The sequence below is a fragment of the Dermacentor variabilis genome, chromosome 2 (genome assembly GCF_050947875.1).
Source record: "Dermacentor variabilis isolate Ectoservices chromosome 2, ASM5094787v1, whole genome shotgun sequence".
NCBI lineage: Eukaryota > Metazoa > Arthropoda > Arachnida > Ixodida > Ixodidae > Dermacentor > Dermacentor variabilis.
Genome location: NC_134569.1, coordinates 201,848,532 through 201,992,710, shown reverse-complemented (window position 1 = coordinate 201,992,710; position 144,179 = coordinate 201,848,532). Strand labels below are relative to the sequence as shown.

General features: G+C 44.7%; 1 protein-coding gene, 1 long non-coding RNA gene and 1 pseudogene across 3 annotated transcripts; 2 read left to right on the top strand and 1 right to left on the bottom strand.

The window, feature by feature from the left end:
* Positions 1-13,239: 13,239 nt before the first annotated feature.
* Positions 13,240-38,734, top strand: LOC142573041 (uncharacterized). Its single transcript, XR_012826198.1, has 7 exons — positions 13,240-13,436; positions 17,905-17,941; positions 22,532-22,583; positions 27,562-27,770; positions 29,467-29,571; positions 32,708-32,842; positions 38,498-38,734. It is a non-coding gene; the product is annotated as an uncharacterized LOC142573041 (long non-coding RNA).
* Positions 38,735-48,604: 9,870 nt separating this feature from the next.
* Positions 48,605-121,041, top strand: LOC142573040 (glutathione synthetase-like). 2 transcript variants are annotated; one of them, XM_075682540.1, is made up of 12 exons: positions 48,607-48,890; positions 49,442-49,622; positions 52,204-52,279; positions 56,915-57,069; positions 59,094-59,136; positions 64,501-64,574; positions 74,491-74,649; positions 79,838-79,904; positions 98,018-98,209; positions 105,113-105,194; positions 115,109-115,298; positions 120,767-121,041. In XM_075682540.1, exons 1-12 carry the CDS (start codon positions 48,797-48,799, stop codon positions 120,888-120,890), a joined length of 1,437 nt encoding a protein of 478 aa, XP_075538655.1. In that variant the 5' UTR covers positions 48,607-48,796; the 3' UTR covers positions 120,891-121,041. The 2 variants fall into 2 exon arrangements, with proteins under 2 accessions (XP_075538656.1, XP_075538655.1); XM_075682541.1 differs by lacking the exons at positions 115,109-115,298; positions 120,767-121,041 and adding an exon at positions 108,660-108,736 and having other exon boundaries at positions 48,605-48,890.
* On the bottom strand, positions 87,350-91,782 carry LOC142573355 (uncharacterized; annotated as a pseudogene).
* Positions 121,042-144,179: the final 23,138 nt, after the last annotated feature.

Below are 144,179 nucleotides of genomic sequence, written 5' to 3'. Positions count from 1 at the left end.
ATGGGTCTCGTGAAACAACTGCGTAGCTCGTGCTGTGAGCTCTATGGACACAAGTAAATGCACATAGCGTTGCAATGCGTTTGCAGCGGCAGCTGTGCTTTGGGAAGCCAGAGTTTCGTTATGAGAAGCAGAATACTCGATGAAAGAAAGCATCGATTACAGTGAAAAATGGGGCTAGCTGGTGTTAGCCGGTACCGATTAGCTGTAACTAATAACCACGATAGGACAAACCAGACAAGGACAACAGCACAATGTCCTTGTCTAGTGAGTCATACCACGGTGATTAGGTTTAGTCAGTTGCACTTGACAGATTACAACATGCAGTAGACTTTAATAAAAGTATTTACTTCGTTAGGAGTGTGCGAAATAGATAGCGAATGTAATCAAGAAAAAGATCAATTTTCCGATATTAGATTCTACATTCAGCTTTTTAACAGAGACTTTTGCTTATAAATTTTGTGCAAAAGACATGGTGCTACACGTGCCCAAGGGGCTACTCACATTTTGTAACAAGAATGAATCAGTAACTTGGGTACCTAGGTGTCGGGATGTACTAGTTTAGTATATTCTACTTCTGTTAAAGGGAACAGTGAATTAATATGACACCACTGATAACTCAGTTTGTATATGAAGGTTTGGAAAACTTTAGATTGTTTCTCACACCGTGGTCTACAGACTGAAAGTATCACCAAGTATCACAGGGGTCTGCAGAGACTCATCTGGACCCTGACGATGAATAAGCCTCGCCTAGCAGAAGACCTGGGGAATCGCTTGCGACAAACTTTAATTAAACTGGTGTGGATGGCATTGAGAAACAGGATGAGGTATCATTAGTACAACAGGTTGCCGACGAATGTGAAAAACCAAAAATGGTTAGGGACCTCGCTCATAATCCAATCCCTCGTCACAAACGAGGAATCTATACACATGTCGAAAGAATAAGAATTTTCTTTGTGTTAGTTAACCGTTTTATTAATGGTGCTTTTACCTGAAAAGATGGTGTTGCATCAGACTGTTAGAAAACTCGGGGTTAACATTCACAAGGATCAAGTGCACCAAATTCTTGTAGCGTACCGCGCCGATTCAATATTGCATAATGCGACCTATGCCGAAGCAACCGGGCAGAAAGCATGGAAAGAGCACACCCTTGCTCGCCTTCTTGCCAATCTTTCCTCACGATCAACACAGTGCACAGTTCAACCAGAGTCACAGGAAAGAAGGCACCGGTTCACTCGCCGGTTCAGCGAGACGGCCCTCCATTCAAATGAAAGTGAAAGGTTTCGAGGGCACGCATTCTTGTTATTTCCAGCAGCGGATCTTCGCCTCTTCCAATGAACTATCCATTTCCTGCCTCGCAAACAAGCACCACACGAAACGAGCACCGACCTCCTTTACTTCGTCGTAACAGGTGGCTCTCTGTAAACAAGCAATTAGATTTTACATGCCCGAGTAATAACCATCGCGCCATTATTTTTGCCCCGTTCGTTAGAAGCCGACACAGTTTCAACTCAACATGCAGAATGGTTTGAGGAATTCGATATGAAGTGACCGAGGGGCTTGAACGGAAGCCTCCCTTGCCGCCCCAGCCACACGTCCGAGCATGCTCCATACATTTAACTGCCAGCTTCAATCCCCCTCCCCCCTCTTGGGTGAAGCACACTACAGCCTTGTTTTCTGGCATAAGCGATTTCTTTTCTCAGCGAGAAAACAAACGCAATGAGGGGCTTTGTAAAAGAGAAAAAGAAGCAATGTTCAAGAACTGCAAATTGCTAGAATTTTACAACATTTACGAACCTTTCCCAAGCAGTCTGTGGTGGGGTAATGTTTCAGTAGCTCATTCGTCTTGTGCATTTCTTGAAGGCGGTGATTCAACACGTACTTGTTGAACTGAGCTTTCGGCTCTGAAAGGGAAGAAAAAAAATTAACGAAATTGCTATAAGCCAGGACAGCCGGGGTGGACATTCCAACAGGGACACAAATCAAGCAATCAAGTTGTCATTTCCAACATTTTGCGGATGAGCAAAACGGGGTGCTTGTACGCAAAGCTGGGACTGCATTCTCAATCAATCCGCTTCAGAAATGCTCTCACTTTTGCTTAATGTCGCACCCCACACAAAGAGCCACTAGAGCGACGAGCATTCTGCCTGCTGTCTTAGCCAAACAGCATTGCTGAAAGAGATATCCCCAGAAGTGACTGATCCACAACATTGGCCTAGCACATCAGTAGTTTGTAAAAGGTTCGTTTGATTGTGGCCGAAAGTAACAAGGTTTGCTGTATTATATAGACAATGTCAGGTCAAACGAATGTTTGCGACGTCCTATGTTCGTCATCGTATCTGCGAAAGAAATACAAGCATGATGTCTTGAAGGAACATCAATATGTTTCCCGCCGTCTGTTGCAGTTCGTCAGTGTACTGCTGTGCCAACTTGTGGTACACGAAATGCTAAATTAAACATACGCCTCACAGTGAATATGCAAACACTAGATTGGTGCAATTGCAGGGGATCGGCACAATGGCTGCAGAATAGCCAAGCTGCTGACCAAAACACGCAGGGATGTCTACAATGGGTTGTTTCGAATTGCTCTTGCGGAGCGGCATATCTTCCACTAGAATACATATTTTGAACAGCCAGCAAACTAATGCTTTGTTGTAACCAATATTGTCTCGCATACCGTAATTTCAGTTTTGTAGTGGTAGAATACGCATTGGTTCGTCATGCTTCATTTCAAACTTTATTCAGTATGCATTCGATTGTTTAGACTCCCTAGGAATCGAATTTGTCTGGAGATGCATGCACACAGAAAACGCCACTCTATACGTATTTTTCAGACGAATACAGTCAACAACGGAGTATCAGACCACCACAACTGCATCGTCGAGATAGCTCTGAAAAATAGGCGTTAGTTTTAAAAACATCTCAGTTATGTCTGAAAGGTGCAGCAGTGATAGCAATAGCAAAATATTGAGGGACTACACAAAGGGTCGTAGTTTTATCGGCCATATCAACTGCAATTTCACTTGGCGCAGTGAAACATGAAAAGATCACTTGATCGTGGACACTTGACGTCACAACACTCATGATGAAGAGCAAAAGCACTGACAAGCAAACACTGTGCGACCTCTAGCTTCAACTTGGTTACACTGTCTCTAACGCTAGGCAGTGAGAACACAGCACACAGGAAGCCACCTGCCATCTCGGCTCGCCAAACTTTGCACCGGCCGCACCTTGTGCCGCAATGGGCAGGCTACAAAACGAGACGCACCAGCTAGAAGAGAAGACAGCAACCGAAATTTCAGGCATCCTTATACACTGGCTCTTTGGGCTAGGTGGAAGTGATGCAAAGGCATCCAAATTATGGGGCATGTCTGAAAAATCAGTCAGTTGTAACGAGTTGGTTAAATCACTGTTCGCAATATCACGGTTCCACTACACAGTGGTACCTAAAAGGAAATTTTTTTAATTACGAACAAGGACCTTACTGTGACAAGAACAACAACATGTAACAAAAAAGTTATGCAGATAGCACGCACTGTGGAAACTGATGCAATCAAAGCTTTGGGCTGGTTGCTTTCACTGACGATAATTAGCACCCATGTTTTCTACAGACGAGCATGCATGCGCGTCACACATGTTAGACTCAGCCAGGCCAACATCTCCAGCATATCACTGAAGCTTGTATTTCTCTAATGTTCGTCACTGGTGTTGACACATGGAGTGTTTAACAGGAGAACAAGGTTTCAGACAACAGGATGTCAGGATCCAACCTACTGCATGTGACTTCATAGCGCAGACTCGTGATGCGCTTGACACGCCGGCGAACTTCGCCACATGCTGCTCGGGCTAGCGCGAGCTTGTCCTCGGTGTCGAGTAGCGTGAAATAATCACCAAGTTTCATCACCAGCTTGAGACTGCCTTTGATGTAAGTGAAGGCTGCTCTGTCTGCTTCCACGTGCCAAAAGTGCACCTGCTACTCTTTCCTGCCAAAAGAAACAGCGTGTGAAGACGACCAAGTTTCACTACAGTTCTAGCACATGTTGACAGGAGACAAACCACTTGACAAAAAAGGCGGAATTTCCAGAAACAGCGTCAAATACGAAAAAATACCATCAACAAAAAAGGTTTCCGCTGGAGTAATGAATGTATTCCCAATACATGAAACGAGGAAAAAAGAAGGGACACACACAGTGCCAATTCGAGATTCCGTTGTCTTGTTCTAATGTCCTGGGAAAAACTGATTATGCACGAATAACTAGCGCAATGCTCCAGTTTGCCGAATAAAGCAGCTTTGAAGGCGCTTTGGTGATTCTTTATAATAAAGCTTTAGCTTGGGAACTGCTATCTAAATACATGGCAATTAAGAAATCCTTTTGTTTGACAACTACTCCATTTATTCCGATGAGGTTGGTTGCAGTAATAGTAATAATAATATCCTCTATTTCATTAAAACATGGCGCATTCAAAAAACCGGTCAGCCGAAGCCATGGAGGCTTGTTGGGCTGTACCCGGCAGTCAGCGACAAGTACTAAGAAAAACAAAACAAGGTTAGGAAGCGGTAAAATGAAGCAATTTACAAAAAAACAAACTACAACGAGAAAGGAGGCAACAAGACAAAAGCAATGTACCACTAACAAAACGTGAGCTACGAGCAAACGTAAGCTACAAAAGAAAAGCTAAAGAAGTGAAACAAATAAGGATAAACGTCAACCTAGACCAACCGAAAGTAATCAAAACTATAGGACGGACTAATGACAACAAAACAGAAGAATAATTGGTTTTGAGGTACAGTTTGAGTGTTTGTTTTTATGCGAGAGTTCAGTACAGTGCGTAAAGAATTAAAAACGTTCGGAACAGAATATTTTCTGCTATAACTACCAAAACGGGTATAACACCGGGGGGAAGTGAACATATTATGGTGTCTCAGTGAGCTGGCAGGAATCAACGGAAAAAGAAAATGCCCAACTTGGGATCTTGGAACTGTAGAAAGCATCTTTTATTCATACCCCCAATTTTTTTTTCTTTAGAGAAGTTCCTGAAATTTGCAAACTTTCAGGAAATTCAAGTATCAATTTTACCGCTCTAACTCGGTAACAACAACAAGAAAACCATATCGCAGTGCTGTAAAGTGCACCCGCTATAATAAAGTAGACTCTCGTTGATACTACATTCAAGGGATCAGGGAAATCAAATTTATGTGAAAATTGTATCATTCAAAGCAAGCTCCAACAAATCAAAATAGGCATACTCGGTGACAAACTCAATACTTTCACATGGTAGTGACGTTAAAGAAAACAGTAGTAATAATGTTAAAGAGAAAACTAGCTTTATTGGGCGAACCTGTACCCAACAAAGATAGGCTGCACTTAAAGCACAACAATAGCGGCGAACACAGTCGGCGATCGTCATAAATCTGATCAGCGGGTCCAGCGCGTCGGCTTTTATACAGCATCCATCGAATGTTCCAGACTAATCGTTGGGACCCGCGTGCCTTCAACAAAGTTCTACACCATTCGCGTCACGCGATGAAATCAGATAACAAGAGGTTCGGCAACAACAGACAGCGGATAGAAGCATCGATAACTTTCCAGAAACTTCGGATACATGCTGGCGCGTCCCGGGCTGTGCGATTACATTTGTTAGGCGGCGAAACGTGGTCGCCCCATGAATATAAGTACACGTGTCAATATCAAAGGGTTGTATGGCGTTAAGCGATACTGCTGTGCATAACACGCCATGCAGAGCAGCAACACTCGACGCCACAAGAATCACAGCCAACGCAGTTTATTGAACAACGTTTAAATACCTCCTCAGTGTGCGCTAAACTTTCTTTTCAACATATGTAAAAAAAAGTCTGGAACTTAAAGTAAAGCCGCTGTTTTTTTTTACTCAGCTGAACAGCGGTGCAGTGCCAGTCGGTGTAGCCACACTGCAGCATTAGCATTTTATCACCAGCAACACGCTGCATGCGTTTATCCTCCAGAGAGTCTAGGTCTTAACAAGTTCATGGGTCGTCAGAACATTATTTAAGCTAGTACACTGGAATATCAAGCTACGAGTTTTATAAATACTAGTACAAGCCCACTTTTGCAATGGTAGTATCCAATTTGAGGCAAAAACGCGATCGCAATAACCGTATGAAAATGCATTGCCCCTGTGGGAAGTTCGCGTTGAAGTGAAAAACAAACGTATTATCCTGGAACACGTATTATGCAGACTTACATTATTGAGATTTCACTGTAGAGCCAAAGCAGACAAATATTGTGCCGTACATTATTCTAAGATACGCCTACTTTGCAAGCAGAACTTTTGCAAAACCCTGAATAACATTATGCTCCTGTTGCGGAGGCACGCTAGGCACACTAGAAAATTCTGCACTCTTCTTGCAGGTGTGGCGTTTTCTCAAGTTGTAACGAAAACGGGCAAGATATTCAGCCTGGTGACCTGAAATGCGGTGGGCCACCACGTAAGCTAGTGGCCGATTTCATTCATTTCCAGCATTGCCTACAAAAATTAAGTTACAATATAAGAATCATGAGAGAGATAAACCAAGTTACAATACACACACGCACTAAGTGAACTCTCTGTGCCGGAAGTCTTGTGTAGTCACAAACGTTATGACGGTACTTCTTGGAACGTTCCACGCAAAGTGGCATGCAGTGCGGAGCAGTGCTTAACTTTGCAAGCTAATGTAATGCACGCATACCAAACATTTCGTCCACTGCCTTCATTTTAGGGCAAGATTATCGACAATGTGCACAAGCAACGTGCAGACAGGCTCCTGGAGAAAATGGACCGAGAAACGTTTTGGGCGTCGACTCAGGTGACTGCAATGAGGATGATGTTGACAAGGCTGTTAATTCTGTCTAGCAGATTCTGACTTTTGCCTTCAATACAAGCTGAACTGACAAGTACCTTTAGCACCATTGAAAATTGGGAAAGGAATTTTCAATGAGACAAGTTGCCTTTTGCTTCTGTATCTTCATGTTGCACCTTTTGTTGCTGGCATTGTCCAGGGTGCACGGCTATTCTCTCATTTTGGTCAGGTTTGCAGCTGCCGTGCCTCAAGAAAAACGGACAGGGGCCCTTTGGCAGAACTCTGACAACAAAAATGAGCAGTACGACGATCTAGTGGCAATACTGGTGCGGAAGCTGACGAGACAGTAATTAGTCCTATAAACTACATTGAATTCAAGTTCAAGTGCCTGTCCTGCTTGTCTCGAGACATATTCGAGGGCCACATAGGAATACTGGCTTTTCTTGCGAACATGGACATTGTCGCTGCCGATTAATCAGCAGCGACAATGGCAGCTCAGTCACGTATCCTGTAGCGTCGTCTGCTGCCACGGCACTGCAGAAATGGCCTACCGTTTTGCCGCCACACAAAGCTCAGGAACTGGGCCTGAACATCACCTCCACTTATCAGAACAAACAGTGACATGCAGAGGATGGTACATTTGCACTGGTGAAACGAGTGGTGAAATGGAGAACTAACTCAATTAGTTCACAAAACGAATAGACCCACCACACAATGTCCTAAAAATAAAGATCACAATACGGTCTTCAGTATTCCTACGAGAATCTCACACTGCTGCTGTGCTCAGTGAACTGTCCCCCCTACCCAAAAAAAAAAGAGGTGTAGCAGAAATTCGAGTATTCACAGAGAGTCTGCTGGAACCTCATGAAAGCTCCAGTACCGGGACTTGATGTCTGTGTCGTCGAGGCGGTCGCTGTCTGAGGATGTCGACATTAGCCGTGAGGTCAAGCTGTGGATCGGCGATATTGAAGAGTCAACTGTCCCTGCAATGTCTAAATCAATATGCATATTTTATTCCCCCAAAAGGAGCCCTAAAGGCACTCGGAGGGTATTACCCAGTGGGTGGGGCTAATACAATTCATGAGTATTATAACAATTACTGAACACATAGTGAAATCCTAGCAGTTTGATAGTGTAGAAAGGCACTTGCTCCTTAGTCTCTTAGCATTGCATAACAAGAATGTAGCGGGCTGTGAGTAACTTAGGTACATAGAAGCGAAGATATACAGAATGATCCATTATAGGAGACACCAAATTAGTGTGCCAGCGCCGACTACTGCTTAGCTTTAGCATGTCAAGGTCTGGAAATCTTTGTGAAAAATTTGTTTATTCGTATAGTTTCTTTTTATGTTCCTCTAAAACTAATGGGTTAGTGATGTTCTCAGCCTAATAGTGGACCTGTGTTTCGCTGCATTATTTTTATTTCGCAAAGAGCAGGCGCCAATCATTTGACAAGAGGCAGACCACGAACATTGCTAAGAATCTGAAACCTGGAGGGTCATGACAAGTTGACACGTTGCTCGCTGGCTTTGGCCTAAGATTTGTCGATGATTGGGGAAAAAACGCAACAAAGGCCAGTTTTCCCAATTTGCATAGGAGACTCCTGAATTCTGACTGATCCTCCAGATTGCACAGTCACGGCCGTTAACCTTTTCTCATTAGATTGTAAATAAAGGCGTTTTCAGCAATACGATGCGTCGTTACATTGGGTCAATGCCAATCTTGGCAACTTTTTGCCTTCTGTTTAAAGTCGAGCGATGCCAAGCAAGCATGGTTCATCGGATTCGCCTGAGCGCAGTCTTCATGCGACGTAACGTGGCCGCGCATCGAAGCGAAGCAGCGCGGGTGGGCTGGGGCTCAGAGGTGGGGCTTCATGTCGTGTGTCTTCTGCCAAAGCACCAGCAAGGCGCTCTTCCGCACTCTAGCAGACGACGGGAAGCCCAGCCTCCAAGTCCCTGTATGTGTACCTGCACCGCTTAGCTTAGAAGTGCGGTTGTGCGCGCTGACAATCCGCGGAGCGCGGCTAAGCTGCGCCGTGTTCGTACTATGTGTGAATGACCCTGGAAACTTGTTTCACATTCATTCAGAATTGCCTGTACGCCCACCAAGGCATAGGTGGCTGAAGGCAAAGCTTGCGTTGTTCTGCCTGATGTCGCCCAACGCAAGCAAGTTCCAGGAGCTACTGTACACTGAGCCGGAGGACTGACATGTATTCTTTATTACTTTTCCCCCCACCATTTGTATTCACCGAAATTCATTTTCATCCGCTTCAGCGATAATTCACTGTTTTTGCCTATTGTTTCGCGATACTTCATAAACATATGCTCCGTACTAATTTTGAATATGTTCTAACTTGAATTCATTAGCACCTTGCTGCATTCCGGCAAAGCTCTCATTTCTACCAGCTGTATTGTGATTACAAACAAAATAATGCAACATGTTTTTAATATTCTTTTCCATGTGCCTGTGAACAGTTGTTTACGAGATTTTAGAAAAATTTACTATGGTTTTTTTTATTTTGATTTTTATATAGCCTTAATTTTTCTCAAAACCTCAAATTTGAGGCGAATTCTAGAAATGGTAATTTGTGATACAGCAAGAATATTCAGCCCAATAATTGAGTAAGTTAACGTCTCACAGTCCAGCGAATTTCAAGAGGCTACATGGATTCGTTTAGTTGATAAAAAATCGTAAATATAGCAACTTTTGAAGATTGTACCAACTTAAGGAATTTTTCTAAAACACTTCCGTTTGCCACGGAAGGCTCGAACAGTGCTAGCTGACTCTTGTTTACGTCTACGTTTTACACACAAGAATGTATTCCTTGTAGCTGTAACATATTGTATTTCACATCGTTGTGAATTTGTGAAAATGCCTTGGGCATAAAATAGGCACCTCCACACTGAAGAATCTGGTCATTTTTTTCCTCCTAAAATATTCATTTAAAAAAGGAATCACGTTCACTTTATTGCTACCGAGTGATTTGCGCATAAAATATAAAATATTCAATAAAATCTAAACAATGAATTTTTTTACCCGTGTTGATCTCTCGTGGAATCACCTACCTATGTGATGCAAAGGTGATGCAATGGGACGACAAGAAAATATAACGTAATACAAAATGCAGAAAAATTTTAATGCACTGCTCAACATAGTGGTATAATTGATAATTTTTAAAAAGCGCGTCAAAGTAGAACACGTTACAATCAACTAGCAGCGCCAAACAACACCCGTAACGAAAGTAGCGCATGGCACGGAGTTTCCTACATTAATTTGGCCAGTGCCTATAATAGAGGCGCCGCCTATGAGCAGCGCCATACTGGCTTGGGGGCACTCGGTGTTTTGCATGGCAGGTATACGCTCGGCGGTGGGTTCTGGCGTTTGTTCTCGCGGTCGTGCGGTCTGTTTAGTATGACGTGCGTCTTATACGTGTTAAACGGTTCTGTGAGACGTGCAGAAGTGGTTTAAAGGGCCCCTGAAACGCTTCGGAAAAATTTTGGAGACGCGTAGGGCACAGCTTAAGTAAAACATTCGCAGCACAATTCAAGTGAAGCGTTACGTATTAATGGAGCTACAAGCGATTACAACTTGTCCTCCTGTCTAGCCATGCTTTTCCTCCTCAACTCGTTCGCCGAGCGGACGGGGTTAAGCTCCGCCTTCACTGGTTCTACGTCTCGATGCGACGTCACATTGTCCACTTCCGGTTGTTTTTGAGCCCACCCCTGCCCGCGCGAAACCTCTCCGCTAGCCGCTTGCCGTCGACCCCAGCGAGAGCTATCGAAGCAGCGTGCTTTGCGAGCATTCTGTCGTAGCGCCGAACGTGTCTGGTATTCTGGTAATCACACACTAGCTGAACGTTTCGACGGAACGGTAGAGGCATAAACTCAAGCCGATGAAGGAACTTTAGCGTAGACGTACGTGAGCTGCCTCATCGCTCTCCACGGTCCAGCCACCCGTTGGCACGAAGCTTAACCAGCCAAACAAAAACTAATAATGCTCTAACCAAGTTTAAAACATTTTAAACATTTACAAAAACAACGTGTTAACGATTACACTCCTGCGAAAAATTTACACCAGCAGCAAAGAACACATTTTGTTACTGCTACTGTGTGTGGTTGAGCTCTATGGCACGAGGTGGCTGCACCGTGCAGACCATTCACATTTGCACTTCTGTTCATCCCGCGATACGACACGCAAGGGGACACGGCCAGGCCCTGTCCCCTTGCGCTTGCGTTTACCCTTATACTGTACTCGCGAAACGCTATTGCGTTAGTAATCTTCCGGTGTAAAGTAACGGCCGCAAACGCGCAAATCCTGGCGCCGATCGCAAAGCGGCAGTCCGATGTGCTGCAGCCACTCCGCTCGTCTACTAGCTTGCAGAGGGACACGATGTCGCAGCTTGACATATTGCCAGTCGCTACATTTGCAGTACACAGCGCAACAAAGTCGAATCATAGCGTCCGCAAAAAGGGAGACCGACCCTGACGATGGAGCTCTCGCAAAGATGGAGCACGTTGTAACATAAGCACACGACACTTGCTGTGCGCCGGAAGTGCTTAAGCGTACTGAAAAATTGTTCTTGTGCATTCCCTTTATGTTACTTTCTTTTTTATAAAAACAAGTTAACTAACATTCCAACTATTACGAACATCATTTGTTCACCATAAAGTTGGAAAAATTATCGATCACGCGCCCTCGTCAGCCAGTCGGATAGCTTGCCCCACTGACGCCATATGGGTGATTTCGGTCGTATTGGTAGGGGCGGCTTAAAATTCCGCCGATCAGTGTGCTGCGATCGGCAGCGATGCGCATTTTTAAAACCTTATAATAAATTACACGCTTTACGCGGAGCAATTAGATGCGTCAATTAATGATCAGAAGGACCTACGCTAACGACTCAGTACGTTTGTAGAAAATCGTCAAAATCGTTTCAGGGTCCTTTTAAGGCGTCATGGCCGGAGTTTCTGCTGGCGTTGAGGTAGACGCAACACGCAGTGCGACGTGCGCGCGCATATTTGAGCCTACGATCAGCCTCGGAGATCAATTGTGTATTTCTGAACGTTCCATCCGCTAATGTGACCTTATTGCAGTACTATCCTCTATTTCAAAGCTACATACGCGACGATACGCGACGATACGCGACGATCGTAACATACGCGACGATCGTAACAGCGTGGGTACCGTTCTGCTATGATAGGAGCTGTGCTGTTGTACTTTGACAAACGTTCAAACTGTTCGCTGCAGGTTACATTGCGTGACTACTTGGTTCGATGGATGAGGGTTTCGCCCCTGAATAAAATAGCTTTGGCAAGTAATAGCAGAATACCTTACAGTCTGAATTAAGTTTGTCCAGCAAAGGGACTGTTTACAAACTGCGCGAGCGTCCTAAGCAGGGCTAGGTGCTGGATCACAGATATCTTTGTTCTATATACCGCATGGTCCAAGCATGCGGCATCAGCGGTTACATATCTTTAAACGTTGTGCGGCGTGAGTATGCGAGGTAGTATTGCGGCGTTAGCCCGTTTTCTCTTGCTTTTTCAAGGAAGAGGATGATAACCGAGTTTTTTTTTTTTTCGGTCGTGTTCGTTCCGTTCTCTACGACGCACTCAAACGTACTACGGATATTTCGTCCTAAAAATAGCCATCGCATTCTTTTTATGCGATCCCTCTCATATATTATGGATGTATACAGGCCAAAAAGGCAATGCCGAAGCGCACAGCTTACTTGCGTATCGTGCTGGTTCACCAACCGCAGTGATCGCTGTGTTGAGCAGCACCATCGGCCTCATGCAGGAAGACTAGCGTAGACAGTAATTTCAAGTTTACTAGACTTGAAATGCGTCAAAACGACGCCGTGCATCACAAATATTTGATAGCGCCTGCCGCTTAGATGTTTCGTGGTTGCCTTAGGTTGGCCGTGCACGAGCATGCGCTCTTATGTTTTACTCCCTACGTCAAGCGATCAGACAGTGAGCTGATTTATCATTTAATGCTGGTAATACAGAGACACCTGTTTTCTTTGTTGAATTAAAACCGATATAAGCAAAATAGTTCACAACGCATACACACACCGCGACTGATAATGTGCGCACACCGCGGCTGATAAAGCGAGTCACATTTTTGCGCCCCCAAGATATACTTCCGCCTACTGTAGTTACCGATGCACCGAAACGCTTCCCTGACGACCTTACATGAACGTACATGGCGTAAATTTCGCAAAGTACATGTACGATCTAAAACATCTCGAAATCGTTCAGCCGCACGCGACAGCAATACTTTCAAGCAGCGCCGCGCCGGATCGCCCAAGCCAGAGAGGAGGAAAGGCTCGCCGTGCGCCCTCTCCTCCTCGCCCGATGAAGCGGCACTGATTTGGAGCATGACGGTGACGCCCGCGATAGGTCACGTGACACAATCGTTGGCGCTGCTTCAAAATCGGAGGACGTGTTGTGTCAGTGCCTCCTCTTTAAGAAGCACTGGTTGTGTGTAACGGACGGTAACGGCATTGCAGTTGTTCTTACAGTGGACAAGCTTCGGATTGTCGCGCTGTGCCTTGACTCCTGTGGATGCGTCACTACATATGACCTGCGGTGGGCGAGCGTGCAAGCGACGAGAACACGGAACCGTAAGTGTGCGACAATTCTATTCCACTTGTCCTTATTCACGTATAGTTTAGAAAAACCATTAACAGCTGCGCAACAAAAAAGCTCCGTTAGTTGCGCTATACGAGGCTTGTGCCAGGAAGGCATTGGCACTTGTTCTTTTCAAATTCTTTTAGCGACATCACTTCGCGGAGGCCACCCAGGTGTTCTTCGGTGAGTTGCTACAGTGGCTTGTTTCGAAGGATATTTGACGGGCCCAGCCAGTGAAGGCTGTCGCCGATGTTGACGAGTGGGCGAGAAATAGTCTTGTTTAAACTTTAACCCTTTTCTTTTTTTGCTCATTTTGTCTTTTGAACCTCAAGGGTTTTGTGCACAACCTATCGCGGTGAGTGCGCCGAAGATCGTAGTGCACTTTATTTAGTCTGCTGTACGCGAACACTTTTTCTGCAGTCGCGTTCGTTTGTCTACACGGACGTGCTCGTCAAGCAGCGCTGTCTCCTGTGTAGCCATGTCCCGTCACAAGCTGTTTTAGTATGTTCGCATCAATCACTCCGTGCAGATTAGTGCAACGCAGGTTGTTTTCGCCAGTTTTCCCCAGTAGTGGCAAGCAGAGCTAAGCGGAAATACGCCTTTCTTGCCCACCGTGGCTCATTTGTTGGTTATTTTATACGACTATTTTTGCTAAAGGCGCTACAGTCGACTTCCGTTCGACTTTTAGCTCGCACTGGGAAGTTCCGGCTAGAAAACATACATTGGCTATGGATGGAAAACTTCAGTTGGAACGAACAAGCATGCCGCTTCGGTTATTTCGACCCCAACCGCCGCCGCCTCATGCGTGCAGGCGTTATCAAACTTGAAAATGTCAATTTAGCGGACGGTGCTGCTGATTTCTTTTAGTAGCCGGTGTTTCTTCCGCCCGTGAAGCTGCTCGTTTCGTGTCGTCACGCCCATATACTCACCGGTTTGCTTCGTTCGCTCAGCATGACGTCGCCTGTGTTAGCTGTTGTTCGTTTATTCTACATTTTTGGATACTTGAAGAAATCTCGCGGTTCCGCGAGGGTCGAATTAACCGGAGTCGACTCGCCGGTTATGTTTGCCGGCATGTTGGACGTGCTGCGTTCTGTCAGCACCGTAAAAATGCTTTTGCTTTTCTCATGATGGCTGAAGTCAATTTTCTTGTGCAAATTTGATTCTTTCACGAGAAAGTTTGTTGCATGTCTGCTTTTACAATCAGTCTGTTTAATTACTCTGCACTTATGAGCTCCTCACTAGAATTCACATAAAGCGTTGTACTACTACCTTCAGGTTAAAATTTTGCTTTCAGTGGTGTTCACAGTGTTATGCAATAAATTTTTGAAACTTTGACTTTTGTATCACCAGTTCGTCACAGTTCATGAATTAAGGGGCTGTGTGCACGCTTTTAACCATCCCGTCAGCGGGAAAAATATGGTGTATCCGCCTTCACAGAACTAATGCCTGCACTGACGCTTTGTGCCAATTTTAAACCTCTCAAGTGATGAAGGGCAACGCTTTCGTGTACAGTTCTTTCATAGCGAGACTGCAACTCTTCTCCATTTTTTTTGTTTGTCCTTTCCGTGTCATAACGATTTAAGGGCGTCCAACCCAAAGGAACAACAAAAGTGGATGTACTAGACTCGGCAGCAAATCTGTAAATGTTTAGCTGTGTTGTAGCAGGACTGCGATAGTTGTAAAGCAAGAAGTCAGACTTGACTCCTTGTTGTCTGGATTGGCCCACATAAAGCAAGCGAAGATATTTTTTTTTCGTATCGACTGGAAACGAACGAGATAACAAAATGGGCACTGACTTAAAATTGATGTTTAGTTTGCGGCCAACACTCAGTCTGTTATTTTGAAGCCATTGCCTGTCCACTTGTCTTCCCGTCTGTTTTATTCTCTCGTGCACTGCCATGCCAACCGTGTACTCGTACAAACCTGCTCAACTTTCCATTCTTGCGGTCCAGGCATGGCCTATGTTGGTGACGTTGTCCCAATTTTGAAGAGTTTTGTTTTTAATGTGAATTTTATCCTTTGGGTTCATTTCCGCCATTATCTTTTGCTCGTTTCTGACATTCTCAAGCCAGCCCGACCGATCCTCAAATCTGAGCACCCGAACGTGGTGAGACTCTCAGTAGTGTTGGTCAGTTTAGCCCTCTGTTCCAGTTTCACACATGGAAGTGCATTTCAGCAGAGGATGCCATGGAAAGTGCATGAGGTATGTTGCACTTTGGCAAGAGTTAATGCAGGGATTTAAGCCAATTTGCTCATGGCAGCTTGTGAGTGCATTACGCTAGTCTAGTTTATTATAACGAACAATGAATACTGACAAAGTGATGCAAAATCCAGCCGTGCACTTAGATTTAGGTGCACGTTAAAGAACCCCAGGTGGTGAGCATTCGGAGTACCCCACTACCGCATACCAGATAATCGGATCAGTTTTAGCATGTAAAACTCCAGAATTTAAATACTTCACTTATCAGCCGTTAAATGTATAGCAACTACAGCCGGGCTGGTTTCCATAACTTTTTTGGCAATGACACAAGTTTAGACCTGCATTACTCACTTTCTCGCTTATAAAAGCTGTTCTTTGCAGAAGTAAGGCTTCGGACACCTCGTTCCACTTAAGTGTAGATATACAAAATTTTTGCCTCCAGTGTTTCTTTAAAACATTGTTTCTTTGATTGCTCTCCGCATACTTGCCGACCTTCCCGAATTTGCCCATAAGCTTCTTCTTTCGGGCTTGTACGATTTTTCTGAATTTTTACTGATGTTTTGCTAGAATGAACTTTGGCCAAACCATACCCTTGCAAGTCTTCCAATTGCGAAATACAAGAGATGCATCTGCTTGAAATAAGTTCATTAGGACAACTTCCTGAAGCACGTGAAATTGGCACCAACAAAGTCCCTGTGACCAAAACACCAGTGTGTTGTTCGTCAACCTCTGCCATTTCAAATTTGCTGCTGCTTGGGTGCTGAGCGAAAGGTCTCGGGTACTGTACCTAGCTCATATTTCATAAGTGTGCATGTATACCACGAAATGTGTCTATACTCTATACTTGGGGGGGGGGGGGGCGGATTTGGTATTCCCACCCTCTTTCTGGTGGAGTTTCCACAGTATTCTTACAAATTTTAAAGTTCAATTTGACAGGTGTTGTCAATACCTGTGTCCCTGTTGCCTTAGAGAAATGGTGTATAATTGTGGTGAACATGATTTGTTTGGTTTTGCCTTTCTGTGAATTGCGCTACTGTTTTATGGCTTCAAAGTAATTTGCATGTTTGGCAACATAGCATGTGTCGTCGAGTGCTCTGCCCTTGTTAAACCCTAACGAAGGTGCAAATGGCAGATTTTTCGCATTTGTGTTCTTTTGAGTAGCGCTGTCCAAACTTACTTTGCGACAGACCCTTTTCACAATTGTAAAGCTAGCTTTCCTGCAAGACGCCTTCCCCAACTCGTCGTGGTGTATTCGTTTAGCAAACAGCATGTGCAAGTGCAGTTTGCTCGTCTGATGGCATAAAGTGTAGACGTGGCGTCGCGCTCATGATATCTTGTGCTAGAGATGAGGCCAGTTTGGAACTCCAACCTGCGTTGGAGTCCCGAATTTTTTGCTTTGAAATTAATCACTACAACAACTTGCATGAGTGCACACATTATGTGTAGCTTTTCAGCCAGTAATTTGCAACTATTTCTTGCATCATGTTTTACCCGCTTCAAGTTCCAGGTCGGCGAGGAGTTTATACAGGTGCAGTATTACAGAGCAACCAGCAACCCAGTCTGTGTGGGAACCCTGAAGCAGTTGCGTGTCCAGGGCACATATTCAGTGGCGTAGCAAAGGGGGGGAGGAGCAGCCCGGAACGGTGGGCCCCGTGTGCAAGGGGCCAATGGGGGGGGGGGGGGGAGACGTTTCATATACGTCTGACGACACCCTTCTTTCCGCCAGCTGCACCCGTGGGGGGGTGACAGTAGACCTATGGGCCCCGGGTGCCAGACGACCTAGCTACGCGACTGCACATATTCTCGGACGATCGCTTTCGGCATTATCTGTCTGTGCGTGCTTATTTGCTGGTTCAGCAAGCCTGGATGGGCTGATTGGCTGCTTGAGCACTACGTCGCGGGACGGTGATGGCATCGCCGCAAATGATCATCCAAGAATACGTCCTCCACGTCATCGGTGCGAACACGCTGGCAGTGTTGATGAATGAGCTCCAACAGTTAGAAAACACCCTTTTAATAGAACTTGCTTATGCAGCTTCGCCATCTGTTGATGTATGCCGACCTGCAACTGATACACCTGTGAATGATTTTTTCTTTCTGTAATCTATATTAGCCTGTATGTGAGGTGTAACTTCGAAGTATCTCTTGAACCTTGCTATAACACTTTTGGCCATGCCAAGACAGTGACTGGTTATTTCAGCATTAATTTTTTTTCCTTTTCACCTTCTGTGTGCTAAAGCTACTCGCACTTTTTACTGCAGGGAACGCACTGGAAGCTGGCTCGGCGACCACGGCCGAGTAAGTTGCTGCAGTGCAGCAGGGCATGAGGTGTCTTACGTTGGGTCGGTGTGTGCAATTTCTGTATGTGCTTGACAAATGCGATTTCCACAACTTGGACCTTCATAAAACCCAACTGGTCTTCACGGCAAAGCTTACTGGTGGCCTATGTGCAGCACTCTCGTAATTTTAAGAATCTTGTAGCGGCACAGACTTGGGCATGTTGCAAGTGCTTAAGGCATGTGCTATAAGTTTGTTCCTACGGATCCTTGTATTTTCTTTATTTTGAATTTGCATAGTGCCAGTTCTGCACTAGTTTGGTACTTGCAGTGACTGCGGGAGCTACGGGATGATGCCGCCGAACACAGGGCTGTCGGTTTGATTCCCATTATACCGTACTTTGGGTGCACGTTCCAGAAGCCCCTGGTGATCAAAATTAATCCGAAGTGTTTCCCTGCAGTGTCGCACGTAACACTGTGCACTTTCGGAATGTTAAACATTGTTTAATTACGGCAGTGAGCATGAACTCGTTGCAAAAGCCGAGTAGGCTGTAGAGCTTTCTGCATAATGAAAAAATTAGAACAAATGCAACAGCGACTCAAAGAAAGGCACTCATTTCCTAGTGTCCCTCTCATGTTTGCATTCCTTCTTTTTTTTCATTATGACACACTCTGCCATCAGTTGTAGAAATTTGTTGACAGAGTGGAGATTCTGCTACAGTGCCCCTTTCGGGCTTTTGCGCCAAACATGCAAGATTCATATGTTGGTGCTTCATTTTCAGACATAGCACTCTCAGTTTGCGCTTGTTCTGTCATGGCTAGCAACAAGACGCTGCCGGGCAATGCTGCCGAAGATATGGTGGACGAGGTGGTCCAATTGGAGTGCGACCGCACTCCCCTCGAGCTGACCTTCTACTTTGATGCCGACAACAGCGATGCCGAGGCTGCGTCCCCAACGACAAGGGCATCTGTTCTAATGGAGGAAGCACAGTCGCGTCTCGTGTTCGCTCAACACGGGGACGTCACTGTTGCCTCTGAAGGTGCCCCATGTGCTGCAGGTGGCCCTCTGTGTGCCCCATGCAGGTGCCCCATTTCACGCAAGGCTGCACTGTTTGGTCTCTCTGCCTTTGTGACATCAAACCGCTGCAATGGTGTCTCCGACATAATGGGCAATGATGACATCTGTCGCAGATGCATCATGCGCCCAACCTGGCCCATCTGTCCCTGCTCACAGTGGTGCAACTTGTTCCAACAAGAGCGACGTGGGCATGGGGAACAATGTGAAAGAGACGGGCAGCGCGGGAGGTGTTTGTGCTGCCAGCAAAATCTCAAACAAGGCTGGGCAATTCGATCTCTTCACCTTCGTGGCATCGAACCGCCACAATAATGCCTGCGATATACTGGGCAAAGTTAAGAGAAGTGCTGTGTGAGAGGTGCACTCAGTCTGACAGGTAATGCACTAGGAGCAGGAGTGTCCATGTCCTGGCTGGCAAAGATAGCATTGCTTTCCAGAATCTTGCTAGCCATATCGTTAAAAGTGACAAAGGAGTTTCGGACCTAACGAGAACGGCAAGCGGAGTGCCATAGACGATGTCAAAGAGCTGGAATGCTGCTTCAAAGGTGAACATGACTGCTGCGACCGAGATATTCAACTCTTTGACTGACTCGGCTGTAAACCTTTCCAACGTAACAGCACAGCTGGGGATAACTTCTCAATACGACAGCTCGCGGTCCCTTTTGGCTGACTTGTTCTGTCCAGAAAGGGTTGCCAAGGAAAATTCAGATGGATGGCACGTCCGTACAAGTGTATCTGAAAGTCTGACGAAAGCCCAGCGGCAACCAAGTGCCAGTCATTCGCATATTTCGATGGGTCGAGGCCAGCACTCGACAGATAATGGTGACGGGGCAACTCTTCACAAGATTTCGGGGCCAGGTGGAGATGTTCAATGAGACCAAGCTGTTGCCGGTCTTTCGTCTTTCAGGAAAACTTTGCCTGTGACAGCCACGAGCGCTGACGTCTCCGAAGTGAACCTCGGGTCAGTACCCAAGCACCTGCCTGCAAAGTCATTTACATTGGCAGTGGCGTCACTGTGGACGAACGCAACTGCGAGGTACCTCTTGTACCAGAAGATCCTCGTCGCTCCGGGGCCCACAGTCTCTTGCTGAATGCGCCTGCTGCGATGGCGGACCAATTGGACAACTGTCACATAGACCAAAGCGCCTTCCTTTTTAGGTGTAGGAGAAAATTGGAGTTTACTGTAATCGGACCACGGCCTCTCCAAAATGGCACAGAAAGCGATTTTTGGTGATCGTGTTCCTAACAGCTGCAGACAAGGCTCTTGCCGAAACATACGAACTGTCTCAGTCTCGCACACGCAGTGTTCGGACATGTCCCGCTGTCGGACATTTACTAACTGTGTTGATGCCTTCTGTCATAAGGCTCGTGATACATCGTCAACTTCATCCTCTGTGTTCCAATGTTCTACCGGAGGCCACTCCGATCACGTAGAGATGCTGACGGACATCCCAGAGCCATCTCTCGTTGCAAGCTGTCCACAGAGGAGGTTGCACGATTGGTTTCAACCCTCCAGAATCAATGAGATCGCTGTCCAGCCGGGGAGCCATGTGAAAGTTAGTGCCAGCGTTGGTACTCCTCAGAGCTGGTACTGGTACTTTTTCGAGAATAAGCGGAGCGAGCCGTTGACGCCTTCTTCAATCTCATCGGACAAGTGCAGGTCAACGGCAAAGGAATGGCGTCCAGCACAGGCGGGTGTGAAAGACTGCGGCTCAAAGCGCCACCTCTGCTGACACACATCGACCGGCAAAAAGTGGCAGGAAGTGTTACAGGAAGGGTATACTGTGGCCAAGGCGGTGCAAAAGGCAGCCGTTGGCGACGCACGTGCTCGCAAGGCGGCACTATACAGAACCGAATCGACGGCAAGTACGGAGGTTGACATCTTGCGGTCTGTCTTTTCGTATAGACCAAGGCTACGAAGCCTACCTCCATCTCCTGTGGCCAGGTCGAATCCGAAAGACAGCCCAAATCCTCTGGCTCGCTTGAAGTGGCCCGAAGGGTTGGTGTTGCCAGAGCACATACTTTTGTCAGGTGACCTAAGTTCCTCGGCTACCTTGAGTCCCGTGCAAGCAAGGCCCTCTTAGCAATTAGACGACGTAACCGGTAATAAAATTTTCCACATTCCTTCACTAGTTCACTTGGAGGACTCCTTTAGTCCCAAGTGGGACGAATTGCTATGAAATCCATTCTGTGATGTTGTCATGCTGGCGGTGATGTTTCAGCAGGAAATTGAGAATGGAAATTTTGCCTTCATTTCCTCTAAGCAGGAGTGTGAAAATAGCAGTTTTTGAGTTTGAATGCAGTACGAATAATATATGCATGCCTGCCAACTTCTCGGGCCGGCTCAGTTAAAGTTTACTAGCAAGTGTCCCTTTTAAAATGGCAGGTGAAAAATTTCGCTGCTGTTACATGAATATTTCGTGCATAAATATCCTGAGCATTTGTTCTGTGATACGGATGACTTCTGCTACGAATATAGAGCAACGCTAGTTTTGACACCGCTGTGGAGCAGTCGCCAAATTATTTTGAATATCCAGTCTACATCTTGTATAGAGTGAACTATTTCTGTTGCGATAGCAATTATATGGACACTCCAAGCTAACTTTTGCCGTGAGGTTCTTTATCTATTAAGGTATTCGTATGCTATATGACATGCGGTACATACCGGTTGTATTGCCACACCATTCTATCGCTAAAGTTGCTCATACCAGGTCTTGCGTTCTTGACAAAATTCCTGTGCATTTTGAGACTGGCAGCCCACAAACAAATGTCGTGATGCACTGACAGCACGTGCCTTTCATCTTAAGTCTTCTCAGACTAAAATATTAAAAGTTCGAAACAATAACGGTGCTCAAACCTGAAAACATTCCAGTTTTATTGGTGTCGCTGTGCACTACCTTGGGGATCGGCTTGGGAAAGTTTGAAATTTACCTGATACGGAAAAGTGGTGGTAAAGACGTTAGGTTTAGTAAACATGACTGAAATTGTGTGATGGCAGGATTCCAGCTGAGGAACCCTAGCACAACAGGTTGTTTCTACTTTGTTGGCTTGTGTTTCCTTCAGTTGATACTGCCACTACGGCTGTGATTCTTGCACTTTGTGTAATATTCTTACATGTTGCTATCATATTCATTGCTTCACCCTTTTGGCGGAGCTGATAGTTTTTCTAAATGTTAGTATTTTTTGGCTTTGATGGTATTACTTTCTACATTTCGATGTTTGCACGTTTACAGCATACTTTCTCAATAGTTACAATAACGAACAGAAAAGTGTTTATTTCAGTATTAATATTGGGAACATTATTGGGGATATTCGCACATTGCTACTTCCTTAAATTCCTTCCTAGTTCCTTAAACAGCTCTCTCATTACCCAGTGATCTCGGTAACCTGAGCTGTCTTTCACAGTAATCTGTTGTTGGAGATTGACCAACGTTATGTCCCAATCCCCAGTGTTGTACACGTATTGGGGAGGGGGAGGGGCGTTTTCATGTTCCTTGTTCGGTCACCTCTCAATTTCTTGCCTTTGTTTTCGTTTAGGTGCCCTTGCTGAGGCTTCGGCAGCCTTGTCAGCTGAAGAGGATATGGACTCGTAAGTGCTATACAACTATTTTTAGGGGTGTGCGAATAAAAAAAAACTCAATTCACGATCAAAGTTTGTCGCAGAATTTAATGCTTACGGATTCTGAGCAAGAAAAATTATACATGTGCTCTGGATTCAAATTAAAAGATATGCAAAATTAGTACGGAGCATTTATATTATCAAGTATCGCGAAACAATAGGCAAAAACAGTAAATTATCGCTGAAGAGGATGAAAATGACTTTCGGTGAATACAAATGGTGGGGGGGGGGGGGAAGTAATCGAGAATAAATGTCAGTCCGCCTGCTCAGAGTAGAGTAGCTCCTGGAATTTGCTGTGGTAAGCAAAAATATGAAAAATTGAGTACCTTCCACTGCCTTACGTCATTGACCTTGCAAAGCAGATAATGTAACGGTGAAATCGCAACGTAAAGCAGAAGGAACTATTGCACTTCTGTTGGCTTCACACAGTTGCTACCCCACCAGAAAAACAAAGCCCCTCGGTTTCAATTCTCAATGACGGTGAAACAAGTTTACAGGGTCATTCACACTTACTACGAACACGGCGCAGCTTACCCGTGCTCCACGGATTGTCAGCGCACTCAACCGCACTTCGAAACTAAGCGATGCAGGTGCACATACAGGGGCTTGGAGGCGGGGCTTCCCGTCGTCTGCTAAAGTGCGGAAGAGCGCCGTGCTGTACTTTGGCAGAAGACACACGACATGAAGCCCCACCTCTGAGCCCCAGTCCACCTGCGCTTCATCACTTCGATGCGCGGCCACGTTACGTCGCGTGAAGACTACGCTCAGGCGAATCCGATGAAGCATGCTTGCTTGGCATCGCTGGACTTTAACCAGAAGGCAAAAAGTTGCCAACATTGGCATTGATCCAATGTAACGACGCACCATATTGCTGAGAACGCCTTTATTTCCAATCTAATGAGAAAAGGTTAACGGCCGTGCCTGTGCAATCTGGAGGATCAGTCAAAATTCAGGAGTATCCTATGCAAATTGGGACAGTTGGCCTTTGTGGCGTTTCTCCCCCAATCATTGGCAAATCTTACGCCAAAGCCAGCGAGCAACGTGTCAAGTTGTCACGACCCTCCAGATTTCAGATTCTTAGCAATGTTCGTGGTCTGCCTCTTGTCAAATGATTGGCGCCTGCTCTTTGCGAAATAAAAATAATGCAGCGAAACACAGGTCCACTATTACGCTGAGAACATCACTAATCCATTAGTTTTAGAGGAACATAAAAAAACTATACGAATAAACAGAAATTTTTCACAGATTTCCAGACCTTGACATGCTAAAGCTAAGCAGTAGTCGGCGCTGGCACACTAATTTGGTGTCTCCTATAATGGATCATTCTGTATATCTTCGCTTCTATGTACCTAAGTTACTCACAGCCTGCTACATTCTTGTTATGCAATGCTAAGAGACTAAGGAGCAAGTGCCTTTCTACACTATCAAACTGCTAGGATTTCACTAATGTGTTCAGTAATTGTTATAATACTCATGAATTGTATTAGCCCCACCCACTGCGTAATACCCTCCGAGTGCCTTTAGGGCTCCTTTTGGGGGAATAAAATATGTATATTGATTTAGACATTGCAGGGACAGTTGACTCTTCAATATCGCCGATCCACAGCTTGACCTCACGGCTAATGTCGACATCCTCAGAGAGCGACCGCCTCGACGACACAGACGTCAACGAGTCCCTGTACTGGAGCTTTCATGCGATTCCAGCAGACTTTCTGTCAGTACTCGAATTTCTGCAACTACACATCTACAACTTTTTTTTGGGGGGGGGGGGGGGGCAGTTCACTGAGCACAGCAGCAGCGTGAAATTCTTGTAGGAATACTGAAGACCGTATTGTGATCTTCATTTTTTAAGACATTGTGTGGTAGGTCTATCACTTTTGTGAACTAATTGAGGCAGTTCTCCATTTCACTATTTCTTTCAGCAGTGCAAATGTACCATCCTCTGCATGGCCCTGTTTGTTCTGATAAGTGGAGGTGAAGTTCAGGCCCAGTTCCTGAGCTTTGTGTGGCGTCAAAACGGTAGGCCATTTCTGCAGTGCCGTGGCAGCAGACGACGCTACAGGATACGTGACTGAGCTGCCATTGTCGCTGCTGATTAATCGGCAGCGACAATGTCCATGTTCGCAAGAAAAGCCAGTATTCCTATGTGGCCCTCGAATATGTCTCGAGACAAGCAGGACAGGCACTTGAACTTGAATTCAATGTAGTTTATAGGACTAATTACTGTCTCGTCAGCTTCCGCACCAGTATTGCCACTAGATCGTCGTACTGCTCATTTTTGTTGTCAGAGTTCTGCCAAAGGGCCCCTGTCCGTTTTTCTTGAGGCACGGCAGCTGCAAACCTGACCAAAATGAGAGAATCGCCGTGCACCCTGGACAATGCCAGCAACAGAAAGTGCAGCATGGAGATACAGCAGCAAAAGGCAACTAGTTTCATTGAAAATTCCTTTCCCAATTTTCAATGATGCTAAAGGTACTTGTCAGTTCAGTTTGTATTGAAGGCAAAGGCGAGAATCTGCAAGGCAGAATTAACAGCCCTGTCAACATCATCCTCATTGCAGTCCCTTGAGTCGACGCCCAAAACGTTTTTCGGTCCATTTTCTCCCGGAGCCTGTCTGCACATTGCTTGTGCACATTGTCGATGATGTTCCCCTAAAATCAAGGCAGTGGACGAAATGTTTGCTAGCTAATGTACTGCTCGTATACAAAAGTTGAGCACTGCTCCGCACTGCATGCCACTTTGCGGGGATCATTCCAAGCAGTACCGTCATAACGTTTCTGACTGCACAAGACTTCCGGCACGGAGAGGACACTTAGTGCGTGTGTGTATTGTAACTTGGTTTCTCTCTCATGATTCTTATATTGTAACTTAATTTTTTGTAGACAATGCTGGAAATGAATGAAATCGACCACTAGCTTACGTGGTGGCCCACCGCATTTAAGGTCACCAGGCTGAATATCTTGCCCGTTTTCGTTACAACTTGAGAGAACGCCACACTTGCAAGAAGAGTGCAGAATTGTCTAGTGTGCCTAGCGTGCCTCCGCAACAGGAATATAATGTTATTCAGGGTTTTTCAAAAGTTCTGCTTGCAAAGTAGGCGTATCTTAGAATAATGTACGGCACAATATTTGTCTGCTTTGGCTCTACAGTGTCTCAATAATGTAAGTCTGAATAATACGTGTTTCAGGATAATACGTTTGTTCTTCACTTCACGGCCAACTTCCCACAGGGGCAATGCATTTTCGTACGGTTATTGCGATCGCGTGTTTGCCTGAAATAGGATACTACAATTGCAAAAGTGGGCTTGTACTAGCATTTATAAAACTCGTAGCTTTATATTCCGGTGTGCTAGCTTACATGTTCTGACGACCCGTGAACTTGTTAAGCCCTAGACACTCTGGAGGATACACGCATGCGACGTGTTGCTGGTGATAAAATGCTAATGCTGCAGTGTGGCTACACCGACTGGCACTGCACCGCTGCTCAGCTGAGTAAAAAAACGGCGGCTTTTGTTTTAAGTTCCGGAGTTTTTTTTACACATGTTGAACAGAAAGTTCAGCGCACACTGAAGAGGTATTTAAGCGTTGCTGAATACACTGCGTTGGCTGTGGTTCTTGTGGCGTCGAGTGATGCTGCTCTGCATGGCGTGTTATGCACAGCAGTATCACTCGACGCCATACAACCCTTTGATATTGAGTTTGTCAACAAGTTTGCCTATGTTAATTTGTTGGAGCTTGCTTTGGGTGATACAATTTTCACAAATTTGATTTCCCTGTTCCCTTCAATATACTATCAACGAGAGTCTACTATACTATAGCAGGTGCACATTACAGCACTGCGATATAGTTTTGTTGTTGTTGCCGAGTTAGAGTGGTAAACTTGATACTTTGAATTTCCTGAAAGTTTGCCATTTTCAGGAACTTCTCTAAAGAAAAAAAATATTGAGGGTATGAATAAAAGATGCTTTCTACAGTCCCAAGATCCCAAGTTGGGCATTTTCTTTTCCCGTTGATTCCTGCCAGACCACTCTGACACCATAATACGTTCACTACCCCGCGGTGTTACACCCGTTTTGTCGTTATAGCAGAACATATCTTCCTAACGTTTGTAATTCTTTACCCACTGAACTGTACTCTCGCATCAAAACAAACATTCAAACTGCACCTCAAAACCAATTCTTGTTTAGTTGTCATTAGTCCGTGCTATAGTTTTGTTTAGTTTCGGTTGGTCTAGATTGGCGTGTACCCTTATTTGCTTCACTTTTTTAGCTTTTCTTTTTGAGCTTTCGTTTGCTCGTAGCTCACGTTTTGTTTGTGGTACTTTGCTTTTGTGTTGTAGCCTCCTTTTTCGTTGTAGTTTGCTTTTTTTTGTAAATTGCTTCAGTTTATGGCTTCCTAACCTTGTTTTATTTTTTTGGAGTACTTGTCGCCGACTGCCGGGTACAGCCCAACAAGCCTCCATGGCTTGGGCTGACCGGTTTTTGAATGCGTAATTTTTTAATTAAATAAAGGATAGTACTATTAATGCAACCAACCTCATTGGAATAAATGGAGTAGTTGTCAAACAAAAGGATTTCTTCGGTCCCATGTATTTAGATAGCGGTTCCCAAGTTAAAGCTTTATTATAAAGCATCACCAAAGCGCCTTCAAAGCTGCTTCGTTCGGCCACACTGGAGCATTGCGCTAGTTATTCATGGATAATCAGTTTTTCCAGGACATAAGACAGACAACACAATCTCGAATTCGCACTTTGTGTGTCCATTCTTTTGTCTTCCCCTTGTGTATTGGGAATACATTCATTACTCCAGCGGAAACCTTTTTTTTGTTGCTACTATTTTGTCGTATTTGACGCTGTTTCTGGAAATTCTGGAAAGTGGTTTGTCTCCTGTCCACATGTGCTAGAACTGTAGTCAAACTTGGTCGTCTTCACACGCTGTTTCTTTTGGCAGGAAAGAGTAGCAGCTGCACTTTTGACACGTGGAAGCAGACAGAGCAGCCTTCACTTACATCAAAGGCAGTCTCAAGCTGGTGATGAAACTTGGTGATTATTTCACGCTACTCGACACCGAGGACAAGCTCGCGCTAGCCCGAGCAGCATGTGGCGAAGTTCGCCGGCGTGTCAAGCGCATCACGAGTCTGCGCTATGAAGTCACATGCAGTAGGTTGGATCCTGACATCCTGTTGTCTGAAACCTTGTTCTCCTGTTAAACACTCCATGTGTCAACACCAGTGACGAACATTAGAGAAATACAAGCTTCAGTGATATGCTGGAGATGTTGGCCTGGCTGAGTCTAACATGTGTGACGTGCATGCATGCTCGTCTGTAGAAAACATGGGTGCTAATTATCGTCAGTGAAAGCAACCAGCCCAAAGCTTCGATTGCATCGATTCCCACAGTGCGTGCGATCTGCATGACTTTTTGTTACATGTTGTTCTTGTCACAGTGAGGTCTTTGTTCGTCTTATACACTTAGCCCATAAAGCCAGTGTATAAGGATGCCTGAAATTTCGGTTGCTGTCTTCTCTTCTAGCGGGTGCATCTCGTCTTGTAGCCTGGTCATTGCTGCACAAGGTGCGGCCGGTGCAAAGTTTGGCGAGCCGAGACGACTGGTGGCGTCGTGTGTGCTGTGTTCTCACTGCTTAGCGTCGCGCAGTGTTTGCTTGCGAGTGCTACTGCTCTTCATCATGAGTGTTGTGATGTCATGTGTCCACAGTCAAGTGATCTTTTTATGTTTTTTTGTGCCAAGTGCAACTGCAATTTATATGGCCGATAAAACTACCACCCTTTCTTCATGTAGTTCCTCAGTACTTTGCTATTGCTATCACTGCTACACCTTTCAGATATAATTGCGACATTTTAAAAATTAACGTCTTTTCAGAGCTATCTTGACGATGCAGTAGTGGTGATCTGATACTCCGTTGTTTACTCTATTCGTCTGAAAAATACGTATAGTGGCGTTTTTCGTGTGCGTGTGTTCTTTTACAGATTCCAGATTCCTAGGAAGTCTGCAGAATCGGACGCGTACTGAATAAAGTTCGAAATAAAGCATGAACAACCAATGCGTATTCTATCATAATAAAACTGAAATTACGAGATCCGGGGCAATATCGGTTACAAAAAAAACCATTAGTTTGCTCACTGTTCAAAATATGTATTCTAGTGGCAGATATGTCGCTGCGCAAGGGCAATTTGAAACAACCCATTGTAGACATCCCTGCGTGTTTTGGTCAGCAGCTTGGCTATCCTGCAGCCATTGTGCCAATCCCCTGCAATTCCACCAATCTAGTGTTTACATATTAACTGTGAGGCGCATGTGTAATTTAGCATTTCGTGTATCACAAGTTGGCCCAGCAAGCCACTGACGGGCTGTGACAGACGATGGGAAATATTTGGTGTTCCTTCAAAGCATCATGCTTAATTATTTTTCGTAGATACGATCATGAACATAGGACGTCGCAAACATTCGTTTGGCCTGACATTGTCTATATAATACAGCAAACCTTGTTACTTTCGGCCACAATCAAACGAACCTTTTACAAACTACTGATGGGCTAGGTCAATGTTGTGGATCAGTCACTTCTAGGGATATCTCTTTCAGCAATGCTGTTGGGCTAAGACAGCAGGCAGAATGCCCGTCGCTCTAGTGGCTCTTTGTGTGGGGTGCGACATTAAGCAAAATTGCAAGCATTCCTGAAGTGGATTAATTGAGAATGCAGTCCCAGCTTTGCGTACAAGCACCCCTGTGTTTTAGTCATCCCCAAAATGTTAGAAATTACAACTTGATTTGTGTGCCTGTTTGAAGGTCCACCACGACTGTCTTGGCTTCTGGCAATTTAACTTTTTTTTCCTTTCAGAGCCGAAAGCTCAGTTGAACAAGTACATGTTGAATCACCGCCTTTAAGAAAAGCACAAGACGGATGAGCTACTGAAGCAGTACCCCACCAGACTGATTGGGAAAGGTTCGTAAATGTAAAATTCTAGCAATTTGTAGTTCTTGAACATTGCTTGTTATTTTGTTTCATAAAGCCCCTCATTACGTTTGTTGCATCGCTGAGAAAAGAAATGTGTTGTGCCAGAGAACAGGGCTGTCGTGTGCTTCACCCAAGAGGAGGAGGGGGGGGGGTGGATTGAAACTGGCAGTTAAATGTATGGAGCATGCTCGGACGTTTGGCTGGGGCGGCAAGGGAGGCTGCTATTCAAGCCCCTCGGTCACTTCATATTGAATTCCTCAACCCATACTGCGTGTTGAGTTGCAACTGTGGCTCCTTCTAAGGAACGGGGCGAAAATAATGGCGTCATGGTTATTGTTCGGGCATGTAAAATCTAATTGCTTGTTTAGAGGGCCGCCTGTTAAGGCGAAGTAAAGGTTCGATCTCGTTTCGTGTGGTGCTTGTTTGCGAGGCAGGAAATGGATAGTTCTTTGGAAGAGGCGAATATCCGCTGCTGGAAATAACAAGAATGCGTGCCCTCGAAACCTTTCCTTCTACCTTCATTTGCACAGACGGCCGTCTCGCTGAACCGACGAGTACTACCTTTCCCGTTACTGTGGTTGAACTGTGCATTGTGTTGATCGTGAGGAAAGGTTGGCAAGAAGTCGAGCATCGGTGTGCTCTTTCCATGCCTTCTGCCCGGTTGCTTCGGCACAGGTCACATTATGCAATATTGAACCGGCGCGGTAAGCTACAAGAAATTGGTGCACTTGTTCCTTGTGAATTTTAACCGTCAATTTTCTAACAGTCTGATGCAACGCCATCTTGTCAGGTAAGGGCACCATGAATAAAACGGATAACTAACAAAGAAAAATCTTATTCTTTCGACATGTGTATACAGATTCTTCGTTTGTGATGAGGGTTTGGATTATGAACGAGGTCCCTAAACATTTTTGGTTTTTCACATTCGTCGGCAACCTGTTGTACTAATGATACCTCATCCGGTTTCTCAATGCCGTCCACACCCGTTTAATTAAAGTTTGTCGCAACAGATTCCCCAGGTCTTCTGCTAGGCGAGGCTTATTCATGGTCAGGGTCCAGATGAGTCTCTGCAGACCCCTGTGATACTTGGTGATACTTTCAGTCTGTAGACCACGGTGTGAGAAACAATCTAAAGTTTTCCAAACCTTCATATACAAACTGAGTTATCAGTGGTGTCATATTAATTCACTGTTCCCTTTAACAGAAGTAGAATATACTAAACTAGTACATCCCGACACTTAGGTACCCAAGTTACTGATTCATTCTTGTTACAAAATGTGAGTAGCCCCTTGGGCACGTGCAGCACCATGTCTTTTGCACAAAATTTACAAGCAAAAGTCTCTGTTAAAAAGCTGAATGTAGAATCGAATATCGGAAAATTGATCGTTTTCTTGATTGGATTCGCAATCTATTATTTCGCACACTCCTAACGAAGTAAATACTTTTATTAAAGTCTGCTGCATGTTGCAATCTGACTAAACCTAATCACCGTGGTATGACACACTAGACAAGGGCATTATGCTGTTGTCCTTGTCTGGTTTGTCCTATCGTAGTTATTAGTTACAGCTAATCGGTACCGGCTAACACCAGCTAGCCCCATTTCTCACTGTAATCGATGCTTTCTTTCATCGAGTATTCTGCTTCTCATAACGAAACTCTGGATTCCCTAAGCACAGGTGCCGCTGCAAACGCATTGCAACGTTTTGTGCATTTAGAACGACAGAAAGCTGAGCTAGTTGGCAAGGATTCATTATGCAAAATAGAAGTGAGGCGTGCAGACAGGACACAAGAGTAGAGAAGTGGGGGAGGATTAAAGTTTACCAAGGAATTTCCTCAGCGACGCGTAATTCAGTTTCTTGACATTTCCTTGATTTTCGAACAAAATCATGTTTGTTGGCAGTACTCCCCAAGATCTTCGAAGCGGTTGCTAAACTTTCAATCCAATCATTCTAAATTAGTAAAAAACGGAATTGCCATGTCATGCCTTAAGTCTTCCCTCACCAGATCGTGCATGCACAAAATGAGCGCCAGTTTTAATGCGCAGGTCCGGCGTCTATTAGAAGCAGGGTATCCTAGTGTAGCGGTGGCCACTGTGGCTGAGCGCCTAAAGAAGTCGGTATCGAGAGGGACGGACGTGATTACAGAAAGCAGTAATAGCAAAAAAAGAGTAGTGGCTATTCCGTATATTCATTCAGTGTCGCACAGGCTTAAAAAAAGTTGCTAGTAGATAAGATGTTGCTTTCACTGCTCCCTATAAGCATGGTAAGATATGCGCTGCCGTACAAAAAAAAAAGGAGCGGGTAAAAGGCAAAAAACGAACAGATATTTCTCCAGTGAAGCACAATAAGAACAACAGTTTTACTGACTGTCGTATGGGTGTCGTTTATAAAATTCCCCTTAGCTGTGGCCAGTTCTACGTAGGGCGAACGAGACGGTGTATTAATCAGAGGCTAATGGAACATAAAAGGTCGTTAACCGGTGGATCGCCTTCTAATCTTTCGCTTCATTGCCGAGATTGTAACTGCACGCCAGAGTTAGATGAATGCGCGATATTGTACAGGCATAAGAATGAAGAAACGCGTCTTATGGTAGAGGCATGACATATCTATAATGGTGCAAGTGCGTGCGTGAGTCAGCCTTCGATTACTTTACATAAGGAAGAGATTAAGCGCCTTAACAGTTATCTCTCACGTAGACCGGCACATGTACCCGACTGACGCGTGGTGATACCATTTCTGAGCTTGCGCAGGTGAGTTTTGTGTCTTCTCTCTTTTTTCGCCTCAGTGCTCCCGTCAGTTGATAGTCGACGTTCGTGTTGTGCACTTCTCTACTCTTGTGTCCTGACTGCTCGCCTCACTTCTATTTTGCATAATGTGCATTTACTTGTGTCCATAGAGCTGACAGCACGAGCTACGCAGTTGTTTCCCGAGACCCATGGACTGTATGCATGCAGCACTCGCAGTAGCACAGCAGCGCCGCCTGGCGGCGGCCTTGTCTTAATAACTTGGTTCGACTCGCACACAACTTCTAAGCGGCTTTATTGTAGCTGATGCTGTTCCCGATGTATGCCTGCTAAGAGTATGTATACATCTGCTAATTCCCTTTTCTTAAATTATTACTGCAGGCTGTCGGTTCAGATTATCGCTCCTCGCCGACTAATCTGGTTCCACTTTCACCTCCCAATCGACGTAGACTTTTACCCGAACGCTGTGATCGTGCCATCAATGCGTCCGTACTCAGACGAGTACGACGTAATTGCGTGAGTGTTGCGAACTTTTCTTAATCCTTTCCTGGTTCAAACTGTGTAACTGAACCAAAAAGTTTCGTTTGTGCATCTGAATAATGAAAGACAACAAAGAATGAAGAAACACTTCCACTGCATTTTTGGCAGCGTATAGAAAGCTTTACTCGTGCTTTGTCAACTCAGGTTGCTGGAGACAGCATGTGGTGTTTCGTGGTCTTGCAGTTCAGTTAAAATGATGGTAAAGGGACTGACAACTCGCCAGAACGTTGGTGGAAATCAAATGACCATATTTTGTAGTGATACAATCCAGCACGCTGTTCGCGATTTAAGTAGGAGTTATAGTTTTTAATTGGCGAAGAAAGACTCAAACCATTAAGTGCTTAGACGTAGCCAGTGAAATCTTGGTACTTCTGATGTATTCTACCAGACTACTATACTTAAGTCGACTGTTATTCAGGGTGTCTACCAACTGGAAAAACCGCGAATTCTCAGATTTTCAGTAGTCTGGAAAAACTCGTGGAATTTGTGCTTCTATCAGGGAAAATTGGTTGTAATTTTATTGAAAGGGAACGAAAGTCGAGGTAATTCTGGCTCGAGTTAGAGAGGAATCGTCACGAAGGTTATTTGATGCCGCGTCGTCGGTTGGAGCCGCTGCTAGAGTAGTCGGCGAGAGACTTTCGGACGCCACATAATTCGGACGGCTTCGCAGCCCCGCTAGGGTGGCTAGAATTGGGAGGTGTGAAGACCGCGGCGCCGCCGCCATTGCCTAGGGAGGCCCCGCTGCGCGTTCCTCCCACTGAGGGAAAATTTGGCGCTTCCGTCGGGGGCGCGGGTAGGGTGGCTAGCGCGGGGTCGCCGTGAGCTTGTCAGTCTCGTAGGCCACGGTGCAGTGCAAAGTAACTCTTGTGGTCGGTGTAGTGCAGCTGTGTTTTTCTCGCGTTTCCTAAGTTTTTCTTCAAAGCATGTGGTGTGAGCTGCTGTCGCTATCCCTTGACACCCTGTGAACCTGTTACAACGATATGGAAGGTCGACAGCAGTGCCTTGACATTGAAACTTGCACCCAAGTTTGACATATTCACACATATATTCTAGTGGATTTGAAAAGATGCTGGTAAATCTGGCCTTCAATATTTTCAACAGTGCAGTTGTGCACGCCATGGACTTACACAGACAAAAAATTGAGCAACAGTACTCAAATCTGGAGCCAACAACGGTGTTCATTGACGTGATGGCTCAAGTAATTGAAGCCATGACATCACGGTTTCCAGCTGAAGCTTTGAGGTATGCCCACAGCCACTGTGCTCATTTTTGTGTGCCGGTGGTAAATGCTTTTCGTGTTTCAGACGTAGCAGTGCTCAAGAAACTGCACAACAACATGCTAGCATTTCTGGATCAGTACGAGGCCCATGCAAAAGGGCTCGGCTGATCAATCAAAAGGGATCAATCAGTCTGTCTATACAACCTCATTCAGACACTCGAGGATCGACAGGTTCACTCGTGCATTTAGCAGTACGCGAGTGCACGCAAAAGTTGTGAAGAATTTCTTGCTTCTAGCAGCCAATGTGCCACAGATTGGCTGAAGGAAGCATTCCGCTGATCTAACAGGATGGGTGTCTAGGTTTTATTGTATAACACGTATTCACTTTCTCCTCAAAGGCTTAAATCAGTGTGTCATCCACGACAAAGCCAAGAAGTAATGTTTTGTAACAATGTGATGTTATGCAATAACTGTTATTTCCAATAAACATGTATTAAATCACAAGCGCTTTGTACTTTCTAGAATTTCTTCACCACAATGCTGATATATTGCATGAACTTCCTCCATTTAAAGTAATGTTACAATCCCAGGTATGTGACTTATGTGTGGGCGACACATTCAAGGTTATTCCAATGCGCTGGCCTTGCGCGGCGATTCCTATGAACTATACTTTCGGCAAGGAATAAGCGCGCTAATCTCGGCAAGAGGTGGTCGCAAAAACCGTTGCTGTGTCGGCTGCGTAGTCGGTGCTCGCTGTTTCCATGTGGAATGAGAGCAGCGAAACATTAAATTCTCTCTGCATCTACAATGTAGAGAAAGAAGTCTGATCAGATTCTAACGCATTCAAACGCTAAAACTAAGCGCTACCAAATCATTTTCCCGCCCGGAGGTATCCAGACGCCGCGACAAACTACGGCGCCCTAAACGGCGCCCCGGCCGGCAGCGCCGTCACGCGGCAGGAACGCGTTTTGGGGCCAGCTACCGGAGGCCGGTCTTCACACCTCCCCATTCTAGCCACCCTAGCCCCGCTACGTACCCCATAGAGTCAATGTATAAGAACGTCTGAAATTTTGGATGCAAGAACCCTTCATCAGATTTTCCGGGTAACTTGCCGTGACTGCAGGTCCGAAAATAAATTAATAAAAGCCACAACCGCCGCCATTTCAATAACCTCGCCGCCTCAAACCGGCACACTCTCATGCAGATCAGCTGGCAGCCGTAGCCACCACCGCGGCCATGCTAGGCCTATCTGCTTCGAGGTTCGGTAGTGAGCTTCTTGCCGTTCTGTGCAATGTTTTTAATTGAAAGAATTCGCCACTGTCAGCAATAGCACCGACCCCGCCTTTGCGGTCCTCGCAATTGGCTTCGAAGCTCGGAAAGCACGGCATGTTGCATAATGCCGGTTCCTGAAAGTCGGCTTCGCCTCAGTACAGATGTTGCGCAGCGAAGCATAACAAGCTTGGGATGGGGCAATTGTCACGGGACGCAGTATGTATTTCTTGATAATACGCGCGTGCACCGATATGCATAAGTTTACTGGCAGGCCTTTGGCGCTTTTTCTGGCGTGCCTGTGGGGCTTTGAGCCCTTAGGGGCTGTAAAAGACATGCATTCTTCTTTTTTTGGACGTTTTCGTGGTCCCTAGGGAGTCGGAAAAAATCTTAGTGACTGTACACTGTCCAAGAGGACATTTCCTAGTCCGTATATCGAATGCGCAGCCGAAGGAGAACTAGAAGACAAAGGACCTACGCATTGAAAAATGAACGGGAAAGGAAGCATGCCGCCGCTTTGCACTATAAAAGCAAAGTGTTGGCTGACGTAGAAATAGGTGTCCCTCATCCTAGCAAAAAAGCTCTTTTAAACAGTGAAACTCAACACTGGGGCGTTGTGCGCTGGCTGAGAGTATGTCAGGACAGTTGAGGTTGACTTCCCAGCTGTTGCAAGAGAATCGCGCTCGTTATAAAGTTCGGGCCTCATACCAATTAGCTTGCTATCAGTTGACAGAAATAGCTCATATTCGAAAATATTCTGTATGCTTTTATTCGCATTTGAGAATGTTCGACTCGATTAGCAATGGGCTTTACTATTTATTTTGAATATATTTTATTCGCTGTGCACTTTTACTAACCCCTGCCTTCTGTTTCCTTTTTGAATAACATAACCCCTACCCCTTACTATTAAAAGTGGATTACGTAGTTTTTATTTTTAACGGGAGTTTTTAAATGTCACTTTGGTAGACACCCTGGTTATTGCTTAAAGGTGCAGTTAGTATATTGTTACACTTGCGCATTATTCTATGCTTTGGAAATCAAAAATGCACCCATGGCTACGGCAACACTCTCAGCTCTGTATCCCGTGTAAAGGCGTCGTTTTGTTTTCGCTCCGATTGGTTTCGCTTTGACTGGTTAGATATCACAGCAGTTGCACAAGACAACACGCAGCTACGTATCGCAGCAATCGTTTAATAATTCGGTAAAACATGAGTTGCAGGAACATAAGCTTCATAAACAAAATTGTATTTGTTACAGCACGGCCACACTTATCGTCTGCCTCCCACTAATGCCGGTGTATGATCGCTATCACGCTCGCCTATTGCTCTTTTCAGCATGCTTCTAGTCGCTCACCATATTACCTAGAGGGAAATCTGGCGCTGCTGCGTTGTGGTATGCATGGGAATGTCGGTATATTGTGACTTCGGATTGGCATCTTTCTCGGAGAGCCAGAACAACTTGAAGACGCGCCTGGCAAGCCCCGTTCTGTCTGTCACAGTGAATCATTTTCTTCTAAAACAGCGTGTAAAAAGCTTTTAGCTTTATTATTACACAAAAACATGTTTTGTTTAACTATGGGATCTTGTTATTGCATGTACAATTATATGAAACGTAAGAAGTATCAGCGGGCTGCTAAAGTTGGAGCACAGACAATATTCGCGCTTGCTTTGGAACAGCTTGTCTGTTACTGCTTTTCTTCGCTTGGTTATGCATTATAGGTGAGTAAACTTCACTGGAACATCTAATATGCGGGAATAATGCGTTCTTCACGTGAAATCTATGAAGATTTTACGTTAAGAACGCATTATTTCTGTAGCCATATCCACATTCTTGATGAAACCTCTTGCAACACAAGCCCCACAAATGCAAATACCGTCATTCTTCCCATGACGGCACAGCGCCCCTTGAGAAATTCTCATAGACGGTGGCGCCAGATTTTCCTCTAGGTGTTATAGTTAGAAACTGATTCTAGTGAATGACTACATCCTCACTGCAGATCGACAAGTTCTGAAAAAAATGTTCTATGGCATCTTCAACGTTAGTGCACTTCATGATTAAACACTCTGACCGGTAAGCTTTCCATTGCAGTAAAAGGAAAGTGTATGAAAATTCGTTGTCAGTGCCTTTAACTATGACAAAAAACTGTGTACACTGTTTTGAAATGCGCCACTAATTTGCTGGTAAAAATTCTCTAGAAGCTGCAGTCAAGACCATATCTTTCAGTCTCCATACTAATTGCTTTGCGCACTGTTATAAAGCTTTTGTTTGGCCTTGCAAACTTGGCATTTCATTTTCTTCGTAAATTATCCGTACATTTTATAATTCGATGCGCAATTCTAATCTAAGGCTTCAAACCATCAGTTGCATTTGTAAGGGAAATATAAACTACTAGCAATTCCATTCAAATTTGCATAGCAGTTTCTCAAAATCTAGGCTTCTGTATCTCACACATTTGGGTAATCAGAACAGGCCTCGAGCAGTCTTTCTCTTCACACTAATTTACATAAAGTATTCTATTGTGTACAGTCTAGCCTCATTACATTGAAGTCCCATGCGACACAAATGCCTTCGTTAAATCGAATATTTGTTAAAGGCTACTATCGGCAAGAAGTATGTTAGGCTTACTTTGTTACACACTCGTATAATCAACTCTTCGTGAATGCGTCAAATTTTCACAGCTTTATTTCAAGACTCTCGACACTCCATTGGAAGAAAAACAAGGTTGTAGAATGGTGCTTTCTGCATTTTCAGTGATACCTGCAGGGTAACTCCCTGCATATTTATTCTCGTTGGGAATCGTCAGTTTCTGCTTAAAAGGAATGGTATCGCAGACATCATGCCAGTAATTCCACTGGCTTCATGCCATTGGAGTCTGGCAGGCGGCATGCCAAGCGGCCCGTCAAACATGGTGTTGCCTGCTCGTAGCAATGTGCATGGTACATTGATGTGAAACGAAGGCACGCATTGAGTAATGCAGGAAGTGAGATTCACCTGACGCATGTCTGATGCTCTTCCTTAGCCACCACTTGACATAACTTGCAAAAATGAGTCTCTGTCCACGAATATGTTCGCGTTTTCGAATCTGCGCTAGTTTTTTGCATTGCTTTAACCCTGCGCCGTTTTCAACTTCCGCAAATTTGCAGGACGGAGAAGCTATGCCGGATCGCCGCACGGGTCAACCCTGGTCCCAAATACTTGGTTTGGCTGGTTGACGGGATTGCGGACTTCTTGGGCAAATGATCGTCAAAAGTCGCCCAGGCTTGCGAGCTGGTTCGGAGCTTGTAAACGAAGTGTCTCGGTGGCTGTGGCCTTCAACTGTCTTGCAAAACTGGCAGGAACCACAGGCTGTAGCTCTGTGCAATTTTTGCATGCTATTCATTATTTTCCACAACCGTGTATTATATTGAAGTCCTCTGTGGTTGCTTTCTTATTTCTTGTACAGCATGAGTGTTTTATTGTAAAGTTTCAATCTGCCCCTCAGAAATTTGCATTTACCGTGCGTGCATATTTGCAGTAGTGTACAACAGGTGTATTTTATTGTGTTTGTACTTTTTAATTAACCCACTCATGCTTTTTTTTCACCTTTATCATTCATTCTCAATACACAACTTAACTGCTGTGTTGTGCAACAGCTTCATAATTTTTAGACAGCTTCATATGTATATACATCATTTTTAAAAATTTATTGGACAGTGCGACTATGCAGGCTTCTGCCATTTATGAACCATTCTGAAGATAAGTTGCCATGAACACTGCTGGTGTTCTTTGGTACGACTCCTGACTTTCACTACATTCATATATATTAAGTCTTACATAGGAACTATTTACATGAGTTTTAATTGACGAACTGCTTACTTAATTTTATTTATTTAGTTATTGACAAAGAGCTGTCCAGTATTCAATAAAGTTACATTCTTGTACATGGCATACTATTTGGTTTTATTCCTTCTCTATTTTTGTTGCATTTTCTGTATTTAGGTGCATAAAGAGGGTCCTGAAGAACATTTCCTTGAAGCCCCAAAAACACATTGAAGAGAGAGAGATACATCCCAGGTATACACAGTAGTCTCCTTAATTTGGATTTCTCGGGACAGAAAACTTCCAAATGAAACGACTGTGTAATTATCATGGCACCAAGAAAACAAACAAATGCTTAATATGTCAGCAAGCTTTTATTTAGTGAATGAATCGGCAAATTGTGTTTATAATTTTCACCCGAGAAGTGCAAACGCTGCAGTTATCGTGAATGATTAGCGCAGCCGCGGCGCATGTCTTCCTCTGAGACATGCCTTTCATTATCGTGTGCACATTCCGATGATTTTTTCCCCAGTGTGCTCGTTGCCAACATATCGTCCGGTCATTGTGGTGCAGCTGGTGCTCTTCATTGTTGACAGTTTTGCAGAGCTAAAACGAAACTACTGTTTGCCACAACCGCTGTGAACGAAACCGCCACTCCAGAATCCGTTACTTGTGCTGGCAAGGCATGCCAAAAAAACAAATGGCTGCAACATCGAGGTTCATGGCGGCTCCTTTGCTTGGTGCTGTGCTTGACTTTCTCTTTTGTGACGCCAGATTGAAATCCTTCATGTAAGCAGAGAGGGTCGTTGCTGCCAATCACCATATTTAGCTTGGTGTAGAAGATTTCAGCGACGAAAAGTCTGAAATAGCTGCGCTGTGCATGTAAATGTCTAGCCTTCCCATCGAGCCGCATCAGATTTTTTCAAACACTTTTAAGCGAGCTGGAGAGTGAAAAAAGAGAGAAAAAATGAAAGTGTTTGTGCGCAGCTAGCTTCTCTGAAAATTGCAAGCACTTCTTCGCGGGGTTGCTCCACTACTACAAGTACCATACTTCACGGTTTTTGACCTTAACAGGACAACTGTGCACTGCGACTTGTGTTGCAGTAATCACATAAAGCATGTCGCACTAATAGGCAGTAGCCTTTCTGGTGCTTTCAGCAGCTAAATAAAGATATTCCGCACTGAGAGAATGGGACTAAAAATAAACTTACCTGGTCGGTGGGTCTTGGGATAAAAAAAAATTCTGTCCGACTTGGGGTGCGCCTTTCTCTTTATGGTTAAATCCATCTGATAAGGTAGGCCGCGGCTGCTAAGTGGTAGTTGGTCGTGCTTGCAGTACGCAGTTTTCGAGATAGGGCCCGGCTTAGGAATGCACCAGACAAATGCTTCTCATAAAAATTCTCAAACCTGGTGAAACTTGGGCAGTGAATAAGAACCAATCGAACGACGATGAATTTCTTCGAACAGGTTTCCAAGATATGTTGAGGGTTTTCTTTCGGCAAAGTGAGTTGTAGTATTTGTGTAAACACACGACTTGGAAATGAATTGAACCAGTTGTAATGGAATTTAGCCATGTGCACAGTGTTGGAAAATAAACTAGCGTGCTGTGTGCAGATTGAATTTATTTATTTACTTACTCCGAGGGTACTTTAAATATGCATTATAGAGGGGAAAGGCAATATAAAGGAGGTAAAATTGATGTGCAGAAAAGGCAGAGTATAAGTAACAATGATAAATTATGCTCGTTCACTGTTTTACACATTATAAAGAAAAAAAATAGTGTTAGATCACCATAGAAATCTCTTGTTACACTTTTCAATAAAACAAATTGGGAATGATAGGTCAATACATACACAGTTAAGTTGCAAATATAGTATTTATACCATGAAAAGACATGATATATTGAACGCAAGTTTCATGATTTTAATGTAGTTAACTAAAGCGTTTCTAAATTGAACAGGATTACTTATACTAACAATGGATGCTGGCAGACTGTTCCAGTCGTTGCATGTTTTGGGTAAAAATGACTGCGAATGTGTTAGTGTGATAGAGCGAGGCGCATGTACCTTATGCGTATGATCTCTACGTGAGATGAACGGTGCTGGATTAATCCATTCTGACCGAAGCGCTGCGTTCTGGTAGTAAATCTTATGAAATAAGCATAGGCGTGATTGTTTTCTGCGGTTTAACAGCGGAGGTAGGTTAAGTGTTGCCTTCATTTGTGTTACGCTTGCCTTACGATGGTAATTAGGTAGTATAAACCGAGCGGAGCGGTTCTGGACACTTTCAAGGCAGTTGAGATCGCATGATGTGGGTCCCATACTGATGATGCATATTCCAACTATGGACTGACATATGTCGTGTATAACAAATGTATGAGCGATAATGGTGCGAGAGAGAAGTTTCTGTGAAGATATCTAAGTGTGCGGTTAGCTTTTCTCGTTATAAAGTCGATATGGTACTTCCAGGATAAGTTACAGGTTATGTGGACGCCCAGATATTTGTAGTTTCTTAGGCTCTCTAAAGGAATGTTATCAAGTAAATAGGCAGGACAAGCTTCATTAGTACGGGATATTCTCATCGATTTGCATTTCTTGACGGTAAGCTGCATGAGCCATATCATAGTCCAGTTATGCAGTGCGATTAAATCGTCCTGAAGAGATGAAATATTAACGCCATTAGTAATTTTACGATATACTACGCAGTCATCTGCAAAAAGACAAATTTTAGACGATATGTTATCAGGTAGGTCGTTAACGTAGATCTAAAACAACAGCGGTCCAGGCACAGACCCTTGTGGAACGCCAGATTTGACGGGTGTTAGAGTTGAATTAACTTCATTGGCGCTTACAAATTGCATGCAGTGTGCTAGAAATGCTTGTATCCAATTACTTACATTAGTATCAGTGTTCAGTGCTCTGAGTTTACATAGAAGTAATGCGTGGTGTACTTTGTCAAAAGCTTTAGCGAAATCAAGAAAAATACAGTCCGTAAGAAAGCCTGCGTCCAAGTTGGAATGCAAATCGTTAGTAAAGCAAAGAAGCTGGGTATCAGAGGAGAATGTTTTACAAAAACGATGTTGTCTATATGTAAAGAAGTTGTTAGATTCAAGATGATTGATTACCTGAGAATAAATTACGCGCTTCATTATCTTACAGGGCACTGAAGTCAAACTAATGGGCCTATAATTAGAAGGGTTATGCGCATCACCAGATTTATGAATCGGAATGATCTTAGCCATTTTCCAATCTAAAGACAATGTGCCGTTGTGAAGCGACTGAGAAAAAGTAATTGTAAAATTATTGAACAATACTCACTAGTACTGTGCAAAAATTTAATGTTAATTCCATCAACACCGCATGACGATTTTAATACTAATTTATTTATAATCGATTTAATACCGTTACTATTAAATGCTATGGGATCCATGAGGGGGTATTTTTTTTGGTCGTATTTCGGGAGGAGTAGCATGCGAAGACGATGAAAAGGCCTGTACGAACGTGTCATTTAGCACTTCAGCGCATGCGTGGTCGGCGATTGCTTCCCGAGTTAGTGAAGTTAGAGTAACCTTTCTAGTGCTATCTCCTTTCATAGAGCTCCAGAATGCCTTACTGTTAGTTTTCAGTAGCTTGGGAAGGGTAACGTTGTAATAGGAAAACTTTGCAGACCGTAAGTTTGAAAAGTACGTGGCTGCAGCGGATTTGTATGAGAACCAGTGTTCAGAATTTAGTGACCGTTTAGCGATACTAAATAGGCGTCGCCACGTGAGCGATCTTCCGCGTCATCAAGTCGCGCACGAAGCGTGTTCGTATCGGTTACTACACCCTCAATCTTGTCGCGCAATAAGCTGACATCCTGTTTCCATACATCAAGGATGGCCGTCTGCCTTTCCACGTGCTGCAGTCTCTGGTCGATGTCAGATATTGCCTCTGAAACGGTTTTTTGCGGTTGTTTCAGCTCATGAATTGTCTCCGACATAGAATTTTCGACGGATTACATTCTAATAGATCTTTCATTAACGTTCCGTCACGGTTTTGAGTACTTCAGCAAGGACATCGTCCTTAGATGGGCCAGGATTGCTTTCCACGTCACCACACAGTGAAAGAAACAAGGAACAGAACGGGTCACTCAAGGCTTCTGGGCACGGAAGCACGGCAATGAAGCGATTACTAGATTGAAGCGAAGAAGTGGCGGTTTGGAAATGTAACTGACCTGCAGGGTGAAAAGAGACAAGTGTGAGCCTGTCATCCTGTCGGTGCCTCCGTGCCCCCTGAGTGCCCAGAGCGTATTGCTTGGCTTTAAGCGTCCCGCTGCTGGCGCTGTCGATGCTGTCGCGGTCGCGCAGTGGTGAGCCGACGATACCAATGGGGTGTCGTTCCAGATGTAGATTTGGTGACCGCTTTGATCCGGGTAATGTGTGGCGGGAACAGGTTCACTGAATTTGCCGGCCACTGAAGCATGGACAATAGGCTCGCCACGCGAATCCAGTGGAGCAGCGCACCGAAAACCAGGGATGAAGGCAGGGAGTAACTGCTGGGTGAAAAGAGACAAGTGTGACCCTGTCATCCTGTCGGTGCCTGCATGCCCTCTCAATGTTCGAAAGCTGTAACGAACGCTGCTTGCAGTTGCTTCTAAATTTCTGGCGGGCAAGTAAACTGACAATTATCACTCGAGAGTGGGGATCAACATGGCCCAATGTACACTACCCGATTTTGAATGAACCACTTGCCCTTTCTCAGGACGAACGTTGAATGTGATGCGCTGTTTCGTGTTTGAAAATTAGAGTTGAGTAGCATGGCGTCATAGATTGAAGTGAAAAGCTGTCTTTAAGATGTCTTCAGTTTGCAAATGCTGCATCAGCGTTGCGATTATGTGTAGTTAAACCAGGATCGATGAAATTACCGCGGAAACACCATTTTGTTGAACACGTCATGGCCTCTTCGATGAAACTGTTTTCAGTAAAACAATATTCGATGAAACGTCACGGACATGACTGCTTCATGATGCTCTTTTAGTATATTTCGTTTTCCAGAATATCAAATGCCCATGTAGCCTGGTGTAAGGAAAAACGTCCCCCGTAGATAACTACCCTGAATGTACGTCCCCTCAGGAATCGCTCTCTAGAAAAAAAAGTGCCCAAGTGAAAAACAAACCGAAAGCTCCCTTGACAAAGAACTACAGTCTTAATTCGACACTTGGCTTAGACATACGGCAGTTTAACGTCCCAAAAACACTCAGGTTATAAGGGGCGCCGTAGTGGAGAGCTCCGAATAATTTTCGGCCACCGTTTTTTTAACATCCACCTGACATCGCACAGTACATGGGCCTATCAATGGACATTTTCATTCAGCGCAGAAATAGAAAAAAACTATACCCGAGAAGCACCCCCCCGTCCATACCCCCCCCCCCCAACCTTTCCAAGGACAGCTCTGAAAAAAAAAATTTGTATTAGACCACGTGGTCGCTTCAGCGCTCTTGTCAATTAAGCCTTCATTGGCTCAATTTACAAAAACATTTATATAAAAATTCCTGCATTTGACTTGGCTTTTTAACATTTCGTAGTCTCCTTAATCTTGCCACGTGCAGGTACTTCGATACATGTTTTTTTTTAAGTACCAACATCCTTTATGAGCAAATAAATATAATAAATCTTGTAGAAAGGCTTCTTCATGAAAACAACTCTGCTTTACTCAGTCAGGCTGAGAGAAAGTTGAGATAAATTTTCGTATGGGAGGCTGTCAGGCAGTTACGGTTCAAGGGCTAACGCCAGCAGAAATTCTTGGAAATACAACACGGTGATATGCGCTGCGCTTGCAAATTGGGAAAAGGCCACAAATCAGAATACGACACCGCCCTGCGGCATAAAGTGCCATGTAAAAAAGTAAAAATATTTGTATATATTTTGCACATCTATGACCTTTCTCGCTTGTTACTTATCAAGAAATTACGAGTGTGCGAAAGCGAAATCCAGACAGCAACGGGCTTCCGAAAAGCCTATATTCTCTGGAAGATAAATCACCGTTGCGCTAGGCGTTGGGTAGGTTAGAGGACGGGTTTGGGCAAAAAATATGCGCATCCAATGCCCTCTGGAAACCGTCGTAAGCGAAGCATTCCATGTTGTTTACTTCGATTGACCCTAATTAGCGGTGATGTAGGCGGAGAGTGATTTCCTCAGCGTTTATTCATATACATGAGTGGCGACTGTTGGTAAAAGTTCCCTTGGACGCACTACTGCTGTTTCTCCGCGTAGTACACAGAACACACAGGGCGACGCGCTTGCTTGAGACGTTGTGCGCCATCGTTCATCATTTCTATAAGAGGGTTGAGCATTATCATTCCCTCACATAGCAGATCGCATCTTGATAGAAGTGTTAAACTTTAATTGAACTAAAATTTAATTTTTAATGTACTGCAATTAAATTGACATTGTCGCGCCAAAACCCCGATCTGATTATGAGGCACGCCATAGTGGTGGACTCCGGATTATTCTGACACCCTGCTGTTCTTTACACTGCACCTAATTCTAAGTGCACTAGCGTTCTTGTATTTCGCTACCGCCGAAATGCGGCTGCTGGGTCGGGATTGTACCCGCGACCTCAGACAATGCCATAGCCGTCAAGCTACTGTGGCGGTCACAGAAGTGTCGATTCGCCGTGCGACCGCTTCCGTTGTGTGACCTGATTGATTTATGATTGATTCTAGAATTTTGCCTGCCGAAACCATGATCTGAGTATGAAGTACGCCGTAATCGCGGACTCTGAATAATTTCGACCACCTGCGATTCTTTAACGTGCACCCATACACGCCACACATTGCACTTTGCATTACAGCACCCCCCCCCCCCCTTCCCCACACTATCAAAATGCGGCTGCCGCGGCCTGCATTTGATCCCGCGACCGCGTGCTTAGCAGCGTTTTAATGGGGCTTTGCATTTGCACCCTCTGCGTCAGTTGTCCGCTCGGCAAATTTGCATCCTGTTTATTTTTCAGAAATAGCAGAAACGTACTGTTGAACACAAAGAAACGTATTGAACACAAATTTATTCCGTTTGCCTAAAACCTGCAGTCCTGTCTATAGTAGTCACCTTCTCAAGTCACCTTTTTCCAACTCCCCCCCTACAACCTTCCCTTTTTATGACAACAGCGAGCGAAGAGTGGCAGGGCTGTTACTCTTTTCTCGACGGCGTCGGTTCTACCCATGCTGTGCCTGCACTCCCCCTCCTCTCTTGCATTATATCTAGCTTCCCTCTGGACTTGCACGTTAGTAGAAAAGTAAGCGCTGCAATTTCCGCAAGGCTTTTGCGAGTGTCACGGATAATTACAGCTATCAAGAGGGTAATCCTGCGACGCCCAGGAAGCTCCAGAGGGCAGTGTCCACACTCTGCACGGTGCACAGGTCCAAACGAGTTACCCGCGTTACCTTTACTCTCTCCCGCACTCCTGACATGCGTACACACGCTCTGAACCCCCCCCCCCCCCCGTCCCACTGACGCGGTATGCCAGACAGCAGCAGCAGCAGCAGTGGCAAAGTCGAAGGAAGAGGCAAAGAAACCTTCTCTTTAAAAAGACAAGTTACAGTCCACTGAATGCGCGCCCAGCTTGACATTTGTATTCACAGGTACAACAATGACACGGTCATCCCGGGTATGATACCGAGGTGTAAGCAGCATATCGTGTGAATAAGGGAAAGCATACGTGGCCCCCTCGCATTCCAGGAAACCTGGCTTGGATTTCGGCCAGACCAACAACTGGTCAAGGAAATCCACGGTTCAACTCCAAGTGCATTCTATTTTCCGAGAATGCTTACGCACAACTAAAGGTTGCAGCTCATTACATGTGCTGCCCATGCCCATTTCTTTTTCTTGATTTCAACTGAGATGTCATTAACTCGCGTTTGTTCCCTAACCCAATCTGCTCTTTTCTTATCCCTTAACGTGCGTTACACCCATCATCTTCTTTCCATAGCTCGTTGCGTCGTCCTCAATTTAAGTAGAACCCTTTTTGTAAGCCTGCAGGTTTCTGCCCCGTACGTGAGTACTGGTAAGATACAGCTGTTATACACTTTTGTCTTGAGGGATAATGGCAACCTGCTGTTCATGATCTGAGAATGTCTGCCAAACGCACCCCAACCCATTCTTATTCTTCTGACTATTTCAGTCTCATGATCCGGATCCGCGGTCCCTACCTGCCCGAAGTAGATGTATTCCCTTACCACTTCCAGTGCCTCGTTACCTACCGTAAACTGCTGTTCTCTTCCGAGACTGCTAAACGTTACTTTAGTTTTCTGCAGATTAATTTTAGACCCACCCTTCTGCTTTGCGTCTCCAGGTCAGTGAGCATGCATTGCAATTGGTCTCCTGAGTTACTACGCAAGGCAATATCATCAGCGAATCGCAAGTTACTAAGGTACTCTCCATTAACTCTCATCCCCAATTCTTCCCAATCCAGGTCTCTGAATACCTCCTGTAAACACGCTGTGAATAGCATTGGAGAGATCGTATCTCCTGCCTGACGCCTTTCGTTATTGGCGAACCCCATCTATATATATATATATATATATATATATATATATATATATATATATATATATATATATATATATATGGGGTTTGGAACGCTGGTCAGGCCCCAGCCCTCCCACGGAAAAATGAAAACTTTCCGCCTATGCTTACATCTACTCGATCTCGACCAGGGGCCAGCCAGCATTTTTCTCTTCTCCAGATGCATTTGTATAAGAATCGATTGGGAATTTCACTATTTAAACTCCCCTGCTATATTCAGAAATATTTCTTGTGACTTCGGTTCTGCGTGCACTCTAACAACAGTTTACACCCTTTGGCGTGCCCCTTTCTGCCACACAACGATAATCGTCATCTGCCTTGATGCGTTTCCTTTCTAACGCTGCGAGCCCGGAACTTTCTAGTAACGAACGGCCCGCGCGTTATCAGCATAGAACAGTTTACACCCTTTGGAGTGCCCCTGCTGATAACGCGCTTGCCGTTTGCTACTGGACAGTTAAGGGCTCGCAGCGTTAAAGAAAGGAAACGCATCAAGGCAGACGACGATTATCGTTGTGTGGCAGAAGGGGCACGCCAAAGAGTGTAAATTGTTCTTAGAGTGTGCAGTGTACTTCATGACGTAAAGCCACCACACTTGCGCGTTTACACGTCATTTGTAGACAACAAAAACATGTATATATAGAAGCATGCCGATAACGGCCATTTTTGTATTTCTCTGTCCGTGACCCGTGTGCGTGGCAAATCTCAGCAATACCAAATCCTTTCGCGCGTCGGTTCTCTCGGCTCGGAGTAACAGAAGTTATTTTCAAAGGTTTGATTGTTTTAGTATGCATCCTAGCATATATGAAAAGAATGGTATTTAGCCTTAAATGGACATCATTCATTTTACGAAACCGAAACTGCGTTTCTACTTCCGCTTTTTACCTTTTACGTGTTTCGCAGACGAGAGCGCGGTGTGATTGCTTGGAGCGTGGCTTGAAGTCATCTCGTGACCCTCGATACCATCTATGCTTGAAACACTCGAAGTTGTGGGTTGTGGCTTTGTGGATGTGTTATGTGATTGTCGGCGATTTCAAACCGGAAAACGTGCCTGTTTCTGAACGTGGAGCTACAACCCGCACGCACTATGGAACCTTTAGAGGCTTGTCTTGCAGCGCTGCAGGATGAGAACGTTCGGAAGCGAGCTGTTCAGGATGCAAAGGAATATGCGATCTCTCACGGTGAGCCGTCGTCATTCGCGTATGTGAGCAGCGCGTCAAAAGAAAAAAAAAAAGCAATAGAGGAAGCGCGCTGCACAGACATTTCATTACAGCGGTGCCACACGATTTCAAATCACGCGAAGAGCTATAACTACGCAGTGTATACGATGTTTAAATAGGTGTAAAGTCATTTTCAACGTTCGTTTAGATCTAATTGCTCACACTTTTGTGACGGCAGTGTTGATGTTGTCAGGGCTACTTTGTATACACAGAAGGAATATATATTAAGCAGACATAGTTTGATCGCACAAACTTTTGCAGTAACGTAGCCTTTTACCGCACTTCATTGAAGAGCATATCGTGCATGTTGGCGCTAACGGTAGAGCTGTGGCATATCTTGGAGCGTTCGTTGGAACAGCAATAAAATTTCACGACCAGCGCATCAGGTGAAAATAGTTGAATGTTAAAGTGCTGCGGCCCAGCAGCAGCAGTAGAGTGCAGACAAGATTGCGAGCTCGTGCGTGAGCGCCTGTTGCGATCCATTAGAATTTTCTCTATGACATTATTTGCAGGTGTATGCATGAAGTCAAAGTCGCATGAGCCAGATAGCTACACGTTCGTGCCATTCTGCCTGTTGCCGTCGCCGTACCCGCGCGAGGCCTTCCAACAAGTGAAGGCATTGCAGGAAGATGTCAACCTACTCATCCATCGCGTGGCGCATGACTACGAGTTTCTTCGCGATTGCCTCCAAAGGCAAGTTAACAGCGGCGAGCCGACGCCCCATGGTTGCAGTGTGAAGAACATTGCTTTAACTGCTGGCGCGTGCGCTTTATCTGAAGCGTCAATAAGGCATTTGACCAGACGCGCCAGAAGGAAGCTTATATGTAACCTCTGGAATTACCGGCCGTGGCCTGAACGTGTTCGATAATTCAACAACATCCAAGCACGTGTCGGGAATGTAGTTTAGATTGCATAGTATCGACCTTCCTATAGGAATTGTGTCATAAGCTTAATAACTCATTGGTACTGCTATAGCATGGTCATTCTGGAATTGGAAAAATTTAGGCTGTGTTCTTACTCAGCCAGTTCTGGGTGCAAGAGCTTCATTGTGTTCTGATAAGTTTTTTTGTGGGTAGGCATGCACCAATTACTTGCATTATGTTTAAAATGTGGGCAGTAGAATAAATGGATGATGCGTCCAGCCAGTGTAGCACATTTCATTATACTTGGCCAACTCACCCGACTATCTGTGCTGACCCTGTTAGCATTACTTCGATGTCACATTGACAATGCACTGGAAGAATGTGCGATAAACATGACTTAACATTAGTTTCTTTGTGCTTTAAAACTGATGTGCCATTAAAAGAGCTGAACTACACGTCAATTTGCCCAAACCAATCTTTTCTTGCTTGTCTCATCTTTTGGACTAAGTTAAATTTCACCGAGGTAATGACATCTTAGTTGAAATCAAGAAAAGGAAATCGGGGGGGGGCATGGGCAGGACATGTAAGGAGGAGGGAATATAATCGATGGTCATTAAGGGTTATGGACTGGATTCCAAGGGAAGGGAAGCGAAGCAGGGGGCGGCAGAAAGTTAGGTGGGCGGATGAAATTAAGACGTTTGCAGGGACAACATGGCCACAATTAGTACATGACCGGGGTAGTTGGAGAAGTATGGGAGAGGCCTTTGCCCTGCAGTGGGTGTAACCAGGCTGATGACGATGATGAAGTTTCACAAATACAAGTATTCTGTAGATCTGCATTACTTCGATAATTCTTGCATTCAATTCAGTTTGTGAATCAAATAGCTAGTGTCTAAAGAACAGCTCATGTATTGCACTTGTGGGTATAAATGGCTTGACACGTGATTCCAGAACAGGCAGCTGTTTAGCTGTATGTGACTATAACAAGTGAGCAGTTCTTTTTACTTCATTTCACTGGACATTCTTACTGTTTAAGTTGATATTGGCTTGCTACATTGTGAAAGGAAAAGTGTGCATGGTCTGTTCCAGCCAAAGCTTGAATAAATGCAAATGCCTGGCAGTACTAAAGCATTTGCCTTTGTGTCAGACAAGTGTTAGGTTAACAGTGAGTGCTGATCTTCTTGTGGGGTTTTGGTAAGCTTGGCTGCAGCCAAAATGAAAATTCAGCAAAGCCCTGCACAATTCAGAGGCGAACAGTGGCAATAGTTGAAAAATGTTCAGTGTCATCTGCTCCTTTAGCATAATATTTCTGGCAACAAACAGTATTGTCAATTGAAGAACAAATGCCGTCAGAGATGGTGGAAGCGGTGAAAGTCTTTTGCTTTTGGTGGGGGATATGGAATAAATATCAGTCACGAGAAGGGCCACTGTACTTATCTTCTTGGAATTTTATGCATAAGCCACTACCCCTGCCACATCTATCTGATGCCACGGACATTACGTGTCTAAGCAGTGTTCATGCAAGGGCAAAGTTCCTGAAGGTTGCTTGGTTCAGTCATACATGCAGATTACTTGAGAATGAAATGTCATAATTTTGTATCGACTTAAATTAATGATGACTGATGACCAGATGCAGATGAAGTCCATGACACCACAGGGAGTCAGGCCACATTCTTTTATCTTTTTAACGCTTTAATGATGAGACATATAAATACTCAAAAATAATGTTTATTTTCTATTAAGTAGGAAGAACACATCAAGAATAAGTCTAATCAAACAAAATTTTTTAAAATATTTAGTGGTAATTTTTTCAGCAATAGAGGGAAAACCCTCAGGCAGGAAACTGGAAGCGAGCTTCAGTCCAAGCCACCTAAGGCTTCATTTTCAATTTGTATAGACAGCTCTCATATGGGAACCACAGGTGTACATTTCATTTGCTTTACATCACATGTGTGACTTGTATCAGCCTGTCTCCTCTAACCTTGCTTTCACAAGACAGTGCGTCGTGAGCCAAACTTCTTCCTCGTCCTGTGTTCCTGCTCTAAACCAACAACTGACTCTTGCTCCCTGTCATTTAGTGTTGGCCAAAGACATTTAGCCAGCAACTTTGTACTCAATACTGAAACTCGGCAAGAAAAGAATTATTTTCTGGTTATTTGCCTGTAGGCAATCTTGTCAATAAAGGTTAAAGATACTATTTTGTTAATGTTTAGCATACCTTATCGCCAGTATATTTGGTATTCCGTAGGTGTAATCGTCCAAACCTGCTCAGCTGAATATTCCTCATTAGTGTGCCATTATTTTGAATGCCTCTTTTTTCCCCCATTCAGCAGACTTTTGCTTCCCAAAGCCAAGTGTCATGGCCAAAAACCTTTAACAGGGAGACCATGTTAATACTGTTATTTGTGCAGTACCATCGAGAGTGACGAGTTCACAGCCTCCATTTTTAACATCTACGACAAGGTTCGCGATGCTGGGTTTCCACAGGTAATGGATTGTGCTTACTATTGTATTTTCTGGGGACATGCTGCTATATAATCCATTACTGTTGCCAGACATCGTTAGGCATGCCTTGCATACTGTTACAATTTAAGTTTTTTTCGAGGTGTTCCCCTGCTGTGAGTATGAAAATATGTATTCATGCAACACTCTTTCAAAGCATGGAAATGTGTGTTTATTTTAGACTTCAGAGCACCCTCCTCCAAAAGGTGAAGAAAGTGCACAGATCCGCCAGCATTAGAAGACAGCGAAAGTAAACGGATGCAGTCAATGACATGCACATAACCGCGGACAGAACAGTTTAGAACAGCCAAACAAGTTGGATATTTTTCCCTAGTGTACCATCTCTACAACCCTACTGGAGGTTTCTATACCAAGGTGCTCTTTGCATCTGCAAACTCTGCGTAAGGACTGTGGAATCTACATAGGCCAATGTGTTGCTGTTCTTAATTACAAGAAATCTCATGGCACACTTCACTGGGTTATGTTTTTGCTTGCATATAGTTGATTGCAACTCAAGTGTCAATACTAGTGTACCTAGTGTGTCAGCCGCTGTGTTAAGTCACAGTAAATACTTGCTGTACCTCAGAATGAGACGAGATACACTGAATGCACTGGCTGCTACTACAAAGTGTTATAAATCAAAAGGGACAATATTCATGATGATGACACAATCTGACGAGAAATGATCATACTATTGGGACAACTCCGTTGGATGTTGATTATGACATTCCTCGTGAGGTTCCCCAGGTTGCTAAAATGCCACAGCGGTTGCCCCTGTGGTATGACTTTACATAGTTATATGATTGGACATTGACACATCTAAGGAAAAGAGGCACCCCACGAGAACACATAATACAAGATTTCCACGCTCCTCAGGAGAAATATAAAAATTACACAGAATTTTACACAGATGGTTTTAAAACACAAGAAAATATGGGTGTGAGGGCCGTAATAAAACCTTGGGAAACAAATATTCAATTACCACAGTACACCTGCTTTCACTGCTGAAGTTTAATGCTGTATGGACTCTAGTTAGAGATACATAACTGGCAAGCACTAGAATACAGTCACATGTACTGATTCATTAAATACACTAAAGGCTTTACACCTAAATACCAAGTGTGAACCCCTGCTAGGGGATATTTTAAGCATGGTGGCTTCTGACAAGTACGAGGAATCAGATTGCTTCTGCCGAGTCCCAAGCCATGTTGGAATACTGTGTAATGAAGCGGGAGATCAATCCATGGCAGCTTACATAGGCATAACAAGCACAACACTTCCATACAAACCTAGTATCTGAGTGATTTGGAAGGCCTTGATATCGTAATGGCAACACGAATGGGAGTCGTCCGCCAATGTCAACCCGTTCTTGGCAAGTGGAAGTCACGTAATCACTAGGAACGGTTTGTTCAAGTGCTGTTATGCTGACTACGGATTGGGCACACACGCCTCACACACAACTTTTTATTTAGAAAAATAACACCCACCAACACGCGAGAAGTACCAAGAACTGCTAACAGTGATGCAGATTTTATTGACATGTACACATTTTGAAATGCAAAGATGAAAAGTTTTGCACAATGTATAGAAATTATGAGTACCTTGACACCCTGATTCAGTTTTAGGAGATGATCCACGGGTGCCATTACCCGATGTGCTTAAATTTCTAGACGTTGTGCCTTTTAACCCGAGCTGTAGAGCAACACAGCTTTTGGTGTTCCTAAAGGGACACTAAAGACAAATACTAACTCGATGTGAACTGTTTAAATACCATTCCAGAAACCTCGCAATGCTTGTTTCGTGCCAAGAAGAGACTTAGTTTGCGAGAAAATTGTATCTGAAGGGTACGAATACCTCTATTGCAATTCAAGTCTCCAGCCACCCAACCAGGGAGTGGTGATGTTGCTTGCACCATTACCACCATTTGCGGCGCCCAACAGACGGTGTTTAGCACGTAACACAAACGGGGATGGAGAAACCGAGCCACGGCAAAGCGGTGAATTCGCCGCTGCAGCTGCTTTTGGTCAAGTGGTGTGGACTGTTCAGGCATCTCGCGACATCCCACTGAAGCGTAATTCTCTGCTACTTGCTATTTGTGCAAGTTTCGCAAGCCAGCAAAACCAGCGCAGCACTATGCGATAACGAAACTACTCAAACGCAAAAGCACGGGCGGCGCAGAATTGAGAGAGAACAAAACCATTTGACCGCCCGCATCGTTGTCAAGGGTAATGTCAACCAGTTCTTTTTTCTAGAGGTGAAATGGAACTGGAGAAGTCACATTTTCTTTCGTCTTGTACTGCAGGGCTATGATGTTTTTATAGCCAGTTGTTGAGTACTTGTGACAGAATTTAAATGAGGAGTGCCTTCGTCATCAGGCAAGTACTTGAATGTCCCGGGGGAGTCTTTAATTGTGCCCTGCATCTACCTCAACTTTTCGTTTACTAAGGCTCTGTTCGCGATAATAGTGACACCGTAGATATTCTCGAGCAGTAATCTATCGCTTCATCTTGACATGATATTTGCCTTTAATGTACCTTTACATTTGATTTTATTACCCCTTGTGGTTGGCGCGGTATAGCCTTACTCGCTTTTACGTCACTAAGCTCAATTTAACTAGCCAATGTAGACAGTTATGGCCTACAACAAGACTAGAACCACAACAAAAAATGAAACTGCCTTTATGTTTATAAAAATGCAATGAAAAACAAAAAAGAAGAATGTACAAATAAGCTTTCAGGCATTATAAAAAGGAAATCTCATCTGTTTATTCCTGTCCAGCAGAAAAAAAATGCAGAAATCAAGACATTTGGCCATACCAACAGGGTCAAATCGGTCTGTGGGACATTTACTCAAAAGTCTGGACTGCCCCACTAAATTATAGATAGTTGGCAATCTTAGCCAGACCTGGCTTTGTAAATTTTATTGCTACGTCATGACATAGAATAGTATTTGCTATTGTTACATAGAGCTAAAATTAGGTGTGATCGCATTGCACTAAAAAAAAACCAAAAAGAAAGAGTGCTGTGTTTTGCCTTTCATCTTGCAGCACTCGCGAGTGGGAGCTGCAGTGACTGTAGGAACAGAGGGAGTGAATCTGTCATGATGTCATGATGCATCAGCTTTCTGGGTGCCAAAACCGAAACCTTAGAAACAAGTATATAAATTATTTAGGATGCAGTAACACTTCCCTGTATTTTCTTTAGGATTTAGATGGCTTGGACTTTTATTCAATGCTAAAAAATAGTACAAGTAAGAATGTTGCGCCAGCCCTCCTTTAAGTCTAGTTCCCAAGCACAGTTCCACATCAAGGAAAGTTTGGATGAATTGTTCACCTTTATTTTTGCCATCGAGAGTACACTGGTACAAAAAAACAAAACAAAAATGGCAAAGTATTATTTCTGTTATAACTCAATTACTACAGTAATTAAATAATCATTTCCTGTTGAACTATCCACAGCTTAGAATTCACTCCAGCATATCAAAAATGCAAATATGGGCTTTGCGTTAAGCTTCCCACACTTAAATCTGCATTTTGAGGCATTAAACTCTGCAAAGCATGTATAATGCATTGGGCATTACAGGGAAAAGATACAAGGAGGGATTATTTCTTAATGACCTGCTGCCTTAGCTCAGTGGCTATGGCCTTGCGTTGCTGAGGAGGAGGTCACGAATTCAATGGAGGCGAAATCCAAGATGTTCATGTATCGCTCAGTGGCTGCACAATAAAAAATCCTAGGGGATCAAAATTAATCTGGCCTCTGTGCAAATGTGCAACAGCATGTGCAAATACGGGAAGAAGACGATGAGGACTGTGGGCGAAACGGGGAGTGGACACGTCATGTAAAAAGCATGTGAAGCGCGAGAGAAAAAAAATGGAGAAAAAGGAGACCAAGGCGGCTGAGCTGGCATTGCTGACGGGGTGAGAAGCAAGGTAGTCGCATCTCAAGTTGCGCTCTGGAGACAGGAAGCAGAAGTTTCGGGGACCGCAGACCGGAGAGGGGACATCCGAGAGTTGGCTGGCAAAAACTCCAGCTGCTGAGCTCCAATTACGTCGCTGTGGCTGTGCTCTGTGGCCCTTGTCCAGCCTCAAGCTGCCATAATTGGCCACTGTCCAGTGCCACTGAGGCAATGGCCTGGCCATGTCATTGGCACAACACCTGACTGCCCAGACCACATCCTGTGCCATGCGAGTCTCGGAAAAGGACTACAAGCCCATTACGTTCAATAGAGGTCGACACCTACACCACGTCAGAACTGCCACTCTTCACCACCACTGTGACAGTCATAACATTCCAATCTTAGGAACTATGTGTCACTTGGACAGTTAAACTAGGCACAGTATATAGATAATATCTAGTTCATTTTTTTCGTGTGTGTAGCTAGTTTTGTGAAGGTCTTGCATGTATAAGGTTTACGCTGTGCAAGTTTAATTTTCTGTTCATTTGCTTTAGGTTAGAATTGTTTTTTAGGATAAATGTTCTTTAACGCATTTGCATTGTGTCTCTGTCGATTTCTGGAGCACCGAAATTCATAACAGACTCCCACACTATGGCGAACCTCATAATCGGATTGGGGATTTTGCACAGAACACCCCGGAATTTAAATTCTCCATACTTGCAGCCACTGAGCCTGGGCCTGCTGAGGAGCGACTACATGCTTGACCTAAAATTAGGTGACAACAAGGGACTGCACAAGGCCTGCCCCAAACAGGTGGAGGTGAACACCATAGCCTCCTCGTTTGGTGGAATCTCACCTCCGCTTTACAAGCAGCAGAAGTATGCACTTACGTTTATCTCTCTCTCCGTGACAGTCTAGTGACAGTACATCAAGTTGGCATGCATTGTTTGTATATTTTTCATGTTTGAAATTAGTTGGAGGAGCAAAAATAATAGAGGAAATGTAGGTGTAGTCACTGTTTAATGACACCGGGCAATTAGCTCATCGTGACATTAATCAAGTAATACTTTCTTGTGGCCTTGTGTGTTAGATATATTTGGAACTGAAAGTAGTGCAAAAAAGAAAACTCATTCACAAGGTAGGCAAGGCAAGCGCAGAAGGCACAAGGCAAGCGCAGAGTCATACACTTGTCTTAAGTACCCTCCTTTGTGAGTGTTCCAAGTATGACATTAATCATCTTCATATGGTAGACGAGCCCTGCTTGCTTTTCCAAAGAAATATGAATACATGCACCTTTTTTGTCGTGTTGTTTTTCTTTTTTGTTTCCTTCTTTCTGTATTTAGTTGCATGGTTTCCGACCCAGTAACTATGGTGTGAATCCTTAATTTCTCAGTGCAGACAGTTCAATGTGTGCGCCTTGTGCAGCACAGCTCTACGCATGAAGCAGGCAGCAGGTTATGTCATATATATTGGAGCCGATGTTCATGTCGTATTACAAGTCACCGACGCCTATGCAACTTTCTGGTGCACTGTTCAAAAACCACTCCATGACTGTGCTGCTGAAAGTTGTGTGCATTGAACACTCAATGGGCTAACAGGTGGAAGAAAATGAAACGGATGCTTTGGATTCAAAGAGTATTGCCATCAGTGACGTTGGTCTCCGTTGCACCTTCGTAGCTGCACTGGGTGCACACTGCCGAGTACCACTATATGTACAGGCGGGGGCTAAACACGTATCCCAGCATAGCCACGAATCTCGAAGGCTATGCTTTTTGGTACTGCAAGCGCCGATAAACGTCGCGGCCGTCATGTTTCAGACATTACGTGGTGCCGCTTCTCGGCAGAACACCTCGTAGAGAAAGTGCATAGCCTCCAATATGCAACAGGAAGATGTAAAGAAAAAAAAAAGAAGAAACACTCAGCGCCATGTCCGTGTTTTTATCTTGAAAGTCTTGAGAGAGGGAGAGAACCGACCTGCAACAAAGGCGTTGGCCATGCCTGGCAGGTGCATACGCGTCCCTCTTCAGTCAAGCCTAAACAAAGGGTTGCAGATGAAAAGAGCAAAGCTGCACGGCCCACACGGCGATGCCAGCGTTGCCGATGTACTCCAGCTAACTAGCACTCTCCCATCCACGGTGGCGCGCAGTTTGAATTTTGGCGGCAGAGCAGATTTCAGGGTCTTAATTAGCAGGATGCGTTACATATTGCTTTCAATATACTGTTGAATGGACCGCGGTGGCAACCCGAATTACCAGAAATTTCGAATTAGCGAGTTGTGAATTAACGAGCTTTTACTGTTCTGATCTGTTGCATACTTGAGGAAGTCGGGCTTCATACCATAATTACATTAGGGCGTATCGAGAGACGTGAAGTACGCTTAGGCTGCCTAAAGGACAAGTAAGGTGGAAGCGTCGTCAAGTCTCCTGTCGATCGACTTGGTTGTGGAGCTAGGGTGGCATCCTGCTTTCAGCTGCTGGCATGATTATTGTGTTAATGCTTAACATAAGCACACTAGCATTCCTTCTGAGCTTCTGTATGTATGCACTTGTGTGAGCGGGATGGGCAGTAAAGGCCAAGCTAACCTTATCTAATATTTCGCTGGACACTGACTTGCACCGTTGGGCTCATCTTGTGCACAATCAAGGTATGACGCCTGCAACGCCACTGGTGGCCCTCCTCATCGTGCCAGGGTCGATGCCTCGTGGCTAGCTGCCAGGTTCCTTTTCTGAGCAACGGTTGCCATGCATGCTTTGTTGCTTGGCAAGTTCAAGTGCAATGCTAAACTTTGCTATCGCTGTCAGTGCTCTTCCCTTTGGCTGAAACTGACAAATTTTTCATCCGGGGGCTTAGTGTAGCTGCTTTGTTCTTTACGTGCCTTTGTTCACTTTTTATTTTTTGACAGGCACGTAATGACAAACCTGGGTGTTGTGGCTACAGAAGCACAGGTGAGAATTTCCAACAACTGTGACCATGTAATGAGGAGATCAAGGCAGTAAATTACTTCAGACAGATTTAGTAAACTACGTTTAGGATGCAACTTGGAACGCCCTTGCTAATCTGTTCAAGCTACCTGGGCTTAACCGTTTCAGGGTCAGTGACACAAATATATGGCGCTGCGAACAAGTCCAAAATGGTCGATGCCGTATATTTACGGTGCTGTCTGTATATTTAAAAAACACCCCAATTTTCTAACTTTCTCTCTCCTGGCATGTGCTGCCACTACGCGAGAATATAGGAAATATTTTTCTCTCAGCTCCCTCTCTCGATTTTCATTGTGTGGTTTGTTTGCTCCGGCGCGTCTAATACTACCGCTCGTGCACTGGCGTGCACAGGGGCGGGCGGCGGTGAGTTTGGGTTTTGTTCCGCGGGCGGTTTCGACTTCATGCACTTGCATAACTGATGGCTATCTCATTACTAATCGCTCAAAGGGCGACCGCCTGTTACTTGCTTGTTTATTGCTCACAGGGGTACGCACACGAAGGATGCCGCCATGGATGCGTTTCCTTTCTTGGAGACTCGTGAAAACTAATTGCCTCTGGTTGGCGATAAGATGAAGATTAGCATAAGTTTGTCACACGTTGTGCTTTTTTGACGGGCACACAACCACACAGTTTTCTTGAGTGCACTCACCTACGCAGTTCGATTATGCTACAGACGTAAATATTAGTGTAAGAGCAGGAAGATTTGAGAATTGCAAAATATTCTCATGTGCGCATTTTCTCAGCACTGAACTATGTGTATAACAATGCATCAAATCTTTAATTCTTATAAGCTTATTTCCTTTTTTATTGTTGTTATTCATGAATAAACAGTACATATATAGCAACACAAAATATTTTTTTCTCACTTTACGGTTACCCTAGAGAAATTCCGGTGAATTTTTTTCGAAATAGGTCCCTCTGAAGAATTTAAATCTGCAATAAAAAAATCGACCCTGGGAGGGTTAAGCTTAATGCTAGTGCGGTAAGTCTTGGGCAAACTAACCTAAGGTCCCCAGAATGTTTAACTTTACCAATAATAATGCTGATCAGAGTTTCTTCTAGAGGGAGCCTATTCTATGTACAGTGGTGAGCAAAAGTGGAGAGACCATAGCTCCGGGCGTGAGAGCGGCTGTAGGGCCGCAACGCGGCGCTGCTATCTCGCGCCGCGCACTGCTTCGAGAGTGCCCTGAGTGACGACAAACTTCGCCCTCGCTCTCTTGTGGGTGCTTATCATGCTTGATAAATTTCTAGTGCACCGTCGGTTGCTTTACTGCTGACAGTCGTGAAAAAAGGGAGCGCGCATCGCAAAGTGCCTAAAGTCTCCGAACGGAAAGTAGGGCGAACTGCTTCCCTCCTGCTCTGCACTCGGCGCGCCTTGATGGTTACACGTCGATGCTATGTCTGTATCGACATGCTGTTGGAAGGCACACGCAGCTTGCACTCAACTACCGTGTCATTAGAGACGAATACATCAAGGCGTAAAATGCAAGGCACTGTGGATGCTTTCTTCGAACACCCCTTTCAGATAAGTATTAAAGATGTTTGGCCAGGCTCTTTATATCTGTGGGAACTAAGCGATCTGAACGTAGCATTCAACTAATACTTAGTTAAGTTGCCATTAATTGAAATTACACCAGCAGCTCGGCACGACATAGAATCATTCAGTGATGACAACTCCGGGGTGAGCACGAAGAGTCTGCCATTCCTTGTTTTACGGCAGTCCACAGCTGATCAGCTGTAGCCGTGCGGAGATCCCAGGCCACAAGTTGCTTCCTGATCAGCCCCACGCGTTTTCGATGGGGTTCAAATCTGCACCTACTGGTGGCCACTCCAGCCGGGTAATTGTGAAAGAACTCTTTGTGTTCTATGCGTGCTCTACTTCTGCTCATTGAGCTGCAGGTGTTTGTGCCGTTAATGACAACTTCACTAAGTATTAGTTCAATGTTACATTTGGACTGTTTATTTCTCACGACAATAAAGAGCCTGTGAGTGCCAAACGTTTTTAATACTTATTTGAAGGATGTGTTCGAAGTGAGGATCCACAGTGCCTTGCATTTTACGCCTCGATGCATTAATTTATACCTAATTATTCAGGAGTCGAGTGCAAGCCACGCATGCCTTCCAGCAGCATGCCGATACAGACACGGCATCGACGTGTAAACGTCAAGGCATGGCGAAAATGGAGGAGGAGGGGAGCAGTTCGCCCTGCTTTCTCTTCGGAGACTTTAGGCGCTTTGCGATGCGCGCTCCTCTTCGTCACAACCGTCAGCAGCAGAACAATCAAACGGTGCACTAGAAATTTATTGAGCGGGATAAGCACCAGCGCCAGAGCAAGGGTGCAGTTTGTCGTCACTCGGGGCACTCTCGAAGCGTGCGTGCGGCATGAGATTGCAGTGCCGAAATGTGGCCCCGCAGCTGCTCCCGCGCCCGGAGCCGTGGTCTCTCCGCTTCTGGTCACGACTGTACATGGTTAACCGTAACTGTCAAAATTGTGCTCCTGAAGCACTAGCCCTGGAGGTAGTTGATTGATTCCGCCTAAACTCCGTCACACGATGCCCGAGTGAAAAAAGAGACATTGTGCGTTAACAGATATTTCTTTGCTGTGAAGCTTCGAAGAACTTCTTGTTGGGCCACTTGGTACATCTTACAGAAGTAACCTGGTTCTAGCACTTTTTAAAGCAAAGGTTTCCTTGCCTCTTCTCCCGACTTTACGGTCTTGCTGTGGTCTTGCTGTGGTCTTGCTGTGGTCTTGCTGTGGTCTTGATGCGCATGCCGCTGAGTTTCTTGCAAGACCACCAGATGACGCTCGCCTCTGTGCATCGTGGCCGGCGTCGCCGTGGGCCGGGATGCGTAGTTTGTGCGTGTGGCAAGTGCTTTGATTGCTTTCCTCTGCAACAGAAGTGCAGGTGCTGGGCTGTGGAGGCCTTCACTGGGCTGTGATAGCCTAAACATTAGAATCTTCTGTAGCCTGAAGAGAGCACTTGCAGCTGGATTCTAAGCAGTGTGCTGGCCAAGTACGCAGAAGGAGCACGTAAACGTGCCAGCAAAATGGCTCCAAAGCATGCACTCAGTGTCGAGGACACTCAGGCCCAAAAGATGCGTCGCACGGAACAGGAGCATCTTTGCTACGCAGTAAAATGTGGTGCTGACCGCGAATGTATGTATACAATGCATACATACAATTTCATAATAATTGAATTACGTACAACCCTCTAACTCAATTAAAGTTTAACACTTCGGCCACGCTGCAATGTGCCATGGGAGGCAATGATAATGCTCAGCTCTCAGAGATTATGAACAATGCTGCAACACACACCACCTCAAGCAAACACGTGTCCCTGTGTGTTCCGTGGACTGCACAGAGAAACAGCGGTGCTGCATGCAAGGTAACGTTTAACATCTATTCGCCACTCTCATATTGGACTAAACACTGAAGAAATTACAGGTTCGCCACCAACATCACCGCTAATTATTGTCACTTGAGGCAAAAACTATACAAAGCTTCAATTACATCATTCCCACAGTGTGCAAGATCTGCAGACTTTTTTCTATAATCTTTGTGGCTTTTCTTTCTTGTCCTTTTTTGGCACTGGAACATGACTGGTGATGTGAGCATTGTTTTGTTCACACAAAAGTGGCACATCGTTTTCCTTTTGACTGGGCTCCTAACGGAGTGTACTTTCACACCAACATACTAGAGCACACTAGTATGATGGTTTTCTAGCTTGTTGGCTCTTGGGGACTTCCTGACCTGCGCACAAGCCATTCAGAAGTCCCAAAAAGTGTGTTTCTCTATTATCGCTTCATGTTTGGAGGCATACACCAAAAAATATAAACCGAGCCACAGCAGTGCAATGACAAAAGATAAGACCTACTCAGAGCTGCTAGTATTGTGTTTTAGGCACCTTTATGTCACTTACAGTCTATGACTTGTGAGAAGGGTGCTGTCATTGACATAGATGAAAGTCACGTGTCAGGCAAAACAACCGCCAAGGTGTTTTACATGGTAGACCCTGAAACGTTCTTTATCTAATCATAGAATGGCCTCAGCATCGAAGGCCGTCATCTCCCGTATCTCATGCTACACAAATTTTTCAACTATTAAGTATAAGCGGAGCTATTGGGACAATACACGGTGTTGTCTCTCTTCACCTCTGCTAGCATGCTGGAATCTAATCAGGGCAGAAGCCATGGGGGCTGTCTGACCAAAAGTGTAGTGTGTGGGCAGTGAAAACGCTCGTCGCGGCACATTGTGGCAACAAGAGTAGGCTACTCTACAAAGTACGCTGTTGCTATCCTGAAGGCCACGCACAGCATATGCAGTTGTGTGTAACTGTTGTGCATGAAACGGCAGTGTAAAATGAAAGGTTTTAGAGCACAGCTCTTGGGCACCTGTTCCTGGGTCGAGCATCGGCATCCCTTGGCGCAACTGTACGAAGGCGCTCGTGCAACTGCTCGCGCTTTTGTCGCTGTCTTCTGCCACAGCTGGCTCGTTGGCGTCCTTCGGCATGACCACGCAAACGAGCTTGTGCCACTGCTCGTGCGTTCGTCGGCGTCTTCTTCCACAGCTGGCCTTGATGCCGCTCATGATGCCAGTATTCCCACACTGCCCCTCCGTCTGCAAAGGCGCCGACAGCACTGGCCCACTACCAGTCAGTGCAGTGATTTCGGTCTCAAATTCTTGGCCTCAATATTTCACAAAATGAAAACGCATGTCGAGCTGCATTCAAATTTCTCATTAGAGAGTATTTTAATCGTTTGACGCTTATTTCTATCTTTGAAGATCACCGACATATATTTCATTTATTTACCTAAAAATTAGCAGCTATGTATTACAGAGAATGTTTTTGCAATCACAACATGAGCGAATAGTTGTTTATGGGTCCAGCTGTTTGCAATGACTCTGCATGGTGGAAGCGAGATCAAGTTATTTTTTGCTGTTTTAAACACGAGATTGAATTCCCAGCTGTATGCAGTGCAATAATATTTGACTTGCATATTTACAGGAGCCTCTTGAACAGATCGGCAACATTTTCTTACTACGTTCAAAACGTGTTTCAGGGCCCCTTTCACTGTTGTATTGACCACCAGAGAGAATGCAGCTTCACTTAGTAGGCGATCAAAAATGCTTCACAACATGCCTCACATGCTCTCTCGATAGACAGTGCTCAACAAAGGCTTGTGTCAAGAATGGTCCCTGCAAACCTTTATGTGCTCTCTCAGCAACAGTTTTGGTACTGTTATTGCAATGGTTGCAGATTTGAGTGAGTAAGGGAGTAAATATTCTTCCCAAATTACAAAGCATTTCTTTTCATTGCATCCTTGCAGATGCCAGAATGCGAGACTGACAAACTCCTCTGCAAAGGCCTGCTGGCAGCCTGGAATGCTTACAAGAACCCAAAGTGAGTGCTGCATGTTAGTTTTGCCTTCGCATTAGAGATGGGTTGCCCAGGAGTGAGCTGGATCTTTTGAGCTGCTCTATTTAAAGAATGAGGGAGCCGTGGTTCAGTAGAAGCGAACAGCGGTTCTTTTGGAGAGAGGAAGCAGTGGTTCTCTCATTCATTGAGCTGTGTCGCAATTTTCCGTCAGAGCCGGGTCTTCTGCTAGGTTAGGGTTCCTGAAAAGCAGGGCCGCTGTTCTTGGTATCGAGGCACTCTATGTTGTGTACGACTTCAGTGCCACCTATTGGTGGGGTGAGAAAGCAGCTTCGCTGCCCTCCCGCTCTTTCTCGCCAGTGTCACAGCCCTCTCACATTCAGCTGTCTCCATGGGTGCCCGCTATTGCACCGGCTCTTGACACCTGCTTTCTTTGTCCATAAGTTTCGTGGTTTAGTTTTCTGGCCATTACTGGAAAATAAGTGGCGGCCAGCATGGGCAGACTCGTGCCTCTAGCTCACTCTGTATGCACGGCAGTATTTTGGTTTTGTGTGCGACCTATAGTGTGGCACCTGATGCAACCGAGAGAGAAGAAAAGAAGCCTTAATTGATAAAAGAGGATGCATCGTTGCCTGCTGCTGTTCGAATGATTTCTCATGACGCTTACCATTCATGCATCACGCACTGGTCCAACAACACTTCGAAGACGGACCCTAGAAGAGTCTTCCGTGTGTCTCACGACAACAGGCGAACACACAGTTGATATTCTAGTTTTTATTTGAGCTAGTTAGTGTAGTTATGAAAATGTCATCCATGTCATCCACTTTTGTGCATGTGTCTGTTGTGTTGTAATAGAACTTCTTGTTTTTTTATCATGTGCCAGGATGCTTGTGCGCTCAAGAAAAGAAGACTTCCCACGTACTGCTTCAAAAAAAGAACGGTGTGCATGGCAGGGAGGGGGGTGGAGCCGAGGGAGCAGTTGAGCTGGCATAAAAGTAAAAGAAAAAGAAAGCTAGACAGGGCGGAGGCACCATGCGGCTGCTGTTCCTGTTTTCTTGATGACGAAACCCGCCATTTTGCTGACATAAGCACGCTAAAGTGTCACCTTCCTGCTGGTGCCATAACTGAAGAGTTCCTTGGCACTAGTGTCGACAGAGCCATCGGAAGTAATGCCGAGATTCGCCTCTCATGGGCTCACGATTTGTCTTTTCCTCAAGCTTGCTACTCACTCAGTTCCAACTGGCTTATTCATTCAGCGTTCATTTTCGGCTTGCCAGCTTCGGCTCAGTCACCACTCGTGATAAGGTGTCTTTTAAGGTAAATTTCCCATCTGTTTATGTCAATGCAGTTGCAGTCTATATCTTGCACTGTGCTGTAACTGCACCAGCATATTTGTTTTTGTTGTTCTTATAACAAACAAAAAGCAATTGTTTTTATTGCGATAGCAATTATATGGACACTCCAGGCAAACTTCCACTGGCACCGGTGGGGTCGCAGTGATGTTCCGTATAAAGTCCAAGAGTGATAACATCGCAGCCATACACCATATCTGTAGGTGCGAGTGAGAGCTCTAGTGTGAACGAAAGCTTGCAAGGGTGAGCCAAGGAGGCTTTCAAGAAAATTGCTGGAGTGATGATGTTCAAAGAGTAAAGCTGGACCTCCACCACCTTTCTGTATAGGCACGAAAGAAACGTTACCGAATAGTGGTAAATGTACAAAGCACTTTCCACTGCGTTCAGGTTTAAGATGGCTAAGGGGTCTGCACAGATATTGTTAGCCTTTTTTCTGTCACTGGTTTGAGCGTTGTCAGCATCGCACGTCTAATGTAAGGATGCGGGATCGTTCCCCACCTACGGCCCCCACCTACGCCAACTTGTTTTTTCATCCACTTTCATTGCCGTTAATTTATCAGGTATCGTGCGCGTAATGAGAAAATCGTGGATCGTTTCCCACCTGTGGTAAGTTGTTTTTTCATCCACTTTCATTGCCATTAATTTATCATTACTTTAATTCAATTAGTAAGTGCAAGTAAGTTCCCCCATGTTTTCCTTGGTGTCTTTGTTTGTTGGCTTCTCTTGAAATGATTAATAAAAATTGGGCCCCTCGGTTAAACCCCTTTCTTCTAGTCCCAGAGCATGTGAGCTAAAGTGGCTATATCCGTGTGGCAGACCTTGAATATATTTCTCACGTACCGTATGTACCGGGGTAGAGCCTGTCGTATTGTGCCGGCCTAGGGTGCATGAGTGTCTGCCGTTGCCTGAGGGCCACTGCCTGGGCCCTGTCCAGCTTGTCGCGGGGCAGAGGGAAGGTTCAGCGGGCTAGACAAAGCCTTGGTAATTTCGTTGTAGCTCTCCAAGCAGTCCCATTGACGATGATCGCTGGCGCAGTTCGCGAGCGTGTGTGCTTTGGCGTGTGCTGTTTTGTTTCGGTCGCGATGTGTCTGCGATACTTCTCCCATGTGCGCCGGGAACCTCTGGATTCTGGTTTGAAATTCTACCTCCTGCTGGACTTGTTGATTGTTCAGGACTCCGGCCGCTTTCCGTGATATCCATCCTTTGGCAAAGTTTCTGACCGCCTGTCTCAAGTCGCAGAGAAACGTCATGCACTTCGGATCCATGAGGGCGACTGCTACCGCCGTTTCTTCCGCTTCTTCTGCGCGCTCGCACGCTACACTTGCCGATATGTGTGTTTTGCCTCTCGAATCGATGACCGCAACCAACAAGGCCAGAAAGTCGCCGTTCCAGACGCGATCAGACAAACGCTAAGAGTCAACCCGATTCCACAGAACGTCCACCCGGAACACAACCGGGGCAAGGAGTGGCCAGGGCCAGAGCTCTCCTCCACACCCACAGATACGAAACAAGGACGCGGTACATTGACGCAGCAGAATATGCAGAACTATTCAAATGAACTAGTTCATTTCAGTGAGCAGGGCCGTTTCGAGCAGCTCATTGAAGTGAGCCGTTTTCCCGTCTATACTCTGGATGTCATGGTCAGACTGCACAGCTGTGTTGCCATTGGAGGTGTCCCACTGTTTTCTCTGGATTGATTGACACAATTCTCAAGCTTTCTTCCTGCCCATAACAGATGGCCACTTGCAGCTTGAGAGGAACTTTAGGGTGCGCTTGAAGCAGATAAATCTTAATTAAAGGGGTCAGTCATTCATTTGTGCCATAATATTTTGTGAGACCACAAGTGTCCAGTGTTCTCTGCATTGTCCAAAACTACTGGTAGGCACTTGTGAGGCATTAGTGGGCCACCAATGTTATTACTGCATGCTGTGTACATTGGATATGAAATGAGCCCGCTAGGTTTTTCTGCCAACATTGATACTCAGGTGACTTAGTAACCCATGTGCACATGCACAGAACTTCTGGTGATAATTATAATTGCACAGCTAGTAAAAAAAGAAAAGCTGCAGAAATTCTGAGAATTGTCTACTAATGCGTAAGCATTGTTTGGCCCAGCTGTGACTTCGTTTCTGCTTAGTTTTGCGCTTACTCGCTTTTCCTAGCTTATGTGCATCTACCCACGGCCTTTCCAGTGGCAAAGAATGCTTTGACTTTACTAGACATTTATCATATTTTCTCACAGCATCCTGCCCCTTCAATGTAATCGTACCAATTGAGCCGGAACGCCGGGCACAAGTGCAGCTCGACAGAGCAGAGCGGTCGAAAGGGAATGCCAGCTGCCGCAATACTGTAATACAATACCGTAATACCGCAATACCGTGAGGCGCGAGTTCATCGCCTCGATGCCATGTCGCACTCGCTGTTGCTCTCGCAAGCCTGTGTAATGCGTGTGTTCCTTGTCCACGCAAGCTCTCGCCTGCGTCCTGACTGTGCCTTGGTAAGGCCCAATGAAAATGCACCAACCATCTTAACGTGCTTGCTTGCCCGCGAGGTGTTATAACCCAAAGGACGCTCAGGAATGTTCAGTTGGGTATTGGGCCACCCCGAAATCTCATGCTGGCCTACCCCCAATTTCCAGTAGGCCCACCCCCAAATTTAGCTTGGCCCACCCCCAGATTTCAAGTTGGATACCCCCAAATTTAAGTTGAGCCACCCTCAAATTTCAAGTTGGCCCAAACCCAAATTTCAGGTTCACCCAACTACAAATTTCAGCTGGCCCACCCCTACTATAAGCTTCCGCATGCATCTTCTAAGGATCCAGCAGAATTTTTTGTTGGGCTAGTTGGTGCATGTTACTGAAGTACTAAAGCTCCAAACAGACACAAGAAGAGACACGGACAAGCACTTACTAACAACTGATGCTTTATTGTCAGAAACACACAATATATACGCAAATCTGGCAGTGCAACTCACACGCTGAAAATCACATGGTAACCAGGCGAAAGGCGATAAAACGATTGTAAAAGATGATGATCGCGACAACGACATGTGGTGTATAGGGCCAAAGGACCATGAATGATAATGGTTATGTGATACGCAAAACACCGCCGTAAGGGAGTACCCCATTAAAAACTAAAAGATGAAGATTTTCCACCAAGCGCAGGCAGCGCAGCAACATGCTCAGTTCTAACTAAGGGCTTTAAAAAGGACATTTCACTTTTACACAGAATTTCTGACGGTTCACCGACGCATTCCAGGCCCTTCCTTTTAATGCGGGAGGCTTCCTTCAGCTCACTGGCAACGCTGTCTTGACTTCTGTCTAGAACAATGGTATCTCATAGGCGAGGCTTGCACCCGCACTCTTTGCAATGGATGGCCATATTGGAACCAGTTTCTTTCTTCTGTGAGCGTTCATGTTCTTTTAGCCTTTCATTTAAACATCGCCCCGTTTGTCCAATGTAAACTTTTTTGCATGAGAGCGCAATTTGATAAACCACCCCTTCCTTGCAACTGACATGTGGGTCGGTATGCTGGGTTCTGCAGGTGGCGCATTCTGTTTTTTGGTTGTTAATGCAAGCGCACATTGTCGCAAGTTGTCAAGGGGCTGAGAAAACAACCGGAACTTTGAATTTACTCGCGACCTTTTTCAGATTGTGAGCTACACGGTGAGAGTACGGTATGACTACGGGTCTTAATCTCTTGGTTTGTTCTTGCGTGTTTCCGTGCCTCTTCTTGTGTTGTCTGTTTGGCGCTTTAGTACTTCAGTTCTAAGGATCCCTATGTATTTCTATGGGTATTCTTTCTTTGTTTTATTTTTTGCTTTAAATTGTTCCTTATCACTTAAAAGCTACAAATTATCTACATTTGCACTATCATAACAATTAAATGGCTTAACTTTGCAACTTACACACTTTTGTGCAGATACAAGGCATTACACTTTTTGTGTGACAGGGCTGGGGAGCTCGCCAAAGAATGCTTTATGCATTACAACCTACTGTGCTCATGGAATGCAGGAATGGAAGACAAATCCATACCTGTTAACTCTCCCAATTTTCTACAAGATTTATGAATTTGGGCTGTGTTTATGATTCTATAAATGTTGCGTCGAGTTTTAGGAAAAATATATTCTGTTGGCAAAAACGTTTCGCTTGTCAGTCCCCAAACCTTTCTTTAGAAGTATTCTGATGGTGGAAAGAGTGGGTGCTTGTTTTTAATAAAGTTTATATAGACAAATTCCTGAAGCAGGCGAAATTGGCAACGCCAAAATAGCTGAAAAAGTCGCCGTGATGCAGAAACAGTTTGTTGCTTCTCAGTATTTGCTCTATGAAATTTGTAGCTACTTGTGTGCTGTGCCTAAAGGTAAATTGTCATTAACAAAAGATTTGTGTATCCATGAAAAAAGGTGCATGCTCAGGGCAAAGCTAAAAGAAAGAATGCATGTTATCCCTTACAGCTCAGTGTTGTGTCTGCAAGATTCTACTAATTTTGATGCTTACAGGTCAGCAGGTATCTAAAGTTATGCTGTTGAGTATGAGTAGGGTCCTTGGTATTTGGGTTCTAGATTGTATATGCTTTCACAAATGATTAAGGCAGGCAACAGCCTTTTTTTTGGACATCAATATTTTATTTAAACTAGTGAAATAAGTCACAGGAACACATACTGATAAAGAGAGCTGTTCACAAGTCATGTGACGAACTTATTTATGCAAATCTTCATGGGCAGACATTAATACAGTTGATCCCGAATATATCAAACTTGAAAGGGATCGCATAATAGTTTAATGTGTCGATAATCCGAAATAGAAAATATGCCTATCTTAAGCGTATCTGAGATCTTTGCACGTCTCGGACAGTTTCCAGAGATCGTGAAAAGCGGGAAGCTACAGATTTTCTTTTCCTAAGACTGTGTAGAATGCACAAAAGGTGAGTTATTTTTGGCTCGTGAACGTCGGCAAGTCACAGCAACCTTATCCCTTAAAGCCCAGATGCGAGATCACGGCGTGCCTTTCACGCGTCGAAGTGCTTGTTGTGTATTTTTATTCAGTTGATAAGGTAGAAATGGACACGCAGCAAAAGCAAACTAGCCTGCATGAATACATTCCATGCCTCCATCAGCACAACTGTACTGAAACTTGCATGTGTACGTGCCCAGCCGTACATGTCCTTACAATACCAACAATATGGCTGATTGTCATAAGTGATATGCAATGAAACAGGTGAGACGTTTTGTCGGAACTGACTTCCTGTTGGAATCAGTCATACTAACTTCTCAACTGTCCTAAAAAGTTTGTGCATCTCATGCGTACTGCTCAGTGATCTGACACTTCGTGGCTGATAGGTCCCTTTGTTCTTATCCCTTCCCCTTCGTCTCCCGCGTCAGTGAATGCCGATACTACACACAGCGTACACTCTTAGTTTCAAAAGTTGTTTTCAGCTTGCAGAACATCCGAGTCCATTCCCACTTTTCTTGCGAAGTGCACAAGTGTCGTGGGGTGGTTTTGTTAAATTAAAACTGTAATGTAAAGCTTCGTCCAAGTGGTCGCTGGGGTCTGATTCGTTTTGGTCACTCGCGGAACCCTAAAGTGACATTTGCAGGACATCCTTATCTACAAGAACACAAACCTGGTGGCCCAGCATCTCCAGTTCAGCATTCCAGGCCCACTGCCACTGAGTGAAAGGATCGAGTGTCATCCACGCTTTTTTGTGTAACGCGTTACGAACCGGGAGGCCTTTCGAGTTCTTCAAGCAGAGTGCTGAACTGCTCTTGCCGATAATGAACAGCCGCAATTTGCACAAGCCACACATATGCGCAGTGAGCAAAACTGAGAGCACCCTGCCAACTTTTTCTTCTTAGCATGTACTGCCCTTCAGATTCAGCCTCTTGTTTGAGAGCATCTGCCGAGACAGTGCTATTTCAAAATTTTTGGCATTAAATACTTCCGACAACACAAGAAGTAATCGCTTCTCTGTTAGAAAAAAATGCTTTTGCAGGGTGCGGGGAAGTGCAGCATTCGATATATGGAATGCGGCAGAGTACTTTCGCATGGGATTTTCAAGGGGATTTTACAACTCTTCAATATAGACAATAGTTCAATATATCTGAGCTTGATGCATCCGAGATTGAGTGTACCCCTTTTTAGACAAACAACATAAACAAATAAAGACATGCCTGGTGATCCCTTACATAATTCGTTCCCTGCACTTTTAACAAAGAAATAGAAGAAGCAAAGCCAACTGCACACACGGGCATGTTTCGTGAGTGGTGTGCAATCATGAACGCTTGTTGACGTACATTGTCATTTTTTTGGTCATTTCTGTGTCCATCCTAGGACTGTCAGAACTTTAAACATACCTTAGTCACGAAAGCGTCCTCTCAACATTACAGCTACCATTCACAATGCAAAGCAGTATTAGTGCTGCATTCATTAGATGGTAGCAAGCGGTGGCGTCCTGTCAGCAGGCCAGAACATGGGCGCTGTTTTCAGGGCTTCATTCTAACATGAAGAATGCGCTTTGAGGGGAATTCCAGGTAGAAATTGGGTTTAAACCAGTTTTCATAAAACTTATTAGGGGTGCAAAAATGGGAAATTATCAGATTTTACTCGACAATGAAAGACCACAAGTACAAAGTACCAAGGCATTTAGGGATAACCTGCTTAGTTAAAGCAAGGCTTTCAGCTAATTCTAGCTTTATGCAAACTTGCTAGCTTTCCAGGTCAAAGCAATATAGTTAAACCTTGCTATAATAAAGTCGGTAAAATTGGCAATTTGCTTCGTTATGTCGAAATTTCGTTCTATTTAAATTCGACCTTTTATGCAAATAAGTACAGTCGCCGATCGACTTACATGGAAAGGAGCAGCAGGATTTTCCTAATTATCGGACAGTCGAAAAAAAGCAAATTTGAATAAGAAAACAGTTCATTTTTATAAATTTGGGAGTCTGCGACAAGTTATATGGCTTCATGCCCTGTAGGTCGACAATATCTTCTCGGCGGTACGAATTAAGCGAAGCCAGCCACACTTCCGCGTGCACCCCACCCCCTCAGCTGATAGCATCGTCTGCACAGTGATACTGTCAGGAAAAGCGCCGGCAGCGGGGAGCGAATGCTTCGTCTGCCTCTCGCTCTAACGGGTCACCGAAACTCGAAATTACGCAATCTCCAATACTAACTGAGTGGTAATACAGCTTGCATGGTGCCATGCCATCTCGGCACCCCCACTCTTTGCACACGCGGTAGATTACCTCTAAAGCAGGGTGCACGGCTGTGTGTGTGCTCAGCCGTGCTTATAGCTATGCGCAGCCACGGCTGAGACGCATGCCAACTTACCACCTACTCTGCCCCCCTCTTCCGTGCCCTCGCGCGCGCTTGATCGTGTTACCGTGAGCTTGCTCGCCCCCTCTTTCCCTTAGCTCACACAGGAAGGTGGCACTCAGGAAGCCACCATATTTCTTGTTTCACCCTCGCACACTTTTTCTCGCACTTAAAGCGCACAGTGCGCGTCGGCGGTCGCTCTTGTCACCCCGTGTGCGATTTGAGAGTTGCATTTGCAAGCAGCCACTTGTAATTCAATTGTTCGACCATCTGGGTCTGCGGAGGTTTCCATTTATTGTCTTTGCATTCCTTTGCGATGGCAGTGAAATTTCGTTATATTGAAATCGCATACAAAACACTTCATTATATTTAGGTTCTAAATGGTGTGCTATGGGCAAGAGGTTATGAAAAGTCAAATACTTTATTATATCAAGAATTTCGTTATATTGAAGTTTGTTATATTGAGGTTTAACTGTACAACCAAAAACAGCTGATGAGAGGGCATCCATAAGGCATGAATAAGGCTAAACACACCCATTTTCAATATTCATGTTGCAGCCCCCCAGCAGGTGCTGCTGGTACAAAATGGGCGAGTGACCCAGTGTCATGCTCACTGCTCTGATGTCTTTGTTGCTAGTGTGTGCTGAGATGAGTTGAGATGGCATGCAAGAAGTGATGAGAGCACAAAATCTGCAGGCATAGGTTGCTGTTGGCTGACAAAGGATAGGAAGAACTGGAGATAACTGCGAGATGCTTTCGTTCTCGGTGTTCTTTCGTGCATTTTGTTTAATTCATTGTAGACCGTGCTGCACTTCTAGTCAGCTTGATAGGGCAAGAAAGCTGACTAGGGAAGGCTGTAATTCAGCATATTTATTTGGCCTCTTATGTTATGGTAACAGAACAAATTTCCAATTGTGCGTAACGCACCGAGTATCCAGAATTTGGCATACAAATGTGTGAGCGTTGCACCCCTGTTGCTATCTGTTGAGGAACCGGCCTTTTTTAATGATCATGTATGTGTGCCTGATATCCTGTCTGGCATGTTTGCTATGTGCAGTGCCAGCCACATAAAATTGTGTTCATTCTCACAATAAGCAGTTGGAAATGATTGTTGTGTATTGTCAGTTCATGTCAGTTCTTGTCGTTTTAGTGTTGTATCAGTTTCCCAATCGACTTGTGGTCTTTTGCTGCTGTGTTTGAATTCAACACTGTAACAAGTTTGAAGTCAGTTGAATTTAGTTGTGTGGCAAAATGACCTGGCTGCACTACTGCTTTCAGGGCAGCAATCTTGTTTGTGGTGGAAGAGGAGACGTACAATGTGTGTGACCAGCGCAACCTGGAATACGGCCTCTCCAAGGGGAAGATGCCTGTCACGGTGATGCGCCGGAAGTTCTCCGAACTGCACGACTGCGTCATCAAGGAGGGAAACCTCATCGTGTGAGTGTAACATCAGGTGGCAGGATGATGGTGCTGTTCTCCTGTCATTTGTTTAGTTTCAGGGGATCCCGAGTTTTGTGCCGTTGGGAAACCCCACTGGTAGAATTATTTTTTTTGTTCGACCAGATGATGGCGGATGCACGGCAAGAATGTAGTGCTGTAACGTGGGACACAACAGAGGAGGCACAGAAAGAGACAGGTGCTTGTGCCTCTATGCCTCTTCTATGGTGCCCGGTGTTCTGCCGCTGCATTTTCAGAAAACCCCCACCAGGTTTCACAAAAAAGTAGCTATTGTTTGCTGCCTGTGTGAAGTTGGTATTGACTAACCTCTAGCCTTTGTGTTTTTTTTTCTTTTTTGCTGCTTTTGAATCGGTCATACTTTACTTGTACTGAATTTCGCACGACGTTGTGTGCGCAAGCTCTGTTGCAAGGCCTCTGTGATGCAGACACACGGATACAAATGCTTGACCATACCTACCAACCTCACACTGCTCAAGATACTACACAAGATGCCAAAAGATACTATAATTGCTTAAAGAAATACTAAAATACTGTTTTATTGCTCAGAAAGCTTTGGTTAGGTAAAATGCGCAACAAACCCGTCACAATAGTGGCACAACAAACTCATTACACCTTGCATGTTGAGGACTGGGCTAGCTCTACAGCAAAAAGGCATTCAGCTCAAGTGGTATGTAGATCCACTGATTAGTTACGGAACCCTCCAAGCTTCTGACTTGAGACCACTAGTTTTGCCATGTCCTTGTGGTTTTTCGTACCTAGATACAGTAGGGTGTTCCAGCGACCAGCATGCAAAATGTTGACATTGCAGCAGCACAATATACAGAATGCATACCTGTCACCTTTGTTCCACTTCTTGATAAATGGAAAGTCGGCCGAATAGCTGGGGATAAATACTTTAATAGTACTTCTTCGCCGACATTGCTTAAGCTGTTTGCGCGGGATCGTGCCACAGCTCTGGCATCAATGCATGAGCTACCGCAGCAATAAGGTTAGCAAAGGCAATCACCTATGTTCTTGGAAATGATTGTTGGGTTTTGATTTGGATACAAGCCAACACATTCAATGTTGCCAACTTGGCGCTGCAAATTGGCAGGGTGCAACAGTTATACTGGCTCCATTAACCAACACTCATTTTGTTTGTGAGTTTCAAACACAGAACATGGAAAACCTTAAAGATATAGGGTTGCAATACAATACTCTTAAGAATGTGCGGAAAATCGGACACTTTATGATAAAATCGTAAAACTTGGTAGGTATGCATGAAAATCCATACTGCCAAGACCATTAACTTGGGTGAAGTTTGCCATTTCGCGGTGTCCCATAAACAGGCACATATTGTACATTTGCTAATGCATGCCAGGTGATATGTAGGTGGTGACATGCATTGCTGTCTTTGCACACCTGACAACATGAAGCTCTCTTTCAAACAGCAAGTTGCTTGTAGTTGCACACCAGCTTTCAGCAGTAATTTGACAGTTTCCAACAAACGATGGCTCTGTGTCAAGGTCTATGTTGTATTTGGTGTGAATAAGTCAGTGCGTCAGAATCTGATGACACATACTTGTCCTAGTTCCTACTGCACAGTGATCATCATCATCATTAATGTAATTATGTCCACTGCGGTACAACGACATAGACCAAATATCTCCATTTATTTCTGTTCCCAAGCTTAGCCCTCATACACCCACAGATCTCCTTGTCTTAAAGCATAAACCTCGTGCAAGCGATCTTGCGTGCGACAGTGACAAGCGTTGGATGGAGATGGCTGTCACATTCGCTTGTTGCCTACAAGTCGTACCCCATGCGAGCGACGACTTTGAGCGACGTCTTCCTAGTGTTGACGCTATAAGGGCAGCAAATACGCGTCAAAACTGGTGTTGTGATGCACATTTTATTAATTTAAGTTGATGTGTTTTACTGTAAAGAGCAGCATAAAAAATTTCTGAAGGAAGACTTGCAGTAGGTTCTTATCCTTGCACGTATCAAAATTTAGTTGAGCAAGTACTTGACTGATGTACATCCAGCTCCGGTTTCACGCTATTGGTTAGTCGCTCATAGCACATCCGGGCGATGAGCGACGAATTCTATATTTCCAGAACCGAGCGACCGAGCGACAAGAACAAGAAATCTGTTTGTGCGATGACCTGTTTCATTGCTCAAAACCATCACTCGTCGTCGTCACGCCCAAAATCGCTCTCATGGGGTTTGGGCTAAAATCTCCATCCAATTCCTTGTCACCCACGAATGTGCTTCCTTTTACTTAGCATTCATTTAATCATTATAAAGTCAATCCCAGATATATCAATCCCTAGGGGGATCGCAAAATAGTTCAGTATATTGATAGTTCAAAATACAGTTGATCCCGGAAATACAGTAGAACCTTGTTGATACATACCTGTTATGTATGCCTTCCTGGTGCCAATGTTCGTTATCGAGAACAAAAAAAATTACCCTATAAAGTTATGCTCGTTTTTACCGGGTCATATACTCCCGGAAAACATGATTTTTCGGCACCAACGTTCAGTAAGTCGCCAAACTGCGATCGTCCCATACGTTTTCCAGCCGCTAGATCCCATGTAAACAAGAAAATGCGCCGGGCGCGTGCGATCGAGAACAGTATGCTGCTGGCCGCCATGGCAGCTTCACTGCAGTACTTGCTCTCCCGTCTCACGTGAAAATGCCGGCACGCACTCAGTTTCTCATTTCGGTACTAGCAAATCTTCTCCGGGGTCGTCGCATGCGGCATTCACAGCTATCACCACCAATCTTATTGTGATATATAAGCACCTTCACCTATCTGTTTTACAGCACGTGGTGCCGTCGGAAGCGTAAGGCACACTTTTAATAGGCGACAGCCGACATGCACCGCCGTTCCCTGCTGCAAACTGAGATCGTATACGTTTTCGGGGCCGCTAGATACCATGTGAACAAGAAAAGGCATGAGGTGCCTGCGATCGAGAACAGTTTATAACTGCCCGCCTCACACACGTGAAAATGACAGGGCGCACAGTTTCTTATTACGGTACGATCAAATCTCCTCCGGAGTCATCGCACACTGCATTCACAGCTATTGCCGCCAAACCTATTGCGATAAGCATCTGCAGCTGTCTTTTTACAGCATGGGGTGCATAGTGCCATTGATTGCGTGCTGCACGCTTTTAGTAGGTGATAATCCAAATGCGTCACCGTTCCCTGCAGCAGGCAGCACGATGTGGGCATGATGTTTCACTTAGGCAGCATCCCCCGTTGCCCACCAGCTTGATTTCTCTTCGGCTTCCCTTTTAAAACACTGTGCAATAGGAAAACAATAAAACGTGTCTCGGGTGACCACCGGAGCACCACCAGCTCGATGCACTTGGAGTCTCGTGCCGCAATGATCCGCGACGCTTCACATTACGCAGATGTCAACAATAGCTGAGTCTGTCAAGTTTTCTTTATAGTTACTTCTGATGGTACGTTTTCCTGGTTAGTACGTTTTTCTCTAGGTATTTTCTTTCCAAAATCTATGAATGAGGTTTTACTGTATTGAGCTCTAAGAGGATCATAATATAGTTCAATATATTAATCATTCAATATGTGAAACACACCTATCTGAAGATTATTGGAAAACTAGTATGTCACAGTCAGTTTCTTGAGATCATGAAAAGCTGAAATTTGCCATCTTGTTTCTCCGGGGCTACGTGGAACACACAAAAGCTTACTCCTTTTTTTTTTTTTTTTGTGCATGAGAATGTCGCAAGTTAATTGCACTGCAAAATGGGCTTTGGTTACTGAGTGCAATGCTAACCCTAACCTGTGTCAGCTGGCCACGAGACGACTGTGTCTTGCATGTGTCGAAGTCCTTATATAGCACATTTTTATTCAGGCTAATTAAGGTAGAAATTGGCACGGCACTGCAGTAACCACCCTGTATAGATATTCGCTGTGCCATCATCAGCACACATATACTGCGAATTGTGTGTGAACGTGCCTGGCTGCATCTTGGTTGCGATACAATTGTCATAAGTCTGCAGTTCAGTCAACCAAGCAGAAGCTGTTTGATTGAAAAGTTACTGTCAGCTTGTTGAACATATGAGTCCATGTAAGAATGGACTCGGAAAACAAACATGTTGAGCACGTATTGTGGGCCTGCAAATTGCACACCAGTGAGTTGCACGTACATGACACTGTCACAATGGTCTTTCCAGAAAGTACAGATGTGGCGTGCAGTGGTTTTGTTAAATCCAAACTGCAATGTGCAAATCCGTCCAAGGGTAGGAGGGGGGGGTGGGGGTCATGGGGGTCATTAAATAGTCTTTCGCAGAAACTCCTGGGCCACCAAAGAAGAAACTTCAGCACAGCCAACCTCTTTAGTTCAGCATCCCATTCCCAGAGTCACTTAGTAAAAATATTGAGTATCATCGGAACGCCTATCGCACTTCAAGGCCTTTCGCATCTTCAATCAGTGTAGTAATCTGCCCTTGGGGATATCGAACAGCCACAGTGTACACGAGCCATCATATGGACCATTTTATCCAGTGCATTGCCATATTGCATACGCAGTGTCACCATCTACGAGCTGTTTGATTTCGCCTCCATGTTGGCTTGGGCAAATGCTTCATGTTGTATGGCAGGTGTACACTTGGCGGCAGTTGCTGACAGTTTGGCAAGGTCCACTTACTAGGTGTGGCATCTTCTAAATTCGAAAGGATTCTGTGATTTGACTTCACATGGTCGAAGTTTCTGCTGCTGTTGAGGTGGATTGAGCACCCAGTGCAACACATGACCACGTGTTTCAACCTGCAGTCATCCTCAGAGATATGTTGCATATTTATAAACAGTCACTTTACAAATGTACCCTGTATTGTAACATTTGCCCTAGGCTGTGGTTTAGTAGCAGTGAGGAGTTCAAGGAACGTACGAGACAGTTGTAACAGTGTGGATGCCGTTATGATGTTTACGTCGACAAGTGTTCAAGCTGTTATTTGTAGATGAATTGCCTAGTTTGTTAATTAGACATTGTCTTTGACTCTGAATACTATACGAAAATCCGACAACTCACTCATTCAGAATAATATAGCTTTGGCTAGTTATAAGAGCATGCAGTGCTTCACAGAGTACTTGTGGCATATCATTGTTGCATTGGTTTGGAGCACAAGCACTGTCTGAAATATTATTTTTTGTGCAGTGATGGTGTGGAAATTGCTGTGGTCTATTACCGGACGGCCTATGCTCCGCAACAAATGGATGCGAAGGTAAGCTATATCCTGAATACTTATTGCTAACATGCGTATAATATTGCCGCTACGTGTCACGAGCCAGTGCTGAGAAAGAAGTTGTGACAGGATTGCGCGCTCGGCAAGAGGCGGGTGCTGAAGGAGAAGTGGAGGCTGAGGACGCCGGCTTGAGTTTTTGCACGCCATCTTGTACAACTGTCTGTCTCGCCAACGCCGGACACATCTTCCATTGTCTTTTCGTGACAAAACTGGTGGAGGTGCAGGGTACGGTTCATCCGATGCCACAAACCCCTCCTGGTAGCAGGAGTAGCAGTCCTATACTAGTGAACACACCTGTTCACCGGGCCACCAGGAGAATCCGAGGATTGCCTCCAGAGCTTGATCATCTCTCCGCAACAACATTGACGCCCCCACGGACCAGTATGGAAAGAACATCCATGTCTTTACCGACCATTAGGCAAGGTATGGCCACAATGGCAACTCAGTACCTGCTGCAGAATTTCCGAGTGCCAAAAGTGTTCCACGGGGATATTTTTGAGGATGCAGAAGATTGGTTAGCCCAGTTTGAGCGCGTTGCCGAGATAAACGAATGGAGCGACACGGCAAAGTTGAGAAGCGTCTACTTCAGCTTGGAGGACGGTGCCCGCACTTAGTATGAGAACCGAGAACGGCTCATCAAATTGTGGCTCGAGTTTCGCCGTGCCTTGCTGGAGACATATACCAATGCTGATCGCCGCGAACGACCGAACGGGTGCTCTAATCATGCATTCGTCTGCCGAATGAGAGCGTGACATCGTACGTCGAGGATATGACGCGCCTGTTCCGTTGGGTGGGCCCAATCATGTCGAAGCTGCGCCATCTAAAGTGGGGAGTTAAGGAACAGCTATTTGCTAGCCTTGTTTGAAGCCTGCCGAAGACCATGGCTGAATTCTTAGCTGAAGCCACCATGATGGAAAAGATGCTACACCAGCACTCAGCTTAGGCAATTGAACGCTACTTCACCTTCGGACCAGTGCTCAGCTCCGTATGACAGGCACGCGAACGCTGCTTCACTGATGGACACGATTGCCTTTGAAAACGTGGACGTTCTCCGAGACCTTATCCACTCTGTGGTGCGTGATGAGCTTCAACGGCTCAACTGCCCGCCTCAGCCCACGCTGGGTTCCATTTCTGCCCTTGTGAGGAAGGAAGTGCAGCAAACGATGCAAGGTCCCATTCCAAGCAGCAATGTGCCGCCTGTGGCAGCACAGTTGCAGTGGGCATCATATGCGGAAGTTTTCGGGCGAGTCCCTGTCCCCACTCCGACCCATTTCGTCCCTGCCATGTCTTACGCCGCGTCATATGTCCCGCCACTCCCATCACTGCAACCGATCCAACATATGGAGGATCGACGCCCGCTCGAAAGGAAATCTAACTTCTGGTGTACCCTGGACAGAAGGCCTCTATGCTATCACTGTGGAGAAGCCGGTCACATATACCGCGAGTGCCCATACTGCCGCCTTGGACTGCAAGGTTTTGCCGCGGATTCACCAAGGCCCAGATATAGTGAAAGGCCTAGGGCGATTGAAGAATAGCTGAACCAGCAGAGTATGCCACTGTTCCCGTGGTGGCAGTCGCACTCGCCGCCCCCCAGGTGATCTTCCCCAGCTCCTAGAATCCCTCCAACGTGTGGAGATGCGCAACTCTCACGTGTCCCCTGATATGTTGCTTTCCCGCGTAGCTCCCGTCTCCTGTAATCCGGCTTCGCCGCATGGCCTGGTGCCTGCGGCAGTTGGTGTGGTTGATGCGCATTGCGAGAGATGGTGCGAGTGTGGCTATGCTAACGCCACCTAACAGCGGAGTTATTTGGGCACGGAAAGGAGAAGGCTCTTCCTCTTTGGCTGTGGGCCAGCAAGCGGTGCGGACGTTCTGCGCGTGCACCGATCCATGCTTCTGCGAGACCGTCTCGCGTGGCCTTGTTCGAACGCGCCACTGCTCCCGTGACCGTATGCGTGAATGAGCAGGCGTTGGTGCCCAGCATGGGGCGAACATATTCGTTCGTTATCCACTCGCAGTGAGTCGGGCTTTCGCGATTTGTCTGGTGAGAACCCCACAAATGGCAGCGCAGGGACGATCGCCAAGCCCTCACCGGGAAAGCTAAGAACAGTGACCTTTGGGGGCGAGGCCGCTGATAATTGCCCTTCCGAAGACCTCCCATCGATGCGAGCACGATCTATTCAGCACGATTCAATGACGACAGCAGCCGAACTCAGCAACAAACTCTCACTAGACATACCTGTTGTGCTTGACGGCCGCCACGTTAGTGCGTTATTGGGCACGGGTGCCTACTACCCAATCTTTTGCGGAAAACTAGCGACGGAACTAAAAGTTATCACGCCTTGGTCTGGAACGCAAATTCATACTGCTGGCGGGCATATCATAACACCGTTGGGCACATGCATGGTCAGAGTACAAATTCGTGGGTGTACGTTTCCAGCCAGCTGCCTTATACTCCGCGATTGTTCTTGGGACCTCATCTTGGGCGTCGACTTTCTGCGAGAGTATGGTGCCATTATAGACCTCCGGGTGCGCACAGCGACTTTTTCGACAGAGAGAGCAGCGAACAACTGCAACAATTGCCGATGTAATGCGCTTCGGGTTTACGCCGACAGTGTAACTTTACCACCACATGCCAGTGTCCTGGTAGCAGTCGTATGTGACGATATGCGTGACGGAAAAGCTGTTGCGGAGGGCAATTCCTCTCTTATGCTGACTCATGGTGTATGTGCAGCCCGCAGTATCATTTTGCTTCGAGGTGGACATTCTGTGTTCCTCGTGATGATTTTCAGCCAGGAACGTCGGCACCTATTTCGCCGTACTATACTATCGCTTTCGCTGAGCCCATGGCAGACATTGCTGAGTGCTTTACGTCCATGACAAAGGACAACCCAGCTCAGATACTCGGCAATATCAACATCAATTCAGACCTTTCGGAGGAAAAGCAGAAAGCATTGGGCGAGTTGCTCCTTTGGTTCAAGGATTGCTTCGCATCTTCTAAAGTACGCCAGACACCCTTCATGAGACACCAAATAATCACGTATGACGATTCTCGTCCCATACAACAACTGCCTTATCGCATATCGGCGAAAGAGCGCAACGTGATTAATGCACAAGTGAAAAAATGCTTTATGATGACGTCATACAACCATCCCAAGGTCCTTGGTCATCGCCGGTGGTCCTCGTCAAAAAGAAAGACGGAACGCTCAGGTTCTGCGACGACTATAGAAAGTTGAATAACGTCACAAAAAAAAAGACGTTTATCCGCTTCCGTGGATCAATGATTCGTTAGATTGACTGCGGCGAACCAGGTATTTTTCATTCATAGATCTGAAGAGCATGTGTGGTAGTTGATTGTAACAGTGAAAAGTTGACCGTATAGGTCGGAACGGAATTTACTCACTGCCCACAGAAGTGCAAGGCACTCTCGCTCAGTAATATAATAATTGCATTCAGCAAGGGAAAGGAGGTGACTTGCGTATGCAAAAGTTCGGTCTTGGCCATGCTGATACTGGGCTAATACAGGCCAATTCCATAGCCACTAGCATCTGTGCATACAACTCTTGGAGCAGACACATCGAAGTGGGCGAGAATTGGCATGCTGGTGAGCAGCGAAATAAAGTGTGAAAAGGCAGTAACTTCAGTGGGGAGGAAAAGGTAGTCCATTTCTTAAGGTTAGCCAGGGGACAGGCAGTGTATGCTAAATTATTCACTAAGCTGTGGAAGTAGGAGCACAGGTTGGTACAGAAAAATTGATGACTGTACAAACTTTTGCGGGATCAACACATACACCTGACCAGTTGACAAGATGACCAAGAATGGTGATTTGTTCGCGGCTGAAGTGGCATTTAAAAAAATTTTTTTGTAGCCCAGCCAGAGGAAACAGTGAAAAATAGACAAAAGATGTTCGAGGTGTGTCAGAGAGGTCGGAGAGAATTCGATGACATTGTCCAGGTAACAGAACCAGATAGAATATTTAAAGCTATGCAAGAGCATGTCCATCATGCACTCAAAGGTGGCTGGAGCACTGCATTAGCCCAGCGGCAGGACACGGAACTGATAAAGCCCATCGATCGTTATAAATGCAGGCTTCTCGTGGTCCATGTAGTTGACGTCAACCTGCCAATAACCAGAGTGCAGGTCTAATGATTAAAGATATGTAGGGGTGTGTAAATATTCGAAATTTTGAATATTACTGGAACATTTAATTTGTTATGTGCATATTCACTTAACTATGTATTTGAAAAATTTTGAATATCCGAAAGGTTTTGAATATTTGGAGAGATTTGATTATTGTAAACTTACTGAATAAGCCGACGATAAATTTTTTTCGGACTGCACGCAACCCTGGCGACTTTACTTAAGTGCGGGTATGGTGGCTAGAGGGGGGTAGTGTGACGGGCGAGAGTGGAAGGGTGCACAAACTTGTGATGAAAGATGGCGGCCCCGGTAGATGGCGCTGGCTGCGCAACAGGTGCCAGTGGTGCTGGCCAGTTTCACGTAGGGCCACATGTGTTTACTTTCACCTTGTTTCCAATAATTACAGGCTGTGTTAACAGGACACGAACTAGTCATTTTGTTAGTTCGTTGAAAAGGATGTGTTTGAAATTTTAAATGGTGCTACTTAACGTAAACAAAAAGCACGACGTTTATGATAGACGCAACTGGCAAGCGGCGTTTAGTTTATAATTGAATGTTTCTCAGCATTGACCAGTTTTGACATGTTTCACCAACTTCATCTGAATTAATCCACTTACGTGGGTGCATAGTCAAACTGTCTTGAGTGTTTTTTTCTCTGTGGGCTTTGTTTGGAGGATAAACTGCTTAATATTTTCTCTTATAAGAAGCAATGGTTCGCATGTAGCGTGTTTATTTTTCGCTCTCAAGGGTTTTGTTCAGCGTTCAAATCATTTAAATTTAATTTGGTCTTTTCCTTTTCCTTGGAGAGCTTATATTTTAGAATAGAAATGGCAATGCTATAGTCAGGTCTCTGTTGCACCGAACATCTTTATTTATTATCTTAACTGTTTCTCTCCTTCATACACTATCCTTCACTTTATATGCACACCCAATACACGCAAGGGAAGTTGAAAAACACGTTTGTTCATCACACATTTCTCTTCACGTTTTTTTCATCACATTCGGGCGAGGTCAAATTACCTGCACCTCCTCAACTTCAAATGCTTCTGTTGCTCCCTTTGGGCAGTCCTGTCTTTATTTAAAGCCTTTGTCAAGAACTGCATACGTGTGAGTATGTAAAACTGCACTGTTTTTGCAGTAAGCTCTTTGCTGTGAACATCACAGCCAACTCGACCCAGTTTGATGCCTGCTAAGAACTGCATGAAATCATGGATGCTGAAGGGATGCAGTTTTTCAGCAGAAAAAAAGAAAGTAAGCGCATCCTCTAGGGTCTTTACCAGTTTGGCCAGATTTTCACAAGGATACAACAATCCGCCCTTGTCAAAGTGGTTGACTAGTTCACTGTTAGGTTTCACTCCGGCTTCTGGTTTCTTTCTGGCAAGGGTAGAAATGCACTCATTGCAGCAGCATTTTTTGTTGAACTTTCTTACAACATAGCCAGCAATGTAAAAAATAAGACGGCTATTGCTTTTCTCAATTATGTAGCTACTGTGGTCAGTGCTAAGACACTGCAGTGTAAACCTAGCCCCATCAAGATCTCCAATTTCTAACATATCTTCAATGATGTCTCGTATATCGAAAATGGTATCACTAGTGGCTGGTGACGAGGCATCAAGAAGAGCGTTTACAAGATTCGCTGGAGAGTTTCCATTCTTCAGTGGTCTAGCAAGGTTATAAAAACCCAAGCAATTCACAGTGACAAGAAACTGTCCAGGATTTGGATGGTCGTTGGTACCACAATATTGCCTGATTATTCCAAAAACATTTTCCAACTTGTCCTGGCTAAGCCAAGATGTTAACATGTTCCTAAAGCCGAGTGATGTTAAGTAGCTAAGAAGTGAAAGCGTGCTACATATAGTGACACGTAGCCCTTCCGCAGTGCTTTTACTCACAAACCCGCCACCGGCTTCTTTTGCTGCTTTTTCCCAGTAGTCTAAAAATACAAGGAATTCCTCGAGCTCAGCAACTCTCTCTGATGATGGTCTGAGCCCGTCTCGCGGGAACCTAGATGTCATTACAGATATCAGTCAACTCATTCGCTTCATGAACTCTGCTGTGGGCGTAAATATTGAACGAGAAGCCTGCTCCATGTCTGCTGTCAACAAAAACATGCCTTTCAAAACTTCGTCACTCAACAGTGTAAAGGCCAAGTTCACTTTCATTTTCTCAAATGAATTGGGCTGAATGTGTGCTTTCGTAATATGCGGCATGGCCTTCAAGGTTAGAGAACTTTTGTCTTTGTCCCATGCTCCCTCTATGTGCTCAACACACGCACGACCGTCTGGAGTGGTGAAACCAGTGCTTACAAACGAGTTGCGAACACACTTGACTAAATGTGGGAAGTCAGAGCAGAAGTGAAGGTTTCTGGATGGGTCCGCAGGATGCGTAACTTTGCAGGTAATCTTGCCTGAGGATGCTGAAATAAAGAAAAAGAAAAGAGCAAGTAAGCATATCTGCTTCATGAGCCTTAAAATTCCCTCAGCACCAAAAGTGACAGAAGCGCTTGAAACAAAACAACGAAGGTACCCTGTTTTGGGAAGCTGTTGCTGGTATTGAGCAAAAGTGCAGAAACAACAGGGCCAAAGGAAGTTATTCACCAAGAATGAGCCTTATCTATACGTATTGTTTTGCATTTCCCAAGTCCATAGGAGGCATTTTGAAATTGGCACAACAGAACAAAACTTTTAGCTTCATACTGTCAATTCCAAATGACCTCCACATGCTCCGATTCCACGTTGCTCCGTCGCAGGATACAAAGTCAACAAAGAGTCTAGCTTGTTCAGACAAAAGGGTAGCTTCTAGAAGAAGCTTCGCCAGCATTCCTGCTTTGATGTTCCCTTTCGATGAGAACACACCTAGTATCTGTGTCCAGTCACCTGCATAATATCGAGCGTAGAATAATAGTTAGGCCTCATTTCTTTTTAAAAGGCTGTTTGGCCTGAAAGGTTGCTGCACATGAAATTGAAAGCATTTCTCGCACTTCACACAAGTGCAATTTACAATACTGATTAGGCACTTTTTATCGATGTGACATCTAATGGGGTGTCGATTTTGAACTCCTTCATTAATTCAGTGAAAGGAAGAGCCTCTCCTTTGTCGAAATGATAAAAATGCTACTCACCTTGAAATGGTTGAAACATCATCACAATCCCATGGTCTGCCGGAGTCGTCCTATCTTCCTCCCGAGTAAACTTTCCTAAGTCAACAAAGCCTTCTACTGCCCCTGGAAATAAATTTTAAAATGAAAGGCTGATGTTTTCTATCAGTATAAAAATGGGCCTTATACCTTATTCATACAGTTTAGGGCTTCTCATCCGCAGAAGCACACATTCTAATATCCATTATTTCTCGTACAACATCCCAGATGTTGATTTTCCTGTAGCAGCCTTGAAGCAGGCCCTGACAGCCATTTGTTGTTTTTCAGGCAAGCTTTTAATACGGGCGCCAAGAACCTCATCGGTAATTTGTTGATTTGCCTGACGCATCACTGCTAGGTCCCGTTCTGCATTCAGCAGTTTTTTCTGAGCAGTACGCAAGCTGTGGCATGTGTTAGCATGCTTTTTCAGACGTTTAGATATTCCCCCGTTCCGTCGCTTTCGTGAAAATTGATTCTGCAACAGTTTTCTCAAGTATTTGCAATGAATGCAGGGGCCCTTACTTTCACATACGTAAGTGCACTTGATGGAAAAGTAACACCCAGCAAACAATATATATCGTCCTTGCTTCTCTGATTTCATGCCGCAGCCTCCACACAATACAAGTGCATGTGTGCTGTTGAGCACTGACTGCGCTTACTCCGGCGAAGAAACAGTGCACTGTGAGCGCAGTTGGCCCCTCAGGAATACACAGCAACACAATTATTGCGGTTGGTTGCTTTCCGACTTGAATTTCACTAACTTGGACAGCAAGATGTGGTCAACCTGCTCGCCTTCGAGCTCACAGACTCCGAAGAAAACACTGTCACGTTCACTTGGAAACGTTACCTTATTCCATGTTGCATCAGGTAGGCGTAGATTATGACACACACGCTCAAGTTCTACAGCCTGCTGTATATCTGAGGCAATGATATCTGGTATATCTGGCTCCTGGCATAGCTACGTGTGCGCTGCGGCGTCTTCTTGCTGGGTGTCCTGCCTGTTGATTGCGTTCAGCTTTTGCCGCTTTGCAACAGATCCACGCTGCTCAGATATATTTCTCTCTTTCCTTTTCATCGGAGCTTTCTTCGTGAAATACTTAGGTGCCTCAGGGAACACAGTAGGCACGGCGTCTTCTTTCAGACGCGAACGATCGGGAGGCAATTCTACAACCTCACCGTTGATTGTGTGCCAGTAGGTCCTTTCAACGAATCTTTCGTCGAAGTGCCGTTCACAAACCACGCTGTCGTTGGTAAGCTCTTTGTCAGCCCGTTTAATATTTCAGGCCCATTGCTCCCTTCGCAAGAGATCAGTTGGGGTTTTAAACACAGAAAGCTTTTGCGAGGAAGATCGATACCCACCTTTCCATCCAGGTACGAAGCATGTACTTGAGCGGCTTGACGGCATGGTTCGCTACATCCAACAGTCTCAATCTGAAGAGTCCATTCCTCGTGTGGCAACCCGACGACCGAACACTGCACACAAATTTCACAGGCAACGACAGAGGCGATAGCGAAGCGTACATGCAGCCGGCGAAGCCTAGTCAGTGGCCAGCCGTCGCAAGTGTGGCACCTTTGAATGCAGGAGCGCCCCTAGCGGTGGATAAATTTGCACCGCTTTCCGCGCGCTCCTCCTCGATGGCGTGGATAAGGCACCCGTCACACTACCCCCCTTCTAGCCACCATAATGCGGGCGCTGCACTTGCTTTCATTGCTGTATGGTGGCCACCATGGTGTATGCGAGGCCTGCACCACTCATCGACATTAACATAGGAGAATGGCAGCATCGTAGGCTTCTCTGTGTGTTGCGTCAATCGGACGTGGTCTTTTGACTGTCCTTGTGGCTAACCTAGGATATGAGGACCCAATTTTGTCCCCTTTTGCTGACGCGTACCATGGCAGAAGAGGAGGATTACGGCGAGCCGTCCGCGAAACGGAGGAACAATCTGGAGACCCCGCCCAAACAAAGAGAGAAAAGTGCCATTTGGAAATACTTTGTAAAGACAACATCATCGAGAGTGCAGTGCACCACATGCCACGCAACACTTCAAACCCCCACCGGCACGACAACTACGCTTGCCAACCATCTGAAGCAGCATCAAGCCACTGTTAAGGAGTTCGGAAGATTGCTGCTGGTGCGCCTGGGAGAGATCAGTCAACAATAAATTACTTTGCGCGCCACGCTGAACCAGTGTCAGAAAAGAAGACAAGCTCTACATAACAATGTGGCTGCCATGGTAGCACTTGATTTAAAGCCTTACAGTGTTGTTGAAGACAGCGGGCTTAAAGAACTTATGGCTGAGGCTGTTTCGAGGTATTGCCTACCATTGTGCACTACACTTTCATGGGTGCTTGTTCTGTGCTTGTATGATGACACACGGGAGAAGGTGAAGGCCGAACTCGGCAGTGCTTTTCAAGGAGGAACAGCTGTTGCCTTTACCAGCGACATGTGGCTGCCAATGAAAGCTATGTGAGCATCACTTGCCACTTTTTGACACCGATTGTTCAAATAACATGGAAGGTCCAGGGCACAGAGCAAGAAACATTTAGGAGAGGAAACTCCGCTGTTTGCGGCGACCAGAAAAAGTCACATGCCCGCGGAGCCGTTATGATGCTGGTGGCCTGGAAAGAAATTACCGCCGTTGAGAGCGCGCCGGAGCAGCCTGCCCGGGCGCTGCATTTTTTTTTTCGCTGCGGCTTCTACGACGCGCCGCATGGCACCACCACTGTATATGGCCCCGTCGGCGCATACAACAATTGTGACCTTATCTGGTCGCCCGCGCTGACAGGAGTTTCGCCTCCTAAATGTCTTACTCCGTGGTCCAGGGCAATCACCTTGGTGATGTTGCCATGCACTGGTGGTGATGTCACGGCGGAGGAATTGTGTGCAATCAATGTAATGATGGAAGCCGGATCAGGTGAGAGCGATGAAATTGGGTACACCTGAGATGGCGACAATGTGGCAAGGAATATGCCTTAGAGAAGTACTTGTAGGCAGAACATGAAATACAGCAGCCGAAGGCCAGTTTTCTTGGCCTCGACAGTCAAAATGGTGTGGGTAAAAGAGAAGCTATGCAACAGTCAGGCACAGGCAGAGGAAGTGACTACATAGTTGCCATCCAGTACACAGCAGTTGGGCACAGCAGTTATGCAGGTCAGCGTTTGCTGTGGCAGACAAATAAAGTCAGCACAATAGAGCTGGATCTGCACTGTGTCGGGAAGGTCGATAGAATTAGGCAAGTCAAGTTGCATGACACCAGCTGAGTGGTAAATTATAGCTGAGTATAGTTTTGGCTTCTTGTGCTTGCAAAACTGATGGCTATCTCGTTACTAATCGCTCAGAGGGCGACCGCTTGTTTCTCGCTCGTTTAGTGCTCACAGGGGTGCGCATAGGAAGGATGCCGCCGTGCATGCATTTCCATGGCTTTTTCTTTTTTGGAGGCTTGCGAAAACTAATTGCCTCTGGTTGGCGATAAGATGAAGATTAGCGGAAGTTTGTCACACGTTTGTTTCTTTGACGGGCACACAAACACACAGTTTTCTTGAGTGAGTGCACCTACGCAGTTTTATTACGCTATGGATGTACATATTAGTGTAAGAGCAGGAACATTTGAGTCTTGCGAAATATTCTCGTGTGCGCATTTTCAAAGCCTTGGACTATAACAGTGCATCAAATTTTTAATTCTTATAAGTTTATTTCCATTTTGTATTGTTGTTATTCATGAATGAGGAGTGCATATATACGAACACGAAATATCTTTTTCTCACTTTAGGGTCACCCTAGAAAAATTACGGTAAATTTTTTTCGAAATAATGCCCTAAGAAGAATTGGAATCTGCAATAAAAAAAATCGACCTTGGGAGGTCGCATACGGCGAAAAAAATCTACCCTCAAATGGTTAAGTTAGCTACAAAGATGTAAATGTAGAATTGTGTTGAATTTTTTTCACACTTGGGACATGCTTTGTGGCCGTTTATCTCTGCAACTCATTGTTGCAAGTCATTTCTCTGATATCTACTGTTTAGGAAGGAGCCCTTGGTCAATTTAATTTCTATAGAAATTTCTCTGCCTGTATGCTGTAAGAACAATCATGAGCCCTCAAAAAAAGTATTGCTCAAACACTCAGATGGTAGATCACATGCCTGTTCCTGCTAGAGCACATGTGAGGTCAATGCAGTTCTCATACTTAAGGGTCCTTATTTCACAAACAGATATACGAAATGAGTACTCAGGACAAGTACTTGTGTAATAGTACCAGACAAAAGAAAATACATGAAACATTATTACATATGTTTTGTTCCATTGCTTGTCAAATAGCATCAACAAACATTTCTTAGCTGCACGGGTTAGAAGTCGCGACTGTGCAACTTTATTGTAAAAAATAATCAGTACTTGAGGTCAAAATACAGTCAACATCCGATTTTCTGGACGCCCGATTAATCAGACATGCCTGATAATTCAGACTTCTTCTCATAAAGGCAATGTACAAAAACGTTTGAAATTTCGGATGCTGAAACCCTTTGTCGTCCAATTTTTTGGACCTTTTACCGCTAACTGCAGGTCCAAAGCGTCATCCATCGCCGCCATTTTGGTTATCTCGCAGCCTTGAATCCCCACTCTCGCAAGCCGATCTGCTAGCTGTAGCCAGCCAAAGCACCGTGGCCGCCGTATTATATTGAAAGCTCAAACCAGCGCTCTCGCACACCAAACCGTTGGCACCCATAGCCAGCCGTAGCTATGGCCATAATCTTTTGTGTTTATTTACATGTTTTTTTTTTTTGTTAGCTTTATGATAGGTCGTGTGATCATGTTCTGCTGCTGTGCGCTCTCTTCGGCGTTCATTTTGAAGCTTCCCACTGTTTGGTGCTGTGTGTTTCATCGAGTGGTTTTGTTGCTGACAGCAATGGCATTGACTACGCCTTCATCATATTGCCCATGGCTTTGAAGCGCGCAAGTCCCTACCATAGGCTGACAATGGAAAAAAAAAGCCGCCATCATCAAGCGAGTTGAAAGCTGCCTCTCACAAGCTGACATGGGCAAAGAGTTCGGAATTTCTAAGCAAGCAGTTTTGAATTTCATGAAAAACAAGTTTAATATCTTGGAAGTGGCCAGAAGGTCAACCAGGGATAAAAAAAGGAATGCGAATCAGGGTGTTTACCCAAAGCTTGAGGAAGCGCTCCTCGTGTGGCTAAAAACGCTCCTCGTACCAGGATCGGAAAGCGAATTCCAGTCTCAGGTTACGTCTTGAAGGAAAAGGCGGAGGCTTTTATGCTTCAAATGAACGGCGAGGACGTCAAGTTCAACGATTGGCGGCCCAGAAATTTCAAGAATTGCAATGACCTAAAGTTCAAGAAAATGTGCAGACAAAGTGATGCTGTCGATGATTCAGCTGTCACTCAGTATTAAAATGGAAAGCTACAGTCCTTGTTGCAGAAGTACGCGCCTAAGAACATTTTCAGCTGTGATGAAACTGGATTGTTCTACAAAATGCTCCCAGAGAAAACGCTTGCATTTACTGGTGACCCCTGCTATGGTGGCAAGCAAAGCAAAGAGCAGCTGACCATCCTCGTCGGCACCAACATGTCAGGCAGCGAGAGGCTTTCGATGCTTGTCATAGGGAAATCGAAGAGTCGAAGGTACTTTAAGGGGGCAACCCTACCTGTTCAGTACGAGTCCAACAAGAAAGCCTGGATAATACAGCATTTATTCGAAGCATACATTTGCAAGCTGGACAGAAGGTTCAAACAGCAGAATCAAAAAGTACTGCTGTTTGTGGACAACTGTGCTGCGCATGGCCAGATCATAGATCTAAAGGGCAAGGTTCTGACATTGTTGCAGAAGTCACAGGGAGCTTTTTTCATTTCTGGGTGCTTTTTTTTGTCACGACGATAGATTGGGTTTTTTACAAGTTGTGTTTCAGGAGGCCACATGTAATTGGTAAACGAAGGCCTCAGGAGAGGACCGAAGTTTATAATAACGCTGTGTTCAAAGGTACGTCGGATATACTGGCTTTGCTTCTGTTTCGCCAGCTCCGCGGTTCCCGCCTACCGATTTTTACGCATGTTATTGCAAAAGGACGTTTATTTAACTCAAAGGGGTCCACTAGAAGATACTTTTGAAAAGTCGTGGAGAGTGGCATACGAAAAGCCTTGTTGCACATTGTTTTATGCCAGATATCCTGGTACATGGAAACTTCGGGAAAGAAGGGGCGGTAAAGGGTGACGTGACCCACGCCCCCATCGCTTTATCCCTGCGACTGCCATTGTAGAGCCCAGTGCAAAGCACAAAAAAAGAATGATAAATCAGGCATGACATGCTTAATCCACCTTTTGCACTGCACTGTGGTGCCACCTTAGCCGACTATGCAAGAAACAAAATGTACAGTGTCGGGGCTCCACCGGACAGAGGGAGGCATGCTGCATGAAGCGAGCTGAAGTGCTTTTGTGCATTTGTCAGTTGTTGTAATTTTTGTTTTATAAGGCTGGACGCTTCCCTTCCTGGGCAAGACACCGAGGCCGACGACTCTGGCACAACTTACAATTGCAAGTCGTCAAAATATGATGATGTGGTTTCATGCAGCTACACCGACAATGCCAATCACGGTGTGATGTGCCTCTAAACAAATACATCGCACTGTAACGCAGTTGCCTCAGCACCTACACTTGTATTCCTATTATTCCTATTTAGTCGTACTCAATATGCATCCAAATGTGTTTCAGAAGTTGAAATGCACTAGCATGAGCATTCGCCAGCTTCCCACATCAAGTTCGAGCTGGGGTCGATTCTGCTTAGCGAACGTTAGCCGTAGCTTAGCAGCCGAGTTCGTGCATTTGCCACTGTTAGACCTACGCTTTTAATTGCTTTTATAGCTCAGTTTTGACAATGGTGGCCATAGCTTCCTGAAGGTGCAATACTGTGTGCAGAGTACTTATGTAACACTAGAACGGCGCATTTGTTTACTTTCGCATGTGTACGGCCACCGCTTGCTGCTCGCTTCAAGTACAGTAGAAACCGTGCACTGCTGGCACTAAATAATGACGAAATGCTCAGAATGTATATGAATACTTCTCATGCAAATATCACAAGGATTGTGTCACTTTGAGGCGAGAAGGCATGAGCATCCCAGGCACTTCGAAAGCGGACTAGGTGTTCGTGTATGGCACCTAGTTGCTGTTTTGGGCAGGGTGGCTGCTGCTGATTTTGACAGGTGGTCGTCACCTTTCGTGTTCTTCATCAGCCACGTGGTTTGTGTATTCGATAGTGCACTGCTGGAGTAAACTGTGCGCACATAAGCACTCATTTTGAGAGCTCCTATAGCTATAAAGTGAGAATGCCGATGCCTGCCATACTCGCATGGCAATGAGCGATGTTGTTGTTTATGCTGCAGCATTGAAAGAGCCATCACGTGTTGCCATTTTGGCTTAAGAGGCACTGTGCTTCTCGGTAACTAATAAATTTGTCAACATAGCAATACACAAAGATCTCCCACTCTACGTAGTTGAACTTTGTTCATGGAAGCACTGGCAAGTGCAATCAATGGCCTTCAGTTAAGAATGGTAATATACCGCAGCACTGCGCCGTGTTTCGGCTTCCCACTTTTTGTGTGTGCATCGTACTATGCTAAGAGTGGTTCACTTCAAATCAGTATGGCCAAGACTGAACTATAAAGGCAGTTTCCTTCGTTATACTTGCTTATCCTATATTTCAGGTTTGTTGGTAATGGATGAACCTGTAGGCTGTGTTAGGCCTAATGAAGCTGTGCTGAAAGTGATCGACAATGCCTCAAACTCAAATGTGGACAGCTGGCAAGGGCTGGAAATCATGCTTCTTAGGAAGTATGTTTGCACTTGATTTGAGTGTCAATTAATACATACACAAGTGCAATTGCTGCGACATTCACATTGTCGGTACAATCTTTTCACTAGGCGGCCAATCACATGGCTATTGGCACACTAGTTTTATTGGCAGCGGCGGCATGAAAGCCTGTCGCACTATGACGACTAACTTCATTGGTCGCATTGTTGGTCGCGTATTCGTCGTACTAGTATGACAATGTAGGTCTCCCACTGACACAGTCTGTCAACTAGTCGGCCAAATGTCGGCATCGGTGTCAGGTCGCCTTCTCATCAACATCGGCGTTGTGTCAGCCTATATTGTGGCGTACCGTACGTTAACCGAATGTCATTGTAAACAGCTGAAATTTCTACCAAGAGACAGCGAAAATACTGTGGCGCCAGCACTGCACCAACAATATACAAGTTTGTGCCCTCGTCGACTACGCTGCAGGTTGCCTGCACTGTTGCATACGCACACATCGTCTGCTGCACGAGCCACTGGTGATGCACCAAGCGTTTCCGGTGCTCGCCTCTAGGGTACAGCGCATATGCACTCGGAGCATGCAAAAGTCGGATTGTAATGTACTGTGCTGCTGCATTTCGTTTGGATGCTAGTTCTGGCTTTGCGTCGCATACTTGTGGTTCATTGTGTAAGGTATGTCCGAGTTAACCAGGTCACAGTGAGACATCTGTGATGAGTGTTTGATGCCATGGATTATTGCGCAGGTTTGCTGGGTGCAGATGGTAAGTCAAAGGTACCCAATTTTCTGAAGTATTGTGGATCAAATTGCTGAAAATTTTATGCCATTCTCCATTTGACAAGTTCACTGTGCTGCTTGCAAGCAGGACTGCCAATTTCTGGTTACTTGAAATATAGACCACCATCTGCACAAGTTTCTTCTGTTGTTCCCCACCTGCCGTGGTGGCTTACCGGCTATGGTGTTGTGCTACTAAGCACGAGGTTGCAAGATCTAATCCCGGCCGCCGCCGCCACATTTCAATAGGGGCGAAATGCAAAAAGGCTCATGTCCCATTCATTGGGGGTACATTAAACCTCACCACGGGGTCAAAATTAATCCGGAGCCCTCCACTGCGGCGTTCCTCAATCAAATTGTGGTTTTTGCATGTAAGAACCCCAGCATGCATTCATTTATTCTGGTGTCCTTTCTTTTCTAAATTGGAAATTATATTTAAAGCTGCTACCTTAGCTTACCAATATCGTCAGTTTTGTGCACATGCGAAGTATGACCCTCATGTGATACCATAACTCACGGGCACACACATGGAGCTGGTAATATAACAAATAGATAAGTTTACTTGTCAACACTTAAGCATATTGTATTGGCAGGCTCCATTTTAATTAACAAACTGTGGGTCATACAAATCTTTTATACAAGCTCACTGTTCTCACTAATCCCATTCATTTTTACGCAAACTCCCACTATTCCTCCGTTGTCGAGCGTGCCAGCTTTTGCATCCTATGTACTGTGTTGCGGGATGTATCATTGCTTGCCATGGCAGAATTTGGCCGTGTTTACCATAAAAAAGGTGCGTATTTAAAGAAACCAGAAAAGCAAGACAAAAGCTCTGATTGCTTAGACGCAGAAGGGCTTCACACATGCTTCTATGCAGAGGGCAGTAGACCTACCTGAATTGGTGCGATAAAATAAACAGATGTTAAAACTCATGTTACACATGATTGATTTAAGGAGCTAGTATTACGAGAATTGGCTTGCTTTATTATGTGTCAGCGACAACAAGAATGAAGATCAATGAGTGTCCTGTATAATGAATTAAAAGCAAACTTATTGACACTTTGCCATGCCCATTGTACCATTAGTTTGTGCATTTCATAGTTGTTTTTCACATTTCATAATGGACAGGATCAGGAACTGACACATTTTCTGATAGATGCCGGACTTGGTGAATGCAACTTTGTTTTTGATAGTGATTCACCTTTATTGCAATAGTCATGACATGGACACTCGAGGCACCGAGATGTCCCACAACGACGGCACATGTGTGGACCATACACATGGGGTTGATAATTTGCTATTGTTGTTAGGGTAAAGTATGAGAAGTAACTCTATCAGTGTTACTGACGTACTGGTATGTTACCATGTGCGCAACAAAGACAAAGCTAGATAGGAGATAGGAAACGAAGGTAGGAAGGTGAGGCCATACCAAGGGTACATTTGCCATTATCCATGTCATTTCTTCCCTCTTGCATAACCAAAAATAAACCATTGTGTTTGTTTTTTTAGTACCCGAGAAAAAACCTGACACTGGGGGTGTGACACTTCCAGAAAAATATAACATTGAATAAGTTAAAGCAAGAAGCTTGCTGCCTTTTTTAGTAAGTATGTCAGAAGTTTTATAAAACCGTGAGCAACATGCAGTCTGTTTGGCTACAAAAACAAAGCCATACGGACACACCGTCACGCTCTGATCAATCCGTTTGACAGTAGAGCAAGGGCAACATTCTGCCTTCCACTGCTGGCATGGCCGTTGTGCACAAACACGCTCTAGCGTTCCTTCTAAGCAGCAGTGGGAAAATGCTTGTCCATGTGAAACAGACAGTAAGTGTCCAAACTAAATCTCTCCAATACTTTCATTGGGCACTGACAAGGCCAACAGTTTTGCATAGGTCTCATTTCATCCACCAACAAGGCACGACACCTGCAATGCGCGACACCAGCATTATAGGTGCCTGGTAGCTACTAGGGCAATGTTTCTGCTATGCATCAGCAGTTGTCTTGCGCACTGCATTACCATGTCACCCTCGCGTATTATTAGAACACTGTCAGAGGGGCTCGCGTGCAACACGGTATACCGCTGTCAGTGCTTCACATTTCAAACTGTACTGCCAGTATTTTGTAGTGATTATGCTGCTGAATCAGATCGTTTTTTGTCAAACTGTCAGCTGCTTGAAAAGAACCCTGCTCCTGAAGGCTTACTTCTTGGGGCCATTTTCTCTGTGTCTGCAGAGCTGGGAGACACGCCTTAGGTTGGAGCTATCTCGTGCCATCAAGTGTCCCTCGGTGCAGTACCACTTGGCGGGCACGAAGAAGGTTCAGCAGATGCTGGCGCAGCCGGGCGTCCTCGAGCGCTTCTTCACCAACAAGGTGACCGCCGACCGCATGAGCGCCACCTTCACAGGGCTATACTCCCTTGACCTGGTGAGTACCTCCCATTCTGATTAGCCTCCTGTGTCACCGTTAAGGCGCATTCACACTGGCGATTAACGGCGGTTGTGACTGGCGACCAAGGAACAACTCACCGCAGCCAGTGCTATGCTCCAGCTGCTCACTCTGCCGTTACCATGTAAAATAAGTGTCAGCATGCTTAGACGTCCTGCTTCTGTGCTGCTTGCATGACTGAAAAATTGAGCAGCAAGCGACTGACCCAAAAGAGCCATTTTTCAACCAGAATGAGCATTTGCAACTACATATTTGTGACCGGTCGCTGTGCAACCAACTTTGTGTAACATCTGCCAGTCGCAGGTGGCAATGAGCCCTTACTGTGATGACAATTAAGAGCTTGAAACTGGGTTTGCCCTATCTATCTGTTCAATGTTGCCAGGGTTTGTGTAGTTGTCATGCTACTGTCATCATCATGCCACTTCGTCAACCTTACCAAAAATTCTGCATGTCCAACATACATGTTGGAATCTACGTGAACTGAAGCTTCCATGAAGGGGTAACTAAGTACTGTAAAACTAAATTCGATGCATACGATTATCTTTGTTTCAACCCTGTGCATTGTTAATATTGTGCAAAGCTTGTGTTAAAACACTGAACCATTCACAAACTGTGCCGAAATAAAATGCAAACAGCAGTTCAGGCGGATGCACACTATGAGATGTCGCCACACCGACGTCACGAGTTCGAAGGCAATGTTTGATGCTTGGCAAGGGAAAAATGGTTGGTAGAGGTGTGAGTAGAGAACAGTTCAAAATATGTGGAAATTCATTTAAGCTTCCATATCCTTCATATCATAGTGGCACATAAACATTGTGGGAAACTGGCCAATACTATTGGACACATACCCAGTAGCCTAAGAATGATGAAGCCAAAGTATAAGAATTATAAGAAATTCAATGAAGCAGTTGTAAATCATGTGCTATTCCATCATCTGCATTTTGAGCTCACCTTATACTTCCTGGTACTCTCTGGCACTACATTGATGGTCAACATGCAGTGCTAATGTACGCTGGTATGTTGGAGCTTGCATTTGGCTTGCATATAACAATATCAGTATGCATACCCATAAAAATATCCTTCAAGGTATTGAAGACTGATGGACGAATGCAACACTGTATTCGGCTAAGCAAAGAAACCTTTGCGTTAAAAAACAAACTTAACAAAACTTTTCACTGCTGCCACTGGGAATCGAACAGCTGCCACTACAGCCTAGTACTGCTGGTCACCTTTGTATTTCTGCCTACTGACCTCGTCTCACTCCAGCGTGTAGACTCGTACTGCCACACACTCATTGTGTTAAATTTGGCACTTCAGCTGCCTGCGAAGCCTCTCTCAAGTGGCGCTCCCCTGAAAAAGCAAATTGGTTGCTTGTACCTGTCGTAAACCAAGGGCAGTCCAACGGTGAAGCTCGAATCATGCTCCTTCCGCAGCTGAGGCAGGTGCCCTGCTCACTGGGCCACAACAGCAACACTGCTTTAGTCTGGCCTCCAAACAGCCACTTACAGTGGCTCGAGTTTTATATTTCAAGGTGGGGCCTTATTCCTACATATCAAAGCAACGCTTTCCTTGCTTTCTTCATCCCATTTTGCGGGTGCTGGCTGTCTTGAGGAGCACTGTCACCAGTCGATAATACGGGCTTGACAGGAACTGCTAGAAGGTCAGAATAATCGACAGTTTGAAATGACAGTTTGCCAGCAACAGCAAATGAGTGACTTTATTTGCTCAAGTGGCCAAAAAAACACATTGCTGCACAGATATGCTTGCCTGCTACCTGGTCAGTCCTTATTTCAACCATTGTGACCGTGTCGCTTTGCTGCAGATAGACTAAACTACAGCCTATGTATGCACTGAATTGTTATCGCCCTGGTAACGTAACAGAAGTCAACTGCGTCGCTAGAACAGCCAGATAATCACGGGTTTCTTAGTGTGCATGTTTCTCAGTACGTTCATGTCAGTGGACAATGAGCACCAAGAAGCATGGTAAATGTTGTGTGCCGCAACAATAAATGTAGCAGCATTAATATGGAGCGAAGAATAGCTCGGAATGCAAATGCACACTTGCCTGTGAGTGAAAAATGGGACCGCATTGATGCACCGGGATGAAACGGGGACATAGTCTGGTTTCAGTCACCTGTGTCTGCAGCATTAAAGCTTTAAACTATTGAGCAAGTTGTGTCACAAGGAAAACATGTCAAATTTCTTCATGTGCTCTGCTTGCAAATTTTTCTTAAAGAAAGGGCAATGCTCCTCACAAATACCAACAAAAGCTTCACTTAAACTGATTTCTGCGGTGAGTTGGATTCGCGTAATTCTTTTACTATTTTTATCGTAATCTAAGAGCCTCAGTTGTCTTTTGCTTGCGCCACCTTCAAACTTAAAAACAAGTTAGAAGCAAAAAATTACGAAAAGACCAGACTGATGCAAATACTGCAAGCACGGGACAGCAAGCGTATTTGTTTGTTGAATTTGCTTCAGTCTGATGTTTGCATAGTTCTTGCGCATGAATATAAGAATGTTCAGCCAACTAACCTATTGTAATATTTATTAAATTTTAAAAGCTTTTCGCGACAATGCAACTGCACTGCCGGCCAATTAGGTTTTCTCAAGCCCTACGACTGCACCGTCATTTGTTCTTTATTGCGTGACCTTTTCGTCAGTGTCGCCATGTATGTTGGCTCCTGCTTGTCGTGCCAACACCACAGATGCTCAGCATCCCTTCCTGCTGGTCTGCTCCAGCATTTCCTATGCCCATCCACTGCCTTCAAACTTATGGGCATGGACTTATACAGTCCCATTCTGCTCGCACTTACCGGCGAGTCCAGTGAGCTCGCTAGTGTCCACTGGAAATATCCACTAGATGTTCTTTGGACCTGCGTATACCTAAGTGAGCGTCTGCTAGAGGTCACTTAGGTCCACTGGATTGTTACCTCTGTGGGCCACCTCAAATGTTACGCTGATACCATGTCTAGTGGCTATGATGCTGCCTGTGAGGTCACAGAGTCCTGCACACCACCTCTCTGGGCCATGACACTCCTCATGCCCTCCTTTGTGATTGTGACAGGACATTACTTTCCTGTGTTCTTGTTGAAGTCTATACCCTGTGAACGACACAACATTGGTGAACCACCCACAAACACATGGTCTTAACATTACTTTCGTCAAGCTTTGTCCAATATGATCTCTATTTATATACAACTCGAAAACACCAACTGGGATATGATTTTGCCTTCTTTTCACATATGGACACACCCTGTTAACTCTGTCTTGGAAACCTGTATCAGCTTCAATTGCACCATCTTCCTTTTGGAACCTGCCACTTCAACCGCACACCATCCAGAAGAGTTAGCATCCCACGTCATCTGCTGTTGTCAAATCCGCACTCCAACATGGTTGCCATTCGGGAAGACAGGAAAGTTTGCTGAGATGTAACACACTGCATTGCTTTGTTTCACCCAGGCAGTGAAGTCCTAAAATGAAGTTTTAGGATAAATAATTACTTCATAGCTAACTTGGTCCGTACACCATTCCACAGAGAACTTTTCTCCTGCACCATCACATCACCCTTGTCACCACGGTTACCAACCACTGTCGCCGCAGCTCAACAATTGTCTCGGTTTCTCACCTGTAGCTATACATTCACCGTACCAACCCTCGCTAAACTGTGGGCGCTTCCATGTAGGGCGAAGGTTGGCGTGAGAGATATCTGTCTACTTCATTGTTATGATCTCTGTGTACAGTAGAACCTCGTTCATACATTCTGAAAAAAAAAGTGTGCAAAAAATACATACTAAGTGGGAAAAAATTGGAGGACGCTTAAGCTTCGCCTTCAAGAGTGGAACGCGACAGCGTTCCCGTCGACCCGCCAAGGAGTGTAAGACAATGGGCTACGGCGCAGCGACTACGCGCCCCACATCGGACGCGATGAGTGTCGATCAACGCAGCGTTCGGCGCGACAACGAAATGTGCGCCTGAGCAAGCGACGCACGCCTGAGCCTTAGAAACAGCTCGTATCTAAGGCAACACCGCGTTCACTAGAGGCGCTTTTGTACCGCTTTGAAGCATCGAACTCGTGGCTCAGTGGTAACGTCTCCGTCTCGCACTCCGGAGACCCTGGTTCGATTCCCACTCAGCCCATCTTGGAAGTTGCTTTTTATTTATGAAGTGCCTGCCGTGATTTATCGCTCACGGCCAACGCCGCGGACGCCGACACCGACGACACCGGCTTTTCTGCGACACGAGCTCCTTAACGCTAACGCGTTAAAATCACGATCTGAAAACACTAAAAATTTGGCAGACTCAGCTGTTGTTGACATCTACGTAGTACAAAGCGTTGTGTGAATCATTGCAGCACGAGGCACCAACTCGAGTCGAGCTGGTGGTGCGTGCGCAGCATTGTTGTTTTTTCGGCTTCAGCAAGCTTATGTTTGCGCCCCTCAAATTTGACCTGGGTCAGCAGCTTCTTTGAATGGGACATTTTGACGGGAAGTTTTGACGTGCTCACATGGCGCAGATTATTGTGGCACAAGACATGAAAGCACATTGAGCTGGTGGGGCTCTAGCGACCAGAGGGGCTCATTGTCATTTTCCTATTGCGTAGTTGGTGACAATAAACCAACACGAAATCTAGCTGGTGGTCGACGCTGGAATATTATGCCTACGATGCCGTCAGAGCGAAACATGACGCGCACTTTGTGCCATCTACAGCAGGGAATGGTGGCGCATTTGAGTTATCACCTATTAAAAGCGTGCACTGCGCTTCGAACGGCACTATGCCCCATGCACTGTGTGTGTCCCGTCTTGTAATTGTGCTTACTCATATTCAGTTTTTAAACATGAACCACCTAGCCAAGTAAAAAAAAATTCTTTAACTGTGAAACAGATGCTTATTGCAGTAGGGTTGACGGCAATAGCTGTGAATGCAGCATACGACAGCCCGGGAGGGGTTTTGCTGTTACCGGAATAGGAAAGGGAGTGCGCACCGACATTTTCACGTAAGACGGGTGGGCAAATATTGCAGGGAAGCTGCTGTGGCAGAAGCTACTGTTCTTGATTGCACGCTTTGCACCCAGGTTACATGGAATCTAGCAGCCGGCACATATATTATATGATTGCAGTTTGGCAATGTACTGAATGTAAAAACTCATAAAGAATATGTGTTTTTCGGGAATGTAAGAACTGGCAAAAAAGCAGCGTAAGGGTATTGGATCGTTGGATTGAAGCATTCCTAGGATACTTCATGCACTTTCTGGGGGCTACCTATGCTTGCATCTTTGTTTCTATCTATGTATCTTTGTCTGCTTGTATCTAACCGTTTTCCAACCCACCTGGGTCACTGAATAGTCAGTGGCGGATGGGTAGTGTATCACGATGCTGTGCCTAGCTAACAGGGTCCAAAAACGAACCATCGGACCAACTTCGCTCACTGAGTGTGTGGCAGCGTGTACATTTGTGCCGCTCTTGAACAAACGTCTTTCACGCCGACATTGGTCACTGTAGACATGGGCCTGGATAGGTACCGCTGTTGGAAGACACTCTTTGACGGTGACTTTGAGTACTGGGTTATGTGCCACTCGGTCTGTGTTGGTCTTCAATGAACCTCTTGGATGCCAACTTGGGCAACTAGATACGGGCCCCTAGGAATGTGCCACTCTAAAATGATAAAAACGATCCCTTACATTTCTCCGATGCCGTGCAGAATCGAAGCCATGTAACAAAGGTTCCTCAAGGACAGCAACTCGACACGTTAGCAGGTTGCACCACAAATGCACTGGGCATGTGCCATTCTTCAAGAACGTCTCGCCAACTTGGGTCACTGAGTATGAGCCAGTCAGTGTGTGGCAAGCGTGGGAAGGATTCTCAGCGTTCACAGAAACCGGTGCACCGCACCTCTCGTCTCGGAGGCAATGCATGGAATTCTCGGCCATACCACCAGATGGCACAGCATGTGCAGAAAGAAGCACAAGAGAGGAGCGCTGTTTACCACATCACTCCTTTCTCAGTGTTCACACACAACAGCGTGCCATGCATTTGGAAGTCACGTGCAATCTTTGCAGTGGCAGTGCTAGATGGCGCCAAGTGTTCTTAGGGAAGCACAAATGGGAAGTCCCAGTGCGATACATTCCTCATACATAACACCTTTCAATGGTTTAAATACATTGTGGCATTATATTTATTCAATGATAACACATTACTGTCGAACACATTACTGTCGACAGACATCAATTTTCTTTGATCTCGATCCCAATCATTGGCACCAAGAAATCACACATAATGGTATAGTACCAACGAGGTTCTACTGTACTCATCATTATCACTTATTGCCTTTTAGATTGGGTCTGTGTCATGTAGGGGCTCTAAATTAAAAACGTTGAGTCAACCACTCGTCTGACATTTGCTTTATTCCTATTTACTTTTATTAATCTTCTGATAATTAGTTTTAATTAATGCAAGTTAATTGTAGTTGATTGTCGGCCTTGTCCTCTGTTTGCCAACTGTGTAGCCAAGGTCTCGATAGGACCGCTGCATTTGTTCGGTGTCTGTTCCACTACTTTGTTTGCAGAGCTTTCATGTAATCAAATTTTTAATATTTTCTTATTGATTGTAACTTGGACAAAAACAAGAAACATTAAAAGAAAAATAATTGAGAGCATTGGGTGCAGAAAGCATGCAGTATGTCTAGCAATCCCTCTATCTTGCAGCAGCTTCTTGTGGAGCATCTGAACTCTGATGGGGTTCTTCATTGCACTGTCAGAACTTTGCCAGTTTCGCAACAACCAGGTTTTAGTTGGCAGTTTAGCAGCTACCATCTTGAAAGCTACTTAGGAGTGCATTTGCAAGAGATGTTTTACGCTGTGATATCATTGCCTCCGACCCTGACAGACTCCAAAAGGGCACAAGGCAGCTGAGGAAGCTATCGCAAAGCCTCACAACTATGTGCTGAAGCCACAAAGGGAAGGTGGAGGTAAGTGGTCCTATTACTTCATTGTTATCAGACTGTACAATCAATTCCCACTTTGAATTTTCACATTGCGCGTAGCACTAGCCTGCGATAAATACAAAGCTTTTTTTTTTCTTGAATGCCCTTCATAAAAAAAAAAAAGGATGAATGCCAACTTTGGATGGGTTTCTTGAAAACCAAGGCTGGTTCTGTTGGATCTGGAGAGCTCTTTGAGTAAACCATACACACAACCCTTTGTTTTTTTCTTTCATTGATGATTTTGTTTTTTTCTATTGTTATTGAGATGAAAACAAATTGCAGTCTTTGTGACTTTATGCTGGTGAGAACTACTCCCTTTCATATTTTGTTAAATACTATGAGGTAAACTATACACAAAAATTACATAAGGTTTTTATGTTTAGTAATAGTTAAATAAAACAAAGAAAGTGTAACGACACTAAGGTCTCTTGTCTACTAAAGTATGTGCTTTGACTGTACGACCTTTTCTATAGGAGAGTGACAGTGTCATGTTGAGTTATCCACTAAGCATGATTTATGTTTGTTGCCATGTGTATTCATGGCTTGCACCACTTAACCCTTTCAGGGTCAATGACGGAAATATATGGCACTGCGAACAAGTTCAAAATGGCTGATGCCGTACATTTACATCGTCTGTACGTTTAAAAAGCGCACCAATTTCCTAACTTTTTCTTTTCTGTCATGTGCTGCCATTATGTGTGAATACAGGGAATTTTTTTCGCACGCCTCCCACTTGGTTTTCGTTGCATGGTTTGTTTTAGAGCTAATTTGCTCCCGCGCGTCTATATACTACCCCTCGCGCATTGGCGGGTGGGCGGTGGTTTGGGTGTTGTTCTGCAGGTGGTTGCGGCTTCTTTTGCTCGCAAAACTGATGGCTATCTAGTTACTAATCACCCAAAGGGCAACCACTTGTTTCTCGCTCGTTTAAAGCTCACAGGGGTGTGCATAGGAAGGATGCCGCCGTGCATGCTTTTCGTTGCTTTTCTTTTTTTGGAGACTCGCAAAAACTAATTGTCCCTGGTTGGCAATAAGATGAAGGTTAGCAGAAGTTTGTCACACGTTTTGTTTCTTTGACGGGCACACAACCACACAGTTTTCTTGAGTGAGTGCACCTACACAGTTTTATTACGCTGTGGATGTACATATTAGTGTAAGAGCAGGAACATTTGAGTCTTGCGAAATATTCTCGTGTGCGCATATTCAAAGCCTTGAACTATGTGTACAGTAAAACCTCGTTAAACCGTACCCGCTTAAACAGTAGTTTCGTTTTAAAAGTAGTAAAGTCAAATCCTCGACTCAGCGGCCATTGAACATAATGTGTTTCGTATCCGCATAAACCGTACCAGCTTACTGCGTACGCATCGGTTAAAACGTAGCGTTTGAACTTTTTGTCGCGCAAACACGGCGCTGCGCTGTCTCCATCAGGCGGCCCGGCAGAACAACACGCCTCAGAGATCGGAACAACGGCCTCCAAGCGCCCTGTGCGTTTGCGCGTGAAGCCACATCAACATCATTTCGACGCGGTGCCAGAGAGCTGTCGTCGTGCAAGCGAGGACTCGCGTCGTTCCGAAGCTTGGATAAAAAAGACGCCGGGTGCTCAGCATAGAAGAAAAATTAGACATCGTCTGTGCTATCGAACGTGACACGAAGAAGTCGGCGCTGACACGCAACAGGGATCTGCTGTTGACTACAGTGTGTGGCATTTGGAATGCGAAGAAGTTGCTCAATATAATAATATTTGGGGTTTTACGTGCCAAAACCACTTTCTGATTATGAGGCACGCCGTAGTGGAGGACTCTGGAAATTTTGACCACCTGGGGTTCTTTAACGTGCACCTAAATCTAAGCACACGGGTGTTTTCGCATTTCGCCCCCACTGAAATGCAGCCGCCGTGGCCGGGATTCGATCCCGCGACCTCGTGCTCAGCAGCCCAACACCATAGCCACTGAGCAACCACGGCGGGTAAGAAGTTGTTCGGCAGCGCTGCTGCGACCGCGAAGATATGTCGGCTACGAGGTTCGACTTTTCGCCATCGTTGCCTCTGTTGTTGCTGAAGTGTCGACTAGCGACAGTGACGAGGACGACACGGAAAGCGATAGCACGGGCGATTCAGGCCCGACAGTGGCATAAGCTGCGCGTTGCGTCAGCCTCATGAATGCAATCGTCGCGACGACAATAGGGGCACGATAACGTAACTCTGTTCCAAATGAAAATTATTCCAAACTCCGGCACCCGTAATGAAAAAGGCGCCCCCGGGACTTCTGCAGCACTACTGCGCACGTGCACGGTGAATACGTAACACCAATGAGGAATCTGCCATGCGAGTGTTTGCCGAGAAGAGGGGGCTGGCTGAAAAGCTGGCACGCAGCTTCAGTAAGTTTGAGGCTGCTGTCGTCGGCGTGCTAGGCTGCCGCGGCATCAAACGAAAATAACGCTTTTGTCGCGCAAAGTGAATAAATACTGCATGTTTTTTCCCCTTTCATCGCACTCTCTGAGTTCCGTTTTCGACAGGTAAGTGGGCGATCTCATGCTATTCGGTTAAACAGTACTACCGTTTAGTACGTACCTTTCCCGAACTCCGGCCAACTACGGTTTAACGAGGTTTCACTGTATTACAGTGCATCAAATTTTTTATTCTTATAAGCTTATTTCCTTTTTTATTGTTATTCATGAATGAAGAGTACATATATACCAATACAAAATATTTTTGTCTCACTTTACAGTCACTCTAGAAAAATTACAGTAAATTTTTTTCGGAATAAGTCCCTAAAAAGAATTGGAATCTGCAATAAAAAAAAATCGACCCTGGGTGGTTGCATATGGCGAAATAAAGTCGACCCTCAAAGGGTTAAATTGTCATGACTCTGTGCATATATGCATGGAGTGTATTTTGCATATATTGAAGACACTTAGTACTCCAGCTAGGTAGAAAGGGCAGTAAGACACGTTTCGAACACTGTGAAATGTTCCCGCTCCGTAAGCAAAGCTGCTGTGAACATGCCAGTGAAATGTTATGCCGCTGCATGCAACGGGGAACCTTCAATCACATAATATATTGAACTAAGGTCTGTATCTGAGCTAGTTGGTAAGGTGACATCTTAAGGCAGGTAAAGTGCTTCCACTGTTCATGTTTTATTTGCACTTTGCCTGTCTTAAGGTTCATAATATATTGTTTGCTTCTGGCTCAGCCAGAATCAGAATCAGTTTATTCATTTCAGTAATGCAACAAGAATTACAAGAGATGCATATATGCAGAGAGAGCCCATACTTAAAAACTTAATTGGCCTCCTGTGCATGATGGTAATACTTCTTTAAACATAACAGCTATGACCGCACATGAACTATAAAATGCTCTAAAATGTCATAGCATACAAATGACCAAAATGCTACGTATGGATTTGAATAAATTGGGAAATGTGACAAACTACAATGGTATGTCTTTTTTTCCAGAAACTGAAAGAACATCAACAGCAAGATGCATGAAAAGAAATAATAAAGGCGTAACGAATTAACTCTGTCTCTACCAAAGGGAAAATGGCCGCCATATGTAGGTTACACTAGATTTTTGTTTTGAAACCATTACACACAAAATTTTATGCAATACATGAAAGCAAAGCAGAATGAATCTGCCTTTCAGGCATACAACATATATTAACGAGATTTGTGTCACTAACAAATGTATATTGCCAAAAACAAGATTGTAGAATACAATTTAAAAAAACTTGTAAAGAGACCCTGGTATCCAAAAATGAAAATGCTGAAAAAGAAATTTGAAATATATCAAATGTATCGCTTTCAACTAGCCACTATCTGTAAAAAAAATGAAAACTTCTTGAAAACTATGTGCGCTAGAAAAGTTTGAACTGGAAGCTCTACAAATGAGTATGCTATGGAGCAAAGCGGCTCCTTGATGCGAAACGTAGGGGAACGTCGTAAGTCTTGCAGTAAGCTCCTTTTTTCTGCAGTGTTTTGCTGTCTTCACATTTCTTGCAGTTTCAGTACGTCTCCTTGTTAGCTTGCTAGTGCTGAATGGCTTCAATTAGTGGAGGAGCACAGACTCGGGGTGCACCCTCACGTTCAGGGTTGACTTCCGTCGTCGTTGCTCTCAGAATCAAAGTCAAATGAAAAGGAAACTTTCTCTTACTCACTGTTGTAGGAGCTGCCAATAAGATCAGCTGCAGACACACCAGAATCATAACTTCTGCAATGTCTTTAAGCGTGTACACCACTTCCGTACTCAGCCTCTCAACCGCTTTAAACTCCAACAAGCATGCACACGTCTTCAGAGCCAGTTCAAAAATCGCTGCCAAGTGGGGAAAAACAACTCCATAAGAAAATGAAAGTTTGGTTCTCCTACTATACGTCAGATGGCGCAGTGTGCCCGTGAGTGGCATGGAAGGTCTCTAAAACAGCATTCAAAACCATTGTTAGCGGGCTAACGATGCCCAATTGGCACAGTAGGGAAAGAGTGAAGCTATTGCACAAAAATAGATGATGCAATGCTGAAGAAAGTATATGAAGTAGCTAAAATAAAATGTTTTAGTTCAGTTTGAAATCTGTGAGCTTTCTGTAATTTTAGGGTAACTGGTAGTGTTTTCCAAAGGGATATGACTGGAAAATGCACCGGCTGTTTGTCGTAGTTGGTCCGAATGTTCGGTAAAGTGCGTACTTTCTGCAGATCTTGTATTGTCAGCATTAAAAAGAGATGTCGTAGGAACAGTGGTTAATGGAACATTATCATTTAATACCTTGAAAATAAGAATGCCTACGTTATATCTAACAAGAACAATTATGCTCAAAATTATTCAATGTAACCTGCAACTTTTGACGCTCCTATTCTTTTTCTATATTATGCAACATGGGGCATGATGCGACAGACGACCAAGCAACAGCCCACAGATCCCAACTGTTGGACTATTATTAACTCTCTCAGTGTTGGGTTTTTTTTTAGAGATGGGTTTTTCTCACGGATATTATATAACAAACAAATTGGTTTATTTTCGATTATGCAGAAGGGAAAAAAATGACATGGATAATGGCAAATTTATTCTTGGTGTGGTCCTCAAGTTCCTACCTTCATTTTATGTCTTCTACATAGTTTCACTCTGGCACTTCTGCAATAGCGCTGCCTAATAAAGTAAAAAAGATACTCTAAATATATGAAAGGTGGCAGAAACCTTCAAGAGTGGCGGTCTTGCACTCCAATGTGAATATTTGAACAGAGAATCTTCGCGGTAGCAGTGCCCAAAGTCCGGGAGCCACCCTTTCCATCTGCCGATGTGCATGTCACATGGCGCAACCACACCCACGTATGGACACGTTCTGTAGCACACTAACAAAAATCCAGATTGAGAAAGCCCAGAGAGAGGTGAAAATGTGGTTCTAGAAATGTACAACAGATGGTGGAACTACATTGAAGCTCGCCAACTTCATGTTACTGCACACATCTGACTGGAGAACACACGGATACGTCAGTGACACAGCAGGACAGAAACCCAGAAACAGTACGGGTACGTCAATGACACTTAAAGGGGTTAAAATGATGCTAAAGATGACCACTAAATTAGTTAGATGGTAAGATATCCTTCAGTTAACTTTATTTTGCTTAATTTTACGGCAAAAGGTTTATTAGTAGAAGAGAAAACGAAAGCTCAAGTTTAATTTTTGGTGAAACTTGAAATGCGTTTGGTGTTTAGTGTCACCACGCTGGTGTGACGTTGAAGGTTTTAGAGAATTTTTATGTGTTTGAGCTGTTTTGATGCAGTAATAGTTCATAAAACTTGCTAAGCTCAGTCGTTGACTATACTTCATCTTGAGCATACAAAAAATAATGAGGCCCAATTCATTCGCTGTCGGTATAAACGACGTTATGAGAAAGATGGTGTGGGAACTTCAAGGTGACATCACCGCCCGTCTTTTCCTGACTTACCAGGCCTCTTCTCGTGGCACAAATAGATTTTTTGGCATTGTAAAAGGGTAATTTACTGATAGAATGAAACCTTGTTAAACTGTAGTTGGTCGGAGCTCAAAATAGGTCGCCCACTTACCTAAAAACGGAACTCAGAGAGAGTGCGATGAAAGGGGTAAAAACGTGCAATATTTTCTTCATGCGACAAACATGTTATTTTTGTTTGATGCCGTGGCGGCCTAGCAGCGATGACAGCGGCCTGAAACTTGCTGAAGCTGTGAGCCAGCTTTTCAGCCAGCACCCTCTTCTCGGCAAACACTCGCATGGCAGATTCCTCGTTGGCGATGCATAATCTCCATGCACAGGCGCAGTAGCGTTGCAGAAGTCGCTGGGCAACTTTTCATTGCAGGTGGCTGTTCTTGTCGCAACGATTGCATTCACGAGGCTAACACAACGCGCAGCTTCTGCCACTGTCCGACCCGACTCGCCTGTGCTGTCGCTTTCCGTGTCGTCCTTATCACTGTCGCTAGGCGACACTTCGGCAACAACAGAGGCAACGATGGCGAAAAGTCGAACCTCGTAGCCGACATCTCTTCATGGTCACAGCAGTGCTGCTGAGCAACTTCTTCGCATTCCAGATGCCACATACCGTAGTCAACAGTAGATCCCTGTCGCGTGCCCTGTCGCATGCCCTGTCGCGTGCCCTGTCGCGTGCCAGCGCCGACTTTTCATGTCACATTCGATAGCACGAACAATGTCTAATTTTTCTTCTATGCTGAGCACCCGGCATCTTTTTTTTATTGGAGTTTCGGCATGACGCGAGTTCTCGCTTGCACGATGCCACAATGCTCTCTGGCACGGTGCCGAATGATGTTGATGTTGATGAAGCTTCACGCACAAACGCACAGGGCGCTTGGAGGCCGTTGTGCTGACCTCTGAGGCTTGTTGTTCTGCCGGGCCGCCTGATGGAAATGATGCACCGCCGTGTTTGCGTGATGAAAAGTGTAAACACTATGTGTTAACCGATAAGTACGCAATAAGGTGTTATAGTTTATGCGGATACAAAACACATTATGTTCAATGGTTGCTGAGTCGGGGATTTGACTTTACTACTTTTAAAACGAAAGTACTGTTTAAGCGGGTACAGTTTAACAAGGTTTTACTGTACAGCTAAAGTCACGTTTCTCTATAGTTTCCCTCCAGTGACTATGAATTACTTTTAGGCCACAGCTTGCACAAGCATACTTACCCCTCCACATCTTCCAGGAAATGGGGAAGCACAGTTGTTAGCACGCCTCACTCGTGTCCAGTCATTGCTATTTTGTTGCTTTTGGGCGTCCTTATCAGACAGCAACTTTGGTGGCCCGCCATTGGTGCACTCCAGAAAAAAGGAAAATGGGGAGCAAGAGGCAGGGCTTTGTCGTCGTCCCCACCAGAGCTGAGGGAAACCCATGAGTTGAAGGGAAATGAGAAGAGTAAACATTGCACTTTGTCCATGATATTAGGTCATTTTCAAAAAGTTATCTAGAAATGTATTCACTGAAAGCAGCATGCTTATTCTGAAATTGTGTTAGACAGATTTGAAGAAAATGTGTTTCAGGAACCCTTGAACACCAGGTTTTAGCTGTTTAATAATATGATTAGTTGCTTTTATGTCCAATTAAATTAAGAATTTATAATTGGAGCTAACCATAGGGCATTCTTTATCTCTGTTAAGGAGATTTTATTTGCACTGTAAAACATTGCCAACAAAAAATTGCCAACAAATATTGCTGGCAAGTGGGCCCTTTCTATACCTATGTTAGGTTTGAAGATAGCATCCCTATTATTAGGGACCCCTTCTTAACATTCGTTAGGGTAAAACAAGTGTGTGACCTTCTTCAGGTTAGGAAGAACTTGGCTATATGAACTCATCTGGAAACACCATAACAGAAAGCCAGCATGCAGAATGCTATCAAAAAAATCTCCTTACATTAACCTTTGAGGGATGACTTCAGCTTGCCATGAGTAATCATTGCCTTTTTGCATCTGATGAAATCACCTCGTCATGGGTACTTTGCTTCTTTTTAAATAGCTTTTGATGAACAGAGGCTGTCAAAAGATGTTTCTCCATTTACAACATAGATGGCAGTAGCCATTTTCAATTCTACGCTTTTATTGAATACAACTTTTCTCACACTAAATGGCAGCAGGCATTCTTTGTGTGCTCAGGTTTCCCTGTTTGAATGAGTTTCCCGCTATTTTAAACAAACATGGCATCATCCGTGCAGTGGTTTAATCCAGTAGATTACTATCCGTCAGATGATGATAGCGAAAGTGATGAGGATATCGACTTCGTGTTTCAGTCTTCAAGTGAAGAAGAGAGTTACGACACTTTAGACGACAGCGAGCAAGAACTTTTCGCCGGGCTGATCTGCAACCCCCCAAAGACCATAGCTGAGTTTTTAGCAGAGGCAACGATGATTAGGAGAATGCTGAAAATGTGCACCCACCAATACAACCACCAAGTGCTTTCACCAAAGAGCGAAATTCAAGCACTCGGCTTCGACGAGCTCTGAGAGACCTTTAGAACTGCCGTACATGAAGAACTGTGCAAGGTATTCCCTTCGACGCAGCCTCAAGTGGCATCCGTTGCTGACATCGTTTGAAAGGAGATTCAGCAGTCACTTGGAGTCCCCAAATCACTATGGCCTCAACTGGAAGCAATGACCTGCGCTGCCATAGCCCATTGTCGCGCTCCCCCTCTGCACCCACGTCAGAGCCCGGTAGTGCCGCAGTTCCGTCATTCACCGCCACAGCCGCAAGCTGGATATACATCATCAACAGTGCTTACCACATGCTAGGATACATTCAGCACAACTTTTTCAGCTCACCTGTGTCCATAAAACTGTATATATAAGTACTTATCAGGGAAAAACTTGAATATGCTTTCTGGTTTGGGATTCATGTCACTCTGATTGAATCCACTCACTTGCAATGGTTCAAAGTTATTCTGGTCGTTTTATACTGTCCAATTACCATCGGGCTGCTAGCATAACTCTAATGAAATTTTGCCTTAATCTAACATTTTTAGTACACCTCCATAAATTATCTCGTTTAAGCCTGTTTCATAAGTGATACTGATTCACGTAAGCAGCTAATAATTCCCGTGCAGTGCTTTTTACGTAGACTAGATCACAGTTATAACGCCGGTGCACCGCACTGTCAGACTATACTTCAGTTTCTAATTCTTGCCTACCATGCACATCATATGAGGAGAATCACCTCCCCACATCAACTGCAACTATTCTAGACCACCACACATTCTTGAATGCCTTAGCTAACATTATACAGCAAGGAAGTAGTCGTTTGATGTTTTATCTTGTGTTTGTGGACTTCGTGCATTAATGAAACATTGATATGGATATATAGCACAGTGCTGAATCTGAAGTAATCTGTGATAAGGGTGACTTATCTTGGAAGATAAGGTCACCTTCTCCGTCACACAAAGTCGCACCAGCACACTGAGCAGCAAACACCGAAGCGCAAGGGAAATGTACCATTGGCATCAAAGTTTGTAGACTACGGGCTGTGAGGAAACATTGAATTTCATAGAAGTTTGTGGCCGTAGCCAGTAAAACCGTACAACATTATGTTATCGGCATATTACCACTACAGACTGGAAATACGAATATACCAGGCTGCATGTCCAGAGAGCAGAAATATTAATCTTTTTCTCAGGCCAGGCTGTCCATAACCTTCCTATGCAGACTGTACTCGGCTGCAGCAAAGGCAGCCTTCGGTACTTCCGACACACATAGGGCTGTCAAAGTTGCCACAGAACAAGGGTCATTTCAGAAAACTGCAAGAGGCCTTTGTCTTCTCACGTACTTGATTAAGCTGCTGGGGATGATGTTCACTGCTTTGCTTCCTTGTGAGCTTCTTCATCCTGTATGACACTGTGCCTCATCCAGTGTCCAAGTGATTACAGCCACAGTTTGCGTGTTTGCAGGCAACAATGTGTACGGTGACGACGTGCGGCATAGACTGCAAGCAATGGGTCGCACAAAGGAACGCGAGAGCTACATTCTCATGGACCTGATCCAGCCACCCGTCACCAAAAACTACATTGTGCGGCCAGGTGGTGAAGTTGGCCTGTGCAACGTCGTCAGTGAACTTGGCATCTTCGGCGTCATCCTCGGGTAAATGCAGTGCACATTCGCAGCAGGGTCTCCTGTTCTTGAGCCATCCTCAGGTTTTACTTGCACCAAGGAACGCAGCTTTACTAACTCAAAATTCTCGTTTTACTTTTAATCATGGTGCCTGAATAAACCCTTGTCTAGACCTTTGCCTGAATCAGACCCTTGTCAGTGTGATGCTGATTCACATCCCATGGCTATATATTTCATGTTCATTCACTCCTATACGCATTTGCTTATTTGTTTATTCATTAAATTTTGCACCAGTAAGCCTTGCAACGTTCGTTAAACACAAAGATAAAGGTCTGTCTCCTGAATGAATAGAAGAGTCCAGCAAAGACAACAGTGTGTCCAGGGATGGAAAGGTGACCACTTGCATTTCAGTAATTCGGTGCAGTGTGCACACGTCAGATCATCCATCCCCACCTGCTGTAGCAGTTACCGTGCCATGCATGCCTGTGCTGTGAGAGCTATCTCAATTTCTCACGCCCATGATGCCCGGAACATGTACGCAGCTGCTCCTAAATGTGACTTATATAGTTAAATATATATAATGATAATACAATTGTCTTGATAATTTCTGCACATTTTTCCTTGCTTTATCGTTCCGATGCCGAGCTGGAGTTTTTTTTTTCCTCTTCATCTTCCCATCATACTGAGCCTGTATACTTTGCTCGCAATGCAGTTTGACTTATACGGACAGCAGCAGTTCCTGTTCTGCAGGCATCATCAGCGATGACAATTGATAGAACAATGCAAGCTTAGAATTGAAGTTTAGAAAGCGCAGATACAGCGTAGCACATGGGGGTGGTGCTTTTGTGACGGCGATCATTTGCTATTTTGCTGTAAGTTATGCATCGCTGAATGGTCAATTTTGTTGGCACACAGCTTTTCATGCATGATGGTGACAGACTGCAAGAACTGTCGTGATGTTCACCATTGAGTGCACTAACAACTCCATGTGGTCAAAATTAATCCAGAACTTTCCACTAAGGCAATATTTATAATTATAGCACCTTCTGTTGCCTTAGGGCATTGAAGGTACACAAAGAGAAACATTTTTCAGTACGCACTGAACGAGTACTATTCTTTAAAAATTCTGTGTTCATAAATTTCACGACTATAGGTTGATTATCAGAAGAGAAAAGGAAGGTCAGTCTCATTTTCTGAATTTTACACTGAAACCTCAACGCTTGCATGTCAGTGCAGCGTCACAGTTTTCAAAATATTTTTTCGTACTTAGGCTATTGCAGCTCAGTAATAGTTATTGAAACTCTCTTGAGTTCTGCCTTTAGCACTTTTAGAACCCAACATAGTCAATTTTTACCAATAAACATTTACAGGGTGTCTACCAACCAGGAAAACCGGGAATTCTCAGGGATTTCGAATAGTCTGAAAGTACTCAGGGAAAACTCGGGGAATTTATGCTTCTATTCGAGAAAATTAGCTGTTGCGGTAATGCTGGCCGGAGTAACAGAGAGGGATCGTAACGAATCATCTTTGACGCCTTGTCGTCTGAATGTAGGAGTTGCCAGTGTACAGTCAACGACCGACTTTCCAGATGCCTGATCATTTGCACAGCTTCGCGGCACCACCACGTCTAAAATTTCGGAGGCAAGGACCCTTTGTCGTCTGATTTGCCGTACTTTTTGCCGTGACCGCAGGTCCGAAATGGTATTAACTCCCTTAGGTACAAGCGAATGTGCCGAGAAATTATCGATGTATTGTAATGTTTTTCTTCGTTTGGGCCTTCCGAACAATTATGGAATAATTTTCAATAATTTATTTCCTGTAGCTTATATGTGACTCTCTGGGACATATGTGTTCCTATGTACCTTAAGGGTACGAGCATTTACGTGGGCTTCTTGGCTGCTTCCACCGTGTATCTCCATGAAACAATATCTCGAGGTAGGGAAGCACAACTGAACATTGCAAATGTTGTGGCACGTAAATGTGCAGATTTCAAGCTTTGAGTTGGCACAATTCGCACACCTGCTTCAAGCGGGAGCTTTCGTTATTTGGTGTGCGTTAGCTTCTTGCCTTGCATACATTCTTATGCACCTGTATATCTGCCGAAGACTTGTGCTCAGCTCTAGGTTAAAAAATTTCAAATAAGAAGCCATGCGACTGCTCGGCATAACTGCAGCGACAACAGAGCGGGAATAGTGGGCAGGGCAGCTCAATGTTTGGCATACATAATGGAGGCACCGTTTACTCCAGTGTCTAGGAATTCAAAGACCCTCGAAAGTAACAGTTAATTTTTTACCTTCGGTCCACTTCGCAGGTTGCCTTTTATACGTTGGCAGGACGTGGTAGCTCAACACAAGGTTGACACCTGGAAAGTCCCTTGTTTCTTTCGCCGATGTTATGAAGGCATTCCCATGTTGTTCCTGTGTTCAAGTGTTTTCTATTCGAAGCTGTCTGACATAATAACAACAAAACATATTTATAGTGTTATAAGAACATCCGGTTCTTTGCCCTGGGGAATGCGCTCTATTCCTCCATGTTGCGCACTAGAATCAGATGTGAATCGCTCAATGTTGTACCTCTTCTTCCATTCGATGGCCCTTTGATGGCACACGTAGTTTTGAGGAGCAGAAATTGCAAGCTTTTTGACTGGCACACCTTCACTTCTTCTTTTCTTTTTATTGCGTTATTCTAGCTTGTGGGTGTTTTATGTCGATTCCGGCATATCGCTGTGATCATCTTCTTCAAAAAATTGCTAATCTTCTTTATCAAGCTCTAAAGCAGGTTCCTCGTCGCTGACATAAGAAAACAAAGTCATATTATAATCTATTTTTCCGATACGAAAAATTTGATTTGTTTTTCAGACATAATTTTGCAAAATGTAAACTTTCGTCTAAAAGGAAGCCGGCCACACCTAAAAGCACAAAATATACAAATGCATTCTCTTCAGCCAGCTATGGAAACATAAAAGTGCCACTCTCAAACGAGCACCACCAAATGGTACGCAGCATTCCGTCACGGTACACTGGGACACATGTGGCCCAAAGCCTCTTTTTCTATAAAAAAGTACTTTCTAATCGCTTAAATTCAAGAATTGGTTTGGAGTCACTTGGTCAATGCACTTTATATTTCAAACAGTATCCTCCTTCATTGATTAGAAAAATCCCAAAACAAGTGCTTCATCCGCCCACGATGAAGATATCTTTTATGGCACTACTCCGCCAACATTTTGTCAGAGCTTTATCATAGTGCTGCTAACCGAAATGAAATGTCTTGATAACGGAAGCTCACTAGTTTTTTTAAATTGCCACCAGTAACCTTCTAAGAACAAAACATACTTGTCGAGACCTGTTTCAATTTCGGGGACACATGTGTCCCATGTGCGTTAAGGGGTATTATGATCAAAGCCACCAGTGCTACCGTTTTGATTGCCTCACTGCCTGGAAACGGCGCTCTCGCACGCAGATCCGCTGGCAGCCGTAGCCACCACCGCAGCAAATGCTAGGCCTAGCTGCTTCAACGTTCGCTATTCAGCCTCTTGCCGTTTGGCGCCGTGTTTTTCATTGAAAGAATTCGGCGCTGTCAGCAATGGCGCCGACTGTGGCTTTGTGGTCCTCGCGATTGGCTTTGAAGCCCGGAAAGCACTGCGCGTTGCATAATGCTTGTTTCCGAAAGTTAGCTTCGCCTCAATTCAGGAATGTTACGCGCTGAAGCATAACAAGCTTGGGAAGGGGCAGTGGTCACGGGACGCAGTGTGTATTCCTTGATTATACACGCGTGCACCCGCCATCTCCTGTCACAGTACGAGCACCAATATACCTAATAAGTGTACTGACAGGCCTCCTCGGATGTTCCTGTGGCGATTTGAGTCCTTAAGGGCAGTAAAAGACATGCATTCATTTTTTCGAACTGCCCGATTTTTTTTTTTTTTTTTTTTTTTTTTTTTTTTACATTTTCGCGGCCCATAGGGAGTCGGAAAAATCGGACGTTGACTGTACAACTGACCAATAGGATGAGTCAAATGGTCCGTGGGGCGAGCGCGCGGCGTAGCGAGGGCGAGAACAGAAAGTACCGTCACATTGAGGAATGGTAGGGTAAGGAATTAACCGTACTGCCGTTTCTTTGAAGGAGCTTGAGCTCAAGAAGCAAAGTGTTGGCTGATGCCGAGATGCAGGTGACCTTCATTTAAACCAAAATAAACCAAATAAATTCAACACTGAGGTGTTGTGCACGCGCTGAATGTCAGGACAGTTGAGGTTGACTTGCCAGCTGTTGAGAGAGAATATCACTTGTGACAAAGTTTGGGCATCATGCCCATGAGCTTGCCATCAGTTGATAGAAATCACTCATATCCCCTTCAGTCAAAGCGTCCACATTTGTGGACGCGACCTACTTTTCAATTTCTGTACAGTGATACCAAGGAATAGAACACTAACATTAAGCCTAGGATAAATTGAACATTCTGATAACCTAAATTACATTCATTTTGCTTCTGAGGGATATGTATCGTTACAGAGTGCCACATTGGTGAAGGCATTACCGTATTTTACATGACGTTTGATGTGGGGCATGCCGGTAGCAACCTCGAAATATGTTTTTTTCGTTCTTGAAATGCTTGAGGCCAATGAATAACTTGTGCATGTACTAATTCGAGCTGGCGAGTTAATCCTTTTTATGAAGAAATGTAGCACGACTTACTTTACAATATTAAAATGTTTATTTACTCTGTAAGTATGATGACTCATTATAAAATGCTCAGTCATTCTACCACCTTGATTTGCTTTTAGTGGAATCTTAAGCACCGTCTATGTTCCACACATGTATCGGCAGTCTATCATAATTCGTGACTGAAGGGGATATTCAAAAATATTTGTTTCTGTATGCATCTCCTTCCTATTCGTATTTGAAAATGTTCAACTTGATTTTCAATGAGTCGGTTTACCATCTTTTTCAAAGATATTTTATTCGATGTGCATTTTAGTAACCCCTCCCTTCTGATTTCTTTTAAAATAAAATAATGCTACTCCTTACTATTCAAACTGGATTAAGACATTTATTTTTTTTAATTTTTAGCACGCTTACTAGAAAGTGACAGCATCGGGCGACATGGTGTCAGGCAGTCATGACACAAAAAAAGTTCTGTGTCACTCAGAGAATGTTGCAAAGGCACTCGGGGAAAACCTGGAAAACTCAAGGAATTTGTAAATGTCAACTTGGTAGACACCCTGATTTAACTAGGCCTGAGCTGACACCATTAAAATGTGCTATGTTACTGCGTGCTGATATGGGAACTGCAAGGTAGCGTTGCTACCCATATTTCACTTTTGCATCTCTTCCATTCTATTGGGCCTCTGCTCAATTTAAGAGGGGCTTTTTCAAAAAGGATTGTGGAAGGGTAATTTACTGACAGTACTGGTCAAATAACTTTAATATTTAATGTCTCTTTAAACCCCATTGATCGATCAGCCAATTAACCAATCACTCACTTTCTTTTTCTAATGCAGGGACCAAGATGACATCATAGAGAACTACGAGGCAGGGCACATCGTCCGTACAAAAATGACTGGCATGAGCGAAGGCGGCATCGCTGCTGGCTTTGCCTCCCTGGACAGCGTCTTTCTAGTCTGAATTATGCATTATGCTTATAATGTCGCCTCAATTTATTTCGCTGGCGTACACAGCGTAGCGAATCTTTACATGATAGTTACAATATTTTTTACAGATTGATTATATTTCTACCTCTGGAAGGAAAATCACTATTTGATTTCATGCGGGCTCATCGGAAATAAAAAGAAACTATTCACTCTGTTTGTACTTGTTATTGTTTTATCAATATGTTCACTGTATTTAATTTCCACTTTTACTGTAAACTTGTGCTTAAGTATTTTGTTTTCAATTGCAAACGCATACTATGTATATCTGGCATGAAGGCTTTCAGAATAGTAGGCACTGATGTTTTGCTACTGCATCACTTTAATAGTACATATTTTTCCAATAAAGTTAAAGTAATGTTGCTTGGTGCTGAAATCTCATATCATATTTTCTTATATAACTGTCTATATCGTTGCACATCAGCTGTTGCATAGTGTTGAGCAACACATACGCCAATTTCATGTCACATGCTACTGACACTCTAAATGCAGCTCAACATGCATCTCTTGTGCAGGTGCCATCACGAGTCACAATTGCATATGTATAAATTGAATTTAATCATGGTTGCACCATGGGAACTGCACATTGCAATGCAGAAACGGCGTCTACAAGCAATAAATGTATCACAGATCGACTTCATGCGATTCGCACTTCATAAACAGGCACGGAAATCCTCATTGTTTGTGCAATAATTCCAACAAGCAGAACTACGTACGTTTTGAATGCAAGGTGAATGCAGGGGCTAACCTATGAAAGCCCATTCGTATTGGCCAAGAGGCAGAGGCAGTACAGCTGCATCAGTTGGATCTTTCCAGAAATGCACGCACGCCATCAGTGGTGGTCACAAGGCAGTATGGGAAGTCGGAACGCTGGCCTCTTCACCGGGCCGCGCGCGAGTCATGCGCGGCCGTGTGCGCCCTTCTCTCCCACAACGCCTTGTGCCTAACCACCAAGCGGTGCGGCCACCACTGATGGCATGCGTGCATTTCTGAAAAGGTCCATTGACACAGCCGTACTGCCCCTGCCTCCCTGCATTCCTCCCTGCACTGAATTTAGGCACTGCCATTTGTTACTGCTCCACTGAGCTGCGGTGATGCGTATGGCTGATAGTTGTAGGTGAAGTTCGTCTTGCATATCGTTTAAAGCTACAGCGTAAATGGGGTGCAAGATGACTACCTTCACGACAGTGCAATATAAATTTTTGAACCAAGACCAGTCATTTAAGCAAAGTATCATTTCGGCACCGTGAAAATGTGCATCATCTGTGATAAAATGTTTGATTTCAAAGAGTACTAGATTTTTATGGCTGTTTGATCTACAGAAGAGGCACACTCTTAGGAAATCACTACTTGCTGACTTAAGGGAACCATGCAGCAGGTAAGACGGGGATGATTATACTTTCTAAGAAAGTTCAGCAATGCTGTCACTTCAAAAAATAGCAGTATGTCTGAATTACGATCGCGGCAGTTCATATACAAGCAGCGCTCTTATGCAGAAAGAATAGCCTGCGTGAACATTTTTTGCCAACCAGCGCCCACTTCGAAGGTGCAGCAGATGGGAGGGGCACTTGGAGTGACGTCACACTGTTTGCAAACAGGGAGGGGCGTATTACGCCCCCTCCTTGTGAGTGGAACGGCCTGGTTAGGACTTCAGAATTGTTCCAGTCGTTTCGGAACCAAGTAGGTTCCATCTTCATGGAGAAGTGACAAAAGTGGTTAGTTGGGCCAGTTGGTACATGTTAGTGGTTGGAAATCCAGTGGCAAAGCATGGAGCACCAGCCATAGAGACGAGGCTGGATGATAGCGGTAGAGGCGTAGAGCTTCACTGGGGAGGCTTGACTTTCCTTGCGTCCATGACTGATAAAGTGAGGCGAAAGTGGTAGTCTTGAGGAAGGGTCGGAGACTGTTGCCAGTTCGTTGCTGGCCAACTTTCCCCCCACTTTTTTCTCGCTATGCATAAACCAAGAATGCACACCGAGTGGAGGTTTCCTTTAGAACCGTTTAAGTTGCTCTTGGTGTTTTTAATGTACTATGAATCCAATAACAGTTCTGCACAATGCATTGGCAGGCTAGTTGGTGTGAATCCATAATTACTTTGATTAGCTCAAAACAACGGACACAAGAAAGACAACAGGACAAGGCACTACTCTCAACTGACATCACTTTATTGCGCCACTCCTTTATGGAGAGCAGAATCCAGAAGAACATGTGCAGTGAGCACCATCTGCCAGAACCACCACCACATCCGACCACCACAGCTCACTCATGTGACAGAATTAAAAAAGAAAAACATATTCAGCGCTGTACAAGGTTAAAGAAGGCACACTAATGCACTGCGAACCCGTTGACTGTATGAAAAAGCTTCCGATAATTCTCGGGCCATGGTATTACGACTCTTCTTCAATATCGTATCGTGAAACATAGCTTTGCACTTGCATATTTTGCAATGTTGAGCTAAATGGGAAGCTATGCCTGTCGGTATGGATCGCTCATGTTCTCTAATGTGCTCATTAACGCAGCGGCTTGACTGCCCTACATGCACTTTCCCAGATGACAACGGAATCTTATATACCACACCGACGCTGTAATGTACAACCTTCTCGTGGTAATTTTCACTATCCGGTTTTTTTACTTGTTTTTGAAATATGGCTGAGTTTGACAGTTTGAGGAGCATATGACAGTTTCTGAGGAGCAGAAAACATTACTGCGATTTGGTATCTAGTGGCGACATTTTTTAGATTGTGAGCCACTCTGGCAATACGGCACAACTTCAGGCCACTTTTTTTATGTAACACAGTTACTTTTGTGACGCTTCCCTTTCACTTTCTGAAGCAATACCTCAGAGACTGACGTCACCACCACACTTGGGTAACCCGCAGCCTATTTAACTATTTAACTGTGCCATGAAACTGGTTTGCAGTGTGATGACAGGATTTCATTAACGAAGATTCTAGACACATCCAAGCAATGGCGCGTTTCACAATCTTTTAGTGCACAGATGCATAAGGTAAAAGTTCTTTACGTGCACGAGTGCATCCAACAGGCGTGACCTGTTTGTAAGGATAGCTGCAAATCTAAAAACTGAAGTACACCATCCCTAGATAGCTCTTGTGTGAAAGTTAAACCTTTCCCATTGTCAGTGAACAGAGTTTAAACATCAGCTACCGTAACGGAGCATTCGTTAGTCTGTTTTATCACAAGAAAAACGTCAACATATCTGAAAATTTGAACGAAGTCATTGTTTAAAGCATTGTTAAAAAAGCACGGACAACAAATGATTAAAGAATATTACAAGGAGCAGGCGCCACACACAAACCTATACACACAACATTTTTTTTAATAAATCGATTATTTTCAAAGCTGATAGAAGTTGCACTTAGATAAAATTCGAGAAAGGACAAGAAATTTTCCAGGGACAACCCGGTTGCATTGCGAAAATCTACCTCCCCACTTTCTTCGATGCACGTCATATCACACTACGAAATAGCTCATCATGCAGTATTGAGTAACAGGAGAGAGAGAGAAAACATTTATTGGGACCATCGAGGTGGTTGCTCTTGAGGTCGAGTAGGTGATGTCCTCATTACAGAGATCTCGACGTCTACAGAAAAAACATCGGCTACTGAATGGCTGTCTTCCAGAAAGGAAACGACATCGAAAGAATTCTTTATGCCATAAGGATCATTAATAGTCGAATGCTTCAACTGTTTTTGCAAAAAGCGTCTAACCAAAACCTGCCAAAAGTTGTTTTCACTGACTATTGTACAGAATGGCACATCCAGTTTGTGAGTTTTTGCGGTGAAAAAAACCTCTAGAGCAAGCATCTTACATTGTTTAGCATCTTTCACACTCTTGGTGAGGCCTATATTTTACAACAAAGAAACGGCTTTGCATTTTGCCTTCTGAGCTTTCTCGTTTTCCAGAATGAGCTTGTTGACAGCCTGAATGGCTTTCTTTGAATAACAGTTGTTTTTGTTATTTAGTCTCTGTCGCTAGAATTTCGGTTTCTTGGAATGCACTTTTGTGATCCACATCTTCTGAATGCTTGGCAAGGTGTCTGGTTGCGCAATCGAGAGAAGGTTGTAACATTAGTTTGTGTCGTGAGATTTTTTTCTTTAGGTTTTATTGCTTCAATGTACGGTACCTGACAGCCGGAACAATTGATTTTGTGGATGAACCCTTGAGCCCAAGGACTGTGTACCAAGAGAGAGAGCTCAACAGGTAATCTGCAACAACTGTTCCAACTGTCAGGCAGCGTGTATTGCTGAAGCAAAAAGCCTAAACAAAAGACTTCATGCTGGAAGGTCACACCGGCTGTTTTGTTTGGGCAGCGGGATGAGACACCCTGCTAATGACCTCCGCATACCTGCTACATTTCACTGCAGCTTTCAGAAGTCTGAGCGCATCACTGAACAGTCCTATAGGGCCACTGTTGTGGGAAAGTTATCCGTGATGGCCAAATGGCAATAGATAACTACAGTTGACGGCAGACTTCGACGACTCAAACAAAAATGGCGAGTTATGTGGCTGCAGTGAATAGCCGTTGAAAATGTTCGTTTGTTGAATTATTGTTTTGTTTTCTGTTAAAATTGTGTGTATGTGTCCATTTTCCCTTTATTGTGTCGATAAGAATAAACTGTTTAATTCGTTGGGCCATGATTGCACCACAGTGATTTGTCAAGGGATCATCTGCACAAAGGCGACCTGCGGCGAAGTTTCATTTGCTCTTGCATTTTCAGTATGCGACCTCCATTGGCCAAGCAAGGTACAAAAAAGAGAAGAAAGAAAGTAAAAGCAGCGCCTTCACAAAATATAGGACAGGGTTGAGAGACTGGGCAGTGTAGAGGGACAGGTGCGTTTGTGTGTGTGTGATATGAGAGGGAGCGAAGGAAAATAGGCGAGGGATATGGAAGTAGGCTGGTCCCCAATGGGCATTTCAACTTCTCTGGACGTCCACTGGACTACCGCTTCTGGATATCTTGGTCATCCGTCGGATGTCCGCAGATCACCTAAGGGCATATGGCGGACATCTGCGGGACTACCAGGCGCATATTAATTGGCTGTCCAAGGGGTGTCTCGCGGATGTCTAGAACGGATATGCGGATGTTTCACGGACGCAAAAGTCCGTTTATATTTCCATTGCTTAACGTTCGTTAGACATCCGTACGACAAACCGTGGACGATTAAGGGATGCCTGCGGGATGTTAATTTTATTTATAATCGGCTGAATCACGCAGTTGGTGTAAATATCAACCTTCTGTAGAATCTGTGCTGCAATGATGATGTAGTATTGACATGTACCAATGAACATACAACTGCACCCATAGAACACAGATTCCAAAAGCAAGCTGTTTACATAAAATTGACAATCACTTTCAGACATTTTTATTAATTTCTATTACGAAAACTTGGTTTAATGCGCAGAAGGCTGCTAGTAATGCAAATGTTACAAGTACTCAAACAGAATTGGTCACGAGACAAGATAGTGCAAACCTATAAAATTCACAGAAAGGACGTATGTGACAGTCCTACATTGTAATAAGTGTTAACAACTTAATTAGCACAAACTAAGACAAAGGCTTCAGGTGACAGCTTTTGCAGCACTAGCATAATATTTACAGCCCCCAAAGTACTGCAATAGTGAAACGTGATCACAGAATATGAAAGTATCTACTATAAATAAGCATCACTATCAGTAATATATCCTTAGAAACATCAAGGTGGGCAGGACCAGACAGTACACTCCTTTCATTGCAGTACACTTATTCTTCAACTTAACATCAGGGAACATAAAAAAAAAGCTCGAACTGTGACATGGAATACGAGACATGAAGAGAACGCAGGCATTCACTGTTCACTACGGTTTCAGAGATGACCGAAATGTTTCTGAGTTTCCAAATGTGTGGCATCTGTTAATTTTTATAATTTGAGAAGCATCGTGAATGCACGTCAACTATTCTATGGGACAGTCGGTTTCTGGTCACATCGATGTGTGGCGCGCGCGATGGCCCGAAAAGGAACATGCTTGATAACGCTCAAGCACTGTATAAGCACGGCAAAGTTTCTGTGGCTCAGCAAGCAATAAAATGAGACGGTCACAGAAGCTTGGTAGCTTACGATCATGCTGTGCTTTAGAACCAGTCCACAAACCTGCCTTCATGGGTACCTGCGTGCTTTCCACCAGAAGAAAAAAATTCTAATATACAAACTAAATTTGATTGAACTTGGTTCATTTTATGCTGCATGTTTGAGGACTGGTTTATATTTCGCTGACAAACGTTGATGTCTATATTGAACGAATATAGATGTGGTTCACATAGCTTGAATGAACTCAATGCCAGTTCTACGTTGGCATTTGCAAGCGCAGAAATTCTCAGTAAGGGAGCAATTCGTCACCAAAGTGCAAACAAAGTCCGGCTTCGGACATTGACAAAATGTGCAGCACGAATGACCTATGGACGTCCACAGGAGGATAAGAAGTGGATGTTAAAATTAGTCCGATAATGATATCCACTGTATGTTCCTAGTATGACTGCTCTTGGACTTGGACGTTGGGATCATATCCAGACGTCCAAGGAAGTTTCAATGCTTGGGTCGGGCCTCAGCCCTAACTCCACCCCCTCCCTCCAGAAAAAAAAAAGCAAATGAAGACTCCGCCAATGAAGGGGACCATACAGCAGTAGAAGTATAGCTTAGTTATAGCTAATGGGAATTCTTTAGAAGCAAAGACTGAAGTCCGTGAGTTAACGCATCGAAACTGCGTTAAAGGCACCAGAGGAACACTAGTAGAATCATCACCGCAATTTTCTTGGACACACGGTGGCTACTGCGTTTGTCATTAAAGGGCAATTCCGACAATTTTCCATGTCCACTGATCCTAATAAAATTTTGAATATACGCTCTTGTTTGCATTCCGATTATCTATGCCAAACAATATGGTTGCAAGTCATTTAGTTTTCCTGAAAATGAATATTAAAGATTAATTGCGTTCCCGACTCATTACTTTTTACTGGCCACCCTGTGTTTGTGACGTCGGAGACTACGCCGTCACTGTCAATGAAATCATCTCTTAAATCGTCGCTGTCTTGTTCGGAAAATTTGTAAAAGCTCCCCGTGGCGTCAGGAGACATCATAAGTTTCGCTTCTTTGGCGTTAGTGCCACGTGTACTGCGTGTTCGCATCATGATAGTGTAGGGTACGACGCCATCGACTCATCGTAACGCGACATGAAGCAGCTAACCGTTTCGGTATCCCGTTTATTGGTTATTTAAACTTATTGACGAATTCTAAGCAAATTGAACTACCTTACCGGTGACACGACTGCCAATTGATGCCATTTGAAAATGACAATATCCTAATATGGTTTAAAAAAACGTCGGAATTGCCCTTTAAGCCACGAAAAAATAAATGTGTAATATGGAAACGCAAATGTAAAGGAGTAAACTGCATAGACAAGACCCACCGTTACGTTGACAAGACCGGCACCGCGAGCAGAGCTGCTGGATGGATGTTATGAGCGTCCCCTCTGGAACGGGGCGGTGGGTTGCGCCACCAAGCTCTTGCTATTATACTGCCTAATGTCCTACCTAGGTTAAACAATAAAAAAGGGGAAAAAAAACACTATGAACTACCACGTCCAAATTTTCTGATCCCCTATTGCAAACTGTGTTTTTGTACGTCTCCGTCTTTTGTCGTTTCCCTACTTTTCTTCCACCAATCCTCCAATCGCCTCTTACTAATGTCTATTGCGGACCTGTTTGCTCTCTAAGAACAGTTTACACCCTTTGGCTTGCCCCTTCTGCCACACAAAAATAATCGTCATCTGCCTTGATGCGTTTCCTTTCTTTATCGCTGCGAGCCCAGAACTTTCCAGTAACGAATGACACGCGCGTTATCAGCATAGAATAGTTTACAGCCTTTGGAGTGCCCCTTCTGATAACGCGCGTGCCGTTCGTCACTGAAAAGTTCCGGGCTTGCAGCGATAAAGAAAGGAAACGCATCAAGGCAGATGACGATTATTCTTGTGTGGCAGAAGGGGCAAGCCAAAGGGTGTAAACTGTTCTTAGAGTGTGCTTTACCTCTGCTCCCGCTGAACCCAAGGGCTTCAAGGCGGCCAGTGGTGCCTAAATCGACCGCTGGGTAGACGTCTTCACATTCTAATTCACTGGAAAGTTCCGGGCTTGCAGCGATAAAGAAAGGAAACGCATCAAGGCAGATGACGATTATTCTTGTGTGGCAGAAGGGGCAAGCCAAAGGGTGTAAACTGTTCAGAGCTGGCAGACCAGCTCTGGGCCGTCCGGCAAGCCAAAGATGCCGCTCGAGTCCAAGAACTTCGAGCCGTCACCTGAGGCCACCACACCAAGAACTGCCGGACTATTCTTTACTAAAGTTTCTTCTTCTTCTTCTTCTTCTTCTTCTTCTTCTAATAAAATATGCTCCGTAGTTTCCCTAGCTTTACCGCAGCAAGCACATGCTTCTTCTTCCTTCTTATATCTCACTTTATAGGTGCGTGTTCTAAGGCATCCTGATCTCGCTTCGAAAAGTAATGAGCTTCCCTTTGAGTTATCATAAATGGTTTCTTTCCTGATTTCGTTTTTTCCTCCTAAGTAGTTACTCATGGCAGGTTTCTTTTCCATTGCCGCCACCCATGAGATTAATTCAGCCTCTCTGACTTTCCGCTTGACCTTCTTTGTTGCTGTGTTGCCCACCCCACAGGCCGCATACTTGCTGGTAAGCTTCCTAGTTCTTTTCCTCCACTGTGAATCAATGTTTTGCCTGTACAGATACCTGAACACTCTCCCAGCCCATTTACTTTCTTCCATATTCCTCAGCCGTTCTTCATACTCAATTTTACTGCGAGCTTCCCTCACTTCAAGACTAGTCCAGCCCATATCACCCTGCACAGCTTCATTTGTAGTCTTCCCGTGAGCGCCCAATGCGAGGCGACCCACTGACCTTTGGTTCCCGTCGAGCCCTGATTGTACCCCTGATTTAAAGCAAACAACCGCATTTCCAAAAGTAAGTCCTGGAACCATTACCCCTTTCCACATATACCTCGGAGGACCTCGTACCTATTGTATCCCCATAGCGCTCTGTGCTTCATTATGGCTGCATTTCTCTTCCCCTTGACTGTTATGGTTTTTTCCTGTGTTTCCATATATCCATTGCCTTCGTTTATCCATATACCAAGGTATTTATATTCTGTTACCCGAGGTATTTCTTGGCCCTGTATCTCCACTGTCTGTTCACTGTTTTCATTGAATGCCATAACACCTAATTTTCTAACACTAAATTTCAAACCTAAATTGTTGCCTTCCTGTCCACAGATATTAGCCAGACGTTGCAAATCACTTTGCTTGTTAGCGAGCAACCCAATGTCGTCCGCATAAAATAAACCTGGGAGTTGCTGCTCTATAACTGTACCTGCCTGTTTGTATGAGAGACTAAACCCGATATTACTTCCTTCTAGCGCCCTCTCCATCCTCACCATGTACATCATAAACAGCAGCGGGGATAAAGGGCACCCCTGCCTCAGTACCTTGTTGATTTGACTTGCTGCGCCGACGTTGAGAGCGGCGCATGCGGGGCAAAATTTAACTAGTGGGTGGTAAGCCTCTCCCATCTCTCGTTCGCACCGCCTTGATTGCCTCTTGCACTGCGCGTGTTTGCGCACGTTTCGTACCGCGCGCGGTGTGTGCCTGCGTGCGTGTACATGGACGTTTTATTCGAAGGACGGCGTACACGCTTCTATTAACCTTTAAGAAGATCGGTACGCTTGACGATTATTTTTATGGCTGCAATGCGGCGAAAGGGCAGCGTCTGCTTAACCATGTAAGTGACGCTGAGCAGGTAATTGGAAACGACGTCCTATGTGCCGCCGGAAATATCGTCGGCATATACGATGCGTGTTAGCTAAAGTAATTTCTGCAATTTCCCACAAAATGTTTGCTGCAAATCCGTCTTGTCTCTGATGGCGACAACGGACTTCCATCGACACTGTGCGGAAAATATCGCCGCATAGCACAAGTACGACATGCGCACACAACTTTAACTAGTACCCCCTAAAATATTTAATAGAGGCAGCAATGTAAATAGGTTGGCCATTTTTTAACAGTGCTCAAAAGACGGAAGTTGAAAGTATTAGCAATCATTTCTGCTTCAGCAATGCCGGCGCGACCAAGACGCGGGCGTGTATAGTCCAGTAACTCGATCGTTCGGTGCATTGGTGATGCAGGATTGAACTCCGGTCATGCACAATGCATCGCGCACATATTCAATTTCTTGGCACGCGGGAACTTCGGCCACTGCTAGCGCATGCAACAGAAGTGGTTTCCATTCTTGGGCAGCGCACACACAAACGAAACACGAGAAAGGAGACAGGACAAGCGCTGGTCGAACAACTGAAAGCTTTTATATGAATAAAAGGATTATATACAGAGTAATCACGAAATTCATGTTGGTTACATATAAATACCGTCATACACTCACGAGTGATCAATGAACGAGCTCGCTTCGTTTGCCAGTTGTTTACTTCGTTCGGCGCACCGCAGTAACCCATATCTGTCGTCTGATTTTTTCGTACCATTTTCTTGAGAATCGGCAGAATTCACTGGTGGAATCAACCCTTTCGTGTTTACATTGCTGTCGTTCCGGTCATCCGAAGAGGCGCCGTCGCAAACAAGAGACGTTTCGCGTGCAGCGCGAACTGAACGCGGGCGCTACCGTGAGGGGAAGCGGCGGCGGAAACCTACACCCGCTGGAGGTGAAATCGTTCCGCCAGGGGAGAAACGAGCTCTGGCGTCTAGGATGAAACTTGGCGTGCGGACGTCTATGGCACGTTTATGCAGATCAAGACTGATGTTCGGGAAAGAAGTCACACTGCAAGCCTGATACCACGTGTGACCCTGTCGGCCGCAGTTGTTAGTGATATGGTGGCTAGAAGGGGAGGTGAGAGCATCGGCCGGCGCGGAGTGTAGCAAGAGATCATGCTTGCAGCGGCGGCGCTGCTGTCGACACAGCGGCTCGCTTCCGCTGCTCGCGCGCTCCGTGAGTGAGGTAGTTTTGCGTTGTTTAGGTGTCGAGGAGCATGTGTTTACTATGTGACGCTTGCCCACCACAGGAACATGAAATGCTAATTGGCCGACGTGGCCAGTCATTGTAAACAAGAAGATAACAAGCCTAGCATTACACGCAGGCGTACTACACGCGCGAGTAACGCCGACGGTAGGAGGCTCTCACCAAAAAATTTATTTAGCTAGTTTTAGCTTTTTAACTTTTTTAGGTATTTTAGCCAGTGAAAGAGTGCAGCAAGCTGAAAAAAAGCGCTGGATTTATCTCGGCTGTGAGCGTGTTTCGTTCTCAAGCCTTAAAAAGTAACAGGGCCCTTGCAGTACAACACAACATTTTATTGCAGGGATGGACAAGTATGTGGGCAAAGCCAGCCACTAAGGACAAACAAGTGATGCAGCCTAAGACAAAACACACAAAAATTAACGCACCATGCAAGGGACAACACACCCTCAGGTAACGTGCCTCAGGTGCCGCATTCCTTGCCTTTTTCCCCTCTGTAGCCTTGTTCCGTGCTTGTACTAGAATATGTAGCCTTGTTAGTGCATAAAACTTCACAACATGGTTTGTTACTTCTGTGCTGTGTTTGTCATAGCCAACTGTAGTTAACCTGTTCCTTGCCAAAGAAGAAATCAAATCCACCACACTCTTGGCCTTTAGACTATTGACACTGAAGCAATGTGTGAATGAATCCTCTAGCTTCATAACCAATTTCTGAAGCTCCTGAGATGGATATAGCAACCCTCCATTACAAACCTCTTGTGTGAGGCAAGCTTCCTTCGGAAGTTCAGAGCCAGCTGGAAGGAGCAGTGCTCTAGAGCAGTCATGGCACTTTGTTTTACTGAGCATCTTCCGAGCAACATATCCTGCGACGTAGTAGGAAATCCGCGAGTCACTTCCTATTGCAAGAGTCGCATCATGATCAGAAAGTAGGTCGTATGATGCCAGCACCTCATGAACTTCGTTCAGGCACCCAATATCCATCAGCTGATCAAGCTTTCCTTGAATGTTATCTGGCCTTTCGCTGGTTGCCGAGAGCAGGCTCTTCATCAATGGGGGTGACAGATTTCCATTTGGCGGGGCTTTCGCTAAGCTACAAAATGACAAGCAATTCATCGATATCAAGAACTGTGACGGTGTAGGGTGATCTTTGTTGCCTGACATTTTCCTAAGGATACAGAATAAATTTTCTAAGCGATCCTGACTCAAACGAGAGGTCGTTAGGTACTTGTAATCAAGTTCTTCTGCGAGGTAATCAAGAAGGGACATTGTGCTTGTAAGCGTAACGCCACGCCCTTCAGCTGTGCCTTGCGTAAGAAAGCCTATACTTTCCTTATTTGTGCTTCCCAGGCGTCTATGTAGGCTAAGAAATCCTTCACCTCGGTGTGACTATTTGAACCTTTGCTCGAAGTGCAATTCACAGAGCACAGATGTTTTCTCCAGAGGTCTGTCTGCACGTGGTACCTAACGTTGCCACACTTTCAGTCTTTCTTCATCGCTCGGGGCAGCATTGCCCTTGTTTCTGGCGGAGACGTATGCTGAAGTGCACCCGGGTGCAAAGCAATGCGTTTGGCGGTTTACACGTCTCTCCATTGTTACCTGTGTGCTCAGCACATGTTAAGGTTACAATGGGTAAACTTAATCAGTAGAAAAAACTGATTGCTAGCAACGCAGCGAGAAAACGTACAGCAGCACAGAGGCGCATGCACCTCGCAGACGTTCGCCAGCTGAAGAGAGGCATCTGGATGGATGGATGGAAGGTAGGAGCGTCCCCTTTGAAACGGGCGATGGCAGTTGTCACCATGCTCAGATTTTTATTTTGCCTTTTATTTTTATCTGTGTTGTGTGTTATTGAATTTCTCGATTTTCTTTAAATACGTCTTCCTACATTTTTAACCTTATGTCGCCTCTCTGCTTTTGTGCCACCAATCTTCCAATCGCCTTTTGCTAATTTCCACCGCATATTTATTTACATGACTATTATTATCTCTGAACCCTAGGGCCTCAGGAAGGGTGATTGTGGCCGCATCAACATCGGGCTTGATACCATCACATCTTAGTATGAGGTGTTCTATTGTTTCTACATATTTACCACACACATGTGTCTTCTTCTTCGTTAAATTTCTTTTTATCGCTCCGCGTTCTAAGACATCTTGATCTAGCTTCAAAAAGTAGGGCACTGCCTCTTGAGTTATCATAAAACGCTTCCTTCCTGATCTGCTGTTTCCAGTATCGATATAGTTCCACACTATGCTTCTTTTCCATTGAATTAATCCAATTTTTACCTTCCGCGTTTTTAACCTGTCGTTTAATGCTCTGTCTTTCTTCGTCCTCGTGTCTGGCATACTTACTGGTTAGCTTCCTAGTTCTTTTCCGCCATTGTGAGTCAACGCTCTTTCTGTATAGGTATTTAAACACCTCAGCTGCCCACCTGTTATCGTCCAATTTCCTCAGATGTTTTTCGTATAGGATTTTACTCTGAGCTTCCCGTGCTTCGAACGATGCCCAGCCCATGCCCTCTGTACTGCTTCGCTTGTGGTTTTCCCGAGGGCACCTAGTGCTAACCTTCCCACAGCTCTCTGATTTACTTCTAGTCTCGACTGAACCTCTGCCCTTAAACGCAGGACCGCATTCCCGAAAGTAAGCCCCGGCACCATTACTCCCTTCCAAATATCTCTCAGTACCTCATACCTGTTGTACCCCCACAATGCCCTATGTTTCATTATCCCGGCATCTCTTCGCCCTTTTGCTATGAGAGACTGTTCGTGCTTTTCCGTGTACATCTGCCCTTTGTTTATCCATATCCCGAGATATTTGTATTCGGCCACTCGGGGTATTTCATGGCCTTGTATTGTAAGCTCCTGATCAGTGGTATCGTTGAAAAACATCCCACCGGACTGTTCAGACGCGACGCGCGCGCCACCTGTCAACAGCATGAATGACTACGACACGCGCTTGCGTGCAACGTTACTAGGTTGTATTAGTGACGCATGCATCGAATGCAAGGTTGCGAGGTGGCCCCAACAAAAAATAGCTAATTTAATGACCTCAAAACGGAGCCCAAAATAGCCAAACCGACATTTTTTCGTGAGCAAGAAGTAGCCAAGAACATAGCCAAAATGTTTGATGATGTTCTGCAGGTGTCTTATAAAAATCTTATATATATATATATATATATATATATATATATATATATATATATATATATATATATATATATATATATATGTCTTATGTAATTGTGGCTTGTGCTAATAAGATTATAAAAACGCTGAAATGTTCGGAACAGCCCAAAGAAAATGTCGCGGGGAAAAAGTTGTTGTCATGCCTTATGAGCACGCGTTGTCACATCGTTTTAAGAGAGTAGGGGCCAAGTATGGTGTGAGGGTCGTTTTTTCTGCTCCGATGAAGCTGGGTAAATTAGGGGCAGCAGTTCAGAGGAAGCAGGAAGGCGTTAAACGGAATGCTGCATGCAAGGTAAATCATGTCAATAAGTACATCAGTTGCAAGAAGGGCGCTGTCTACCAAATTCCTTTATCTTGTGGCCAAACTTACATAGGCCAGACAGGGCGTTGCATCAATATTAGACTAATGGAGCATGCTAATTCATTAGACAAAAAGGACACTAACCTGGCAAAGCATTGTAGTATTTGTAGATGCGTACCTTTCTTTGGCGATACAAAATTGTTATTTTTTCATAGTGACAAGACTACCAGAGAAGTCGCTGAAGCATTTCATATCATCAGAAAATCTAATAGTTGCGTTAGCAAAACATCTTTAATCTTGTCAGCGAAAGAAATGGCATTGCTGCATAAAGGGTAGATTGCAAGGCAGGTACAACGCGTGCGAATGTTGGCTGTCCGGAGTTTGTATCTGATCATCGATGTATGACCGCGGGCGCATGCGTGCCCAGTTTTGTACGTATAAATGTTGACTTCTTACTTCAAATAAATCAGTTGTAAGTTCAGCGCCGTGTTTGTCTCCTCCTCATTCTGGTCCTCTCGTTTAGCGCTGTTTGAATTTTATTGTTAGTAAATACTGTGTGGGCAACGGACAGTAAGCTGATCGGTCTACAATTTTTCAAGTCTTTGGCATCCGTTTTCTTATGGATTAGGATTATGTTAGCGTTCTTCTAATGTTCCGGTATGCTGGAAGTCATGAGGCATTGCATATACAGGGTGGCCAATTTTTCTAGAACAATCTGCCCACCATCCTTCAATAAATCTGCTGTTACCTGATCCTTCCCAGCTGCCTTCCCCCTTTGCATAGCTCCCAAGGCTTTCTTTACTTCTTCCGGCGTTACTTGTGGGATTTCGAATTCCTCTAGACTATTCTCTCTTCCATTATCATCGTGGGTGCCACTGGTACTGTATAAATCTCTATAGAACTCCTCAGCCACTTGAACTATCTCGTCCATATTACTAATGATATTGCCGGCTTTGTCTCTTAAAGCATACATCTGATTCTTACCTATTGCTAGTTTCTTCTTCACTGCTTTTAGGCTTCCTCCATTCCTGAGAGCATAGTAAATTCTATCCATATTATACTTCCTTATGTAAGCTGTCATACGCTTGTTGATTAACTTCGAAATTTCTGCCAGTTCTATTCTAGCTGTAGGGTTAGATGCTTTCATACATTGGCGTTTATTGATTAGATCTTTCGTCTCGTGCGATAGCTTACTGGTATCCTGTCCAACGGAGTTACCACCGACTTCTATTGCACACTCCTTAATGATGCCCATAAGATTATCGTTCATTGCTTCAACACTAAGGTCCTCTTCCTGAGTTAATGCCGAATACCTGTTCTGTAGCTTGATCCGGAATTCCTATAGTTTCCCTTTTACTGCTAACTCATTGATTGGCTTCTTATGTACCAGTTTCTTCCTTTCCCTCCTCAAGTCTAGGCTAATTCGAGTTCTTACCATCCTATGGTCTCTGCAGCGCACCTTGCCGAGCACGTCCAAATCTTTTATGATGCCAGGGTTAGCGCAGAGTATGAAGTCTATTTCATTTCTAGTCTCGCCATTCGGGCTCCTCCACGTCCACTTTCGGCTATCCCGCTTGCGGAAGAAGGTATTCATTATGCGCATATTATTCTGTTCTGCAAAATCTACTAATAACGCTCCCCTGCCATTCCTAGAGCCTATGCCATATTGCCCACTGATCTGTTGTGTACATGCATATAATAGTTTGCTGTATAGCAGCCGGCACGCAACACGTACTCGACAGCTGTCATCCCTACCGCTTTTCTTACGGAACCACGCATGAACCGGCAGCAGCTAGGTAGCGCCGAAACCAAAATAATACCAAAAGAGCTTGTCGCTGGAAATACGTATAAACATGGCAGCCATGATTTAATGCCGTCCTCCCAGCGCCGACATTGCCTAAAGACAATCCCGAGACTGCCTGCATATCTTTGTAGCGGCAATAACCGGCGGTCCCGAATTTTTTTATTGTTGAATGGTGTTGACGTGGTCCTCGGGACTCGGGAGTCCTTAGGACAAAAATAGCCCAAATATAGCCATGTCGCCAGGTCGGGATTTTCGATGCTAATCCGCATAAAAAATTAGCCCATTTTGGCTATTAATAGACCAATCTGGCAACCCTGGTCGGATACACATATAAGAGGATTCCCTACAGTAGCAAGCGTGCCCATTCATCACCCCCATGCCATTCATTCACGGCGTGAATGCCGAAGCGCTCCGCGTCAACCGCATCTGTGGGGGAATAGCATGCTTGTAAATTCTCAAAATCATAGCTAATGGTAGAAACCACGCTGGTTTGAAAAAAAAACATGTTTAGATAAATCATTTGGAAGTACGCCTGCGGCGTGCAAAGCAGCCATCTATACGCGTAGCGCACCGCCTATAGTGGCGCCACTGATAGCCACTTATAGGGCGCTTCCGAAAGTACGCTCGGCAACAGTAGCAGACGACAACCCTAGCAGCAAAGATGGTTGAGGTTCGCGGGTGCGATTTCTCCATTGTTCGGGTGATAGACTGGTTCTGCTGTGGCAGCTGCAGGAAAGACGCTGGCCTCTATGGACAGACGCTGGACATGAACACGACGTTACACGTGTTTGGGCCAACCAGGTCCAAGGGACGTCTGCGGGACGCACGTACCAAGTGCGTCCCGCAGACAAGCTCAATGAACCCCAGTTACACGAAGTGGAACTTATGTTAACTAGGCGCTTGGTTTTGTTGAGTGATGCGATGCCTCGGTCGTTTTTTTTAAATTCTACCCTTGCCCTAAAACTGCATCTGCACCTCAATAAGAGACACACACCGTTAGTGCAGACTTATGGCGCAAACAAATCCGTATGATACATATCTGCACACGTCGTAGTGATCTTTCTGCCTATGTGACACCGCCGAATAAGTGCCGTCAGAGTCGCCTCAAGAAGAGTAATTGCGAATTCATGGATGGAAATGCGTACACTAGTCAGCGAAGTCACCAAACGTGCGGGTTAATAAGAGCGCGAGGTAGCGCTGTACTGCCGATCCAGTTCTGCTGCATACACCGATGAAGTGCCGTTCCCGCTGCAGTTTTCACAATTTCAAATTCCTTTAGGGGCCTCCTTGGAAATGTACAAAGATAAAGTCTGACCAAGTTTTCAGTAGTTTCTTTTTTCTGGATTGTTACAGGAGGGAGATACCACATGATATATTTAAAGGCAGAGCAGCGCCAGCCAAGGTAGATTGGCGCTGGCGGCAAGGCCGGGTTCCCTGTGCGGCGTAAGCATAATAGAAAAAACAGTTGTGTACAAAATGCACATGCAAAAAGGACTACGTTGTGAAACAAACAAATCACTCGGTGTGAAAGTAACTCTTCTCAGACAGCATCGAGGTGTAAAAACTTTCCAACCGTGACGCGAACTATTCAGCGAAAATCGAATAGAAATACCATATGCAGCCACTACTAGCAATTTTCGCCCTGAACTACCTATTTTCTTAACACATTTCCCAAGAAACCACCATACCTAAGATATTCTCGGGTGAAAAGAATAAAGCTGTTAACGAGGTACTTGCGTTTTATTATTCCGATAAGACACAGCGTGATGTAGGCCCTTTACAAACCAGGCAAAGTGAAAACCTCGCGTTAAAAAAATATCAACCGTTCTGCATTAAAGGGACACTAAAGTGAAACAATAAATCAGTTTAGACTAATGGAGCATTGTTTGAGAACCCTGCAGGCAGTCATTTAAAAAAATAGTTTATGATGAGAAAATGAAGGTCCAAGTATCAGTATTTGAATTTCGCGCCGAAACCCCAGCGCCGTTACGTCAGCGTGACGTCAGGGATACCAAAGTATGTTTTCGCATTTGGGCCGCGTTGGCTGAATAAAGGTTCCCAAGACTTGCCATGTTTAATATTTGATTCCTTTAGAACACAATGTAGTCAATCTGTACCGCTATATATAATTAGTAGACCCTACAAGATGCCATCAAAATCCAAGACGTCACAGCCCCCAGGAGCGGGAACTCAAGTAGGCGACGCCACCCGTATTTCGTTCTTGCGCTTTTTCTGGCTTACCAAACGTCTTATCGTTGTAAGAGTGGTGTTTTTGGTGTTGTAGAACGGTAATTTACTGATACAGAAGAAATCATTTTTCACTTTAGTGTCCCTTTAACTATTAGCGGAGAGAACTTGGAGTGGCGCCCTCTCGGGAGTGACGTCACGGCCAGGACGCCGCTCACTCCGGCTCGCTCAGCTGCCGCGGGCGCTCGTTCCCTTCGTATATGTTTGGGTTATGGGTGGCTCGAGCCTTACTTATCGAAGGATATGTTGGCTTCTTTCTGCTGCCATGCCTGAACCACAGAATTCCTGCTTCAAAAGCACATGCGTCGAGAAAATTTGCGGATTGGATATGGCAAACTATGTAGTGTTGAAGGGGCCTACTGGTTTTGCAATGCATATATACGCCGTTAAAAAATTAAATTATGGGGCTTTACGTGCCAAAACCACTTTCTTATTATGAGGCAAGCCGTAGTGGAGGACTTCGGAGATATCGACCACCTGGGGTTCTTTAACGTGCACCTAAATCTAAGTACACGGGTGTTTTCGCATTTCGCCCCCATCGAAATGCGGCCGCCGTGGCCGGGATTCGATCCCGCGACCTCGTGCTCAGCAGCCCAACACCATAGACACTGAGCAAACACGGCGGGTTCATACATGCGCCGTGTCTGTCGATAAACGTTGCGTAAAAAGAATGCCTGCAAAGTAAACATACAAAGTTGTGCACGATTCCTTGCTAAATACTTAACATTCCCTCAGTACTTAGTTATGAGAGACATTTCATTTTACATGGAAGAAAAATCTTGGTACCTGGTGTCAACATGTCATCCGTGTTAGAAAGACACTGCCCAGCGAAGCTGTCATTATGATTTTTGTTACTCCGGTGAGTTGTTCTAGTCAAATATGGACGCTTCATTAATGCGTAAAAGACAGGCGTGCATTGGGATGAAAAAGTTTGCTGCAGCTAGTTTCACCGCTCTCTGAAACAGGACGCCATAACGAATTACTCATGGCTGCTAACACGACAGCGCGTCATGCGGAGTATTTACATAGTTAATTCACAGATACCATGGTAGCAATCACCTGAAAGAAAGGTTTCGTGGTTAAGATCGAGAGCCAATCAATTGCAAGCGATGACACGTTTCATGGCGGTCCTCAGTAGCCGTTATCGACACTATGCCACACCCCTCACGTAACAGTAGCAACTGACTTTCGTTATGGCGAGACAGGCATTATTCCCGAAAACCATTAGTTCATTACAACTTCTAATTGAAACCATGAAGTAGTTTTTTACAGCGCCAATTGCAATGCATAAAGTATACTTGAGGTACTGCAGCGCAGCCTAGGGCGCCTAGAAAAGGGAAACTAAAGCACCTTCTGCCCCACCATATCTCGAACCAACGTTCTTTAATTATACAAACGGATAACTATTCGTTTCGTCAGCACACAAAGGCGAACCTCGCAAACCCTCACGAGGAAGCCTTACATATTTCACTTGGTTTTTGACCCTGCACTGCGGAATTATATCTTCAGTATGTCCCATACTACTAATGAATGACGCGTCGTCTTCTTTCTGGTTTCAAACAACGGTCCAAAAGGCATATTTCACTAAAACATTCGGCGCTATAGCAGCCTGTGTCAGTTCGCCAACCAGATTCGCCATGTTTATTCCTCAAGCAATAAACACCAGTAAATGGCTCAAGTGAGTTGAACGCGTAGCACGGAAAAAGGAATATATATTGGTACATTCCTTTTCGTATTCAGCAAACTGCTGTAAGGCTCAATTGGTTTACTACAAATTAGCGCCACTTAAAGTAAGCACGTGAAGAACCGCCTAATTTTGGGAAGCAGTTAAAAAAGTAAGTGGTGTTGGTAGAATCTAAACTGCAGTGTTAGGTCCTCGTGTTATTGCCGAGCGTTTCTGCGAAGAAATGCGAAAAATTCGATATTATACCATGAATTCCTCGTCGTAAGCAAACCTGTTTTAGCGGATTAAAATGAAGTTAACTATTGTAGAAGTCATATATAGCCAGCGTTTGTGACATACTTGTTGCACCGCGGCATGTGTGGTATCATAAGTGCATTCTTAAGGATATGCTGTGTTATTGCGGTTGCCGATCCGACATGAAAAACCCGCAATGGGCTGGTCTGCGCTCTTTCGGCTGGCACTGTAGCGTTGCCTTTAGAATTGCATCGTCTAAAAGCTCTTTGAATAAATTTTCGCTAACGATGACGTCGCAAAAATATATTTGAGACGACCGCCATAGGTATACAAGCAGAAGGAACGAGAGTGAACAAATGAAAACACTGCAGAAGTCATTTAGACACCGCCCGAACTGCAGCAGACGACCGGCGCGAGTCCGTGGCCTGACGTCACGCGAGCGGTGCTCACAGCGCCCCTGTAGGTCGTTCTCGGGGCTAATAGTAGGATACAACATTAAAAAAAAGCAGCAGTTGGCAACCAAGGCACACGGGCCGCGCTGATTTGTTACTCCACCAGCCAATCAAAGAAGTAATCAAAATCGTCGTTTTGCGACCATTTCAAAATGGCGTCGTACTTGATACCTCCGGAGCGTCTGCTGTTCTTGAAGAGCCTTTTCATCTGCGGAAGCGATGAGGTGTGCAAAAGAAATGGAAAAGGTGTATTGAGTCTGAGCATTCCTCTCTTCAAAAGTCTGCGGTACAATTCATTTCACTGCTGACCCCGTTTTACTCATAAAACTTCACTGCCAACTGAAGTGAAACTTGCCAATAAATAGTTGCAGTGAAGCAAGCGTTTTATTTGAGTTCAATAAAGAATTAGGCTTTCACCGTTCCAATGTAATAGACGAGTGAAAACGCACAAAATTACGCGCTTATAATTTTATTTTTGTGGTTACCGCCTTATTTAGGCATCATGGAAGACTGACGCATAAACTATTTGCAGCCTCGCGGAGGAACAGTGGCTGGCGGTTATGAAGGCGTGGGCGGGGCTTCACTGCAGACTTGAGTTCAACAGTTCAATATGCGCGAACCCTCACATAGAATAGGTGCGAAAACATATAGTGCATGACAGTTTGTGCAAGGATTTACCAGGCCGCATAAAACCAACAATTTCCGTTCTTGCGAGCTTCAGTAGCTTTAACTTACAACACGATGCATACGTCCAGTCGTGCTGTCTAGCTAGCGCAAACCCTGACATTTCTCCGATGCCGAGCAGAATCGAGCCCACGTCACAAGAGATCTTCAAGGACTGCAACCTAACACATTACCAGGCTGCGCCGCAAATTCCCTGGGCATGTGCCGCTTTACAACGAACTCCTTTCATTTGAACGCTTCAGCAAGGCACGCCTATAATTTGCTGGACATGTGCCGCTATTAAATGAACCTCTCGCCAGCTTGGGTCCCTGAGTATGTGCCAACCAGTGTGCGCCAGCGAGGGCACGATTCAGAGCGTTCGCAGGCAGTGGCGCGCCACGCTTCTCCTCTCGGAGGCCACACGCGGACTTCTCGGCAGTGCCACTAGATTCCTGTTTCCATATTTATCTAGCCAAGGGATATATTGGGGATGTAAAATTAAGCGAAAATTTGTTTTCTGCAACAATCTTCTAAATTACAACTTTTTTCTTACAGCCACTAAGAGGAAGACTGCGGACCATATTTCACAACAGCGCAAAAAAAAAAAAATCTTCATGAGGCCTTCCACTCTATAAAGACGGACGAGCAGCGAAGCTGTGGTGTTCTACCACAATCGACGCACCTATGAATAATAATAATAATAATAATAATAATAATAATAATAATAATAATAATAATAATAATAATAATAATAATAATAATAATAATAATAATAATAATAATAATAACAATAATAATAATAATAATAATAATAATAATAATAATAATAATAATAATAATAATAATAATAATAATAATAATAATAATAATAATAATAATAATAATAATAATAATAATAAATCTTTTATTGCACACAACGTATACAGGGCAATGAAACGGGCCTGTCAAAGCCTCTAGTGGCTTGAGGGACTTGGCCCGGCAAAGTCGGCAGACGGACGTGCAGTAAAACATAAAATATGAACATAATATAAACACAATATATCAACACAATACTAACATGAAATCAATAGTGACCAAGGTGCAAAAAGTTAGGAAAAGTAACATCAACAAGAAATGAAAAGTAAAGAGCAAGGAACAGTATTTTAACAATTCGTGCCTGATCATGAACATTTTTCAGGCATATAGGAACCGTGTTACAATGAGTGAACCATGATTTTTAGCACTTTTTTTGATGTTGCGGAAAACATTTCCTCTGGTAAGTCATTAAAAATTTGGGGAACAGAAACGCAGCGCCTGGCTTCCCCATGCCTTGTTGAGGAGCGCGGCACCTTAAAACGAATGGAACTACGCAGGCTTCGGGAGGCTGTATGACGTGTTTTGAAATTGCTGTCCCAGAAATGTTGTACCACTACAGTCTGTAGAAAGTGTGTTCGAAAGCATGGAAGACCAAGGGCTGTGAAAATATTATCAGGCACAGAGAAGGGGGCGTTATATGCTATGTTTCTTAGTATGTTTCTTAATAAAGTGTCAACTCTGTTTTGCCATCTGGCTGAGCAAAAAGCAAAAACAGTAATCCCATATCTGAGAATGCTGTACACCAGAGCATGCGCAATGTTTTTTTTATGTGAA

Coding starts and splice junctions, on each gene's coding strand:
- LOC142573040 (XM_075682540.1), top strand. CDS start 48,797: ATGGAACCTTTAGAGGCTTGTCTTGCAGCGCTGCAGGATGAGAACGTT. Junction 48,891..49,441: donor GGAATATGCGATCTCTCACG/GTGAGCCGTCGT, acceptor CATTATTTGCAG/GTGTATGCATGAAGTCAAAG. Junction 115,299..120,766: donor ATCTTCGGCGTCATCCTCGG/GTAAATGCAGTG, acceptor TTTCTAATGCAG/GGACCAAGATGACATCATAG.